This window comes from Artibeus jamaicensis, unplaced genomic scaffold (genome assembly GCF_021234435.1).
Source record: "Artibeus jamaicensis isolate MK-2021 breed Jamaican fruit bat unplaced genomic scaffold, CSHL_Jam_final scaffold_3222, whole genome shotgun sequence".
Lineage (NCBI taxonomy): Eukaryota > Metazoa > Chordata > Mammalia > Chiroptera > Phyllostomidae > Artibeus > Artibeus jamaicensis.
Window position 1 is genome coordinate 1,122,651 of NW_026522038.1, and position 144,179 is coordinate 1,266,829.

Genomic DNA, 144,179 nt, shown 5'->3' on the forward strand with positions numbered 1-144,179 from the left:
TCTTCTATATACTACACATAAATTACTTGTTATGTTTATGACTTGTCTTCACCACACAAAATGCAAGGTCCACACAGGCAGGGATTTCTGTTTTGCAGTGATGGATCCTACAAACCAGCAGGTCCTCATCCGCGTTTTGTTCACTGTGGTTTCCTACAGCATTGAAGAGGTGCTGTAGGAACTCGTTTATATCAGTTACAAACCTATTTGCCTATGGTGAAACTGGTTTTATTATATTGGGTTGGCCAAAAAGATCATTTGGTTTTGTCCATAAGACGGTTCTAGTAGTACTTAGCTGTCTTTAACTTCATTCAAAGCAATTTGCTAGATTGTGACAGATGTCATATCAGCATGCATTAAAAAAAAAAACCATCACAATTGGTGATTTATTGTGTAGTCATTTTAACATTAAAGATGGACTAAGCAATATTTTAGCATATTATGCTTTATTATTTCAAGAAATGTAAAAACACAAGTAAAATGCAAAAAACTATTTGTGCCATTTTTGGAGAAGGTGCTGTGACTTGACAAAAGTGGTGTGCAAAATTTTGTGCTGAGATTTCTTGCTGGACGATGTTCCACAATCAGGCAGACCAGTAGAAGTTGATAGCAATCAAATCAAGACATTAACAAAGAAAAATCAATGTTCTACCCAGGGAGAAGAGGCTGACATATTCAAATATCCAAATCAATAGTTATTGGTGAAAATGAACACTGTTTTTTATGAAAAAAATGAAACAGACTTTTTGGCCAACCCAATATATCATTTCACTTGAAGCTGCAGAACCTATTGGTGATGTTAAGTGAGGGCTAGTGTATATATAGACAGTCAATAAGTAACTGTCGAATGGATGCATTGAAAAATAGCATTATGCCATGGCTGGCATGGTTCAGTGGATTGAGCGTGAACCAAAGGATCGCAGTTTGATTCCCTGTCAGGACACATGCCTGGGTTGCAGGCCAGTTCCCAGCAGGGGACGCATGAGAGGCAACCATATATTGATGTTTCTCTCCCTCTCTCCTTCCCTTCCCCTCTAAAGATAAATAAATAAAATCTTTAAAAAGTAAAAAAATAAAAATAGCATTAATGAGAAGGCATGTCTAAACAAAGACTTGGCTAATTACAATTAGTGTAGACTAATACAATCAAAATCCCCCTAGTATTTCTGTTATTCAACCCCTTGCAATGAGGCAGTTAAAAAGGGGCAAGAGCGTGTATAGGCTATAGAGAGCCCGATGCAGGCCACAGCCCTATTGTGCATTATGAATAGAAAAGAGGAAGAATAGACAGCTTTCCTCCCAAGGAGCCCAGAACACCTTCACGTCGTGGCATCCGGGCTGTGACCGACAGAGGCAGTGTTGCACCCGATACAAAGATGCCCACCACACATGGCTTCTCTTCCAACTCTCAGGAGACTGACAGGCCTCAGGCCGCAACTCACTTATGTATCCTTTGTAATTCAGCTTGCTCGTAACTATTAAAATAACAGTTGGCCTCCATTTTCTACATTTCTATAGGTTTTACTTTCGTAATTAAAAAGTCAATATATCAATAAAATTAAGCCCCATAAATTCCCCCCTTACATTCTTTCAAGTCCCTCAGAGGTTCACACACTCCCAGACATTTGGAGTAGACCTCGCTATTTCACTTGGGCTGATCACGCCCTGTGTGTGTGCCTGTCTCCTGTTCCATAAAATGCTCTGAGCTGTGTCTACATCAAAAACCTACATAGGGGGAGCAGCATGCACAAGGAAGTGGAAAGACCAATGGACTTAGAGCCCTACAGTCATGAGTTCTAATTTTGGTGCTTAAACTGACTAGCTATGTGACCTTGGGCAAGTTATAGAGTTTCTCAGTCTCAAGGTGAAGAGGGCAATATCTATTGTACCTTATACGGTATGTGCACATAAGACATCTAAAACAGTGCCTAACATACAGTTACTCAATAAATGGTACTATTGTCATAATGGTGCTTTATAAACCACAAAACATCTCCTGTAAATATCATGTGTTGATGATGATAATGGAACAAAAAAGAAAAAAAAAAGATTTGGCAAGAGAAGAGCAGCACAATACCAGGAGCACGAAAGCACACAGTGTGTGAGGAGAGGAATGAGCAGCGTGGCGTGGCTAGAGGGTCTCCTGAGGAAGTCAGAGCTTTTTATTCTTTTTCCCCCTCATGAATATGGAAAGTCATTGAAGGCATTTTGAGAAAAAGACAACAAAGCAAGACCTGTGCTTTAGGAAAACAACTGTTTGGAAATGTGGAAGATGGGATGGCGGGAGAAAAGCCAGAGGCAGGACTTAGGAGGCAAGAGTAGGAAATGGAGCCAGAACGACTGGGGATGGGGGGGGCTGGGTCAGAAAGGCACACAGAGGCTGTTATAACAGCGCCTTCAAAATAAGAGGGGGAAGCAGCAAAGAATGGGCGTGAAGGAATGGAGATGACAAACATTTAGATGGCCTTCGTGAGTAAAGGTCATAGAAGACATGTTCAAACGATTTCAAGGGTCTGAGTGGGGGACTAGGAGAATGTTAATGCCATGGTCCCTGAACAAAAGAATTAACAAGAACGAAGGAATTAACACAAGGTCAGTTTTGGATGAGAAAGGTCGAAGGCATTCAAAGAGATGTCCAGTACGCAGACCCCAGGAGAAAGACATGGGCTTCTTAGGTAGATTTGGGGGTCATCACCGTAGAGAATTGAAACTAAGGAAACTGGGTGATACACAGAGTTTAGGACCTCCAAAACAATAAATTATAGGGAAGAGCCTTAGAATGTAAACATATTTACACAGGACAAGTAAGTGAACAGAGTTGGCTAAATGAAGTCTCCAATGGTGAAAGACTCGAAAAGAGATAATAAGGTATGAAGATAAAAACAAGAATATACATCTAAAGAAATCTTATTATTGTACTAACTTTGTTATTTTACATTAACAGATAAAAATAAATGCTGATAAAATCTTTGGGCTCCTTCAGGCATAGAAATCGGAACCAGTCAAAACTCAATGCTTTTACATTTCTGCTGTAAAATTAGATCTTTTTCATAGCAATAAATATCTGAGCTGTGTCTACATCAAAAGGACCTACACAGGGGAGCAGCATGCACAAGGAAGAGACTAATTCAAAAATTCCAGTGTTTATTTACATGGTACATCTTAGAAAGTTTGGAAAAAAAAAGTCCCAACAGACAGTCACCCATTCCCGCAGATCGGCCTATCTCTAGCACTTGAGGAAGACGGAATCTGGAAGTCCTCAGAAACCAGTCTTGATGGCAGAACTTCAAATGCTCCCGTCACTTGCCAAGGAAGTGCCACACTTGATCTGCATTTAAAATGGGGGAAGAGAGGTGTTAGGGAAGGCGTGACAAGGGAGGGAGCGAGGAAGAATAAGACGCATTTAATTTAGACATTCAGGAAGTGTTTACGCAGACAAAAACAATCAAGAAGCTTAGTGTGACACATTTCTCTGTTTAAAACTACTTCCATTTAAAGTCAAATTCTCTCATTAGGAAAAAGCCTTATATAAAACTACATTAAAAATTCTAGGGCCTTCCCGCTTTCTTTCCTACTTCTTTCTGGGCCATTTTAGTCTCTATTGAATACTGCAGAAGTTGGAGCCCTGGCCATAGCACGAAAAGTCTAGAAAAACCCATCAAATATCTCACAGAATAGTATTACTAAGAAACAATGGGTGAGTCTCCGGTGTAAGGAATGGGAATGATTTCATGCTTCTCCATGAAATCATGTCTATGAATTTGCTCCTTTCTATACATCCTAGAACTGGACTCACAGTAAATAGTTCTCATTTTTCCTCCAAATTAGCAAGTTCAATATTCTTCTAATGTTTTTTATTAATGCAAAAGAGCAAAGGTCTTGCCAAATATTGAAAGACAAATGATACATGCATGTGCTTGTATTCTGAAATTTTTACCACAGAACATTTTTACTTGTTTTTCAAAGTAGCTTCAAATAATGGTAATAGATAATATGGTGTTTTTAATCCTACTACAACTTGGATTTTTAAGATCTTCAGTTAAAATGAATGATTAAAATAATAAAAGATAATAAAGACAATCTCACAAATTAGATATTTAGAGTCTTTTTTATCAGAACTAGCTAGAATCTCCCTCCTTCACCAAAAAGTCACTACATAATCAAACCATTTTCTAGCCTAAAAGTAATAAAGGTACTCTTTCTCATTTTCTGAGATTAGGAAATAAGCTATTTCATGTGAAAATTTTAATGACTTTTAAAAAGCATTTCGCTTAGTTTATATGACTTTTAAAAATGTTTACTTATTGATTTGAGAAAGAGAGAGAGACACTGACTCGTTGTTCCAGCCACCCACGCGTTCTCTGGTTGGTGCCTGCCTGTGCCCCAACCTCGGCCTGGCAGGATGACGCTCCAACCAACTGAGCAATCCGGTCAGGGTGTCAGTTCATGTGACTTTTAAAATAATCTCTATTTCTTTCTTTTTTTGGTGTTCACTAACTGTAAATGTATTCACTTATACAACTAGCTCCTCAAAGATCAAAACATACCATACCTTCTCCATTACTTTCTTTATTTCCTGAAGATGGTACCTGAAAGATAAGAACAGAGTCTCTGTGACAATGAATCTTTTGATGTATAGAAACTGTGTCCAAAAGTTTTCTTTGTAAATCTGTAAATCAAGTTCACACATAATGATTCTCTACCCTGAAAAAAGGAGATATTCCTTTTGCTTACTATCATTGCTTATTCTTTCAGATAAACAAACCATAGACTCTAAAGTTAAATTAAGAAAAAGCATGCTTGAAAACATCTTCTCTCATGGGAACTACTGAGAATGAGGAGAGAGGTCTTCTTTCCACTGCTGCTTTGGCTGAAGGCCTGAGAACAGAAACCAAGCACTCACACCTATAAGTACGTACATGCATGTGCGTGTACACACAGAGACACACATACAAGTGACATGATGTGTTTAGCTGCTTTCTAGAAATTTTAAGATAACTTTTATTTCAATGACTAGGCCAAAATTCTTAGAGCATATGTAATATAATCTGTGGTAGACAAGTTTGAGAGGTTTTCTTGAGATACAGAATTTTTTCTCAGAATACGTTTTTATAAGATTTAAAAAAAAAAACATTTTATTGGAAGATCCATTTTCCAGAGGTAGAAATGCATAAAGCCCAAGAGCACTTAGAATAAACTTCTATGTACTCATGACCACACTTGAGAAATGGAACATGACATGTTCTTCCTCAGTAGGAACCTCATCTTCCCGAGGGATAACCACTACCTGGTTCTACAACACTCTGTTTGGGTTTCAAAGTTAATAATCAACTTCTAATGCTCTGAATTGGCTCAGTCTCAACAGGGAAGATCTGATCTGCCTTTAACATTTGAGGTCTGGGGCAAATATAGGAATAAAAGTCCATCTAGGATACACCTGAATATTTAAAAGTTATAAATCAAGCTAATAAAGTGATGACTAAAACATAAAGCATGTTTCATCCTACTGTCTTATAAATATACTTTGGTAATTATTTAAAGCTCTTATTTAGCATTCTGGGTGCCTCAGAGACTGCACCTGAGGATGACAGACCAAGAAGAGGCATATGCCCCTGCCCATTACCCCCTCCCACTCCAGGATCCATTCTGCACTGGGTGGAACCACACGTGCAAAGGTAAAAATTCCAGTTCACACATCTATGCAACTTCTGACTGCAAATGGCCACCCCCAAGGCCCTGTGGAAGTAACAGCAGGTACACAGCCACATAGTGAGTGAGTGTGAATCTGGGCAGATGCCCATGCAAGCCCTGGAAATGGGCCTACAGCTGTTGAGGCAAAGAATTCCAGGGCGTTGAGTAGCAAGAAGGTGCTCTGGAATAAAGGGCTTGGCCTCCTGGCGAAGACACAGCTTTGGCCCCTGGGTCTTGCCATGTGGGAAGGGCCATCACTGGATGAAAGCCAAAGATCCTCTGAAAAGTAGGTCTCAGGGTAGAACTGGATGAGGACAACTCAGCAGGAAAATAGCATTTAAATTTCAGCAATATTAAAATAGTCCCTATAATAGTTAATGTGTCACCTAGGAGTTATGTTTTTGGCTGAGATTAGCAATTAAATTGGTGAACTCTGGGCAAAGCAGACTGCCTTACACTGGATGGGTGGGCCTCATCCAATCAATGGATGGTCTGAACAGAACAAAAACACAAGCCTCCCCAAGCCAGAGAGATGCCTTTGGACTTCATCTGCACCATTGGCTCTTCTGGTTTTCCAGCCTGCTAACCCAGTGTGCACATTTTGGAGTAGCCAAGCCTCTACACTCTCTCTCCCCACACCCCCACACACCCACACCCATCCACCCCTTCCTGTGTGTCTGGAGAAGCCTAACTAACATATCTGCCCATTTTTCCTTCAACTCTTTAACAAATGCCAATAGAGATGTCTGGTCAAAACAAAGGCATAGGTAAACATGCTTTACCTCCTCATGCAACCACAGAAAGAATTACAACTTGTTTTCAAAATAAGTAACACTCAGAACCGTATGGAAGCCCAACAAGCAAGAATTTAAAGAAGCCACATTCATCCAGAGGGTAGGAAAGGTGGAGATGAGACAAGCAGAGAGGCATGGAGATGCAGTGTGGAACAGAGAGGCGGCAGCGGAATAAAAATTGGGAGGGACACCTTGGGAGCAAGTGTTCCTAGCCTCAGGCCAGACCACGCAGCCCAGGGTTCCAGTGCTAGGAAGATAAATCCCCATAACTTGTCTGTAAAAAACAGTGGGGGTTGGGGCAGCAGAAGAAACTCCCAGATTTTTAGTAGACTCTGCTTAAAGGGCCTGCACGGAATTCATACATGCCAGATCCATGCCCTCTGGGATTCAGCACCAGGCCCACAGCTGGAGGGCCCCAGGCTGCACAGGACCAGTGCCCGGCAAACCTCCAGAAGCTGGGCAGTGTCACTGTCTCTTCTCCAAACCCTACTCCCACAGAGAACCACAAGATGGTGAAATGGGTTGCCCTGCCCTGGTGAGTACCTAAGGCTCTGCCCCCACAATTTAAAAGTGCCTTTTAAACAACAGGCCACACCACTAAGAGAGGGAGTCAAAGCAGCTCTACCTAATATACAGATACAAACACAGAGAGGCTAGCAAATTGAGGAGACAAAGAAATATGGCCCAAGTGAAAGAAGAGAACAAAACCCCAGAAAAAGAACTAAACAAAACAGAGATAACTAACCTATCAGATGCAGAGTTCAAAATGCTGGTGATCAGGATGCTCAAAGAACTCACTGAGTATAGCAACAAAGGAAATGAAGGTTACACCAGGTGAAATAAAGAAAAATCTACAGGGAAGCAACAGCGGTGGGGATGAAGCCAAGATTCAAATCAATGATTTGGAACATAAAAAACAAATAAGCTTTCAATCAGAACAGTAAGAAGAAAAAAGAATTTTTTAAAAAATGAGGACAGTATAATGTGCCTCTGGGACATTTCCAAATGTACCAACATCCAACTCATAGGGATGCCAGATGGAGAAGAGGAAGAGCGAGAAATGGAAAACTTATTTGAAAAAATAATGAAAGAAAACTTCTCTAATTTGGTGAAGAAAATAGACATGCAAGTCCAGGAAGCACAGAGAGTCTTTTTGGGACCCAAAGAGGCCCACAAAAAGATACATCATAATTAGAATGCCAAAGGTTAAAGTAAAGAGAGAATCTTAAATCAACAAGAAAAAAGCAGAGAGTTACCTACAAAAGAGTTCCATAAGATGGACAGCTGAGTTCTTAGAAGAAATTTTGCAGACAAGAAGGGACTGGCAAGAAATAGTCAAAGTGATGAAAGCAAGGACCTACATCTGAGATCACTCTAACCAGCAAAGCTACCATTTAGAATGGAAGGGCAGATAAAGTGCTTCCTAGACAAGGTGAAGCTAAAGGGGTTCATCATCACCAAGCCAGTATTACATGAAATGTTAAAGAGACTTATTTAAGAAAAAGAACAAGATCGAAACTATGAACACTATAATGGGAACAAATTCACAACTAGCAACAATTGAATCTAAAACAAACAAACAAACAAACAAACAAAAAGCAAACAACCAGAATAGGAACAGAATCAGAGCTATGGAGATCATTTGGAGGGTTATCAGCTGGGAGGGAGAGGGGGAGGGGGAGAATGGGGGTAAGGTGCAGAGATTAGGAAGCGTAATTGGTAGGTACAAAATAGACAGGGGGAGGTTAAGAACAGTATGCAGAAAGGAGAAGCCAAAGAATTTATATGCATGACCCACAGACAAGAATTAAGTAAGAGGGGGACTGCTGGAGGAAATGGGGGTCCTGGGAAGAAAGGGTCAAAAGAGGAAAATTGGAATATAATAGCATAATCAATACATATTTTTTAAAAAGAAAATATGCTAATTAAATGTGGTTTGTTTTCTTTGCCACAGAAAAGGATGATGGAACAATGTAAAGACCTGCGCACATTCTATGCGAAAGATCCTTGACATTTTCCAAGTACTTCAAAAAACAAAAAAAGTTTTTTTCAGCTTCCTAGCACAGAGGAAACAATTATAGCTGTTTTTGTGGATGGTAGAACTCATTCTCTGCACATTTTAAGCTCCTTAAATTGTGCAGGACACAGACTACAAAGTCTGTTGGAAAGCTAGCTGTTTAGATTTCCCATTTAAAATCAGCAGCTGCTTCTCACTGGAGCTGACAAACATTTCAGAGGAAGAAAATGTACGGTACAAAACAGAATAAATGAGCAGCTTCTCATTAACCTAAAAGGTATTACAGAAAAGAACTGAACAAACTACTCTAGCTGAAACATTTATCACTAAGCTCTATTTAAGAAACAATTTCCAGGTCCTGGCTGGGCAGCTCAGATGGTCAGAGCATCACACCAATGTGCCAAGGTTGTGGTATGATCCCTGGTCAGGACACACACAAGAAATCAATCAAGACAAGTGTGCCCCGACCAATCAAGAATCAATCAATGCACAGATAAGTAGAACAACAAATGGATGTCTGTCTGGCTGTTTCTTCCCCTGCCCCCATCTTCTCTCTCTAAAATCAGTAATAAATATAAACTCTTAATTTTTTTTCATCCTGAAAGAATGTATTTCTCAGTGGGTAGAATATATTCAGAACGAACAAAGCCGTATATAAAAGAAAAACATCATTGGTAATTTAACACTCATAACAAACTATTTAAGTTTTGAGGTAACTTATTTTTTAGACATTTTCCATACTAACATATAGCAAAGAGAGCAGCAGTTCTATTTACAAATGACAACATGGGTTCATGATGCGGATCAGCTATTCAACTGCAATGACTTCTGACCTTTAAACATAACAAACATAACACCTGCTCAGAGAAAGTGGAAGAACAAAGACACGCACAGAGCAGCACTTAAAAGAGCCTTAATCCAACTCAGAGTCCCCACTGTTGAATTTTCCTAGTAAGAAGCAAACAAACAAACAAAACAGTTTAGGTTACTTCTATTTCTCAGCAGGGAAAAATATGGGCACCCTCTAATCACTGAAGATAAATTCTCCACAAAGTAGTAGTATTTTATACCCTGATTCAAAAAATGCTATCTCCTCCCTTTATCCCACTCCAAAAATAGTTCTCACAAATATTCATATCTTTAATTTCTTTCATATAAATCTAGTGTTCTCATGAGCAAAGTATCCCTCTTTCTTTTCAACCAAAGAAGACTTATTCTGGCGAGTCCCTATCAAGCACGAACTTTTTAAAAAATTAATACAAAGTATTAATACAACTGCTCTATACTTAGTGTAACTCCTTCAAATAACCCCACTAGCTTCCTACAAGCATTTTCTTAGTTATCCATAAACAAAATGTGAAAGTATTTTAAGGTCACGTAAGTTTAATCTTAGGTGAATGCATATAATTGGCCAGTAGCCAACCCAATGATTGATATTATTTTCATTTCTTCTGCCCATCTGTGAGTGCTAATGCACATGAAGCTTTCAAGGGGCAAAAAGGGAAAGGCGGAGGGAGACAGAAGTTCACTAAAATCAGATCCTGGTTTATCAAGACATTACTTTTTTGTAATGGATTTTTTATAGTGAGTTGCCATAAAGATGTTCATGCTCAATCACAAATAAAATACATCTGTATGGCGTAAATGTCATAGCACGACATCCAACAGGAAATTACACCCACAGCATGGCCGTGCCCTAAAGGGAAACAGCCAGCCCTCTCTGATGGAGATGTAGCTCTGACTGGAGTGAGTGCCCACAGAGGAAGAGTCTAGTGCCAAGCATTCCGAGGGGTCCAAGTAACCCTGGTGATAAAAGGGTGTTTCAGCCAGACTGACTTCAGAGCTCAGTTCTGAGTTGGCTTGACTTCAATGACCAGAAGCCAAGAATTGTCATCGCTTTCTGGGATATGCAAGAAACCCATTACTGTCATGTCACCAATAGCTTTCAGTAGAGATAAAGTATACGCTCCCAGGAAAACCATTTGAGAAGCATGCTGTTAAAATTCCTATCCAACAACTATGATGAACTGTAACACTGTTCTTCTGGTCATCACTTTCTGAATTTGAAACTACTTTTTAACACTGATTAGTTGATATTTTCCTACTGGAGCACAGGACCCCTGAGTGTGCACATCCCAGCTGTTTTATTGATTTGTCTTTGCTGTGGAGCTCTTGAATGCCTCCAAATGGGGACCCAGCCCACCACCCAGGCGTCTGCCGTGACTGGGAATTGAACCAGCAACCTTTTGGTTCGAAGGCTGGTGATCCATTCACTGAGCCACACCCACCATGGATTTGGTGTGAGTTTTTAAAAGTGCTGTTCTTCTTAATGATAACAATGCCTCAGACTCATATGAGAGGCTTATGTTGATGAATTCACCTGAAGCCCTTCACATGGATTTATCTTTGAGTCTCTATGTAAGTAGTAAATACCAATGTGCATTTATGAGATTGCTGGTCCTTTTTAACGATAAAAGAGATGGCCACACTATGTACTGATATCAACGGCCAGTAACTGTTCACTCTATACCCTGGCCTCCTGAATGCAATGTTCTTCAAAATTCAGCTCAGGAGCCCTGATATCAAATATAAAATGAGCATCCAAAAATCAGATTATACTGCACATCTTATTACTGAAAAAAAATGCTGCCAGAATGACACATCTGTAATTCGAGTCATCATTTTCCCCTTGCTCACTGTGCATTTGTGCACCAGTGTCACTGCGATGTTTTTAATGGAGATCTGGCCATGATGAGGCAAGAACACAGCCAGACCAGGGCTGCTGAGAGCTCTTGGGGAGGCACTCTGTCTTTGTCCAGGTGCAGGTTGGAACCTTCTCTGTGACTAACATAAGTTGAAAGGTTTATGGTGTCATGGGACCATGTCCTTGCAACTGGGATGCAGTGTTTGTGACTTACTCTCCTTGGCCTGGCCCCAGATTCTAAGATTTTTAAATCTCTGACGCTGCCAGACTGTGTAGGGACCTTCCAGAGGCAGGTCTGGAAATTCCTTTAGCAACAAATGTGGTTCTCTTTCTCAGACCTACACACACTGAGTTTTTGTGACGACCCTCACAAAATTATATATATTGTATTTATAAAAGACTACAGTCATTAAATACTAGGGAACTTTACAAAGTTCCTAATTCAAACTTCCCCAACTTCATACGCTGCTCAGAGGTTTTCTAATTCCTTGGAGGGCAGCACCCAAGGAAAATGCTTAAACAGTAGCATGTGGGGGAATTCTGGGGAAAAGATTCCCAGATGGGAAAAGTGGTTAAGAATTAAAATAAGTTATATTGCGGAAACTAATATATTCTCTTTCTCCCTCCCCTTCTTCCTGTTTAGTTTCTGAAACTGGGACTCATTCTCATAGAATAATTTAGAGGAGGTTGACTTTTTCCCTACCCGACAATGGAATGGGCCGTCTCATGAACAAGTGACAACCCCATCACTGAAGATTTGGAAAAGAGGCTGGAACTGATGGGCTTCTCTGTGGACCTAGAGTTTGACTGCAGAATGAACCTTTCTTTTTTCTTCCAATAAAGGATTAACACTGACGTGAAATTAACTGCACATAAGTTTTGATACACACACATACACATACTTGTGAAACCATTATCAAGATATATCAAGATAATAAACATAGTCAAGCATTTCCTAAGGCCCTGTAAAAATGGCTGTAAACCCCCTCTTCCCGGCTCTCCCACAGACCCTCCAACCAGCGCTCTGTTTTGTGTCAGTGTTCATAAGCATTTGCAGAGCCCAAAATCTTATACAGCACATGGTGTAATATAATATGTACATCTTTCTTCTTCTATAATTTAAAAAAAAATTCGGCCATGTGTACCATGTACCAAACTCATTTCTTTCTTTCTTGCTTTCTCATATGACAGGTATACATTTAACTTTTCACGAATGTGCCAAGTTATTTTCCCAAGTGGTTGTGCCATTTTGCACTCCAGCCAGCAGGATACAGGAGTACCGGTTCCTCCACATCCTTGCCAACAACTGGTATGGCCAATCTTTACATTTTGAGCTATTTGTAAAAGTGTGTATAGTACGTCATTGTGGTTCTCAATCTGCATTTCCCAAATGTCTAGTAAATTGAGCTTTATTTCATGTGTTTCCAGTATATCTCCTTTGGCAAAGTGACCAAGTATTTTTCATTTGGGGGAGGGTGAGATGATTTATTCAATTGTGAGAGTTTTTAAAATATATTGTGGATACACATCAGGTATATGACTTTCAAATATTTTCTTGTAGTATGTGGCTTCTTTCTAGTTTCTTAAAGTATACAGAAGCTTTAAATTTTAATGATGTCCAATTTATCACTTAAAAAAAATAGACTGTGCTTTTAACAACATGTCTTAGAAATCCCGTTTAACTAACCTGAGGTCAAAATAGGCTTATAGTTTTATGTTTGGTCTAAGATACTCTTTAGATAATTATCACATGTAGTGCAAGGTGTGAAATAAAGCATTTTTCCCCACATGGAATAGCCAGTTCTTCAAGCACTATTTCTTAAACTGATTATAATTTCAAACAGCAGTTGGTCATATATGCGTAGGTCTATTTATGGATTGTTTCATTGATCTCTTTGTTTAGTTTTATAGCATTACTATACTCTCTTGATTAGTGTAACTTTATAAACTATGTTGAAATCAGGAACAGTTACTATTCCAACTTTGTTTTTTACCAAGTTGTTTAATATATTGTAGGACCTCAGCATATACATGTATGAGTTTAATTTCCACAAAAAAAGTGCATTAAAATTTGATTGACGCTGCAATAAATCGAACATCAACTTGAGGAGGACTGACATAACAAAACCGAGTCTTCCGACCCATGAACATAATGTATCTTCCAATGTATTTAGTTCTCCGATTTCTGTTGGCAATGTTTTATTGTTCTCAGGTTCTTAGCTTATTTTTTCCCAGATTTATCCCTAAGTGTTTCATACTTATAATGTCATTATAAAAATGCATTTATTTTTAGTTTCCAACTGTTTGCCATTAGTATACAACAATACATTTGTTGTATACTGATCTTGCATCCTGCAAGCTTGCTGACATCACTTACTCTAGTAACTTTTCGGTAGATTTCTTTCTTTTTTTATAAAGTATATTTTTACTGATTAATGCTTTTACAGTTTTTCCAATTTGTCCCCTTATACCCCCCTCTGCCCTGCACTCCCCCAACCCTCCAGCATTCCCCACACCCTAGTTCCTGCCCATGGGTTGTACATATAAGTTCTTTGAGTCCTCTGTTTCCTATACCATTTTGACCTCACCCCATCTATTTAATGCCAACCAATTATGCTCCTTCTTCCCTGTGCCTTTCCCCCTCATTCCTCCCTTCCCCCTCCCCTCTGAAAACCCTCCATGTGATGTCCATTTCTCTGATTCTGTTCCTGTTCTAGTTGTTTGCTTAGTTTTTGTTTTCATTGTTTGTCTTTTCTTTTAGGTTCATTTGTTGATAGTTGTGAATTTGTTACCATTTTACTGTTCAGAGTTTTTGATGTTCTTCAATTTCTTAGTAAGTCCCTTTAACATTTCATGCAATAAGGGCTTGGTAATGAAGAACTCTTTTAACTTTACCTTATCTGGGAAGCATTTTATCTGCCCTTCCATTCTAAATTATAGCTTTGCTGGACAGAGTAATCTTGGATGGAAGTCCTTGCCTTTCATGACTTTGACTACTTCTTTCCAGCCCCTTCTTGCCTCTAAGGTTTCTTTTGAGAAATCAGCTGATAGCCTTATGGGAACTCCTTTGTAGGCAACTTTCCTTTACTGTTGCTGCTTTTAAATTTTCTCTTTATCTTTAATATCGGGTAACTTAATGATGATGTGTTTTGGTGTGTTCCTCTTTGGGTCCAACTTCTTTGGGACTGTGGGCTTAATGGACTTCCTGGAAGTCTATTTCCTTTGCCAGATTGGGAAAGTTTTCCTTCATTTTTTGTTCAAATAAGTTTTCAATTTCTTGCTGTTGTTCTTCTCCTTCTGGCACCCCTATAATTCGGATATTGGAACATTTAAAGTTGTCCCAGATGTTCCTAAGCTTCTCTTCGGTTTTTTGAATTCTTGTTTCTTCTTGTTTATTTTGTCCTTTTGTACCACGTCATTTGTTTGTGTCCTGGCTTCTTTCCTGTCACTGTTGGTTCCCTGAATATTTTGCTTTATTTCACTTTGGGTATCTTTCATTTTCTGACCACGCTCAATCAGTTCTATGAGCATTCTGATTACCAGGAGTTTAAATTCTCCATCAGATAGGTTGGCTATCTCATCACTTAGCTTTCTTTCTGGAGTTTTGCTCAGTTCTTTCATCTGGGCTGTATTTCTTTGTCTCGGTGCACCTGTTAAGTTGTAAGGGGGGGAATCTTAGGTATTCACCAGGGCAGGGCCATCCTCCTGGCTGTGCTGCAGCCCTGTCTGGTTGATTAATTCCATGGTTGTCAGAGTTCCATGCAGTTTGATTTTCTGGCACTTCTGTTTGTTTATTGATTTTAGATTGGTTGTTATCTCCTCTGAGTTGTGGGAGGAAGTGCAGGGTTTCTAGCTACTCCTCCATCTTGGCTGGAATTCCCATTTATCGGTAGATTTCATTAGATATTCTACACAGACATGCATGATGCCCTTTTTTTACCATCTGAATGCCTTTTCCTTCATTTTAGTGCTTTATTGCACTGGCTAGAACTTTCAGTAAAAATGCTGAGTAAAAATAGTGGGAGCCAACTAGGATTAGAGCTGTGCTCATGGAAAGGTTTTGAAGTGCAAGTTTAATGTGTGTATGCCTATTTCTTCTTCAGTGAGCTTTGGTAGTTTATGTCTTTCATGGAATGTGTCCATTTTACCCAGGTTGTCAGATTTATTGGTATAAAGTTTTCCACAATATTTCTCAATTCTCCTACTTTATTTTCATTCCTGACACTGAAGATCTGTCCTCCTTCTTTTCTTTCCTGTTCTTTCTGAATAAAGGTCTATCAATTTTACTGGTCCTTTCAAAGAACCAGGTTTTGGTTTCATTAATTTTCTGTATTGATTTTCTTGGCATACACATTTTTAGAACTATGAGATACTTCAAACACACAGAAAATGCTGAGACTACTATTGTTCATACCTACTCCCTAGATTTTTAAATGTTAACATTGTTATTTCAGAAACTTCATAACTAAAGTCTCTTATTCTAGCTACTCATCAAGACTAAGATCTTATTTCCCTTTCCTGTCCAAGGTTACTTCCTCTGACCACTACGCTGACAGCAGTGTTTATTGTTATTTGTTTCTGATTGGTGAACACCATAGCTCTTTGTATTCATTAGAAATACATGGTACTACTGGTGTGGGAGTTTTAAAACTTAGAAACATAGAGAGTCATGGAGTTAATTCACGTATTTCACCTATGTCATCGCATTTTACTGTACAATATGCTACAGTTTACTTATCCGGGTTTTTTTAATCGATACACATTTATTTGGTTTTCAACTTTCCCATGTCACATCATATAAACACATATATTAAAAACTCTACAGAATCTAAAGAAGTGATTTCTTAATGGGTTATAAGCATCTTCAACTTTACTGGAAATCACTTAATTGTTCTTCAAAGTAGTTATACCCATTTATACTGGCATCAAATATAACCGCACATATGAGAAGTCTCATTTTGCACTCAGTGTGTCTGACTTCTAAACGTTTGCCCACTGATAACTATAAAATTGTGCCTTAGATTGATCTCATTGATTACTAATGAGATAGAGCAAATGTTCACATGTTTACTGGCCATTTATGTATTCTTTCTGGTGAGTTGTCTGTTCATCTTGTTTTCCCATTTCTTTTCCTACTGGGTTACCTTTTTCTTGTAGAATTGAGTAAGTTTTTAATAATTTCTAAGTCTTGTTGTTTATATGCATGTATATCTTCTCCCAATCAACAGCTTATCTTTTAATTTACTCTAAAGTATCTTTAGTGGTTGACAGCTTTTTAAAAAACTCTTTATTTATCAGTCTTTTCTAGGCTGTTCCTGGCCCTTTACTATTCTGAATAAACTTTAGGATCATCCTGTCAAGTTCAGTGAAAACTCTGTTGGGATTCTGACTAAAAACAGGTTGATTTCATGAGTTAATATGGGGGAAATCACCATCTTCGTGATTAAGTATCCTTTTAAAATGTTATGTCTATTGTGTCTTCTATTTATTCTTGATTGAGATATAAATTGGTTAATTTATATCTCAAACAAAATTGTTCATTCGTGTTTAGAAAGGTATTCTCCCCCAAAATCTCATCCTATTTCCCTCTGATTGTGTCTGTAATCATGTTTTCATTTGAATTCTTGATATTTTTATTTGTGCCTTCTCTAGTTCATTTCATCATCCTTCCTTTAATAGGTTTATCTACTTCCTGTCTTAAAAGAGAAACCTAGCTTTTGCTTTAATTGATCCTTGCCATTACTTCTTTGCTTTCTATTTCATCAAATATTTGCTCTGCTATTTGTAATTTTCTTTTGTATTATGTAAAGAGATAGGAAAAATAACCACTGAGTTTAATATTTAGCTTGTGTATTTTCTTTCTTCATTTCTGTTGTGTACATTTAATTTCTCTCAAAAACTATTTTTGCTGCATTGCACAAGTTTTGACATATGGTGATTTAGTTGTCATTCAATTTAAATACTTTACAACTTGTTATCATTCTTTTTTTGATGCATGACTTAATTGAAGTTTGTTTAGTTCCTGAACACACAGATCTGGAGTTTTCTCTTTTAATTGCTCCATAACCCATCAGTAACCTCATCACATTACTTGGGTGGTCCCCACGACAACTACTCTGGCATTTTTTGCAACTCTCTTTGTGGCCTAACATGTCCTCAATTTCTGGATGTGTCCAAGTGTACCAGAACAAAATTATGTATTTGTTTTCTAATTATATCCATCTAATCTATTAGATTAGCTTATAAATTTTCTTCCAATTTATCGACACACTTTAGAGTAACATTTACATATAGTAAAGAATCCTGAAAGTAGGATGTTAAACCCCACTAGTCAAATCAATTGTTATTTAAATATTAACTGATGCTAGATCTGAAAGGCAAATTACACACTGTGTGTGCACATGCACACTCATGTGTGCATATACAATGCACAGACACATACTCTTTGTTTCCTATAAACGCTCAGAACTTTACTGAAATAAAGATCCAATTACTAGTCGCATAGTCCTGAAAAATTGAGAGAGAGTCCCATATTTTTGGCTATCAACTTAGGTAAAGGTTAAGACAATAACACAATATCCACAAAACGTAATCGGGTGGTCCTCTGGTCAAACCATCAGAGATGAAGTCCTGCTGACAGTGGCCACGTGCTGCAGTGCAGACGCCCAGAGGAAGCCCGGCCGTGCGGTCCTCCGCCTCGTAGGGATCCCTGGTGCGCTGAGGTCTATGGAGCCAGCTCTGTGTATGACACAGCCATGCCCTCCATAACTGTATATGAATTCAAGCATCTATACTCATAAAATCCAAAACCCCTTTTAATCATTTCAATTCTCTTTATCTTCTTCAGATCTACAATCCTTCTTATGTTCTCTGCCCTAAGTATAACGAATTATTTCTGCAGATATTTTCTAATTTGTTTCTGAAATGCTTCCAAATAATAATTAGCAGGATGTTGGCATTTATTTTCTTTTTCTTTGTTACAGTTACAATATTTTTCCTAATTGATCTGTAGACATTGTTGAGTGCCTACTTTAATTATTTTTTGGTCTCAATGCTACACTTAATTTTGTTTTGATCGAGATATGTTCAGCAATACATGCTTCCTGCAACAGGAAGCTGTTAATCACTCAGAAGTTTAGTCCATTTCTTTTGTTTAAATGTATCTTTAAAGTATCTGTTCTCCAAAGCAGTTACTTTATCTGAAAAACTCTCACCTAATCAATTCATCATGAGTATCCTGCCAATATATACCTAAAGAGTGAAAACTCCTATTACGATCTGGCCTTGTTTTAACCATACTTCAGACTCATTCAACGGTGCAGCCATCTCAAGATGATACTGCTTGTTGATTCACTTGTTAGAATGAATTCACTCCTTCTGAGCCTATGAATAAACCCTGGGGTTAGAGCTGGTTTCTATACAAGCTCAGGACTGACGTGGTCTGAATATGATCAAGCTTGACGGATGACTTCAACATCTGAAGTTTATTCTGTGTGACCAAAGGACAAACTGACAGTACTTTGGCACTAGTGCATTGCTCAGTATATAGCAAAATGGAGGGATCTGGGAATACATACTTAAATAATTCAGGTTCAAACATCTCAGTGTGGTTTAAAGAGATAAAATGCCAAGTCAAAAAAATGCTTTGATTATTAAGAATTTCATTATGACAAGCTGATAACAATCTTCAGGAGAAAATGCTACCTAATCTGGCCACCTGAATCAGAAGGCTGCTAACGTGCAATTAATTGTCTGACTTACAAACTTTTAATGGTGAAATGCCACCTATGTTAAGCTCCATCAGAATTGGTGAAGAAGGACTGCTTTTGCTACATTTTGTTTTTCCACTGTAGTATTCACAGTGAAATATCAGTACAGCACTTTTTTCATTATTACGGAAAGCACAACAAAGTTACCACACCATGTAATTAAATCTGGATGTTAATATTTCTGAATTCTAATCTTATCCCCTCCCTCAAATCTATCTACCTAGATCATATCCATGTGCTCCAAATTCTTTTTCCAAATAGGACTGTTTCCCTAGTAATATGATAGGAAACAATTAAATAACAGAATGTAACATAGAAACCTTAATCTTGAAGCTAATTTTAAGACAAGTGTCTATTATGCCTATTATTGACACGTCCAAAACTAAAATAAATGAAACAGTCTTAATCTGAATTGGTGAGACTACTTGGGCAAGATAAATTTTTTTGTTTTTCTGTATTTCCTTAAAGAACTAATAGTAGGTATTAATGAGAACTAAATTCAGAATGTAATCTGCATAGATACAAAACTGAAAACTTGAAGAAAATAAACGATATGGTGGCCTACCTTACAAAAATGCCTTCTCTGCATCCCTGACCTCTCTGTAGCCCATTCTCAGCAACACAGCTGGACAGTCTTGTTGAACTCTAAGTCAGATTCTATCACTCATTTTGCTCAAAACCCTCCAATGGTTCCCAATCTCATTCAGAATGAGAAACAAAATTCTTGAAGAGAGTCCTTTACAGACTATATTACAGGGTCTTTCATAACACTGTACTTTGCCTCCATTTCCAACCCCCAGAGCCAAACAATTCTGACTGCATCTCCTCCTTTGTCCCCAGATGCTCTCGACGCTAGCAGGCTCTGTGGTTCCTCGAAAGTTTCTAGAAAATCTCAGGCATCCTCTTGCCTCATGGCCTTTGGGACTGTGGCCTGGAATGCTCTTCCTTCCGATAGACACTTGGCTCACTCTCCCACCTTCTAAGAATCGTGACTCATGGCAGTCTTCTCCCCAGTGCGGCTGCCCCGACTACGTCTTTTTTTTTTTTTTTAAATAACTACAACGCGCTTCCCACTCCTGGCGATTTATCCCCTCCTCCCTGCTCGATTTTCATCACAGCATTTATCACCTTCCGAGACACTGTGTATTTTACTGTGTATTTAATTATTATCCATCTTCCTAACTAGCTATACCAGGGCAGAGGATTTTATATCCTTTCTTTAACACTACGTCCCCAGTACCTAGAGTCTGTCCACACATAGTAAGCACTAATTACATGGCTGATAAATTAGTGGGAAAAAATTCAAAGCAGCTATAGCGAAGGAATATGTTTGTTGTTCCTAAAATAAACATCTGAGTTTGTCAGTTCCTCAGTAACCTGATAATTAGCTTATTTTTTTAAAAAACTTAATTTACAAATGGTACTTCTTGCCTAAGCTCATTCCTGAAAACACTCTATACAGCAATATTACTTGATTATCTGAATATGAATTTTCTTATTTAGTGGTATCAAATAAAGCCCTATTTTACTAATAAATTCATTTGTTTCTAGGCAGCAAGTCAGTAGGACATGTAAAAACCCCAGAACATCTCCTCAGCCAGGAGACGGACCTTGAAGACAGGCGAACGGAGTCTTGTCTGCGTCACTCCCTTCAGCCAAACGCACCGGCACCAGCAGCCGACTGCACAGCAGCCGCCCAGCGGTGGGGACACGTGAGAACACAACAGCATAGAGGAGAACACACGCATAAACAACGCATCGGTCATGTCAGAAAAAACAGCATCATGTGAAACTAATGAAGTGATTAACGTCCTTAGAAAATTAAATTTAAGTATTCAACTAAAAGCTTTTTGATTTAAATTCCCTGGATTAAAAAACTAGATTTTTGTGTTATTTTTTAACTGCTTCCCAAAAGACTTGATACATGTTGCTGCTAGATTTTTCAGAAATTCTGCTAGATTTCCTTGTTGGCATTTATAAGGTTCAAGGACAGCTCCCCCTTACCGACTGAACTAATGCTCTTGCTTCCTCCGGAGTGCACTGGAAAGGACTATCGCGCACCTGCACGTTCGTGCTGCAAGTGAACAGACGATGTTATTATTACACAGGATAAAAAAAGAGCAATTACCAAAAACAAAGTCAACTCCAAATGCTCCACATTGACAATGCATGATTTTCTAGCTAGTGAAAATGACCTGAATGAATATAAAGTAGGAAGACTGAGACTTTTGTTATTTTCTTTCAGGCAAGTTATGAATATATAAGCACTCCATAGTATTTGCACTCTCCAGAATTAAAAAAAAAAGTAAGCAAATCTAAATAATATCCTGGTGTATACAAAAGACTAAACTAAAAGTATACTTCACCTGCACTGAAGAAAAGGAAAAGATCAATTTGACCCGCAGAATGACAACTCTAAGGAAAATTTTTTCTCTAAGATGATAAACATTGTAATTGGCTACTGAAAGACCTTGTGGAATCTCTGTCTCAGAAAGGTATGGAAGATTAAGCTAAGAGTGGTGAAAGAAAACCCTGTGAATATGAAAACTCAGTTTCCACACAAGAAAGTTCAGTAAGGCAGCAGACAGTAGCTCCTTCCATGACCAACGAAGGCTCTGAAGTCTAAAGCTCTCCACCAGTGGGGAACAGCTGCTAGCTACACAAGCTTGCCGCCCACTACCTGTCTCCTACTTCCTAGGGAGGAAAGGTATCGTTCCTCTAAATGTAAATTTCATCAAAGAAAACAGCAGATTAAAACAGGTACAGAAAGAGGTGGTAAGAAGAGGGCTAAAGCACAATTAACTCAAAATAGGAGAGAACAGCCCTGGCTGGTATGACCCAGTGCACTAAGTGCTGGCCTGCTAACCACAGAGTTGCTGGTTTGATGCCCAGTCAGGGTACATGCCCAGGTTTCTAGTCAGGTCCCCATTAGGGAGCACGTGAGAGGCTACCACACACTGATGTTTCTCTCCCTCTCTTTCTCCCTGCTTTCCCCTCTGCCTAAAAATAAAATAAATAAAATCTTAAAAAAAATAAAATAGAAGGGAAAAGTGATAGATTCCTAAAAAAATAAATAATAAATGAAACACACACAAACATAGACACGCTTGCCCGTAAGTGGGTCTATGGGGCATACATTAGCATATTAAGTTTTTCAATGGTTTGTGAAATATGTTGGGATATGTATGATAAGAAGACCTGTTTATTACCTTTGTAACTACATCTGTCTATGATTAGACATAGGGTATTTAACAATTACAGTAACTGGTCAATTTGCTTTCTACCCAGACTCAAAAGGTAGAATTGATTTCCATTCTTGACATGAATAAAATTGATGAAAGTTGGCATTATCATCTTTAAGACTGAAGTATTTTTTATTCTCTTCTGTATATCCTATGTTGAACTAAAAATTGAAAACAGTAAAGCCTTTAAATCAGATATTTCCCTAAAGAAAGTCAAAACAAAATTGAAAAAGAACAAGTCAAAAAAGAAAGCACAGTGTAGAGCAAATACACTACATACAATGTTTTTAACATCAAAACTAAAACGTATCCAGATGCTGGGACTGCAGTGCTGAACCACAGAGCCCCCATGGAACTAACAGTGTTTGGGGTTCATTTTAGCTCCATACTTGACCATGCGTACAGGAGAAGAAGCAGAACAATCACCTAAAGGACAGATGACTAAACTCACAGTGTCTGCTTCAAATGAGGTTAAATATGACTAAGGAGAAGGTGCTGCTTTCCTTCACATAATAAGATACTAAATAATCTGTTGTAAATTTATAAACATTACATGGTCCATACACAATATTGTTCACCAAAATAAGCAGACATGACACAGAACAATACCCAAAATGCTGTGCACAACTGTAACTGCATTTTAAAATAATAAAGCATATTAATAAAAACATGATAGTACAAAAGTAACTGGTTAAATAAAGAGAAATAGAAGCAGAAAATTACTTGCAAATAATAAACAGACACATAAAAGATGAAATTGATGGCCAGCAATATAGAACTTTAATAAAGAGAAATTATTTTTTTCAAGATAACTTCAAATCAGAAAAAGGCTCAGGCTCATGAGAATTCCAAAGACAGTGTCCAGGACATAGACTGCCCAGACTTTTTATTCCATGTCAAAGTAGTCATGAAAAAAGGAGAAGGAGAGAGAGAGAGACAGATAAAAAGAGAGAGAGAAAAGTGATAATAATTTTAGACTATAACTCCCAGAGCTCGTAGAAGTGACACGGAAGAAAATCTACAGAAAGGTAAAAGAACTGGAACTATCTGTATACAATCAAATCCATCTTCTTCCAAAGTTTAAGACCTAAATAATTTGGAGAGCTATAGATATGTGTGTATAAATAAATATATATGTGTATTAATATATTTTATATACATAAATACTTTATATATAATATATAAGTCCTCTGAGAAATGATACCATGTCAATTACTAGTTTCATGGTGCCCAGCACTTAGTAATGTCTTACAAATAGGTGCTCTCTATATTTTTTAAATGAAAAAAAAATTGCAATTTTCTTTTTAAAAAATCAGACCTAAATATTGTTATATTGCAGTTATGTGACAATTAATAATAAGATATTATGTAGAAAAGACAAATCCTTACCAGTTTATAGCCCCTCCATCACACTTCTTCATAAGCAATGCTTTCCAACATTCATGAGCAGATTTTATAACTTCAAGAGCAAAAGCCTAGTTCCAAACAAACAGACAAACATATATAGCAATCATCATACCAACATGGTATACAGTAACACTATACTCACTATAAGAACATGAATGAAGGAGTCCAGCAATCCTGAGTCTAAATCCTGGCTTCCTTATTTAGCAGCTGCGTACTTCAGGCAATTTACTCGATCTCACTAAACCCTAATCTCTTCCTCTACAGCACCAAGGCAGTGGGGACACTCAGAGCTGGGGGCTGGCAGACAAGGGCCTGTTGGCCGGATCCAGCCTGCCACCTGTTCTTGTAAATGAATTTTATTGAACACAATTTCATATTTATTTTTTCATATTTATACTTAATAATCTTATTGAAAGTCCTCAAAATCTTAAAAGATTCTTCTAATATGCCTTTTAAACACTACTGGGTCCAGCAATAAATTCCTGTATATCAAAATACTTATTGTAAATTTCAGTTTTCTTTAATATGGCTTACTTACAAACCATCATTTACTTATCAGCACCCACTTAAATGTTGGTTTATAATGCATAATTCGTATATTAGTAATAACTTTTAAAAACTACCCCATGTTTCACACTTTAACTCTTTGGCCGATTTTTTCTACTTATGTCATTTTACAGGCCGTTTATGGTATTCTAATAGAAAACCCTATGCCAGAGAGGTAATTCAAGTGCTTTCGTAAATCAGCAGTTTAATTCAGCCATGGCAGATGAGCACAATGGAGATAAGCTTCTACCAGTTTACACTAAGGGTAAGTAACTGTCTCCTCTCCAGAAGAGTAAATAGAGGGCTTCCCTTCACAGAGAATTTGACAAATTAGAATCATTATGAAAATCCTTCATTTTCTGAAATTAAAGAGATATTCACAGATAAACAGATGGATACAGGAATGCCGGCCAAGATGGAGGTGTAGATAGACATACTGTGCCACCTCGAACAACCAAAAGGAGGATAAGAAAAAAATTTAAAAACAAAAAGCAACCAGAACTGACAGAAAATTGAACTGTATGGAAGTCTGACAACCAAGAAGTTAAAGAAGAAACATTCATCCAGACCCGTAGGAGTGGCAGAGGTGGGCAGCTGGGCAGAGAGGACTCATGGCAAACTGGTGGCTGAAGGACCCAGTGGTCTCATACCTGCATGCAGCTAAACCGGGCAGAACAACAGGGGAACGAGAGACCACCCAACCCAGGGTCCCAGCTCGGGGGAAAAAAGCTTCAAACCCCTGACTGAAAACACCTGTGGATATTGAGGTAGCAGTGGGAGAAACTCCCAGCTTCATAGGAGGGTTCACTGGAGAGACCCAGAGGGTCCTTGAACGTACATAAACCCACCCACCTGGGGAATCAGCACCAGAAGGGCCCAATTTGTTTGTGGGTAGCGGGGGAAGTGAGAAAACCAACAGAAAGCAGAGCAAGCGGCATTGTTCCCTCTCAGACCCCTCCCCCATCTACAGTGTCACAACACAGCAGCGTTGTGGCTTGCCCTACCCTGGTGAACACCTAAAGCTCTGCCCCTTACTATTAACAGGCACACTGAGACAAAAAAAAATGGCCCAAATGAAATAACAAATCAAAGCTCCAGAAAAAATACAACTAAGTGATGAAGAGGTAGCCAACCTATCAGATGCACAGTTCAAAACACTGGTAATCAGGATGCTCATAGAATTGGTTGAATATGATTGCAAATTAGATTTAAAGAAAAATGAAGGCTATGCTAAGTGAAATAAAAGAAAATGTACAGGGAACCAACAGTGACAGGAAGGAAACTGGGACGCAAATCAACGATGTGGACCAGAAGAAAGAAAGAAACATTCAACCAGAATGGAATGAAAAAAATGAGGAGAGGCTTAGGAACCCTCAGGACATCTTTAAACGTTCCAACATCTGAATCATAGGGGTGCCAGAAGAAGAGGAAGAGCAAGTTCAAAATTTATTGGAACAAATAATGCACAACTCCCCCCATCCGGCAAAGGAAATAGACTTCCAGGAAGTCCAGGAAACCCAGAGAACCCCAAAGAAGTTGGACCCAAGGAGGAACACACCAAGGGACATCATAATTACATTACTCAAGATTAAAAAGAAGGAGAGAATTTTAAAAGCAGCAAGAGAAAAGGAGACAGTTACCTACAAAGAAGTACCCATAAGACTGTCAGCTAATTTCTCAAAGGAAACCTGGCAGGAAAAAAAGGGCTGGAAAGAAGTAGTTGAAGTCATGAAAGGCAAGGACCTCCATCCAAGATTACTCTATCCAGCAAAGCTATCATTTAGAATCAAAGAGCTGATAAAGTGCTTCCCAGATAAGGTCAAGTTAAAGGAGTTCTTCATCACCGAGCCCTTATTATATGAAATGTTAAAGGTTTTCATCTAAGAAAAAGGTGACCAAAATACAAACAGTAAAATGACAACAAACTCACAGTTATTAACAACCACACCTAAAACAAAAACAAACCAAGCAAACAACTACAGCAGGAACAGAATCACAGAAATGGTGATCACATGGAGGGTTATCAGCAGGGGAGGGGGAGGAAGGGGGAAAAGGTACAGAGAATAAGTAACATTTTCTACCAACTATATTAGTAGTTAGAAAACAGACAGGGGGAGGTTAAGAACAGTATAGGAAATGTAGAAGCCAAAGAACTTATATGTATGATCCATGGACATGAATTAAAGGGGGGGGATGTGTGAGGGAGAGGGTGTGCAGAGTAGAGGGGAATAAAGGGGGGAAAATGGGACAGCTTTAATAGCATAATTAATAAAATAATTAAAAACATAAAAAATAAATGAATGTAGATATTGATCAGCCTGAAAAAAATTTTTAATAAAAATGATGAAATAATGTCTGTAAGTATTAAGGTCAGAAAAATGTTTGTTTTCATGCTATATAAAAATAGTCATATCAGAAACCCCCAAAGTGAGAAAGTACTGCACAGGTATCACGAGATACATTCTAAAATAAAGGTTACCATCTTCACCTTGTTTTTGAATTCTCCATTAAAAGCAAACTGGTTTTCTGGTTTTCCCTCTGGCACCTTATAAAATCTAAGCCAATTAAGTGTAGCTTCCAAATAACCTGGTTTGTACTTCTTAACATCATCAATATCTGTAAGTGAAAACACAAGACAACCTTTTATTTAAAATCAAAGTTCATTCCTGTTTGTGGCAGGGTACTGGCCTGAGGGAGTCAGAGAACATGGGGTCTAGTCTGTCTCTGCTAACTAGTAGCATAACCCAAACACACAACCCATCTCTCCTGGACTTCAGTTTGCAATGTAAACATTGCTGCTTTATTCTACAAACGCTTCTTGAGCACATTCAAACACTGTGTTAGGCAGCAGATGAAGACAACAAAGTTCCTTTCCTCAAGGAGCCCAATGGTCTAACTGAAGGACACAGATGACAAAATTCAATGAAGTCAGAAGATTGAGATGTGCTTCAAGCTGACGTCACTCTGTGGGCAAAGGAGGGCTTAAAGGAGGGTGAGTTACACCATCAGGTCAGGGTTTTAGAAATGTTAAGTTAAGGGAACACTGAAGATAGACAGGAGAGGGTGGCACCCAGGAGAAAACAGGCTAAAGGTGGGTGAGAAAGGTTTTAAGAACATATATACTAAATATATAGCAGGTTGCTCGTGCATTGTGTCAGACACTGTTCTAAGCACTGAAAGAGTAAATGGAAATGAGTCCCTGCTCTCAGGGACTACACAGTAATGAGACACAGATGACGAAGAAAGAAACAAATGCCTAACACGAATATGTGAACTGCAAAAAGTCCAGTGAAGGAAACTAGCAGAGTTAAGAAAGAATGCGGACATGGCGATTTTAAACAGGGGCGTAAGTGGATGGTGCATAGAGTTTTTCATTTCAGAATCTGTAATGATTTATAGCATTTATTTTTAAGTTCTCTTAGCATGTAAACAGCTTATAACCATTACATTTTGAGGACATTCATTTTTAAATAATTGGATATTACTATATTAATAATAGAACCCCTCCCCATAAAAGGTTCCCAAGGAATGTATCCATTCCAATAAATATCAATTCAAAGAGTATGAGAAATAACTAGATAAAACTAGAAGTCTTTACTCTCCACCAGACTGTGGCTTATGCTTAATTTAGCATAGTCCTTTATGCATAATATATTATAGCGAATGACAAACAACTTGAGAACACTGAAAAATTAGAAAGTCATAACTAAAATCGGGAGCAGACAAATGCACAGGGGTAATTTGAAGAGCACATCACAGGGCTTTTCTGGCCTGCTCATCTAAGCCTTGTGGGAGTCCCTCTCTCATTGGGCATGTCAGGGAAAGGTAAGCATTTTGCAGGCATGGGTTAAGCAAACAGAAATTATCTTTTTGATTTTTATGCTTGCCTTTTGCCTGTTACAGAAAGGGTCAGCAGGAGTTACACATGCTGTCAAGAGGCCGGATGTTCCACAGAAGTGGAATGGCAAGGCAGACGCCTTAGGAAGGGCAGAGACCCTGGCAAACAGAAGACAGTGCGCTGTCGAGCTGTCGAAAGGCTCTGAAACAAAGTTTTACAGTGTCAATGGACCTGTTTTTATTTACAAATGAAACTTTTTATTTTTTAATTTTACTTGTTTATAGAGAGGGGGAGGGAAGGAGAGAAACCCTGATGTGAGAGAGAAACAGCGACTGGTTGCCTTTCATAAACTCCCTGACCAGGGACCAAACCTGCAGCTGAGGCAGGTTCCCTGACCAGGAATTGAACCTACTACCTTCCGGTTTGCAGGATGACACTCAACCGATAGAGCCACACCAGCCAGGGCACAAATGAAATACTTTTAATTGAGATCAACTTCCTGGATGATTAACAAAGGCTTCTTTAAAATATTCTGAGTGATGTCCACAGGAGTCTGTATGCTGAGTCCAGGAGACAACTCAAAAATAAAACCCACACTTTGCTCCCTCCAGGTAAGTTTCAGCTTTAGCAAGCATCAGTTGTGTTTACTCCCCAAACATTTATGCCAACAACGTCTTAGCTTTCTTATGATTTAATAAAGTATTAGATGAGGCAGTGATTTTATCAGTACAAAATAGAGATTTTGATTCTACAGATTAATTTGAATGCTTTGAAAGAATTCGACAAAACAGGTCACTAAAAATAACTGCCATCACGTTAGGCCTGGGTAAGAAAATAGTTAAAGATGAAAAAAAGACATAGAAATCTACAATTATGCATACAGATGGCTTTGCAAGTAAGGTGGGAAGATCTTAAATATGAGAGGTCAGAAACAACCTCTGGTAAAATGTATTTTAGTACATTTCTGCATGAAGTATGGGAGCAACTCATTCAAATATCTGAGAGTCATCTTGGGAGAAAGGTGTGAGTGCCAGTATTTGAGGTCTGAGCGTGCTGAAACGTGGGAGAAAAACAGTAAGAAAGCCCTGTGTCTAGAGCCCAGTGAAGAAAAAGCAGGTTAGGGAACGAGATTAAAGAGGCAGCCATGAGCCAGTCACACAGGACTCTACGGGCCACACCAAGGACTTTGCTTTTTACTTTGAAATTGGAAACCAGAGGGTTCTGGGCTGAGGAGCACACATTTTTTTGGAACATCTGTCTGCTGGGCAGGGGAAGACTGTGCAGGAAGAAGTGGAAGCAGGAAATCCAGTAGGAGTCTACTGAGAGTATCCATGTGCTTGTTTGGAACAGGTGGCAGACGGTCGATTTTGGGTTATCTGTAAGAAGCACAGATGAGAGGACCTACCAATAGGAAAAAAGTTAAAACAAAAAATGGTAGAGATAAAATTCACATAGAACAAAGTATCAAAGAGATGAAAAGGACTAGTTTGTAAAATTACGTAAAAAACAGTTTCCTAAATATGTGTCACCCTAAATTTTTTTAAAAAGGTTTAATAAAAGATATCATAACTTCTGACAAATAATGTGTACCTATGAGGTACTTTATTACAGGGCTTTTCAAATTTTGAAATTTAATTACAAACATTATATGGAATTCCCTTAAGAGAATATTTATATTAAAATTGAAGATATGGTTTATGAAAATAATCACAGTTTTAAATAAATCCATTCAAAGTTTTAGACATTTCTTTTTTAAATGCTAGCTTAAAAAAAACTAAACAGAAAATAACAATGAAATAAAATAACAAATTTTAAAGTTTAATTTGGTTTTACAAAGTCCAGAGCTCTCTATCTTAATTTAGTTTTTATTAACTGTTTTTGACTTAGGAATTTATAAAAGCAAAGAAACTGATCTAAACTATCTTAAGTCTAAACCTACAATTCAAGAGGATCATAGTACTTTCTCTTTTTTAAAAGCATCTTTATGACTTATCTTTTTTCTTCCAAAAAAAAAGGGATATTGAACTCCTTGTATGTAATGAAGTTTCTTTTCAGTATATAAACCAGTTCACTCATTTCTAAAACCCAACAGGATGTCACAAATTTTACTAAGAAAAAATTTAAAAAGTGATTTTTGAATTAAAAGTTTATATTCTTTTTTTCATCAAAAATATACTCTCTCATGAGAGGAGGGAGTTTCTAGTCCTATGTGTTTGCCGAAACTTCAATTTCACCCAAATTTCAGGATTAAAAGGACTTTAGGACAATACTCTCTTTAAGCCAGATAAGCAAATTGTAATTATGTAAATAAGGTGAAAATCGAGTTGATAAGTTTCATTTTACACATACAGCCTATGAATAATGAGAGAAATATCTAAAGCATGAGACCTTTTAAATCTAGAGCTATATCAAAACGCTGATGAACTTTAAAAATGAGTATGTACTAAAGACAAAGAAAACACTAAGAAATTAGAAGCATGAGAAAATTATGACAACATATTTGGTTAGCACAATACAGTAAACCTAAAGATCAACAATGAAAATTTTAAATAACTCTCTTAATCACCAACAAAAGAACCACACAGAGTTCCTTCCTCTAAGTACAGATATAACTTAAAATTTTTTAAACAGATAAAAAAAGAAAAACACACTCTCGCTTAATAAATAACTTTGTGGTCCAAAAGAAAATAAAAACTCTAAGAATATTCTGGAAATGATGACAATAAGAACACGCAGAAAGCTTATAAAGAAATAAGTTAATTTGATCTTACCATAGATGGTAGGTAGAAAATAGATGGGGGAGGGCAAGAATAGTATGGGAAATGTAGAATCTAAAGAACTTGAGACACGTGGACATAAACTAAAGGGGAGGAATGGTGGGGGAGGGGTGTGCAGGGTGGAGGAGAATGAAGGGGGGAAATAGAACAACTGTAATGGCATAATCAATAAAATATATTAGAAAAAAGAAATAAGTTAAACTAGGAAAAACATCCTGTTTGGGATCAGACAACTACAGGGTCACCTTGTCCAATTCTTAAAATACAAAATGAAGAAAATGAAGGTTATTGTGAAAATTAAGTAAGGTAGTACATGAGAATCACCTAATAATAAGTAACAGATAATTCTTAACGAATACTAAGTATCAGCCCCCCAATTCCTGAGATGCAGCCAAAGTCAGACCCGGAGGCAAGCTTCATCTCTCAAAAATAAATCAACAAACGAATTAATGATTCAGCAGACATGAAGATATTTTCATTAATATTGACAGTTATTTTTAATGTATATGACTACTGAAAAATCAGAGTAGATAAACACGGATATAAATAATGCAAACAAGCAATGAAGATAACATATAAAAGGAATCTGGCCACACACACACATACCTATGTACACTTATTCACACTTTTTTCTATATAGTTTTTCTCATGGTAAAGACAAAACCTCAAATGAATTTGCAATTAGTTTCTTATTTCATGACAAATGTATTTACCTTAATTTCTAATATTATTACAATTTAGTTCTAACAAAGTTTTTTTTTTTTTCACTTGCTAAGGTGTTTAAAGTTAAACTTATTTATCTTGGGGAGATTTTAAATTTTATTTTGATTTAATCAAGTTAAATTATAAAACATTTGGAATAGAAAGTAAATATATAAATAAAGTTACTTTTATTGCTGAAATAAAACTTTCCCTCAGTTAAAACATATTTACCAAACTGCCAGAAATTACAAACAATGCTCAATTTTTCAAACCATTTTGCTTTACGGAAAACAGAAACCTCAGACAAAGATGAGGCACTGAATTCATGTCTCGACAAACTCCCTCTCATTGAACCACAGGAAGATAGGTAAGTTAGGAAAAAAAGGCAAAGCCAAAAATACCCCAAAAGATAAATAAGCACCCTGCAGCAGACCCAATATAGAACAGTAATACCTGTCAGGTAAAAAGCCAAATGATGACATGATTTATTGTACACACTGGAATATCTCTGAGACTCCTAATCAAGAGAAAAAGCAGACAGCAGAAATCAAATCCTGAGATGACCCATGCTAACAAGAATTTTAAAGTAGTTATGAATATGTTCAAGGACTTTTAGGAAAATACAGTACATTGCACTAACATGGAAATCTCAGTCAAGGAATAGAAACTAAAATATTGTCAAAAAGAACCAAATGAGCCCTGGCTGGTGTGGCTTAGTGGACTGAGTGCTGGCCTATGAACCAAGGGGTCACCAGTTCGATTCCCAGTCAGGGCACATGCCTGGGTTGCAGGCCAGGTCCCCAGCAGGGGGTGTGTGAAAGGCAACCACACGTCGATGTTTCTCTCCACCTCTTTCTCCCTCCCTTCACCTCTCTAAAATACATAAATAAAATCTTTAAAAAAGATTTTTTTAAGATACTCCCAAATGTGGGAGTGTCTGAAATAAAAAAAATCAGATAGGATCATTTAGAACTTGGATATGGCAGAAAAAAATCAGGGAAGTAGGAGACAGATCAACAGAAATGATCCAGTCTCGAGAGCAGGAGGGAAGACTGCAAAGACATAGAGTCCAGTGACCTGTGAGACAATAAGTAACCTAAAATATTTGTGTTATGAGTCTCAGAATAAAGGCAAGAGGAGAAGGTAGAAAAATGTAGAAATAATGACAATTTATGTTGTAAAAATATGAATTTACAGATCCACAAAAGTTCAGTATATCCCAAGTAGAATCAATATAAAGGACACTTTAGCAAATCACACAAAAAAACTGCTGAAATCCAAAGATAAATAGAAATCTTTAAAAACAGTCTAAGGAAAATAACATATTATATATTGGGTAACAATACATTGGCCTTTGACTTGTCATCAGAAACAATGTAGGCCAAAAGTAAATTTGTCTTTATAAATTTCCCTCTAACTCATAATTCTATATCTGGTAAAACTATACTTCCAAAACAAAGGCAAGAAAAAACTATTGCAGACCAATCAAAATGGAGAAAGTTCATCTTCTGCAGAACTGCGCTACAAAAAATGCTCGAGTCTTCAAATTGAAGAGAAATCATATCTATCTATGAAGAGAAACGATACCTAATGAAGAGAGATGAAAACTATGGCTCTCTGGGACGTAATAAAAGGTATGATACAGCCACTTATATATATAGTTTGACAGTTTCTTATGATGTTAAACATATAACTACCACCTGACCCAGTAACCCATTTCCTAGGTATTGCCCCCCCAAGGGAAATGAACACATGTTCAGACAAAGACCTGTATCTGAATATTCATAGCAGCTCTATTCACATTAGCCCCAGATTGAAAACCCAAATTTCCATCAAGGACTGGATTAATAATCTGTGGCATGTCTATACAGTGGAACTCTACTCAGCAATAAAATGAAAAATACTACACAGAACACACACAACAATATGCAAGAACCTCTCTAAAGCATTATGAAAGAGAAAGAAGTTATATACCAAAGAGTGTGTGTCTTTGTGTTGCACGGCTGACTAATGAAACAACACTGTGACTGTTAAGAATGCTAAAATTGAAAGTACGCATGTTTTCTCCCTTTAAAATAAGTGAAAATGCACCCATTTTGAAGATACTTTCACACTTTGCTCACAACACTCATTTTTTGCTTATCAATAATACATATATGCATACATTCATTCATGTATTCATCAATTTAAAAAATATATTCAGTGCCTATAACATGCCAGGAACTGTACAAAGCTTTTGTAATGGAAACATTCATATTAAGTACCTAGAAAGAAATCTAACATAAAATGTAGTAAGATCTTCATCACTAAATCAATGATCACTTTACTAAAAAAATACAAGAAAGTATGAATAGATGTAGACATATATACACATCATATTCACTGATACGAACATTTAATATTTTAGAGACCACAAATCTTTGACAACTGGATTAAAAAATCTGCAAAGAATACAGGCATAAAAAAATAAAACAACTTTGGGAAAGAAGAACAGGAGGGGACATCAGTCTCATATGTCTCACTGTGAGGTCACAGCAATGAGACGGCACCACATGGGCAAGAGAGCAGGATCCTGACAGCAAACAGAACCAGACACAACCGCTCGCATGAGAGAGGGCGCAGCACGCGATAAAGGAGACATTTCAAAACAGCGGGAGAACAGTTTCCCGTCAAGTGGTAATGGAAAAATTGTATGTATGAAGAAAACAAAATAAATCCCACATGGATTAAAGACCCAATTATTAAACAAATAAAATATGAAAAAAAAGGAAATAAAGAAAAACATCTTTCTGACTGGGGGGGTTAAAAATCCTTAAATAAGAATCAAAATGCTACTATACAGACTAAATAATCTTTGGCTATGAAGAAAGAATGCTTTAATAGTTCTATTAAATAGCATAATGCTTAAAAAATCAAAATGCTAAAGTCATGTATAGAAATGACTGATAAAATGGAATACCTCAAAAATAAAAATACCTCGCCTGGACGGGCATGGCTCAGAGGTTTGGACGCTGTTCTGCAGAGCAGAAGTGGGCCCTTTCAATTCCCAGTCGGGGCACATGCTGGTGTGGGCTAGGTCCCCGGTTGGGGGCCAATCAATGTTTCTCTCACACACAGATGCTTCTCTCCCTCCCTTCACCTCTCTCTAAACATAAATACATAAAATCTAAAAAAAGTAAAAAAATATTTGTAAACCAAAAGGTAACAGTTTTTCAGCAAAGGAGGAGAAAATATTTGCAATGTAGGTTAACACCCTAGTAATTACCATATATCAAAAGGATGTGTTAACTCGATAGAAAAATGGGACCGATACATTAGGCAATTCACAGAAGGAAAAATACAAATAGTCAATAGATATATGAAAAAGATACTCCATCCCAGTATCTTTTGCATTTTTCTACTCAACTCCATTGAGCAGAAAAATGCAAAATTAAAACAAAATGTCATTTTTCATCATCAGACAAAAATGTTTTTAAATGCTCAGTAACTATATGTCATTGGAACTTTAAGCCCTGAAAACTAGGTATTATTTATTTATTATATGTAAATTAGGGAACTGGGGTTCCATCAGGTGTTTTCTCAAGGTATTAAAGGGAATAGAATAAACTCAATATGTTAACTTTGAATATGAGACAAGCAGATGTGTGTGCGGAGACATCATCAAATTTGATCAGGTGATTACATCTCATAACTGAATGTATATCAGAACTGTTCTCAATTATTCTAAACCCAACATTAAATATCCAACCAACAAAGAAAGGTAGATTCATGGAATGGTTCTCAAGTTGGAGTTTGGTGGAACTATGTACATTCTCATCTCTACTTCCCACCCGCATCCCCAAACTGAGAACCGCCTGTACTTCTATGAAAAAGTCCTGAAAAAAATTAAAATTTCATTTTTACCTGAATGATTTCCAGCAACCCATAACATGAAGTGAGGAAAACATAGAATGAGCTTTTTGTTTTTGATGTTTAGATAAAAACCAGTAACATAAATGTAGTGTTGTATCTCTTTGCCGTTATTATTTACAAGAAAAAAGACAAGACACTAGGAAGTGGCTTCATGGTTGAAATTTTGTCCAAAGAGTGTAAATGCATAATTATATAAAAAGTCACTGATCCTATGGATCTGACCAAAGGAAGTGACGCAGATGCACAGCGTCCTGTTCCGACACACAGACGCTGCTCTCTCGGAACTGATCGGGATGCACTGGGCTCGACAGGAAATAGCGGGAGGCGAACACATGTGTTTTTAATGACATCTTATAAACATTCACAAGAAACAACAGTTCCTTTCCAGAACACACAGTATTTTCTCCATCACAACGAGAGGTTCCAACTCAGAGATCTGTTTTAATAGTTTGTGCTTACTCAGGATCTTTAAAAGATTTTCGTGTTTCCCATCCCGCAGGGCCCATCTGTGTTTAAGCACACAGGCAATGAACAGCATCCACCATTCCATCTGCCCTTCCTTCTCCATTCTCCCTTCCCAAAATTCTACTCTGATCAACACCTGTACTAAAAACACGTATTAACATCATGAAAAATAATGGTAATTGACATCCTTTAAAAAATAAGGTAATTCTACATTAGGGCCTATTTGTATTGTATCAGAAAAACCTCTCAGATAAGAGTAATTTTTTTCTAGATATACACATTCATGTTCACTACCATTTCATGAGAAATCCAACATGACCAGTAAAATGAAACCCATCCAGATGTGTTGTGAACAGAAACTCAAATATTCTTCTAATCTAATTTTCACATGAAACACACAACAAAGCGGCTGAAGCGGCTCCAGGGCAGAGAGAGCCCCACTCAGGTTCCTGCCACATCCCTGATCGGCTCTGCTGAAGAACTGAAAATGTGCCGAGGTCCCCAAGAAGTCTAGTTCACGGTCCTTTAATTTAAACTTCTGCCTTCATCTTTAACTCTGAAAATAATTTAGGTCCCTGTTTCCGAAGACAGGCTAAAAATAATGGATTAAAAATATATCCTAGAACCAAAATTCACAGATGGGAAAAACCCTTGGGAACACTTGCTGATTAGAGAATCAACTTTAGAGAAGAAACTAAAGCTTTCAGAGGTCATATGGCTTTTCCGAGGTCAGATAACTAATAAACACATGAGAGAGTTTTAGAATCTAGGTCCCCCCTGCTGTTTACCACATCATAGAAACAGGACTGAAACCTAAAAAACATTGAAAGATATCAAGGTTTAGAACAGAGGCAAAAGACTCCCAGAAATTCAATTCTGTTCTTAATTATAGTACATTTTTCTCAATTTGTCCCTGTGCCTCAACTGCCTCCTCCCACACTCCACCCCTACACACCCACACCTACTAAGGTACAACTATTAATGAAATAAAAAAAATAGAGATCAAAAGAGTCTTCTTTTTACTTAGACCTAACACCAAAATCATCCCACTGATGCCTAAATTATTTAAGAGCAAATGCCCAGCATTCCCAGAAAGCAACACGACCCCAGGCCACAAATCTATCCGACCCCCCCAACTGGATTCCAGTGGTTCTCTGCATGACTGTACACAAGTTATTAACCAACCCTCCCCTGTCTCCCACCAGTTCCTCAATCTTAAAGACAAGGGAAATAAACAATTCATAAGTTTTAAATTGTGCACCGTTCTGAGTAGCGTGATGAAATCTTGCTTGAGCTTGTGCACACATTAAACAGCTACTCCAAAAGAAGCATTCAGCAGAGTTCCTTGGCTGGCGGTAATTCTTTCACAATCGTTAGAACTCTTAGAATGACCACAATGACACGTTGGCCCCTTTTGGTGCCAAAGAGTGCAGGCACGGGGAAGCAAACTCAGCTCCATTCTTTCTGGTTCCAAAGTTAACACGTATGAGTATGTTTCCTTAGGATTACTACGCTATTCCTTATTTTTTCTTTACATGACAGTATTCAATTGTGTTTTAGGAAGTAAGGGAATCATCAAATGCCTGTTGATTTCCTTATCTTTTAAAAATAATAATTGCAGGGACACAAAAACTGTTAATTTAACAAATGAAAATTTAAGCCAAAGAGATTGTTTCCACATGTATATTCCTGCCTTAAAAAACAATGTATCAATAGGCTCCCTTATACATGGTTTCACCTTCTGGGATTTCAGTGACCCACAATCTACCATGTTCCAAAAATGTTAAATGGAAAATCTCAGAAATGAACAATTCATCAGCTTTAAATTGCACACCATTCTGAGTTGTGTGATAAAATCTCATGCCACCCCCCGTTACTCCACCTGGATGGGAACCATACGTGGGTCCGGCTCATCCACGCTGTTCGTGTCCCCACCTGGTAGTCACCTAGTTGCCGACTTGGTGATCAGGTCGACTGCTGTGGCACTGCAGTGCTTGTGCCCTTACTTCACTTAATAATGGCTCCAAAGCACATGGGTAGTGATGCTGGCAATTCAGATATGCCAAGAGAAGCAGTAAAGTGCTTTCTTTGAGGGAAAAGATAAAAACTCTCAACTTAATAAGAAAACAAATGTTTGCTGCTGTTGAAACACTTACAGTAATAATGAACCTTCCATCTATGAAATTATGAAGAAGGAAAATAAAAGTTGTGCCACTTTTGCTACTATACATTAAACTGCAAGAGTTACAACCACAGTGTCTGATAAGCACTTGGTAGAGATAGAAAAGGCACTAAATGTGTGGGTGGAAAACATGAACGGAAAACGTGTTCGAACTGATGGCAATGTGTTAAACCAGAAAGTACTGAGCCTCTATTAAGACTTCAGCAAGCATCCTCTGAGATGAGTGTCCACGTTCACAGAACTTTTATTACAGTATATTGTTATAACCGTTCTACTCTTATTGTTGTGAATCTTACTGAGTTTAATTTATAAATTAAAGTTTATCATAAGTATATCTGTGCAGAAAAACAGGACACATACAGTTCAATACTGCCTGTGGCATCAGGCATCCACTTAGGGGTCTTGGAGTAGCCCCCTAGATAGGGTGAGCTACTGAATAGAACACCCATGTAAACTCTGATAATCTTAGAACAAATGTGACCCTGGCCTTTGAAAAAGTCTCAACAACCTCATCTACAATATTTTCCTTATTATTAATGCAATTTATTCATTCTAGAATGTATCTGTATCAATATAACTGTTTCTGATTTCAGGTTTTGTTTTTTAAGTGTTCATTTTTTGAACTGTAAAACCACTGCAAAAGCAACAGTTATTAAAGAACAACAGACAATGGTTTTCATTTATTTAGCAACAAAACAACAGGAATCTTCATTGCTCTTTAATCTGAAGAAGCTTCTAGGCCAAAATTACCTTCTCCTGACACTGCCTCCCCAGACATGAGGTCCACCGGCATCATCGGCAGTTTTGAAGAGACTCAAACACCTATTTGCTGACTATCTGAAGCCCTACACCAGAGAAGGCAGTTAGTTTAACCAAGAGAGAAATTACACAACATTTCGATCTTCTCCAAAAGCTCTGAACTTGGTCATTTCATAACTATGTGCTACTATTCCTAATGGCCTAAGCATTCTCTAGTAACAATTCAGGTGTCCTGGGAGTCTCATTAACTGGCTTGGGCCATTATGGCACCATTAAGAACATTAGAGAGCCTAGAACCTAATCACAGTGCACTAAATAGTCTTAGTGCTCTTTGAGTGTTAATAAGCCAGGCAATGCAAAGGATTTTCTACCAGGGAGTACAGGGAATTTGTTTTCAGATGTTATTTACACTTCTTTTGGATTTTCATATTGGCTACTCCCGTTTCAGAAGGTAAAACCTGAAGATTTAAGTAATAATGTAGAAATTACAGAAACACAGCCAGGAACCAGTTTCTTCCTAACTAAAACACATTCTCTAATGCAATTGCTAATATTAGGTCAGTTGTGTCAGTTAAAAACTGTAACTATTATAACAAGATATTACAGTTTCCCAAAGTTTACACATACGTTCATTAGGATCAAAGAAGTTATTTCATAACAAATAAAACAACCCTAAAACTTCTTAGTAGAATCATACCTTAAATGTGTCTGGATTAATACAGCAAATACACATGACATTCTAATATGTACTGATCGACTCAGAAAGTCAACCTCCCATGCATTTCCTGTAAAAATTTGTGGAAAATGTACCAGCTAACAATAAAAATGAAGAACAACAAAAAAAAAGACATAAAGAATCTAAGAAACAGTAGAACTAATCAGCTGGGGGGAGGGGCAGTGGAAAGAAACCCATAATGGAGCTGTGCAGAGGGCTCAAGAGAACAGCCTGTTGAACACAGATCCTTCTATAAACGGTACGATAACTACGTGAGTAACATTCACGTTAAGTACTATAAATGCTATTCATTAGTTTCTGAGTTTCAGGCTGAGTCAAAACATGAAAAACAGTTACAGGTAAAGAACAGAACTTAAAACATTACGCAGTTTGACACTGTAGAACTAATGGTGTAGCCGAGTGAAGCTGAGTGACTGGGAGCAGAGAGAGAGAGAGAAGCACAAGAAAATGGCCTTGTTCTATCCCTGGCAGCCACCTGCTATTGTTTAAAATTAAGGAAGCAACAAATACGTCTCAGAGTGTAACACTTAGAATTAGTAAGGTAACAGAAGAAGAAATATGGTAACAAAATTGAGAAATGTATAAAAAGTTGATTTCCTAATCTTTCAAAATAGCAACTTGAGTCCTGAATTAAGAAAGAGGTACAAGCACTTGGCTTATGGAAGAAAAGTGACCACTCCAGAGAACTAAAAACGCACAGAGAAGTTCTGGGAAGTCTAGGGTGAGAAGTGGGAAGGAGAGCTTTAGTGTTTATTTGCTACACATTTTTATACTTCTGAGTTTCTATATCCAGGTACTATGATTATGCTTATGATTTTTAAAAAATGCCATCCCAAATCCTATGTTTGTGATTTTTAGAACGTGAATGTGGGCAGGACACAGAAGACAATTTTTTTAAGCTGCTTAACTTACTGTTAAATATAGTTGATTAACTTTCAAAAAGATGTAGTAGAGAATAGCACCAAACTTTTACCATCCATTAGCTAATATGTATTTAATCACATGGATTCAAATACACACTTTTCTTTTAGAATGAAATCATAAATTGTTACAAGAGGCATAATCACAAAACTGGTTCTGAGGCCTTGTCACCAAGATTCCATTTCAAACCTGTAACATCACATAAAATAAGCCATGTGCTTAAAATACTTGACCTCCTCTTGAATTATAAGATAGGTACCTCTAGAAGATTATTATGACATGAAAAAGCTATCAAATATTTTAATCTAATCACAACTTTTTTTCTTAAATAAGCTTTTAAAAATTCCTTCCCAACTTAGGAAGCTTTCGACTCCTCTAATTACTGAGCATCACTCAGTTCTCATCCTCTCCAGTCCCCTCTTTAACAGTTGCTAATGAAAACACACGCAACACAGTAGGCTAAGCATAAAAAATAAAAGAGTAAGGTTGGAAATAATGTCTGTCCATCGATACTTCCTTAAGCAGCAGGTCAGCAGAAACACTGTTGTCTGAAACAGTTACAACAACAGCTGTATGACATTTGAGATAAGATCAATTCAAATCAAAATGTGTTTAAATTTGAAATAAAAGCTGCTACATAGGATCACCTAGTATTCCACGACTTATGATTGAAAAAATAAAACTTATACTGCAGCTTCCTCAGCCTTTCACTTTGTGCCTACATCTGTATCTTCCCCGGGTCACTAAAATCAGAGGACAGAAGAAAATCCGATAAAGATATGTGGAACGTATGATACTAATTTGACGGTAAAAAATGAGAAGTAAAAGAAAACATTTACAGCTCAAAACTACACAATTTATTTTATAATATTTATATTAAGAGTGCGTACGGTACTATGCGGTGCAAATGACATGCACATATTCTTAACGGAAATAATTTCCTCCTGGTCCCATATCTTACACATTCTGGAAAGACATACTAAACATAAGGTCAGCATACCATTCTAGAACAAAATATGCCAATAACATTTGTCTTTTAATTTTAGGATTTTAAAAACTTAGGAAGAATTGCATTTTTCATGATGACGTTTGTTGCCTTTTAATAGAATGAAAAATAAGTCTTTTCCTTTCAAAAACACTGTTTTACCATTCCAGTTTTCACCTCCACCTAAGTAAGCTTCAGTATTTCTGCCATGTCAGGGTTTCAGTATTTCTGCAAGCTTCTCACACAAGCACACACAAAAAGGATTTGGAAGATAACGAAATGCAAAGTCATCTCCATCTGGGTACGAACAGAAGCAAAGTGAAAGAGAGGTAAAATTTTCCATTCTAAGCCTTCAGACACTTAGGGACTAAAGTACTTAGCTTTGTAATCTGGTTTCAGTATCACTAGTTACAAATACTACATGTGACTACAATCAAGTATGAATTGCTCTGTATAGTACTGTAAATGGACAATGGGCTTTATAAGCAAACACAAATGAGTTCAATCTATGGTTCTACTATTTACTAGATGTACAACTTGGACAAGTTATTTAAACCCCTTGAGCCCAAAGGGTAAAGAGGTCAAATATATGGTGACAGAAGACGACCTGACTTTGGATGGTGAACACACAATGCAATGAGAGATGATGTAGCACAGAATTGTACAACTAAAACCTATATAATCTTATTAACGAATATCACCCCAACAGATTCAATTTAAAAAAAGACTAATAATATGTACTAGAACAGGCACCAGTACTTTTTACATATGCTAGGGGAGTTTAAAATGTGAAATCACATCTCCAACTGTACTAAGCTAATGACTAGTTCATTCCACCTAAATACTAGTTTATTCTGGCTCTCAGAGCTCCAGGCAAAGGGGGCACCCTTTAGCAGACTCTCAGGACTTCAGTGTGCCACTTCACAAATGATTCATTTTAGGGGAATGCTGCACCATTGTATCATCAGTGCTCATCTGAGGAGTAGTTAATGTATCATAGTTTTTAACTAGATATTTATTTATTCTTTTTATATATTATGTATAAGAAATATGATACTAAACCTAGGTAAAATAATGATACAAACAGGATATATATGGTTTACACAGTGAAGTCTCCTATTTTAAATTGGAGCTTCATGTTTTAGTTTTGACCCTGAGGTTGTATGAAATCACCCTATCAGCCCCCTCCCTTTCTCATGTACCTGCAAGAATAACATAAAATCCCTCTCTGCTATGCCATGTGCAAATGAACATAAATTAAGAAAGAGTAACACATGAGTGTTAATGAGTTTCAGTTGATTCAGTGACTCAGTAATGATATAGGTTCTAGTTGTGGTAACAGCTGAAGTCTAGAAGAAACCATGATCTTGGATAAGGATGAAATTGAAAGGAAGAAGGCTAGAAAAATAAGGGTAAATGAAGTGGTCAAAGAATACCGATAATGGCCACACAGTCAACGCTTGCATGTACACGACAGCCAGATGCTTGAAGTACATCGTCTCTTCCTGTTAAAAACCTCATGAAGGTGCCCATCAGTAAATGAATGGATCAAAAAATTGTGGTACATATACACAATGGAATTCTATGCAGCAGAGAGAAAGAAGGAGCTACTACCCTTTGCAACAACATGGATGGAACTAGAAAGCATTATGCTGAGTGAAATAGACCAGGGGTTGAAAGACAAATACCATATGATCTCACCTTTAACAGGAAGCTAAACAATGAAACAAACAAGCAAGCAAAATAAAAACAAAGACACTGAAATAGAGAACAAGGGGACAGTGACCAGAGGGGAGAGGGAAGGGAAGTTAAGGGGAAAAAGGGGGAGGGATTTGGAGGAACAAATAGGAAGGACACAGGGACGAGAACTAAGGGGGGTGGAAATGGGAGGGAGGTGGGGAGCATGGGGCGGGGGGGGCTGGGATGGGAGAAATAGACAAAAAAACTGTACTTGAAAAATAACTAAATAAAAATTTTTTAAAAACCCTCATAAATAGGTATAATTATCTCCATTTGCAGATGAGCAAATTGAAAAATGACCTGTCCGAGTCACTCAGGTAGACAGCAGCACAGCTGGAGCTGAAATGGAAGTCCCTCTGACTCCAAAGAAAGTCAGTTCTGCGTCACACCAAGAAATTTCTGGAACTGACATTTCAAAATTTTGTCAGAGGGCAGTCATCTTTCTCTTCATTTGTACAGGAGAGAACAAAAACTAGGTGTAGAAACAAACAGCTTATGTCCTTGATGAGCACTCCTTCCTTAGTTTTTTCCCTGTTATTCAAACAACGGGGAGTTTTAAGAAAGAAAAGAAGGGAGGGAAGGAGAGAGGGAAGGGAACCCACAGAATGTACTTTCAGTTTGAAGTATCGTTTGTCTGTCCACACCCTTTTTCCCCTATTGTTCCTCCTAGTAACAGGACACAACTCAGACAGCCACAGTGGAATGCCCTTTAAATTCCACCGAGAAAGAATAAATAAAAAACAAAACGTACAAAGTTAACTCCAAATATATACACTGTGTTTTTACACAACCCCTTTTTAAATTCTAAGAACACCAATGACACACTGACATTTCTGTCTCTGGGCAGGTGCAGACTTACCATTAAACTTTGAGGCTTCAGGGTCATTCACATTGATAGCAATTAATTTCCAATCTGTTTCCCCCTGATCAATAAGAGCCAAAATTCCAAGGATCTTCACACGAATAACATCTCCACGAGAAAGAACCTTCAGAGAGAAATGAAATTCGGCATTTGCGAAGTTTTGGAGAAGATTACTCATATCTCATAAAAATCCATGAGATGAAGAGCATTATATACTGAAATTTAATAAAGGTTTAATAATTTAAAATATGAAAAACAATCATAAAGACTTTTATAAAATGTCTTTTAAAATTAAGTATCGTGATCCCTTTTTAGAAATTTATAGGTCTTGAGATTCAACATACTCGGTCTAGAAACTCACACCACACGGAAAATAAACCCACAAATATCACTACATCACATGACCCTGGCTTCTGCTGCTTGGGTTTAAAAAGAGACCTGAGAATCTTTTTAGATAGTTTCATACTACAATTTTTGCAGAACGTATTTTTTAGTTACAGTAAAAAGTCAACTTTTAATATATTAGAATACAGCCTTAAGAAGCTAATAAATGACAATGAAAGAATTATTAGTGTGTTAAAGACACAGACAAATCAGTTTCTGGGACTGAAAATCAGTCTTCATAAAATGTTTTTTAAAGTTTTAAAGAAAAACAAGAACTAACATGATGTTCAAACAGATGTTTCATGAGCTAAAATAAGTTCAGAGGTTCCTTCAAGCTGTCTGTGCCAAGTTTACATGCATGCATTCTTTCTACACCCTTTTATTATTTTTTAAAGATTTAGTCAGCTATAGAATTTCACTGGAAGCCGGAATTTGAACACATGCTTCAGGATAAATTCCTTCACGATTCAAAATGCAGCTTTAGCCATAACCAGCGTGGATATGTTGGTTGAGTGTCGTCCCACAAAGCAAAATATTGATGGTTCAATTCCCAGTCAGGGCACACGCCTGTGCTGCAGGCCAGGGCCCTGGTCAGGAAGCATAAGGGAGGCAGCCAATTGATGTTTCTCTCACACACTGATGTGATCTTTCTCTCCCTCTCTTTCTCCTTCCCTTCCCTCTCTCTGAAAGTAAATAAATACAATTTTTTTTAAAAGCAGCTTTACATTTGGAAAGCAAGGTATGCAGAAAAAGTCACCATTGTGTCTTAAAACTGTTGGAAAGAAAAATACCAAACCTTCAACCATAAAGTCAAAATAAATCCTTTTAGAACACTTGCAAAATAAATCTACAATTTTAATATAAATCTGTATGGAGCTTTAATTAGTTTACAACAGATTAGTAAAACTGCATAAACTAAACTGAAGTCTCATTTTTAGGGGAATATACACAAATATATGAACCAGACTCTTACATATTTAGACTTGATTATTACCCAGCACCATATCAGACACTATGTATATAAAAAGAAAGCATCCCTGTTCTCAAAGGTTTACAATCCCACTGGGAGACCTACACACCTCATCTCAGAAGATCCCTTACAAAACAGAAATGTTCCAAGTTATCATATCCCATAATCACCAATGAAAGGCTGGCTACTTTGTGTAGTGTAGGGATAAACTAGGTCACTGGTGCTCAACTCTAGGCAATTTTGCCCTCTAGGGGACATCTGGCAATGTTTGGAGTTATTTTTTGGTTGTCATTCTAGAGCCCAGTGGGAGACCAGGGATGCTACACAGGGCTGTCCCTACAACAGAATTAGTTATCCATCCAGAATGTCAACGGTGCCCAAGCTCAGGAGCCTGAGGGGGATTCTGGTGGCGAGGGCGTCTATCATAATTACTAGGAATCATACGTATGAAGTTTTAAAAAGCACATTCAAACTTGTTTTATTATTATTCATAACAATTAATTTACTTTGAAATATCAGACATCGTAAAAGCAAGAGAAGCTTTCAGACTGTTATGGTTACCAGAGCAAGCAGGAAGTATGTCTGGAGATGATCAAGTTTCATGAGAATAATACATGTTCTTTGATCTCATAAGCATCAGAAAGGGATTAGACAAACCATGGCCTTGTTTTATTGCCTTAACAGACTGGAAAGGAGACTCTCAGCAAAATCAAAAACTCAGTAGAAGATGCTTAGGAACAAAGAGTAAAATTCTTATGAACCCCCCACAATTCAATTCATTCTAAATCAATTCAACAAATTTATAGCAAAAGTATAATGTAGACACCAAATGAATGACACATAATCCCCCAAGAACTTAACAATGTTAAAAATGTCTGTTATCTGTGGTTTTAAATCTACTGTCAGCTTCCAGGACTCTGTTCCTTTCCCTCCGCCCATTTACTATGTGGTGTTAAAGACACTTTCTACCATCACGTTCCTTACAAATGACTTAGGGGCTCTGCATGCCCAAGGACCAAAGGAGCGCAGCTCCAGCAAAAACCTTTTCTTTATATAGCAATTAAGTGCTCACTTAATGTTATTTCACTAAGCTACTGAAGGTTATTTCAGATCTCCAACTAAAGGAATACACTGATCTGGCTATAACATGAAACCTCTTTTCCCACTTCTATTATAAAACTTTCAGTAAACCCTTCAAGAAACCTAATGTACAGAGCAGGTTCTATTACTAAATATTTGGGAATCACATAGCTCATCATATTTGAAAAATGAGCTAAGATTCTGAAAGAAGAACACAGATATGCCACAAAGGTTTTAGGAAGAATCAAAAAAAGGGTCATTGTTGACTTTTTCTAGCTATCAGGAAAAGATTTCAAAAGATAGGATTTTTAAGTCACAGACAAATGTGTGAGGCAGAATTCTTCTTCCGCCACCCCCAAAGGTGACCTTAGACGAATCACTTCACTCAGTATTTTAGGGCTTAGCTTCTCAATAGTGAAATAGAAATCATAGCATCTTTTCCCTGAAATATAGAGCAAAGGAAATGACACACATATGAACAAGAACATGCGAGGTCTTCCACAGACGTGTTAGCATTTTTCCTCTCTGGGTTCTGCATGAACTTAGCTCACACTTGTCAACTACTAAGTAGCCTACATACAACAAAAGTTCTAGGCTGATTAGCATTTGAAGAATGAGGTAAAATTTCAACTGGGCCGATCAATACAAAAAAAAAAAAACACAGAAAGCAAAACTCTTTAAGGCCTGGTGTCCTGTGTATAAGGTTTCTACTGCAGTATAACAAACTACATATTACAAACCTAGTCTTAAAATAGTGCACATTTATTATCTCATAGTTCCCATGGGCCAGAAGTCCAGGCACAACATGGCTAGATTCTCTGCTCACAGCCTGACAAGGCCAAAATCAAGGGGTTGTCAGCCAGGCTGGGCTTTGATTTGAAGATTCAAAGGAAGAATCCCCTTAAATTCAGGTCTTTGCAGGTGTTGGACTGAGGTCCCCATTAACTTGCTAGATGTCAAGAAGGGACCAGGGACCGCTCTCTACACCCAGAAGCCAATGCACTCCTTTTCATGCCACCCCTCCTTCCTCCGCCTTCAAACACAATGGTGTATAGCTGTTCCTCACACTGGTAACCTGTGACTTGCTCTTCTACCACAGCTCTTCACTGTTAGGGCTCAGGTAACTACACTGGGCCTGCATAGGACACCCAGGGTAACCCTGCTACTTAACTGTGCTATATCGGGGGATTCATGTATTCACAGATTCCAGAGAGAAGAGCAGCCGTCTTGGAGGGGCCATTTCAGAGCTCTGCCTACCATATCCAGTTATCCCTACAGAACCTAAAATGTAAAAGCTATGTCCAGGGAAACCTTTATGAATTCTATAACAGAAAATAAACTGAAAAATGCCCAACAAAATAAAAATGTTTGTATGTTTATTCAAGGAGGAAGAAAACACAGATAAAAAACAGTATGACTTAATCGGGATGGCAGGATTGTGAGGGAACACTGATGCTTGACTTTGTTTTCATTAATAAAATTAAAATTTTCTTAAAAAATAAATATTGTTGAAGAAAAAACCTAAAAACAGAAAGAATTTGGGTCAAACATAAAAATAAAACCAGGTACAAATAAAAAATCTGGAAAAAAAATTTAGTGGTTATTTGGTTTACATAGTAGCCAGACCTACAAAATAGTAAGTTCTAAAATAAACAACCAATATTTTACTTACTGAAAAGTATAATACCTAAAAATTCATTTTTTTCCTAAGTTGTTTATTATTTCATCATTCTAGAGTGTCCTCCCTTCTCTTGGTAGGTCTTAGTCGACAGGATTTTCTCCTATACCTGACCTTATATGATCAACACTAAACCAGAAATATATTAATTTGACCATTTGTAATCAATATTACATTTCCACAAAAATAACAATAACAAGAAAACATGGTTTTTAGTAATACTGTACCAAACAGCTACTATTTACCAAGTTTCTATGTAAAATATAAAAGTATATTTTCAAGATTAATTATATATGCCTTATTAAAAATCATTTATATTTGAAATCTTTAATTTTATTCTGCATATTTAGTGACTTTGACAGGGCTATTTAAATACCTCTATATTAATTTTTCTTAGAATGATTCCTTTGTTCTGTCAATAACAAAGTGTTACTAAGCCAAATCAACTTATGGGGTACATACATTTTCACATGAGTTTCTTCCAGTAACCAATCTCATTAATTACATATTCACTGACAAATTTTCACATAAAAATTAAAATTTTTAAATGAAAATAAAATACTTATACTTAATCTTTTCACTCATATTTAACATCTGCATAAGAATTTAAATTAATCTGCACTCAATATGAACTGAATGGCCCCAGGGAATATGTCCTCAGAATCAGAGTTTTCTAAAACAGAAACCTTTTCATCAATGTAATGTTATTTAATTTAGTGACTTTTACTCGTCATGAAATAGTACATGTGATAATGACTAAAGTATGTAACACAGGGTCTGAAACACAGGATGTACTCACTAAAATATATATATTGTTCCTTCCTTCTCATCTATTCACTTTAGACACACTTACTACCCCCCTGGGGAGAAAATGTCTGAAAGATAAATTCTAACACTACAGTTTACATCTGAAAGAATGCTAATGATGTGATACATTTCTGCTGGAGAGATACAGGAAATACAGCCTCGCACACACAGAAACTCAGTCCCTGTTTGTCCCTATCTGTACGTAACTCCAGAAATATACGACGGATGGGACTCTCCCCTGTGTGAAAGGAGTGGGAGGGAGTGGGAAATGGGATGGGCAGAAGAGCAGAAGGACAGAAAAAAAAGCAGAACGGAGAAGCAAAAGAAGGAAATCGAAGAGGAGGGAGAAGAGGAGGAATAAGAAAGGAAAGTGAGGAAGAAAAGAAAGGAAAAGAAGACAGTAAATAGTTATGGTAAATAAAGTGACAAAGAATCCAAGTAAACTGTTTCCTAAACAATTCAGCAGCCTAAAATTGCTTTCATCTTCACTAGAAGAATATGACTCAAGTAATAATCCGATGTGTTATTTCTTCAATGAAGCACATGCTAGGTACCGGGCACTCAGCTACACAGTGCAGTGGGCAATCCTACCCTCACAGAGCTAACTTACACCTCACAGAGGGGACAATGGAACAGACAGCAGACCACAGTCAGTAACAAGAAAGCACATAGCAAAGAGCAAGTATTTTAGTTGGGGGTGGGGCATAAAGAAAGACTCCAAGAGGAAGTAGTATTTTAGTTGAAGTCTGAAGGACGAGCAGGGGGAGGTGAAGAGAAAGAAAAAAAGGGGGAAGTAACAAAATGAAGGAGGAAGGTTCCATTCTTCTACATAGAGGGACTTGCTTGTGCAAAGGTCTGGACGCCAGCAGATGCATTATAGGAAGTGAGAGATTAGTGCAGCTGGAGGGAGGTGTGCAAACAAGGAGTGCTAAGAGAGGAAGCCAGAAAAAGAGGCAGGGGCCGGGCACTTTTTAAATGAGTGAAGCAGGAAGACGGTCTGGAATAAATGATGGCACGGAAAGTGAGACTCAGCAAGGAAACTGATCAGTAGCAGGAATAATTCAAGTGAGGTAAAAATAAGGGGCCAGATGAAGCTGGCTGCACAGAGGAAAAAACAAATAGATTTAAAGGCTATTGAGAATATACAATCAATATTTCATGACTAATGGGATGAAGAAAAGCACAGAATGACCAGGGGTTTCTGATCTCTCAGTTTCTGGGACTGAAAATACTGAGAGGAGTGACTGGTATTGGAGAGGAAAAGAATGAACTCAGTTTTGGACACAAGAGTTTGAGATGTGTGGAGAAACCCAACCACCGAAGTAGGCAGATGAGTATATGGGTCTGAGCTGGAGATATTAATTCAAGAGCAAAACTAGGACTGCTTGGGATTGGATTACCCAGAGAGTTACTGAATGAGGGGAAGGAGCTAGACAAGGGACAGTCCTCAAGCAAACCAACCCTTAAGGAACAGGTGGACAAAAAGGAGCTTGCGCGTTGTTAACCGTTAACTATCTTATGCCCACCGATGTCAAAGAAGTGTGTCTCTCCATTTTACTTTTTATCCACCCTCAGAGATATCCTTGCTTTGCTTTCTCCTGCCTCCCTGATCTACCACCAAAGGACTTCATGTAACCCCACTTCTGTCTCCTCCTTTGATTCTAATGTATAAAGTAGGTACAAAACTGCCATTCTCTGGAGCACTTTCTTAATCCGTTGAGATTTTGCTTCCTAGCAACTGTCGTCAGTTTGACTCATACTTGTAAAAATTCTTAACAGGTTTGGACGTTTGTTATGTTGACAGACAAAACTTATGAAACAGCCTTGTTGGATTTGGCCAAAAAAAAAAAAAAGTTCCCAAGGACCTTCGTGAGACAGTTCTATCGAAATAATGGCAGGATGATAACTATTTTGAAATAGGGTAAAGATTAAGTGGGAAACTGTTTACAAGTCTTCATGTGAAGGAGGAGGAGAGAGGAGACATACAGAGGAAAGAAAAGTTATAAATATAGGACAGAATAAAGATAAGCATGAAAGGACAGGATTATAGCACAGGTAGAAGCACTGGTCTCAGACAAAAAAAAAGACAACTCTCACAGTAACAGAAGGAAAGGGAGAGGCGATGTTTGCAAGCACAGGTAACTGGGCAGTGTAAGGGGGAAAGGTGAGGGAGTACTCATCTGTCGGTTTCTCTGAGCTCAACAAAATTAAAGACAAGACTTTCTCTGGGGAGTGAGAAAAAAGGGCAAAGAGTTGAATGTCTATAGAAAATAACATGTATTATCAATTAATGCAGAAGAAAAAAGACTGACCAACCCCAGAATTCTGTGGGTTGCAGCAACCTATGAAAACTGTGGGTTTTGCTTTCCCTAAGTAGGACTTGACAACCTGGAAGCAGGCACAAAAGACCCCCATTTGCATTTCCTGTCTGGATAATGGTTAAGACACGGAAGAGAGAACTCAGTAAATTTTTTCTGTAAAACCTCAGGCAGAAAACACTTCAGTCTTTGCAGGCTGTATGGTCTCTGCTACAACTCCTCAGACAATTCGTAAATGAATGGGTGTAGCTGGGTTATTTATAAAAACAGGTGGGGAGCCAGATTTGACCTGCCATTGGGCTATAGTTTACCAACCCCTACTTTAAGAGAAGGAAGTAAAGATACGAAAAGGGACTGATACCGGAGGGATCTACAGGTTAGAACTTTGAAGAGTTGACGAACTGGTACGTTCCAAAGAGAACTGAAATTGTATGGCATGAATAAACTAGAACACGTGAGAGTAACGCAGTCTATAAAACAAACCTTTGAGCCTATTTCACAAACATCAATAGGATCGTCATCTCCACAGCAGTCTGTGCTCTTATCTTTTTGATGGGGATCTTCCCAAGTCTAAAAAGGGGGAGGGGAGCAAAATATGGGTTAATACTCACTATAATGTACTTTAATCTTTGTACACAAAGTTTTATAGATAACCGTAATCCAAACAAAAATTCTCAGATATTATACAGGCTCAAGGCCAACACACCAATACATCCGTAAGCATAATAATAATTAAAGGATATTTATAGTATTTCCTCCCCTCTGTCTCTCATTTGTTTGTATAACCACATCTGAGAGTGGGCGGTATTTCCAAACACACTCTTCTTCCAAGTTTAGTCAGAGTCTAAATTCATGTTTACGTTTGGCCTTTCGGTTTGGATGCTCCCACAGTCTACGCCCTGTTTCCAATGGTCGCCCCAATTGCTGCTTCCTTCACTCGCTGCTTCCTTCAACAGGGAACAGCACTGGGACTGGCTTTCTGTGTTTGAAAACAAACCTCCTATTTTTTAAGTGACGTTTACCAAAAGGAACCTAGTTTTCCCTTCATAAACTAGAGAACAAGACGGTGATTACCAAAGAAAATAAAAATCGATTTTTGTCTCATTTCATTCCATTTAAAAAAGCCTCTACCTTTTCCACCAAATCTCAAGACTTTGACAGAATCACGAAGACGCCAAGTCTTTACTGAAAAGATTATATCTTGTTGGCTACAAATTCAAGTACATACGGGCACTCTGATAAATGAATAGGTAGTATAACAGAAATTTGCTATCCAGTTGAAATATGTTCCAGGTGCTACCCTGCTCCCAAAGCTTCGTAATTACCTAAATCTAAATGGAACTGTAGAAATTCCCTAAAATTATCTTTACCAGATTTATGTTGTAAGATGTGCAGAGACGGTGTCACCTCAAGACTGTTATCTAGGATTTCAGATTACCTAAACTTGGTTCCTCTAATTTTATATAAATAATAAAAGTGCACTCTTATTTCAAGCTGAACCCTACATAAAATCCAACACAAGGTGTGGCCGAAGTAGGTTAATAGTTGTGAGTACACAAAGCACGGTTTAATCTTACATTAGTATTGATTAATTATTGTATTGTTTTCCATATGAACAACTGTAAACATTTTTGCCCCACCCTGTATTTTTCTTCTAGTCCTATTTATAGGATATTTGGCAAAAAATGGACCCACCATACTGGAAAAAAAAAACAACCAAACAAAAATCAGTAAACCAAATCTAACATTGCACTACTCCAAATACTAATATGACTAATAAAATATAAGAAGAATAAAACTAATTGTTAACCTTACATACTGGTTATAGTTGAGAAACACTTTCTAAGTGATGCATACACACGCACACTCTCACACACTCATATACACACATACACCCCATGAGAAATGCACCATTATTAAGCCCATTTTACAGGTAAATAAATGGAAACACACTCTGAATGGCGGCAAGGGGATCAGAACTCGTGCTATTAATCATTAGGTCACGAGGCCCAAATGTTGGTAACAGTTGAATACCAGTATTTTCAGATACAACCTCACTCTATTTCATGGTCTCTTCTTTTAAATACCTTTTTTCCCTCTTGGAACCTAAGTATATTTCCTTTGGAGTTGTCTTCTTCCCTACTGTTCCCCTGTTGCTTCTTGTTCTCTGCTACCTGTCACCAGGCATCCATTCTTGCAATAAATATTCATGAAGTGCCTACCTGGGCCAGGACTTTGGAACAGAAATAAATAGGACATAGGCAATACCTTGAAGAACGCCATGTTAATAAATGGTATAGTATTTGCCACAAATGCTGTAAAATCAATCTTAATGCGCTGGAGAAACCTAGGTGGGATTGAGGATAATTGGAATCAGAAAACCTAGAAGTAGAATCCAAAAATATCAGAGAAGTTCCTCCTTCCTGAAGCAGGTAGGTGTATATATTATTCCAACTTCTGTAAACAATTTGGGGATATCTAATAAAGTAAAATAGGTGTGTAACTCACAATTTAGCAACTTGACTCACAGGTACAGACCAAGGAGTATATATCTATATATATTACATACATGGAAAAAGTTTGGAATAGAAATGCATAAAAAAAAAGAAAAGCAACCCATCAACAGGAATATAAATATGTTAAAAATCATCCAAAGGATGGCTATAAAGCTATAAAAGTAAATCAGCTCACAGAGTATTGATCAAGACTAAAACAAACCTTACTCATTCTCGTGCAGGTGTCTGAGAACATTACCTTACAATCTACAAATAGGAGCCCATGTTCGTGATCACCGTGCTCTGGTCCTTTGGGCTCTTTTAAAACATCATTGACCTATACAGAAGCGTACATACACATGGGTGCTTCTTGAAAACTACTTCCTGATTAACCAGAATTCCTGTCACCAAGCTGAAGGAAGTTAAGTTGTCTGCAGATACTCCCTGTACTTCACCGGCTTCAATCTGAAGCAAAAGCCTCTACCAGTGGCCTCACTACTAGCAGCTAATATCAGAAGCAGCATCACCATTGAGATAGTATGACTGAGAACTCACATGGGGCTAAACACTTTGATCATCTCGTTCAATATTCACAATAACCTTGGCGGATGGGTGGTACAATGACACAGGCGCACAAGCAGATCTAGAGAGCGTTAGTCACTGGCCCCCACAGGTTATTCATACAGCTACTATACTAAGTGGTACTAAATGATACTTAGGGTCAAGGAACCAAATTCATAACAAAATTCAAAATAATAGACACAACAATTACATTAAGGCTGAGAAAAATCTTGAATGTAGTGATTCTAGTCCTTTAACATTATCCAGGTGTTCCTCAATCTAAATATTCATTCGGAAGGACTGAGGGAAGGAAAAGATGATTTTTGCCCAGGCCACACTCAAACTCTGCAGAAGGCATGACTGCTAGTGTGGGAGAAGTTATGAACATTAAATAGTCTAGACAGCTGAAGGGCTGAAATAATGACGGCACAGTGATGAATCACAAGCTTCCTGGAGAGACTGCTCCTTCGACAGTATTCTGCTGCTGAAATGTTCTTGCCAGCACGGTTGGCTTGGTAACTGCTCTGAACAAATTCATAATGTTAGACAAACCCTAAGAGAACGGCAAAATTCAAACACATCTATAAAATAAATGAAACTCACATAGTGCATTAATTAATTAATTTACTCATTCCACAAATATTTAATGACTACCTACTCTGTGCCAGGCACTAAACCAAGCAGCTGGAACACATCACTGAACAAAACAGACAGAATCCCTGTCCTTGTGAAGTCTGCGTTCTGAGTGGAAGAATAAACAATAAATATAATAAATTACATAGCCTGTTAGAAGTTGGTAGGTGTTATGAAAAGGGGCAAAAATAAAGTCTGGCAGGTGGACTGAGAATACAGGAGGCAGGGTTTAAATTGTAAAGGATGTTCAGCGCAGACATAATGAAGAAGGTGACTCCTGAGCAACTGCATGGAAAAGGCCACAAGAGAGAGTCCTGGGGAAAGAGCGTTTCACGCCGGAGGACACAGTGAATGCAGAGGCCCACGGCCAGAGCGTGCCTGGAGGATCGGAGGAACCGTGAGACAGCCACTGTTGGCAGCGAGGGCGCAGCAGTGGGAGGGTGAGAGGGAGCTGGAGATGAGATGGAAAACGTAAATGGGACCGGAGGCCTGCTTCCACATTAACAGGCTCAGTCTGTCTTAATATGGACAATGAGGCAAATATCCTTTCACATAAACAACTAGCCTAATTTCTACTTTTTATAAACACTAACCAGTTTAGGTTGGTTGGGGTTTTTTTGCTAAATAACTTTGATACAATTTGTACTGTATTCATTTGCTGAAGATACACACTCACACACATACTACAATATCAGTTTGGGTTTAAAATAGCAAGATATCTGGTTAAAAATGGCAGAGGGTTTTTGTTTTGTTTGTTTGGTTATTTCTTCCATTATATTCTACATGAGTGGTATCATACAGGTTTTGTCCTTTTCAGCCTGAGGTATTTCATTTGGCGTACCTTCAAGATTTTGTTCCAAATGGCATTATTTCATCCTTTTATGACTAAGTAGTATCCAACTGTGTGTGTGTGTGTGTGTATATATATATATATATATATATATACACACACACACACACATACACACATCATTTCTTAATATCCATTCATATCTTAATGAACACTTAGGCTGCTTCCATATCTTGGCTACCGTAAATAATGTTGCAAAGAACAGAGGGGTGCATGTGTCTTTCCAAATTAGTGTTTTCATATTCTTGGCACATTACCCAGAAGAGGAATGACTGGATCACAGGGTAGTTTTAGTCTTAATTTTCTGAGGAACCTCCAACAGTGTTTTCCACAGAGGCTGCACCAGTTTACACTCCCACCACAGCGTATGAGGGCTCTCTTTCCCCAGGCCCTTTCCAGCATTTGTTACTTGACATTCTGATAAGAGCCAATCTAGTCGGTGTGTAGTAAAGGGAGGGTGAAATGGGTTAAGGGGGTCAAATGTATGTTCACAAATGAGAACTAGACTTTTGGCAGTGAGCACACTCTAGTGCAGATAAATACTGCACTGTAGTGTGCAGTATTAGTGTGCACTAATAGTATAGTGTGCAGTATACAATGTTGTATACCTGACACTGTTATCTTACTAACCAATGTTACCTCAATAAAAAATAAAATTAAGTCACCAGTGTAAAAAGGGAATACGGGTCGATTTCCTCTTCCTCACTTCCACTCTAGCCATGCTGGCCTCCTTTCTGCTTCTCAAACAAGCGAGGCCCACTTCCGCCCTGGGGCCTTTGTACTCAGTTTCTTACCAAATGCCCCCCCCCAGGTGTCCAACTATTTGTTCCCTCACTTCCTTTAGGTCTTCATTCAAGTAACACCTTCTCACCGAGGCCTCTCCCTACCTAAACTGCAACAATCCCAGAACATCCCAGTCCCATTTCCTACTTTAGTTTTCTCCAACACTCCACCATGGATGTAGTATATTTTTTAAAACTATTTTTTGTCTGTCTCGGTCCAGGATAAAAGTCTTAAGAGAATTTTTGTCCCTTTTATCACTAGTTTACCTCCATCACTTAGAACATTGCCTGGCAAACATCAGACACTTAACACATATGTACTGAATGAATGAACAGCTCCATGAAGGTGTGGCGGGGAAAGGACAAGGGGAATGAGAAACACTGAAGAAGCCATAATGGTGGAGTGGAAGTGAGGAAGGGCAGATGTTGCAAAATGAGGCTGGAAGAGCAGAGGCCAGATTACGCAGGGTTGGGGTCCACGTTATGAATGTTTTACTTTACCCTTTTAGCAACAGGAAACCATTAAAGTGTTCTCATACAAGAGTAACAATAGCAAATTTATGGTTTTAGAATGTTATGTTAGACACTGTGTGGAGTGTGAAATTTTGGTAGGCAACAGCAAATACAAGGTACAGTAAGAACTACTGTAGTTCGATTCTGTTGTAATTAAGTAGGAACCACTGTACCTATCAGACTAATGTAACAGCAAGTAAAGCATCTTGAAACTTCAAACACATCCAAAGAAGTAAAAAATGATCAGTTCTTTAAATAGACAAACTACAAAACTTAGAATTAAGAGATGAGTGAGTAGCACCTATTATGGTCTTCTGTAACCACTGGTTTAACTGTTAATCACCTCCATGAGACTACAAGTCCCTTTAGAAAAAAGATCATATAATAATAAAAGTATCAGCAGCAATAATAATGTGATTACCACCCATTAGGCACTATTCTAAGCTAAAGCTGAAGTAACTCACTGAACCTCAGTACAACCATATGCAGTACGTACTTTATCATCTCTGTTTTACAGATGAAGAAAGTGAGGCAAAGAAAGGCAAAGTAAGTAACTTGCCCAAGGTTGCTTTGCTAGAAAGTGAGTGGCAATTTGACTCCAAAACCTATATTCTTAGTCACTTAATATGCAGACGGTTTCCCTTAAACAATTTTATTTTACTCTTTCACCATGTCAAACAGAATGTCTACTTAGGCACCTGGGGTGCAGAAACCCTGCCTTCAGAGTTTTAACAGACGCTCTCATTCTTAGCAAGTCACTTTAAAAGTGCTTATTTAACAAAGAACGTATCCATGTGGGTGGTCTAACTGCATCAAAGGCAGCCTGACTCTTCAGAAAACAATTTTCTTCTCCTGTGAATGTTTATTCTACGTGGGCAGCTGTGTTGCTGAGTTGGATAAAGCAAGGCCCCTTTCCGCAGATATTTCCCCCAAAGTACCCTGGAACTTCAAGCTGAAGAAGAGCTGACTTTGGGTGGTGGGCACACAATACAGCGTGCAGATCACGTACCACAGAAATGCACACTTAGAATGGAACCTGTCTCACCCTACTCACCAGTGCCACCCCAACAATTTAATTAATTAATTAATTAACTAACACAACAGTAAAATATCCAGATAGACAAACCGTCTAATGCCCTTTATAACTATAAAGGAAGATGCTTCTCTATGTCCCCAAAATGCAGCCATTTGATTCTGAATATTCTGAATTTTACTTAGTAAATAATCTGGAAATAGTTACCACTTCCCAGAGGTGAGAAATAAAAGAAGAAAACAAGAATAAAGGAAAAGTAAATAGTGCCATTTTCTAATAGGAATGCCTCTTCACCATTCTTTAGTCCTTGCTTTCATTGTTTCCCACTGAAAATGAGAAGTTCATAATAGTGAATAACTGTCATCTAACTCAATTTATGATGAGTCCTGAAAATAGTTAATAATTAAAAAATTAATGTTAGAGTTTAAGAAACAAAATTCATGCTACTATATATGAATATATAAAAGCATTACTTGTCACATTCAGAGAAATGACCGTAGAGAAAGCAGAAAAGCCACTTCTCACTGAACGTTCATCACCAAGGCAGGAAAAAGAAATGTGTTCAAAGTGCCCAGTGTGAGTGTTCTATATGCCTCACTCCAAGAACTAGAGTACAGATATAAATACAGTTTCAAAAAAATTTATTGATACAATAAAATTCCACATTAGAAAAATTTAAATGTACAAATCTCTCAAACTGAAGTCTTCAGTACCAATTTAAATTCAAGTAGTTCACAGGATTTACAAGGCAATTTTTTGCAGGAGACAGAAAAGTTTTACCATTACAACAAAAATGTTACCTGAGGGAGGGCACCATAATTCCATATGTAACCCTTGTAAGGAAAGACATTCGTCACGTAGCGTAGCTTGCCACCCTTTACGTCTTGTTTAATGGGATTCAATGGCTCCTGTGTGGCAATCTAAGCCAGTCATGGAGACAAGGGAGTAGGAGGAAGAGAAAAGATTAATCCTGTCTTTAAATAGTATTTTTAAGATCTGCTATTATCAGACTAAAAAGTTATATTCCAACTTACTGATCAAAGAAACTTTAAAATAAATTAAGCCAGTTCCTATTCCTCATTCAGAGTATTGTGCAAGAATGACCATCTGGGCCCTGACCAGTGTAGCTCACTGGACTGAGCGCGGGCCTGCAAACCAAAGGATCACAGTTCGATTCCCAGTCAGGGCACATGCCTGGGTTGCAGGCCAGTTCCCAGCAGGGGATGCACTAGAGGCAACCATACATTGATGTTTCTCTCCCCCTCTCCTGCCCCTCTAAAGATAAATAAATAAAACCTTTACAAAAAAAAGAAGAAGAACCATCTGGGAAGAAAATATCGGATTATATGTTTAGGCACTTCATCACTTATGCACTCATTATTTCTAACACAAATAAAATAACTGAAATGGCAAGAGAATAAAGATGATTCAACTTGTTTTGTTACTAATGTCGGGCTTTTTACCATCAATCTTACAAAAAAAATAATGTAAAGATTTTCATCAAGTGATTTCATATCCAAGTTACCTTTTTACCAAACATCCAAATTGCCATGCAAAAGGGAAAAATACTATCGTATAAAATAAACAAAAATAGCAGATGTCATGTTTGAATAAACAATGCTTAAATTAGGCTAAGGTGGAGAGTAGCAGAATGATGAAACAATACAGTTGAAGCAAGGCCAACTTTTTTCTATGAAAATATTAACCCCCCCTCAAAAAATGTTACCAGGACATGGTAAAATTAATGACAATTCTCCAAATAGAAGTTCTGAAAAATGTAATGTATATAACAGTTTTTAATTCAAATACTTGAAATTTTACTTGCCACGAATTCCATAGTTGTAGAAGAAGGCTTAGATAACTAAACAAATAAGTGCCATAAATTAAATTTCACTCAGAACTATGGGGGATTTCACCTAATTAAAGATGGAACAATAAAATTCTGAAAGGCAAAAGAGAAGTTCTTTACAGGTTCATGTTTCATGTAAAAGATTGTTCAAAAAAGCTAACCAGGGGAGCAACAGATGCTCTTAGTGCTCACAAATCAAGAGATGGCCAAGAAGCTGCTTTCAATCCTGGTAGAACAAAATCTAAAGAAGAATCGAGTCCTTAGAAACTGAAATTGTCATAAGCCCCAAGTAAGTAAGTTTCAGTGGTGTCTATAAACAAAATATGAGGAGGGACCCCCCAAAATCCCAATATTTATTTATTAAAAAATTGTGTGTTTATTTTTACATGTTTAAATTTCAGTCCCCTTCAAAGAATTCTCCATTTGATGCAATACACCTACCGAGATGTTTTTGCAATACACCTACCGAGATGTTTTTCCCACTGCTCAAAACAGTGTTTGAACTCCTCGATTCTCATGCCTTTTAGTGCTTCTGCCATTTTTTGTTTCACCTCTTCCACATCAGCAAAATGTCTGCCTTTTTTTGGTCAGGGGAAACCAAAATAAGTCTCTCCAGCAAGATCAGGTGAATCGGGAGGGTGGAGCATGGAGGCTGTGACCTTTTGGTCAAAAACTGCTGAATACCCATCATAGTGTAGACAGGTGAGCTAGTAAATCCCTGTCATGAAACGGTCAAACACACTGAAAGTGTCTTCAAAAAGAATGACCTGAAGCTGAACACAGCCTCTCACAACAACACCAGCTGGTACACTGATACTGACAGGTTCCTACAACACTCACCTCATGCGGAAAGCCTGTACTACAAGGGGCCCACCCGCCAGAAGATAATTCTGTTTTTTTTGTTGTCCCCACCTTGTACATCTCAGAATCTACTTAAGTAAACTTTGAAAATATCTGTCACTTTCAAAGACAGAGGAGTCAAGAAAAATTAAATATGTGTAAAACAAACTAGAGAGGCAAAAATGGAAAACATTCTCCCTGAAGTATAATTTCAGCTTTGAATAATATTTTGCTTCTGGAAATTAAATTCAAAATAAGTTACAAGAACGTTTTCAATTTCTTTCATTATAAACAAGTTTGTCAACCATCTCAAATTCAAAATATTATGGCATACAACTTGAAACAAAGTTTCTACATCATGATTATCATTTCCATTTGATATTAATTAAATATAGCCATACCTCCATTTTAGCATTTGTCCACCGAGGTACTTCAACAACCATATTAAACAAATTCTGCAGTTAAAAAAAAAAGAGAGAAAATTAATTTTTTTACCTATTCTTTATTTTTTCACTTGTCTCCTGAAGAATGCTTTAGTTTCTTTCCACACACACAAAAAAAGTTAAGAATCTGCATGAAATATCTGCCTATGCCTAAAAATTTCTCCTAAACAATTAGAGAAGCTATCTATAAAAGCAGAGCAGAAGAATCTAAGCCATGATGTCACGCAACCACTACTGCACAATGAAAGTTGCTACATTTTTGGAAATACCTTGGGGTATAGTGACAGAAATAGAGTCAGAAAACTTGTTCCAATTTTGTATTTTCAAAACTAAAATAGGAGAGATGAGGTCCACCATGTAAGCTGCATATCTCATTTTCCAATCTGTAAAGTACGTGTAATAATCACTGACCTACTCACCACACAAGGTTGTTACAAAGACCAATCATATAATTTAAATAAAAGTATACAGTAAGTTATAAAGTAAAGTATTCTGAAAATTACAAAACAATACTGAAATTTAAGTTATGTTTGAGATGTAAAATTAAGGATAATGGTATAGGTAGTCAGTTATAAAGCTAACAAAGAATTAGACGCATCTTTCTATCTTACTGTCTCTGGTTCCCTAAAGTTACAAAAGGACCATTGCTTCTTTTTATCATTTCTGAACTTTGCGAAGTGCATAAAACAAAGTAGATTCTGGGTCAATGATGAGTAAAAATAATTTCCTATAGTGTATATTTTCCTACAAAAGTGTTAAGGTTAAAGCTGACTAGCATGCCATTTTGATATCAGTAACTAGCAACTTATAATGGCAAAGTAACAGTTTAAAACAGTGCTACCCAAGTGTGGTCATAGAGCAGGACGAATCTGCGAGGTGTTGGTTCATTTAGAAACAGTTATAGCAATTTTACGGAGTAATTTCTATTTCTGCCAAACCTAATAACATCAATTTGGAACGTAAATTACACTTTTCTAATAATTCACTTTGACTGTATTTTTTAAAGTTATTAGTTCACAAGAGATTAGAATTAACCTCCCTCCCCCCAAAACCTGGTCCTTCGAGATCATTTGAGAAGCTGTAATTAAATAACCTATTCCCAATCCTGCCACACATGAAAATGACCCGGAGAGCTCTGACCAATTACAAAGAAGGAAAGGATTCCTAGAACCCCGCCTCTCACATATTTTAATTCAATTGGTTTTCTGACGGGAGGGGAGAGGGAGAGCCAGGGCACTGTTTGTTTTTAAAAGCTCTCCAGGAAATTTTCATATACGACCCAGTTTAAAACACGGGTACATAATAATCTGGGGCTTTCTTAGTGAACCATCACTGCAGATTAATTCAAAGAATATCATTTACACAATTAAACATAGGTATTAATTGAGCCACAAAAGTACTGATAGTTTTTCTAGATACGACTAATGTTGACCTATGACTCACATTTAGCTCCTAATAAAGAACAAAGCCAAAACGAGTTCTCGACTGCTCCTGAGGAGCGTGTCTCTTACCTCTCCTAGCAACCTTACACAGTCCCGCCGTGATGTGTCCTTTCCTACGCTCTTCCATGAGGTCCCCCAGCACCTGTTTAAATATGTCTGAAGTAGCAGTTTAAAAAAATGGCAGAGGTTCACAGGATGTATTCATCCCTGAAAGCATGGCTCTAAGAGAACAAATGCATGCAGATGCATAGTCAGAAATGACAGGGAAGACCAAGCTGGTGACAATTATTTGACTCAGTGACTCCTACCAAAACCACTCACAGAGACTTGAATTAGGTCAAAAGAACAAGAGATGAGGTTTCAATTTTTAGCCTGCAAGTCACACTCACCCTCACCATTTTGATCCTGATCACTAGGAGCATATTACCAAGCCTTCATTTCTTGCTTCAGCTAAAATGTGTATGACCTGTAATTTTGTAAGGCCCGTGTTACTCTGGTTATCCTAACATTAGTATTAATTATAAAGCAATAATGCCCTGCTGAATTTTGTCAATCACAAAGATATAAGGTGGCGGACACATTTCAATTCAGAAAGCTGGGTATGGGCCAGGGACATTTTCTTTCTCCTTCAGTTCTTCACTACCTCTCCATTTTCCCTTCTATTTTTATCGTATTAGTCAGAAAGGAAAACTAATAAGATATGAAAAAGCAGTCAGTAAATTTGGGGGAAAATGAGAGGAAGTCACCCCTTTTTCCTTCTACTAACTTAAAATATCAAATAAACCATTTCTGACACTAAAAACAAAGGCAACAAAAGCAAAAAGAAACCATGAGACTACATCAAACTAAAAAACTTCTGCAAAGAAAAACAAAATGAAAACAGTCTATGGAATGCGAGAAGATATTTGCAAATCATAAATCTGATAAGGGTTTAATATCCAAAAGACACAAAAAGTTGATAAAACAGGGGGAAAAAAGCAAAGAATCCTGATTAACAAATGGACAGAATAGAGAGTTTCTGAAGCAGACCACACAGAGACCTAACAGGGCACATGAAAAGGTGCTCACCATCACTAATCATCAAGGACACGCAAATCAAAATCGCAGTGATGTGGAGAAAGGGGAACGAACCCCCTTGCGCACTGTTGATGGGAACGTAAACTGGTACAGCTACTATGGAAATCAGTATTGAGGTTCCTCAATAAAGTAAAAACAGAATTATGATCAAGCAATTCCACTTCTGGGTATGTATTCAAAGAAAATAAAAACACTACTTGGAAAGATATATGCACCTAAATGTTCACTGCAGCATTAATCACCATAGCCAAGATATGGAAACAACCTAAATGTCCACCAGTAAATGAATGGATAAAGAAGACGTGATACAATACACGATGGATATTACTAATGAGAAGAAAGAAGGAAATCCTGCCCTTTGCAGCAACACTGATGGACCTTTAGTGCACCATGCTCACTGAAATAAGTCCGACAGAGAAAGGCAAGTACTGCATGGTAATTGCATGGTATCACTTATATGTGGAAACTTTTTAAAAGAACCAAACTCATACAGAGAGAATAGTGGTTACCTGGGGCAGAGGTAGGTGAAAGGGAAGAGAACCTTAACAAATCAAAAACTCAAGTCACACCGTCTCTCACATATAAACTATGTTCTAAAAAGTAAATTCTAAGTTAGCTGTATGAACTCAGAATAACACATTTTTCCCACAGAAACAACTGTTTCCAGGTTAACACACAAAGTCTCTAGGAAGCTGTAAAGTCCTAAGCCCCCGAGTGACTACTCACCCAACATCGAGGGCAGTGGTGCTCACACTTCTGTGTGTGCAGGTGCCTGGGGACTTCGGTGTAGACGTGCAGACTAACCAGCTCCCACCAAGCAGAGATTTTAATTTAGTAGATATGAAATGGCACCCAGAATCTAAGATTTTCACAAGTTCTCCATTTTCCAGTTTAGGAAAATATTATATAAAATGGACAGCAGGCAAAGATGGAAGGAGTTAAACAGCTCCCACAGCTGTGCTTGGAAGTGGATGGAAAGGCTGAGGTTTTAAGTTTCAACTGGAGAAGAGAATGAATGGAAATAAGGTTGGGACGGGAAAAGAAGGCAGAGAAGCTGCCTGGAACTAGCACGATAAAAAGGCAGCGACCGACAGCAAGAGGTGGGATGACAATGTCAATCAAATATTCTGGTCCTAAGTCAAGAACATTAAAGGCTTGACAGTCATATGTTTAAAAGATCTATTTAGAACATATGTATTTTAGCATGTAGTTGGTATATATTTTTTAATCTCCAAGACTTGATTCTAAAGACTAAATTCTAAAACAGCCTTCAAAACATCTTTTCCCATGCAATAAGAAGATGATAAACGGACCAATTTTCCTAAGTACCTTTACTTTAGACTATCTAGCATGATAAATAACTTGCTACTAAAATTTGGGTCCATTTCCTGATTCACTCTGGTTTTTCACTTAAATTGCATAGGCCAAAAAGTTCATTTAGTTTTTTCCGTACAATGGCTCTAGTAGTGCTTAATTGTCTTTAACTTAATTCAAAACAATTTTGTTAGGTTGTATTGTGACAGCTGTCATATCAATGTACATTAAAAAAAACCATCAAAATTGGTAAATTTTTGTGCAGCCATTTTAACATTGAAGATGGAAAAATCAACATTTTTGGCATTTTATGCTTCATTTTTTTAAAAAAAAAGGTAAAAATGCAACTGAATTCCAAAAAAAAAAAAACAAAACATTTGTTTAGTGTTTGAAGAAGGTGCTGGGACTGATAAACATGTCAAAAGAGGTTTGTGAATTTTCTTGTTCCTATTGACACCTTGGGGTGTCAGTTCTTTGCTGTGGGGCTGTCTTACGCACTGGAAGATGTTCGGCAGCAGCCCTGGCCCCTACCCACTGGACACCAATCGCGGGAGATAGCTGACATACTCAAAATATCCAATAAAGTTATGGGCGAAAATGAAAAATGTGACTTTTATTTTACTTTTTGGCCAACCCAATAAAATGCAATGGCACTTATAACAGTCAAACTAGTAACAAAAAGCAGAACAGTGGCTACCAGCATCTGGGAAGAGGTGGGGATGGACGCTGGCTGCTTCCCAAGTGAGTTTCAGTTTGGGTAGATGCAGTTCTGGAGATGGACGGTGGTCATGGCTGCACAACATGTGAAAGTACTTAAAGCCACTGAACTGGACACTTAAAAAGGTGGGCGGTGAATAAAACGGTCAACTTTGTTACGTCTATTTTACCACAAGAAAAAAATGGTGAAATGGTAACATCGTCACTAGCGCCTTAAAGCGATACTTGGAGGAACATCAGACTGCACAGAAAAGTCTCGCAGGGGAAAATTAGCAGCACTTCACAAACGCAAGCCATCATCAAGGTCTTTAGTAGACAATATAAGTGATTTGCAAAAACAAAAACCTTTAGATATACCTCAGATTCATCATTTCGTGCTCTCTTTGTGGGAATGCCATCTTCCTATAAAAGAAAAGATGGTATTTATGATTGTAATATTTCATGAAAATACAGCCGCACTGTAAAGCCATGAAAACAACCTGCTGCAGAGGCTGTCAGACACCTGACGCAACAGCGGACGCAGCAAAGGCCCCGTCTGTTTCCTCCCGGTGCTTGTAGCCCCAAGTGCATGGGCATCAAAGTGTTGCATAAAATAAATGCCCAAGAGAGCGAAGTCTCTTGCCAGTATATTTTCCCAGTTTTTATAAAATAAGCAAAGGCTCTGTTCGGTCTTTAAGGAAAGACTGGCAGGTTCCAGGGATTGCGCTTAAAACAGTCATTTCATTATTGAAATGAAACCCCAGGGAGCACGACTAACAAGCCGTGAAGGTACTGACGAGGCTGCACCTCCTGCCTGTGGATCCCACTAAGGTGCGATTACTGTGTCTCCCTCACGCACTTTTAAATTAAAACAGAGTATGTGCTGGGTTGGGAAGGAAAACCAAGCCGTTCAGAAGTGCTCACACATTATGTATAACTTTTACACACCAAAATGACTAATGAAGAAAACAAGACAAACAGAAAAATAATTACTATATTACAAGTTCGCTGTGAAATGTTATTGCCGCTCCTAAAATACCACAGCCCAAAGTACAAGATGCAATAGTTCTAACTAATCAGCCAAGTGGCAACTGCGTTACCACTGAGAGCAGGGAAAGTCCATTGACACACCATGTGTGCACCAACCTCTGCATGCCCACTGGCACGTCCGTCCTACTACCTTCTGCCCTACCCTGCCCTCGATTTCCCCTAAGCCTAAATTTCATATTCCCCCAAACTCATCCTCCTTAGGCAGACTATTATGCCTGCTAATTTCTAGCTTGTTCTTTGTTCCACACCTCCACCCCTACCTATGTGTTTCCCAATAATATTATTATTTGTATTATTTTTGTTACTAGGTACACAGATGTCATGGGACACCCCCATGGGAAGCAGCACCCCACCAATCACCCCCTCCTTCATTATCCTGTTCTGGCTGTACAACGCTTAACATCAACTGATTGACTTGTTTGTTTTCTGGTTCTCTATTTCCTCCAGCCAAGTGGTAACTGCATCTGCCCTATTCACCACTGCAATCCTAGTGCCAAGAATACTGTATATAGTAGGTACGCAAAGATTACTGAATTATTAAGTTAATGAATAAATGAGTAAGTGAAGGTATGCATTTTTGTCCAAAAGCAAGGAGAGGTGTTGATAAACATGAGATATTTAGGTCGGAGAGTTCACCGCCCTAAACAAAACACAACATATGGACACAAGGACATGTGGGTGGACACACAGACATGTATATACTCATACACTACAGAGACCCACCCAGTACTGAAATTACTTCTGCCCTCTCTTTGGTTCCTTTCTCCAGATTACATGACCCTTTATTCGGAAGCTGAACACTTCTTAGAAGTAATGAGCTGGAAGGATCACACAAGGGCAGTTAGGAGTACAAGGTATGGAGTTAAAGGTCCTAAGTTCAAGTCCCACCTTAGCATCAGACTAGATTTATGACCGTGGGCAAGGCACTTAACCTCATTAACAATATAAGGGTAATAGTAGCCCTCGCCTTACTGAGACAATGCAAGGCAAGCACTGAGCACAGTGCTTTGCTAAGCACTATGAGCAAGCAATAAATCTCTGCCATTATTCTCCTTACTGCCATGACAGACAGTCCAGTCCTTTGAAGGGCTAAAGCGCAGAACAAATTGCACTTCAGCATTCCACAGCCTTAGCATGATACCTTATATTCAGCCTCCAAGCTAACGCCAAGGTCAGGCTACTCTCGCATCTGCAGCAGGTCCCCACTTCTTCTTCAGCCTCTGCCCTGCGCTGATGTAGAAAACCCAGCCCCACAGGATCTCGACCTGGAATGTGGTCCTGTTTATTTACTTAAGAGCTGTGCCCCTTAGTAAATTTGGTAATGAAATAAACCAATTATCTACTTGAATTTTAAGGAAAGAATTTCCAACTTAGTGAGGATAACTAACACCCACTGCCAGTCATGCCACCTCGCCAGCTGGACAGACGCTCCCAGGATTCGGAGCTCCTCTGGCGTCCACGTTCAGCGGCAGGTCTCCCAGTCCTACTTGACTTACAAGCTTCCCTCGCTCTTATCTGCAAAGCAATTTTAGGTTCTCAGACAACTATTCAAAGACTACCACTTCTCCAACTTTACTTTCCAGCATCTACGTCCTTGCAGATGATAGTTAACTCATAAGGATTAAATAAAATATCATATGTTCACATGGTGGCTAGCAAACAGGAAAAAAAAGCCACAAATGTTAACTATCTTATTATTATTATTAAAAATAAGCCTATTGTTAACCTGTTAAATTCTTAACCATAAATCTTTGTTTCCCACCGGTTCTCAGCTTTATGGTACACTAACACCCATTCTCAAAGTCTTCCAGAAAGAATCCTATTCTCACACAAATTCTAATTCATGAGGGAGGTTTACAATCCTATTACAATAACCCATTATCCTTCTTGACTAGTGACCATATTCTTTCCTTTTAAAATGCTTCCAGAAAGCATTTTATGGTGATACTAGAAGTTCGCATTTTCTTCCCCCAAACAAGTTAAAACAATACCTGTGTAGAGTCCACCTTCAGAGGAATATCATGAAAGGGAGAAATATAGTGACCAGCTTCATTCTCTGGAAAGGAAAAGAAAACAAACAATTAAAGCAATGAACTATCCCATTCTTTAGAGCAAAAATACCTTTACCTACTTGAACTTCAGAAAGGTTTTAAAAGTATTTTCAAAATTAACTTTAACTCCCAATTTTAAAGTTTAATCCATTGTTTAAAATAAGTTCCAGTATAATCACGCAAAAAAAGTACATACTAAATAAAGCATATTTAGATTGCTAAAATCATTACTTATCCCTATGGCTCAAACATCCAAAGCAGAAAATGTCTGAAATAAATCAAACCCTCAAATATGAAATATCTCATTTTGAAAAGAGTCTTTACTAAGTGAATTGGATTAAAATTGATGTCAATGTCCTTATGAGAAACTGAACAACAAAACTCCAAATTTCTGCCTATAATGCATATGAACAAAGGTCTAAAGGTCCTGCCCAAATAGAAAACAAACAATTCATATCCACTCAAAGTGATAATGACGCTAAAGTTAAATTTAAGGGGAAAAAAAGCTTTAATACCAGAAATCATCTTCATTACATATTGAAATGTGTATTTTAAATACTTTTAGAAGTATATATTATTTAAATAAAACACAATAACACAATAGGCATTTTTATTGAAATGTATTTGTTTCAAAAAGCTGGACTTAATATAGCCATAGAAATTTTTCACTTTATAATTTCCAACTACTTCTGCGGCATAATTTTTAAATTCGGACTTTAGAAATCTTTTAACAAAATAGAACAAGGACTGGCTGACTTCCCAACATCAATGAGTACACCCAGCAACCAACTCTTGGTTTCCAAGTGCTACTCTCCAGTAAAGAAGAACTAGGGCTTCCCAAAGAGGGGGCTAATTCTGAGGCTGGGCAAAGAGCACACGAGAGAAGCCTGAAGCATCCTGTGCTACCAGACATCAACCAAGTGCTCAAAAGGTCAGAGGCAACCAGAAATAAACGGAAGCCCACCTGAAAGAGCTCCCAAAGGCCAAAGTTGAACAATCTGAGCAACAAAATAAAATAATGGAGCATTGCATTAGAAACCAATGCAGAAAGGAAATATACATAAATCCACACTAATGCAAATAAATTTATCTAAATAAATCAGAAGAGACAAATCTTTACAGAAAAAGTCCAAACAATAGATGCAGATGCCCCCCTCTCTGGAAAGTGAAGCTAGCCCTGCCCCTCCCCGCTGGCCCCAGTGTGACTGAACTCAATGACTGACTTCCAAAGAATGGAGCACAGGTGGCAAACACAAGGCCTATGGGCCGAATCCATTCCTCCACCTTGTTTTATCCAACCCAGCACCTTGTTTGCACCTGGCAGCAGTGCCGAGCTCTCGCTTAACTGTTAAGAGGCAGTTACATTTATACAGTCCAAAAATTACATTTAGCCCTTTGAAGGTAACTGCAAGGCTAATGCGGCCCCCGGTGCAAATGAGTTTGACACCCCTGGAATAGAATATGGAAAAGGAAAAAAACGTTACAGTGGAGAAACCTGACAAACAGTGGCCTTAACCAAGTGACCAAGGTTAACACCACCAGTGATCAGTCATGTTGACAGCATGTGCCTCCTGATATGCTGGGGTGAGAAGTGTACTTCGCTTCTGTTGTGATCTTCCCCAAAATCCCTAACCTTAGTGTCATCATAAGAAATTCATCAGGCCCTGGCTGGTGTAGCTCAGTGGATTGAGCGCAGGCCTGCTAACCAAACAATCTCGGTTCAATTCCCAGTCAGGGCACATACCAGGGTTGCAGACAGGTTCCCTGCAGGCCAGTTCCCAGCAGGGGATGCGTGAAAGGCAACCATACATTGATGTTTCTCTCCCTCTCTCCTTCCCTTCCCCTCTAAAGATAAATAAATAAAATCTTAAAAAAAAAAAAAGAAATCAGACAAATGCAAACTGAGGGAAATTCTACAACATACCTAACTAGCACTGTTTTATAAATCACAAGGTCATTAAAAAAAAAAGAAAACACTGACAAATGATCAGACTGGAGGAGACCAAGGAAATATAATGAGTAAACACAGTGTGGAATCCTGAATTGGATCCTGGAACAGAAAAATGCCATCAGTACAAAAACTAGTGACATCAAATAAGCCTAGACATCAGTTAATAGTGTGCACCAATGTTCTTAGTTTTAACAAGTGCACAGTGGCAATGAACGATGCTACATTAGGGGGAAATTGTAAGGGATATGTTCGAGTTCTGTACTATCTTTGCAACTTTGCCAAACCTAAAATTATTCAGAAATAATAGTTGTTCAAAAAAAAACAAACAAGCTCTGGCTTCAGCCCACTAAAATCAGAAGCATATAATAACTTAATGGCTCTTGCTGCACCAAGATTTTATTTCCTCCTCTCTGCTGCATCATTTGCCTTAGCATGTACCACTAGACCAGGTTCCTAAAAGCAGGAGGTTTTGTTGCTTTAGTCAGCTCTCTGCTGGATCCCCACCATCCAGAGAAGTAGGCAGCAATTAGTAGGTGTTTGATAAAAACAGGGTGGGCAAAAGGAAGTTTACAGTTGTTTGTATGGAAAAACTCAAGAACAGATAATAACACAAAAATAAACTCTGTGTGTCACGCACTCACAACTTCACTATTACTATTTTATTTTCCCCTCCAAACTGTTAGTCTGATGCTTCTTCTTACACCCCAGCACCAAGGTAACCTCCGAAGGAGGGACCTAAGCACAAAGCAGAGGACTGATGAGAGGAGCACAGGTGTCAAACTCTATGAAACTCTGGCTGTGATCTATAAAGCTCTTCATCAGTTAAAAAGGATGCATCTAAGAAAAAAAAACTATTTTTCAAACATCGTCAGATTTCAAATTCTTTTTGCCTGATTTTAAAGTCACCTATGAGCAACACGAGAACACAAGAAACATCTATTTGTGGCATGATCATTTACATATCTATAAATAAGTAAGATACTTAAATCACTTTTACATACTTTCCATTAAAGTAAAATGGTGAGAACTGAAAATGGTAGAGCCGCTTTGGAAAAGTTTGGCAATTCCTGATAAACATATGACCCAGAAGTTCTTTTATTAAGAACTTAACCAAGAGAAATGAAAACTGTTTTCACCCCAAAATCTCTGGGTCTTTATAGCAGCTTTATTCAAAATCATCAAAAACTGAAAACAACCCAAATGCCCAACTGGCAAATAAACAAACAAACTCAGTTATAGCCAGTACAATGGTGTTCTACTCACTAATAGATGTCCTCAGTAAAAAGGAATAAAATACTGATACGCACAACAGAATGGATGAATCTGAAATGCATTACACCAAGCGTCAGACTCAATTACATGTAGATGACATCCTGGAAAATGCAACACTATAGGGATAAAGAGCAGATCAGTGGTTGTGACGTGTTAAGGCCACAGGGTGGAACTGACTCTTTAAAGCACAGGTGGCAAACACAAGGCCCGTGGGCCAAATCCGTCCCTCACCTTGTTTTATCGGACCAGGCACCTTGTTCCATCGGACCAGGCACCTTGTTTCTACCCAGCTCTCGCTTAACTGTTAAGGAGTAGTTACATTTAGACAGTCCTAAATGTACATTCAGCCCTTGGAAGGCAACTGCCCAGCTGATGCGGGACCAGGTGAAAAGTCTGGTGCCCCTGCTTTAGGGGGACCACAAGGAAACTGTTTGGAGTGATGGATTTTTCTGTATGTTGACTGTGATGGTGTTTAGATGAACATACTTCTATCAAAACTAGAGCTGTTCACAGATATTAATAAATTTTACTGTCTGTAATTTAAAAAATAAATATGGAGCAAAAAAATAAAATAAAAGGGGGACCAAGAAAATACATGTATGAAGGTATAATGGCAGAAGCTCTGGTTTCAAACGATGATCATTGATCTGTAATTCTTTTCTCTGCTTTAAGTCTCGAAGATAAGGTAGAATTCTGAATAAAAAATACAATCCTTAAGCACTGCATGTGTGCTGCAATAATTTTTAAAACATGCAATAGCTGAAAATTTAGTCAGGGGCACTGACTGACCTCTTTTCCCTTACATTAAGACTGTCAAATTAAGAAATGACAATAGTCAATACAACAATAGCTGTCAGGTATGAGTGCATCAAAATTATACTTATTTTGAGGGAGTCAGATGGGCAAAATAATATATTTTTTGGTGCACTGCAGGATTTTAACAATGAGTTTACCGGTGCCCTGAGATGAAATAGGCCGAAAATACTTGCTTTAGCAGATTACTCCAGTTGTTCCATTTGGGATCTACACCGTGATGGAAATTAACAAGAATCTCGGCTCTAAGGATTCAGGAAGCTGCACAAACCAGGTAGATTCACTACGAAAATCAAGGCAGTCTAGGAAACCTGACAGAACAGCTGAGCCGCCCTTGTACTAGAGAGTAAATGAACCTCTAGTACATGAATCTGGTGTTACATTTCCCTAAAGCTCAATGTCCCTGTTGACCAGAAACAAGCCCCAACAAACTTTTAGGGCACAAGCTGAGTGCACCTTACACAAGGCTGAGGAAAACAGGCCTAGACTAAGCTGTGATTATAGAAGTTAAAGGCCTGTGAGAACTGCCCTTTAAATTGGGATCTAAATAGTATTCCATTTAAACACTAAGGTAATGACAATAGATGTTTAAATGGTTTTCTAACTGCCATTTTGGAAGGTAAAAAGAGTATAAATGAGTGAATGGTCTCACTCAGATAACCATATATTTGGGGTCGCCAAATAGTATAAATAAAAATGCAATAATAAAAAACAGTTCTAGATAATTAAATTAAAATACGGCCTTAGATCTCAGCAGCAATGAATACAGACACCAAGAGCCTGAGTTTTAGTTTCTGAGCTTATTTAGAGTCAATCGATTTCTTGGAAACTTAATTTTCCTATGTTCTTCAATTAAGTAATGTACAATTGAGTCCAGTGAAAGGAAATGTCCTAGGTGCTGGGATAGAAAAGTGCTGAAGCAGAGCTGTACTCATAGCTAAGACAGGGCGTGGACTCCATCAAAGGGAGCACATCATCCAGCAAACTTAAAGAAAAAGGAGTCCTTCCCCTGGCTGATGTGGCTCAGTTGGTTGGAGCACCATCCTATAAACCAAAAGGTCACCAGTTCAATTCCCAGTCAGGGCACATGCCAAGGTTATGTTCATTGTTGAACCCTAGTTGCAGGTTCATTCCCAGTCTGGGCATGTATGAGAATGGCCCCCAGTTAGGCACTTAGGAGAGGCAACCAATGGGTGTTTCTCACATCGATGTTTCTCTTCCTCTATCCCTCCCTCCCTCCCTCCCTCCCCTCACTCTAAAATCAATAAGCATGTCCTCAGATGAAGATTAAAAAAAAAAGAAAAGAATCCTCTTGGCACAATTAGAGAGCTAATCACTGACCTAATGCACAAAAGAAGAATGAGAGTCTTCCAGTAAACGTTTTCTGGGGCCAGTGCTATTAGTATGCTATTACTCTCCATTTAAAGTATTAAGATTCTCTAAAATGTGGATTTAAAGATATGCACTATCCATCCTGATCCTCTATCAAATGAAAGGGTCATCCATATTACACACGTGAGCCAGAGGCAGAAATGGACTGAGCAGCGATGCTCGGCACTCTGTGAAGGGAACAGCTGCAGCTCACTTTAGACACAGGCTGTTTTAGAGGCTCGGAGTAAATCAGCGACAAATCTTAGGTTAGAGCTTCATTACCTAAAGCTCTGACGAGTCGTTTCTTTAGAGCTGAAACCAAGTTGTGGCCGATTTACTTTTCCACATATCTATTTTGTAGTTGTTTAGACAAAAGAATGCATGAACGTGGTTAAAGAAAGGCAGAGACCCACCTCTCCCCAGTATCTCTCCACCAGAGCACCCCGCTTCACCGCTTCCGTTTATCTGGGCCTGGTGGTCATCTTCATCTCTCTCTCTAACGTACTTAGAAATTATCTTCCGATTCCAATTCTGGGAGGTAAGTTCACTTGACCCCAACTACTCCTCCTAAATTCTCTATTGGCTCATCCGGATACTTTATCGCTCTTTGTTCTCTGTTCCACCCAACAGATGCAATATTTGACTCTACTAATCAGTTTTTTACCCCTTTCCTCATTCTTCTCATTCCTAACTTTTGACTCCTGCACTTTTATACTTCCATTTCGAGGCCAATAAAAATGGTCTATAACCTAACAGGGAATTGTCTACGCTCTTCCTGTTAGTACAAAGTTAATTCTTGAACAACATGGCTTTGAACTGAGCGGGTCCACTTATATACAGGGTTTTTTTCAATAAATACTGTAAATGTATTTTCCTTATGATTTTCTTAGTGGCCTTTTCTTTTCTCTAGCTTACTTAATTATAAGGATACAATATGTAATACATACAACATACATATGTGTTAGTCTATGGTTTATGTTATTTGTAAGGCTATCAGTAGAGTTTTAGGGGAGTTGATAGTTATACATGGATTTTTGATTATGCAGAGGGTTGGCCCCCCTGACCCCAATGTTGTTCAAGGGTCACCTGTATTTCCAAAATTTTTCTAAGGATAAGAAAATCCTGAAGTGTCTGTTAAACAGATCTCTGGACCCTGATTTCATTCATACTAGTGAATCAGAAACTTAGGAAGAAGAGTCTGGATGTTTCTATTTTCTAGCACACTCAAATAATTCTTCCACTCGGGAAAGTTTGAGAAGCACTGTCCATGCGCTGATTTTCAGCTGAGTAGAATGTTACAATTAAATGCCCTTTCTTGTTCAGCTTCTGTTTTGACTTGTGCTTCTAATTATCTTTCTCCCATTGTGAGTCATAATCATATCTATAAATTGTTTTAATGCCTCACGGCCACCATTAAAACTATGGAATTCTCCCTTTGGAAAGCTGCCCTCCTGCTGCAGTCTGGGCTGAAAGCCTGCTTGGCATGCTAAGACTTTTCTTCTTTGGTCTCCAGCTATGATCTACTGTTTCTGGACCCCATGCATTCATCATCTTTGATTCGCTTACTTGTTTTACAGAAGCGTGTCCCTAACTTGTATTCTGTAAGAAAGGTTGCAAGTGAGGTAAACGTCCAAAGTCTTCATTCGATCTTCACCCCCAGTCAATGGTTGTCCGGGTAGAGAATTCTAGGGGGAACATTATTTTCTCTCGGAACCTTGAAGACATTACTCCAGTCATCAAGCATCCAGTGCTGCTGCCAAGTCAGATACCAGCTCCTGTTCTCCCTCCCTCCCTCCCTGCCCCTGCCCAGGACTTTCAGGGCCCTCTTCTAGTCTCAGGTTTCTGAGATTCCCAATTATGTGTCTGGGACTTAGAACACTTGAGTTCCTAAATTCTTAGATCTCTTTCATTGTTCCTTTGATAACTTCCTCTGCATTTTTTGGTTCCTTCCTTCTGGAACTCTTATCAGTCAAATGTTGGACTTCCTAGATTGAGTGTCTGTGCCTCTTCTGTCTACCTCTTTTTTCCCCCGACACTGCGCTCAAACTTTCTGGTAGGCTTCTTTACTTTGTATTCTCACTTTTCTGTATTAATTTTCTGAGGCTCCCATAACAAATTACTACCAACTTTGTGGCTTCAAACAACAGAATATATTCAACCCACTAAAACTTCTATGAAGTTCCCTGTCTTAACAACCGTACTTTAATTTCTTCAACTTCAAATTCTCTCCTTTCTATTTTCTTTTTTCCCATTTGATTTATAAGGTCTCCATAAATTGTTCATGCAGTAAATATTCACAGAACACAAATACTACACCAAACACTGTCTCGGGTACGAAGTATACAAACCCCTTGCTCTTAAGGAACTTATGTTCACGAGGAAAGGATACACAGAAGCAATGAAGTGAATATGTTTTTACTACATAAGGTACAATAAGCACCATAAAGGAAAACTAATCAGGGCAAGAAAAGAGTGAATAATGGATGGGGATACTATTTCATATCGAAAGAAAGGCCTTGAAAGAGCTCTCTGGTGGGAAACACTTGGCGCAGAGCTGGATGAAGTGGGAAGGGGGTCAAGCGGACACCTAGGGAGGTCCATGGCAGGCACACAGCAAGCACAGAGGTGCTGAGGCAGGAATATGTGCAGCACGTTTGAGAACCAGCAAGGAGGCCAGGAAGACTGGAAGACACGATCAAAAGGAAGAGCAGCGAGGGATGCATGCAGACAGGAAGCCCAATATTAGGTCACACAGGACCTTATACACTACGGTAAATATTTAAATTTTATTTTGAGTGAAATGGAAAGGCACTGGGGTTTTGAGCTGGGTCTGGACATGACCTGACTTCCATGTTAAAAGGATCAAGGTGACTTCTGTGTAGAAAGCAGACTACAGGGGGGAGGGAGGAAGCAGGAGGCCACCAGCCAAGTGCAGGGTGATAACGATATGGATAAAGTGGCAGAGAGGAAGTGGAGGGATTGATTGTCTGCTGGACACGTTTAAAAGCAGAGCTAAAGGAAGAGACAAATAGACTGGATGTGGGGTCAAAGTAAGAGGCAACAAGAAGGTCTCCTAGGTTTTCGACTGTAGAAGTGAGAACCGGTCGGGGGGTCAGGATTTCTGAATTGTGCATACTAGATGTACAATTGAGATGCTTTGTAAACCTTTACGTGGGAATACCAAGTGGAAAGCTGGAAGGGTAAATTTTGTGTTCAAGAAGAGATTGGGGCTTAATGTCTGGGAAGCTGAGATGGCATTTAAAGCTGAGACTGGATGGAGCCACCGGGAGTAATGGCAAAAGTCAGTGACTGTGGCCAAACACAGCCAACGGCCTGTTTTATATTTGCAGGTAAAGTTTTGTCGAACCACAGCCATGCCCCTGCTTTTACTACCTCTGGTTGCTTTGCGCTACAATAGCTGGGTTCCCTGGCTGTGACCCAGACTGCAGGGCCGCTCACAGTCTATCCATTGTCTGACTCTTCAGGGAAGAGGTCTGCCAACCCCTGCCCCAGGGAGCAGAGACAGGAGGGTGCTAAGGACTGAGCCCTGGAGCATGTCGAAGGCTAAAGTGTGACAGTACAGAAGGGTGCAGCAGGAGACACTGCTGAAGGAAGCCATCAAAATACAGGACTAAGAAAGTGTTGCTGTCCCAGACGCAAAAATAAGGATAAGAAATTGATCAATTGCCTGTGAAAAGTACTACTGAGGTCACATGAGGTCTTAAAAGTCATCATTAAATTTGTCACACGGAGGTAGCATGTGGCCTTGATAAGAGCAGTCTGGAAGAGCAGCAGTGATGAAAGCCTGACTGAAGGTGATCCTTGACTCTCTGGTTTATATCTAAGAGTAAGAGACTAAAAACCCGGTTGGAAGAACTGGTGTGTACACATGTGGGAGAGGCCTTTTGCAGGGCCAGCATCTGGTGGGCGTGGACAGGTAGGAACGGGCTTTTCCTGGGGGATCTCCTAGGTGCCAGAGTGCAGAGGGCTCTGCTGGGCGGCGACGTCATCAGGTCCAGGTGTCTGATACCCCCCCACCCTCCACAAACACTTTCCTCACTTTCTGTGGGAGGAACTAGCCTTTTCCCTCGGCCCCAGGCCGACACGGTAAACCTCTGTCTGCTATTCCACATCACTCTCGTCTCCTCTCCTGTAACACCGACATATCCACAGTCTGATGTTCTGCAGATCAGTGCCGCTCCTTCCCCCCGCACTGCAGCCCCTCAGCGCAGAGGCCTCGGCCGGCCTTCCGCCACGCCGCTTCATCAATAACCAAACCTCCATCTGTTTTCCATCTGATGGTTCCTTCTTATTTGTTGTTTTAGGGGTGTGTTTTTTATTACTTACTATCGCTTTGATAGGGTACTTATTAGAAGGGAGATAAGATAAACAACCACAGCATCCTGGCATCCGGTCTAGGTAGCACTCTTGTCAAAAACCAGGCTGCATCCCTAATTAATTCTCTTTTTTTAAACATTTTTTTGTTTTTCAAGTACAATTTTCTCTATAACATAATGAATTCTACCAAACCAATCAACATGCAACTCTGCTATTGTAGTGCAAAGCAACCAAAGATAGTAAAAACATGTGCATGGGTGTGTTCCAATGAAACTTTATTTAGAAACATAAAAGTGTCAAAACTCTCTTTAACTGGGCTGAAATAAAATCTCATTCCATCATTTTTAAGTTACCTATATATTAGATATTTTCTTTCATAAAAGCAAGTTAATGAAAAGTTTATTCGTATTAGCGAGTGGGAAAATCAAACAAAATAAGAAAACTGTGTCTGATTTTCTTTATACATACAACAACTTTACATACGCCAAGTACCAACATACTGTAGCATATTATAACCACTTACAGAGATTTTTACTGGAAACTTTAGTAATGACAAAAAACAAAGAAATATAATTTTTTATATTCACACAATAACAATTTTGTTCTATTGTGTCAATTCAACTTCTATAATATGGGCCAACTTTAAAAAAAATAAGGTTACAGGAACTCATCTATTTAACACTGAAACACATGTTTTGTAGATTATTCACAGGAAAATTTATTAGGTCCAAATGTATAGTACATTCAATGGCAGATTGCACCTACTACTCAAATGATGTACCTAAAAACGAAAACCTATAGTAACTTCAACATAAGCATACGCTTACTGTAAAGGATAAAACAAATTCACTCTTAAAGAACTACATGACTCATGTCCACACTAATAAATCACCCATGGCACTGTTTTAGTGAGTGAACCGCTGCCTTTTCCGTGGTAACAAAAATCCGAATTATGAAAAGCACAGCATCTCCCCAACCTTTGAGAAAAGCTCAAAATAGTAAGTTTTCAAGGTATTAATGAAAAATACCAGCAAAAATATACAGGCTATCCAAAGGGAATATTGACATGCAATCTTGGTCTCATGTAAACATGTACAAGTGCGTTATGATTTCGCAATTAATTCAAGACTGCCAGGCAGTACAAACCAAAAACTCTGAGACCTGTGAATTAATAAATTGGAATAGATTCCAAATACTCAATTTTATTTACATTCCACTGTTCTCACCTTTGACAGACTGTAACAATAAAAACTTTGGTCTTAGGTCTTAAAGTCAAATGGGAAAAGAAAGAACACATATCAAGTGCCTACCATATGTGACACTGGTAATCATTATACACAGTCTCACTTAGCTGCCACATCAATTCTGTATACTTATGAGTGCCATCCCCATTCTTCAGATAACCAAAACAGTCAAGACACGCCAGAACCCTAAGTGTTTTAACTTTTAGTCTAGAACTCTGTCTCCACAACACACTTGCTTCGGGAAGTTTCAAAAATCATCTCATTCAGCACTTTTCAAACTAAACTCCATGAAACTCACAGAGTCACTAAGATGTTAACAAATGTTCTGAGAAACGAGGGCCCTAAGGTTCAAAAGTTTGGGACAATTTACATCAGAACTTCCCAGAACTTTATTAAGACACTTTATGACTCTCCAAGAAGGCAATAAAATGGGAAGCGTTCCGCTAATTTATTACACCATGAAGACCTTTTTTAAAGAAAACCTAGTAACATCCCGTGGGATGCTTGTGCTCAACTAAGCACAGTTTGGAAAATGATCGTCTCCAGTCCAATCTCTTCTTTCCATGGTTTAATAAAATGGAGCACAGGAAGGTTGAATGACTCACCCAGGCCACACAGAAAGTTACTAACAGGGCCAGGGCTGGCACCAAGGAGGCCTGACGACTCCAGCAGGATGCTCTCCCTCCTGTGTCATCTTGTCTTCTTACTTCAAAACTGTTTCTATTAAGTCCAACACCAATTAAAAGAGGGGGGGGTAGTATTACATCCATCATTCTGATCCTTCTGAATGGCAGCAAAGAAACCATTCACAGACGTTAAGCACAAAAACGGTCTAATTCCCACTGCACTAATATTCAGCTACATTTGGAAATGTGGAAAAATGATTCCAGTTTAGTAATGCTGAACAACACTTTTCAGCCAACGACTGCTGTGCTCATGTTTTTCTTTGACGTTAGATGGAACTGCACTCTAGCGCTGCACGCAGGCACTGCCAGAATGAAAAATATCCCACATGTGACCATCTTTATAAAGAGCAATTTGTTTATTGCCTTCCCCCTTGCCCCGTACCCTAATGGGGCTTCCTTTCACTTTGTCCTACCCCTTCCAGAGAGTAGCAGACAGTCCTGGGCCAAGGATGCCATCTGGCGTTTAGTTCAGAAATTGTATAACCCAACCTACCTTCCAATTACTCTCTCACCACCTGGCCCCCCTCCAGAATCACACTCCCCTTTCTTCTGATTCTTGCCCATTTACTTCAGTAAAACTTTTTTTTCTTCTTTTCTGCTGTCCCAACTGAGTGAAAAGTAATATTTGTGTCATTCTAGTTACAGAAAAATTATGAGTCTGAATTATACTTTTAGCTAAAGGAGAAGCCGCAGGGAGGGGCCAACGTACAATACAGCCTGAGAAATGCCCCGTGGAGCCCTGCCTCAATAGGGATCTATTATTCATCCACTAGCTTCTAAGATCGTCACTGCTGAGAAGGACCTTGAAGATCAAACTTCTTCATTTTACAGCTAAAGAAATTGGCCCTGTGAGATGAGAAATGAAGCAACCACATGCCCAGCAAGCAGCACAAAGTGAGAGTTCATGGCAGAGCCGGATTAAGGCCTGGGACTCCCCATTCCAAAACCAGTGATTGACTCCTGTGCCATATGCTCCAGACTCCTCAGGACAGTTTTTCCTCAACATTCAAACAAAATATTATACCCTCCTTGACTAATTATACTGATGTTATGAATCTTAAGAACAGGGCTTATAATTAAATCTCCTCAATGCCACCCCTAACAGTGCTGAGCATACTTCCTAAATATTTATGAACTATTTTTGTCTATTATTGATTATTGTATTTATTCCAAAGCTAGAATACCTTCATGGGTATCATGCATTGCAGATGCTTTTATCTGTTTACAAACCTAACTGCCATTTTATAACATTGTTTCTATGAAAAACGGTTCCCAGTAATCATCACATTGTAACTTTTGGAACAAAACCCACTCAGAAATTTGGGACTTCTTGTTGGGGGTCCTGTCCACCAGACCAGTCTTGACCAAACAAGGATGAAAAAGAGTATGTATGCAGCATGGAGGGAAAAAGCAACCAATTTTGAAGACAATGGGAATTCTAGCACCAGTTGCATTACAATCACAAGACTTTAGGCAAGCTTAATTTTGTCTGCCATAAAATACTCCTCAATCCTGAACTCAGGTAGGATAGGTGCAAACATTTAAAAAATTACAGATGTCAATAATGATTACAGGTATTATATTCTAGACCCTGTGACTAATCACTGTACCTACAGTGTGCCAAGTAATTCTTACAGCTCTAGTTTATGGATGAGAAAAAAAAAACAAGGTTTCGCAAATTTAAGAAACTTATCCGAGGTCAAAGATAAGAGCTGAGGAATTCAGGATTAGAGTTTAGGTCTGAAACTTTAGAGCTGGTAATCCTAACAGATGGAGGATGGAGCAAGACCGACCTCACAGAAATAAAGAAACTACTCCCCACCCCAATAGCAGGGGCTCTGAAGTCAGGGAAGCATGAAGGCAACTCAACCAACCTCGCTAATCTCAGGTTATAGGTAACTCCACAGTGAAGTACCGAGGGGAAGAGGAGGAGAGGAGGAGAGGAGGAGAGGAGGAGAGGGGTACAGGGGGAGAGGGGGAGAGGGGGAGAGAAGGAGAGAACGGAGACCTGGGTCCTACCCGTTATTAGTCGGCCAGTTAAGTGCCGTGAGAGTCCTTCACCCTGTGGGCTTGGGCCTGCTCAATACGGGGAGGGGAGAGGGGCTAGCCTGGAGCCAAAGAGGCTCTTGATCGTGGACTTCATTCAAGGTATAAACTTCTGCGTGTAAATTCATCATTCTGGGAGAATATCATCAGAGTCCCCTCCGGAAAAGAGCCGCGAGACTAAACACCACCGAAGTTCTGCCTGCCTCTCCAATTGAGGAGGAGCTTCGTTACGCGCAGCGAGAGGGCGGGCTCCGCGCCTTTCGTTTCAATACACAGTTGCGTGAACCCGAGAAGGCGGCCGGGTCTCGGCTCAAGAATGAAGGGCAGCCCGAGGGCCTCGGGAAGGGCGGTTGGCCTAACACCCCGCGTCTCTGCACCCCGCCTTTGGGAACGCGGGCCGCCGCTCACCTCCCAGGCGGCCCCAGTGGCTCGGCGCGGGCCCTCCCTTGCAGGCAGGTGGTCTGGACCGTGAGGCCACCGCAGAGGGGCCAAAAGGGGGAGGGAGGCCGCGCGGGGAGCACTGGTTAGACCTTCCTCCGCGGCGCGGCGCAAGCCACTTACGGAAGAAGAGGCGGTAGCCGGGCGAGGGGGGCTGGCCGCGCTCCTCCGTGCGGTACGTGGCCATTGCGCTGCGCAGCGCGAGCCCTGCACTCTGTAGCCTCTTCAAGCGGGCGGCGACGAGGGCGCCCGCGCGACAGCCCCAGCCGGAGCGCAGCAGAGAGAGCAGCATCCGCACGGCGTCTCGGGCGGTGCGGCTCCTCTAGGGGTGGTAGCCAGGCCGCGCAGAGCTTCCCCGGTCCCGCGCCGGCGCCCCCTACCGCCCGGAGTCATCATTCCCTGCCGGGGGCTGGGATCTAGGTCCCCGCTAGGGCCACGCTGGCCCTGGAGACTCGGAACTGAGAAATCGATGCGCTCATCTAGTTGCCCAAGTAATGCATACTGCACGCCCAAGAGAGCTGGGCTTCAAAGATGAACAAGACAGTGTCCACCGCCCTGAAGAGCTAACTGCTATTTGTTAATGCGTACATGCATTCCTTCACTCAACCAGTCAATATGTACTATCATTATTTTTATTATAATGATACAATATCGAGTGACTACACTGTGCCACACACTGTTCTAGATGCTGCCCAGTGTGGGCCACAAACATACAATGCACACAAAAAACATAATAAGACAACGATTAGGCCTCTTTTGAAGACTCAATTTTAACACTGATTTATAGAGCAAAAACGATGAATTCGCATCCCCTCCGTGAAGTTCTTTCTCATTTAACCCTAGTAAAGGTGATTTATCCTTCCTTTTCTAACATTTTCACTTCTCTATTGGCACTTGGTACTGTACCTATGTTTTTGAGCCTATCGTGTTCCCTATTTCACCCTGGATTCTTAACATGCCAAGCCTTTAGGGCTCAAGATTTAGTCCCCTTTCAGGATCTGACTCCATGCCTTGCATCTAATAATGGTACCATTGTTGAGTTAAATTGCTCCTGGAACGCCTTCTCACCAATTCTTCCTCAGTAGCGTATGAAATTCCAGTCACCAACTTTTCTGAAATACTTGTGGAACAATTGTGCATAGGCATGACCTCCACTTCCTCGTGTTCTCTCGGCCCAGTCCAAATGGCTTCCTTCACCTTCTCAAACTCATCACATGACCTTCTCGTTGTTAGACATGAGGGTCAATTTTTCATAAATTGGAGTGAGAGAATCTTGAAAGCAGTTAAGATTTTTTTTAAATTAGAAATTAAAACTCCAAAGAAAATTAAATAGTTACTACTCTACAAAAGTAAAAACAAGAAGAGTAGCAATTCTACAGAAAGTCCAAAAAAGCACACTTGTGATCTTTGCAAAACCTAAGTGAAATTGTTTTAATTAAAAGAAGACATTTTGTCCACGGCCAGGTGCTTGGTTGGAACATTGTTCTGTACACCAAAAGATTGCTGGTGCAGTTCCCAGTCAGGGCACATACATAGATTGTGGGTTCTATCCCCAGTCTGGGTGAATATGGGAGTCAACTGATTGATGCCTGTCTCTCTCTCTCTCAAAATCAATAAATACATCAAAATGCATTTTACCCTGGCCAGGTGACTCAGCTGGGTTTGTTGTCCCCTACACTTGGGTCCATCCTCAGACAGAACACATACCTAAGTTGCAGGACTGATTCCCCAGGTAGGGGTACATATGGAAGATAACCAATCTACATTTCTCATATTGATGTTTCTCTCCCTTTCTTTCTGAAATCAGTTAACATATGCTTGGATTAAAAAGGAGAGAAAGCATTTTTAAAATAATTACTTAAAATACTGTAATAAAAATAAAATATTAATAAGTACAGTGAATACATACATTCATAAAAATATGATTCTTACTTAAATCCTGGCTCTTACAAGATAAAACAAACAGCCCTGGCTGGTGTAGCTCAGTAGATTGAGCGCGGGCCTATGAACCAGACAATCGCGGTTCGAATCCCAGTCAGGGCACATACCGGGGTTGCAGGCAGGTTCCCTGCGGGCCAGTTCCCAGCAGGGGACGCACAAAAGGCAACCATACATTGATGGGAGATATAATCTCCCTCTCTCCTTCCCTTCCCCTCTAAAGATAAATAAATTAAATTAAAAAAAAAGATAAGACAAACATATAGATTATATTAAGTAATTTATAGTAATTAAATCAAAGTTACACATCTGATCCTAGTCTCAACTAGTTAACTTCTCTCTGTTCCATGGCTACAAACTAGACCCTCTGGTTATTAATGTTAACAGACAACTTTTAAAAACCGGTTTAAAGCTTTACTCACAATGATATAAAAGCAAAAAAAATATTACTAAGATGACTCTATAGCCATCATATAACTTTACATAGAGAGAATAGTACTTTTATCTAGGCAATGGTCAGAATTTTGACGAACAAATTCTGAAAGTAGGTGATACGGGGCTCTCTCATATGAGGGAGTCAAGCTATTTCTATCTTGTTGCTCTGATGTGTTTGATCTCCACTGCTAAAGTAATCTTCATAATTCCAGTTAACTGCTACAACTCCAACCATCACATCCTCATTTGACCTAGCAGGAAAGAAGGAAAAAAGAAGAACAGGAGGTGGGTGTGGACAGTGCTCCTTGCCTTAAGAACACATCCTAGGAATTGCATATACCACTTTTACTTCCATCCCAATAAGCAGAACTTAGTCTACCGGCCACAACTTTCAGCCTTTTTGCTGGGTGGTCAGAGGCCTAGATAAAAATTAGGAGCCATACTACTACAGAAGAAAGAGGACGTGAATATTGGAGAACAGTCAGCAGTTTGCCGCAAGTGTCTATTTCTTTCCTTATAGAACAACTTCCTTGGGAAGGTCTGTGAGAAACTCTACATTTCTGCTTCAACTGTGAACAGGATCCACCTTCGTCGGTACTGGGCACCCGGGTTCTTTCAGCATCTCCACTTATTTCGTGACAGTTAAAATTAGGAGACTGGTCCTACCCAAGTTCCAGAAAACATCTATAGGAAATATTGTCACTACCCACTTTGACTCTGCTTAGACTATAGACTTAAAATGTTTTTGTCAATGGGGGCAGCTTTTTAATGTATCTTGTACATTAATGTAACTTGACTAGGCTAAACTATAAGGTGTACTGAAGCAAACTTTTCCATAACAAAAGGGAGAAATTTCTTTTGTGCATAAATCACAATAGCTGTATAATTTTATTGTTTTCTTATGAAACAAAAAAAGCTTAATCGTTCTATTAACCTTTGAAGTTCAGATGTTTCAACAAGACAAAATCCTAATGAGATGAAGTTCTGGGTTAATGCTAATGATCTTACATCTCAGAGTCATAGGATAAAATAAAATATTCCAGGTATCGGATTTTTAGACATGTTATTGCTTCATGACATTAAAAACAATAGCTTAAAAATAGCTTTTTTAGGAAATGGTAAAGAGAAGAATTTCCCCCAGAGTATTCTTCAGATTAACACCGTTCTCTATTTCCTAACACTTGCACAGTTATCTGTGGGGAGAATCTAACGGGTAGTTCTGAGGGCCCTTTTGCTGAGAGCCTTCTTAATTCTGGCAAAATGTCTTACTGGTAACTGCCAGCAGGAGATGTGCATCCTGATGTGAAGAAACCAATAATAATATTAAACATTTTTAGAACATGAAATGTTTACTTTAAAAATATTGACACTTGTTACTTTATACATTACATCTTGAAAATGTTACCAAGGTTATTAGGCATTCAGCAAAGGAAACAATGAATGTCATTAAGTTTTCATTTATTGTTAATCACTTATATTCCCATCTTTCATTCCCTCCAGTTTACTGAAGTATTTGGGAATCAGAATTGAGAGTGTGCATTATCAATGATAAGAAGTAATAGTAGTAATGCTAGGACATTAGTCCTAGCAGTAAAAACAGAAAGGAATGTTGGATTTGAAAAAAAATTACAAAATAGGGTGCCTGATTGAATAGCAAAATGACAATGGAAGATATAAGGAAATAAAAACGGGAGAGAAACTTTGGAGACAGGTGGTAAAGTTGCCTTGGAATATGTTGAGCTGGAACCAAGGCAGGGAGCTCCCAATGAAGACAACAGTACATCGGCTGGATTCTCTGAGAAGCGGGGTCTGAGGTCAAGTTTTGTATGTGCTGTTTGTTAGGTTGTTCCCTTGGGACCTGTGTGTGGAAGGAAAGGTGAAAAGCAAAACTGGGTAACAACTACAACGTGAGCTGACCCTACAGAACACTCTGGAATGTGAATGGGCTGCAGAATTGCCTGGAGTGAGGCCAGAATTGCTGGGTCTTCTTTACCCCAGTGACTGGATGTGGGCTACCCTGAAGAGGACTATGAGGCTGACAAACAGCTAAGGCCATCCCTGAAGAGGCCAACAGCAAACTCCAAAAGTCCTTTTTTAAAGTGTCATTTCCAATGACCCCCACAACTATGAAACTGCAGTGGGGATTGCAGTTGTAGCTAAGACAAATTAGATAATTAGTGAATCTAATTGGTAAGCCTAGCCCAGAATCTACCATGGTTATAGTTGTCTTTTTCTGAAATGCTGGATGCCCCTAATAAATAAAAAAATTTTAGTCATTTATGTGTTAACTTTTATTAAAAACAGCATGTGTTTCTAAAATGAATTATTATTTTTACAACATGGTAAATAAGAAAATTTAAATTTTTTCCTAGCTGTCATTGCTCATGCTTGCTGGCCAGTAGTTAGCTTTGGGAGCTGGACCATGAAATATAGCAGTATTTAGTAAAAGTAATGAGAATTTTAAAATGATTTTGAACATTGCCTAATTTACCTGTTAGGGACACACAGAATGCAGTATTTCACTGGCCTTTTGAATATGTTATCAAAAAGGGAAATTTTTAAAATACTTTCACGTTACCAAACATTTAAATTATTTATTATATTTTCAAATAAGTGTTAAAAATACTTCAAAATGTTAGCTAGGTACCATGGTTATCTATTTTTTATCAGCCACATTTTTCTTCTACATAATATGAAAGTTCTGTACCATTGCTCATTTAAATATTAACTATTGTTTTATTGAGAAACAAAGTTATTGTCATGAGGAACAAAAGAAGCTTTGCTAACTTTAGATCTTGAAATATTATATTACATTATGCTGTAACACATTTATTTTTATTAATAAAAGCAATAAAACCTCTAGAAAATAAGCCATAAACTAGGAGAAATTAATTGCAAAATACATTGTAGTGTAAGCCCTGATAGCTTTTTTCTTTTCTATAATGCAAGTGCCTAACAAGCTTTAATTGACAAGCAAGGCAGCCACTTCAAAGAGGCATTTGCTTCAAAGCTGGCTGCCTCAGATCAGCGCCTTGCCGGCCATGCCACTGGATAAAGAGCCAGGGCACCTCCTGGCACTGAGGCTCCTTTGCCTTAGACATCACTAATTTCAATAACTCAGCATTTGGGCCACTTGTTTTGTCTCCCCATGCTTCAAATTTCCATCCTTATGCTTTAGATTGACCAACAGTGAGCTCAAGAAGTCCTAGGACCACATCCTCAATCCTAATGAAAGCAGAACTCCAGGCCCATACTCCCGTGCTCTCTCTCTCTCTCTCTCTCTCCCCTTTTCCTCTCTCTCCACAACCTCTCTGTGTGGCCCCTGATGTGCTGTATAATTTCTAGGTCTTGTAAGTGAGAAACCTCTATCATTTCAAGGTTACCTGATGGTATTGGTAAAGGGTCTGCAGTCATAATAAGAACTACAAGGATTGGTCTGGTCACAAAATTGGTTACCATGAGATAACCAGTGAGATAACTTCACGGGATTTGTCTCTATTTTGCTGACACCAGCAAAATAGAGACAAATCTCATGAAGGACTGTCATCAAAATACACAAGATACCTCTTAAAAAATAAAACTCATGCAACCCAATTTAAAAAACTGGTAAATGAAACAACAAAATAGAAAGATTGCAAAGAGACAGCATGTTTGTTGTCCCCCAGTATCAATATTCCCCTTTCGGGTATAGCAAATGAATTTTGGACATGGGGAGGTCCTGTCTAGAGGGTACAAAGTTTCAGTTACAGTGACCAGAATTAACAATCCATATTGCATTCTTGAAAATTGCTGAGAGTTGTTCTTAAAAGTCCTCATCATACACACACACACACACACACACACACACACACACACAGAACAGTCATTATGTCAGGTGATGGAGGTGTTAACAAACCTCATGGCATAATTTTGCAATATGCAGATACATGCATCAAAGCATCACATTGTATACCTGAAGCTTATACAACGTTGTACGTCAACTCTACATCAATAAAGCTGGGGGCAGGGCAGATGTTAGCTTACCCCGTACCTCTTCTTCCTCTCCTGCATTCTGCTTCCCACAGCTGGGAAGCCGCCTTGTCCATGAAGATGAGGGCTGCCCTCCGGTGAATGGAGCTCTGAGCTGAAAGAGGCTTAGACCCCACAGGACTCTGTGGAGCAGAGTTGTTATTCACATCCAGAATACTTACCTTTGGACTTTTTCATAGGAGAGAAAGAGACATCTATTTTATATAAGCCATAAAAAGTATTTTTTGTTTTTCTTTCTGCTTCTCTCACTTGAACTTGATTCTGTTTTTTTTTCTTCTTGCATAAGAAAATATCTTAGGAGAAATTCTAATTGAAGATTCCCTTTTTACTGCCTATGTACTTTCATTTGAAAATGCCATAAAATATTGCATGAATTGTTACTTACAAAGTTTTTAATGTAAGAAAGTACTTGTGCTAGTAAGGAAAAATACGTACTAAGTTCAACTCTAAAAGTCAGTTAAGAAGGTATTGAAAGAGAAATTTTAGTTGAAATATTAAGCCAAAAGGCAGAAAAATCTTTGCAAAACACATATCTAATAAAGAATTGCTTTCCAAAGAACCTCAACAATAAGAAAGCAACCCAATTAAAAAACGGAGAAAAAGATCTTAACAGACACCTGACAAAACAAAATACACAGATGGCAAACAACCATATGAAAGGATGTTCCACATCATATGTCATTAGGGAATGACAAGTTGAAACAATGAGCTACCATTGCACCTCTCAGAACAGCCCAAGTCCAAAGCACTGACAACACCAAATGCTTCCAGGGTATGAAGCAGCAGGAACTCTCATTAATTGCTGATGGGTATGAGAAATGCTACAGCCAGTTTGGAAGTAAGTTTTGCATTCTTTTGCAAAACTAAACATACTCTTAACCTTATGATCCAGCAATTTACAAAAAGGTCAGGAACACTTATGTCCACACAAAAACCCGCACATGGGTGTTTATTCATAGCAGCTTTATTCATAAGCGTCAAAACTAGGAAGCAACCAAGATGGCCTTCAATAGATTATTGGCTAAATTAACTGTGGTTTACCCAGACAATGGAATATGACTCAGTGCTAAAAAAGAAATGAGCTATCAAGCTATGAAAAGACATGCAGAGACTTTAAATGCATATTACTAACTAAAAGAAAACAACCAGACAAAGCTATCTAATGTATGATTCCAACTAAATGAATTCTGGAGAAAATGTAACTATGGAGACAGCAAAAATTTCCGTGATGATCAGGGATTGAAGGTGCGGAGGGGTAACTGGGCAGAACACAGATTTTCAGGGCAGTGAAAGCACTGTGATGATAAGCACATGTCATACATTTATCAAGACCCATACAATGTACAACACCGAGAGTGAGCCGTAATGCAAACTGAGAAATTTAAGTAGCAACGTTGTAGCAATGAAAGTTTGATAGTCACAAACGTACCACTCTGGTGAGGATATTGCAGTGGGGGAGGCTCCATATGGGTGTGGGGGGGTGGAGCATGTGACGGAAGCCTCTGTACCTTCTGCTGAGTTTGTCTGTGAACCTAAAACTGCTCTGAAAAGTAAAGCCAATAAAACAAAAGTGATTCCAAAAGACTTCACACCTCAAAAACTTCTGAAACAATATCTAGTATGGTCATTTAAATTTAGGAAGCATTTCATTTATCTTCTCTTGTGCTAACTGTTTTTTCCTTTATCATCTAATGAGAACCATGTTTTTTTAACTTTCTCATAGTGCCTATAAGAGTGTCATTAGTGCCTTTAGATGCTGTATTCGTAACTCACATTCGCTCTGAACTGGCATTGCTGTTGCTTTAGCATATGTGCACTGCGCTACCTTTGCAGCCTAGTCTACAAAATCACGCATCATGTTATGTTCAGTGGAAACAGGTTCCACACTGGCCATGCCATGCTTAGTTTCACTCTTTCGTACATGCTAGCATAATATTCTTCATTATTATTATTGAGAAAATTTTGTATCATTTTATTTTTAAGCAAATATTCTCTCTAATTTTTATTTTATAAAATTTTACTCACCTACTTCATCACGCCAAGTCCACTAAACTTGAAGAAAAAGCTTAAACTCTCAGTGGTCCTTTTTACCCAGTTACTGAATGAATAATTTGAAATATATACATAAAAAAAATTCCTGCCCTGACCGGGTTGCTCATGGGGTTGGCCATTATCCTGCAAAGCAAAAGTTCACCAGTTCAATTCTCAGGCAGGAAACATGCCTAGGTTGCGAGTTCAGTCCTCAGTCAGGGTAAGAGGGAGACCAATCAGTGTTTCTCTCTCTCTCTTTCTCCCTCCCTTCCCCTCTCCCTAAAAATAAATGATAAATAAAATGTTTTTAAAGATTTCCCACGTATGCAGCTATTAAATAGCAACTAATTTTGGCTCTCACTTTAAAGTATTCTTAATACAACATAGGGTAACTTTCTAAAGGAGGCAATCATAGTTCACCTGGAGTCATTTTTCACCTTACACTTCATAGATCTCATATGTGTCTGCCAGATACATACCTGTATGATAATTCAGCAGGATGTTTTGTAAAAATTCTTGAAGAGATTTGTCAACTCAAATACAAGAACATAATTCTGGGTGTTTTGAGTGAAAAGGTATGTTATCCATTAGGCCCAAGTGAAAAAGGCGTTTCCAGTGCGGCTGCCTCCTGCCGCCCTGTGCAGGGTCTCCGCAGCCTGGGTCTGGGCGGCACAGCCTTTGGGATGGATGCCTGTCAGCAGACTGTGGCTTTTGTTTTACTTTTTAAAATGGCATTGCTTCCAAGTTCTTTCCCTAATTTTTCACTACCAGAAGAGTCCATGAGAACAAATCTATTTTAAAGCAGATTCTCAGCAGCTACTTAGAAGAAGGCAGGGCGGGGCGTCGACCCCGCAGGGACTCCAGCCATCAGAAAAGGGAGGGCTTGGGGGGGAGGCAGAGGGCAGGGGCGGGGGCAGGACTACGGGGTGAGCACGGATTCAAAGGTCCCTGTGTTTCAGTAAGTCTGTTGCTAAAGCTCAGAGGCCTTAAGTATGAAATCCCAGGTGCAAAACACCTTGTTCTGCCATAAAGGGACAAAAAACAGAGGCCAGGAAAACTCTTGCAAGGGTCCGCGGGTGTCTGGGAGTTGTGGGGGTGGCCACCCAGAAAACTTGGTCACCAGATTTTATGGCGTCCTCATTGTTTTGTCTCGTGGAACGAGTTGAGGTAAAAGATTTAGGAAGAGTTGTGCCAACCTCTGAAGCTGACTGACTGGAAAACCTGAAAGAGATATTTGGGGGAAAAGAAACACTTTGTGAAAAGAATAGATTAAAAATGGCTTTTAAAGAAGTCTTATTGTATGTGGTAAAATGTAACTTTTCTCCTAAGACTTCCTTTGAAGCTCACAGTGACTTCTGTATTACTTATTGGAATTTTTGGAGTTAAACTTGCATTTTCAGAAGATGCCGTTTGCTGACACTGCCTCCCTCCAGCAGCGTGGATACGGGAGAGTTACACATATGTTTAAACACTGTTACGCACATGCATTTAATTTTAAGGATAATTAAACATGAAAATGAAAAGAAATTTAAAGATTCCGGGAGTATAAACTTCAGGTCACATGTTCTCAAAGGGACAGTACTGCGCCAAAGGAGGCATTCTCGAAATTGTCGAGGTGTTACAGGCGTCACGGCGATGGAGGAGCATCACGGCCAGGTAGTGGGTAGAGGTCAGGGATGTTGCACATCTCACACCACGCGCGACGCGGCAGTGTTGTCTCATGCACTGCATTGATCTCCAATGTCACACTAGACATGCGGGAATGTCTGAAGAACCTGTGTTTTAAAAGTGATCTCGGCCTAAATGCTAGCACCATTTTGCCTATGACACAAAGTATTTGGGCATTATTTTAATATGCTCATGGCAGTTGGATCTCTAACAGTGTCAGTCAGCACCGAGAGCTCTGAGGTCATGCTTACTCTGAACAAGAAGGCAAACGGGGGACTGTTGCATATATCTCAAGTTGTGGTGCCTGAGCATCTGCATATTGAAATACAGTTTTAGTTATTTAATTATCAGTCACTTTTGTTTTATGGCTGTCTATGATAGTTAGACATTATATTGATTTTGTTTTAAATTACCAGTATAGTAGATTTTGTGATCAGTTCCATTTTGGAAGAGAAAAGATGCTGTTACAGAAAATTTCCTACTAAAAGGGAAGTTTAGTTTATTCATTCACCCACTGCTAAATATTTGGATGGTCTCTGTCTTTCGGCTGCTGTAAACAATACTGCTGTGAACATTGCTATGGAAGTTTCTGTGTGAATATGTTTTCATTTCTCCTGAGTTTTATGGCAATTAACTCCTGGAAACCATGAAACTGTCTTCCACAGCAACTGGACCATTTTGCACTCCCACCAGCAAGGTGCCAGGGTTCCCGGATCTCCACACCCTTGCTAACACTCGTTTTTTAAAAACATTAGTCATCCTTGTGGGTGTGTAGCAGTATCTTGTGGATTTTATTTATATTTCCTTAATGACCAATACATTTGAACATCTTTTTCTCTGACTTTTGGTCATTGGTTCATTGACCATTGTGTAATTGGGTTGTTGGCCCTTTTGTTGTTGAGTTGGGTAAACAAGTTTTGGTATATACAAACTATGGAATATTATTTAGCCATAAAAAGAAATGAAGTTTGTATACACTCTACAATTTGGGTGGACATGAAAAGCATTAGGCTAATAACAGACGCCAGCCACAGAAGGTCACACGTCGTATGATTTTTTTATATGGCCTACCCAGTAGACAAACCCAGAGAGACAGAAGGATTAGTGATTGTCATGGGGAGGGGCGGGAAGAATGGGAGTGACCACTTAAGGGTAGGGGTGTTCTCTTGGGTGATAGAATGCTTCCACACTAGAGAGGCGGTGGTTCCGCGTTATTATGATTGCACAGATGACGTTGAATTGCACACCCCGAAATGGTTACTTGTATGTCATGGGAATGTCACTTCGACTTTTTTAAAAGGGAAAAGTTAGATCTAATGGCGTTGAAAATAACTGCTTAGGGGTTCCAGACCATTTTTATTCCATTAACCCCATTAGCAGTCATCTGAGACCTGTGAACTGCTGTCAAAATAGTATTTGTAAATGCATAAAATAAAATACAGAATTAAAGAGTAAACCAATGACATTCAACTATATGTGCAAAAAACATTGGGTTGGCCAAAAACTCCATTACATTTTTTACCAAAATATTTATTTGTTTAGAGATTTTTACTATGTCAGCTATCTCCTGCTATTAGCTTCTAGTGGGTAGAGGTGGGGGTGCCTCTCCACATCTTCCAGTGACAGCCCCACAGCACAGAATTATTTCGCCAAAATGTCAATAGTACCAAGAAACTTCACAAACCACTCTTGACATGTTTTACCCATCGCAGCACCTTCTCCATATACTGCACAAACCTTTTTGTGTTTGCGTTTCAGCTACATTTTCACATTTCTAGAAATAATAAAGCATAATACACGGAAAATGCTGTGTATCTTCTTCCATCTTCAATATTAAAATGTCTGGCTACACAAAAATTCACCAATTTTGATCATTTGTAATGTACATGCATATGTCAGCTGTCACAATATAATCTAACAAAATTGTTTCTAATGATGTTAAGGACAATTAAGCACTACTAGAGCCATCGTACGGAAAAAACATAATGGACTTTTTGGCCAACTCAATATTTTTAAAAAAGACATTATGACCTAAAACACACTTGCTTCTTCCCTGAGGCATTAAGGGACTAGTTCTAGCAGCAGATCTAACAACAGCCTTAATTCTGAAGTAGCGATGAGTATAAAAACTGTTTAGAGGCAACTGTGACATTGGGAAAATGATATGACAATTATATAGCATTTATACTGGAGGCAAAAATCACAGAAACTATGAACACTACTGTGGAGTTTGTCGCTTACATTAAAAAATGCTAAATTTTAGTTAGAAGTAAATAAAAATAAAGATGTAATCTTTTTAAAAATCCGAGTTCAGTCACCCCCTAAAATTCTATCTCAGAACCCCTGGTGGCAAACACCTAGTGAAGGGAGAGGCATATCATCTTTCTCCTTTGTCCTTGGAGTCTTCTTTAAGACTGTCCTGATTGAAGAGCAGATAAGAGATCAGTCGACAAGAGATCAGTCAGTCCTCGATTTATTTTTTGAAACCTCTTTCTTCCCTGTTTTAAGAGAGGTTGATCCAAGTTTCAAAGAAACAGATAATCCAAAAAGCAAACTCACCCAGCACACAGAAACGAAACTGCTTGAAAGATGAGAAGTCAGTTTTATTCCTCCTTCGTCTGGGAAAAAAAAGTTGTCATTAGATGTAGCAGCTCTTTTCCGAAGGACTATGTATGTGAAAACAAACCTCCGTCCTGAGGTCCCTATACCTCTTAAACATGGGAGACAATCAAGCTGTGTTTAACCAAGCTCCAATGATGTGCATTATTCATTTGGTATTAAGCGTTTCATCTTTCTGTTACTAAATTGGATGTAATAAAATTTATCCATCATACAAGAATCACATGTGAGTTAACTACACATTGTTAAATGGCATGAAAAAAATAGAAGTTTTGCTTGATTAAGTATTATTACTGCTTGCAGGCTGAAATAATCATGAGAAATTTCAACTCCAAATGACACATTCTAAACCCCTTGTAATATTATAAATATAGTGATCATGGTAATACTCTAATCCAATTCAAGGGTGAGCTATAAATTGGTAATAATAGGTCCTGAACAAAAGTTAATGAGACAACCCATTTTTTTCTGCCCACTTTCTAGATTCCTCCCTTTAGGCCTTGAGCAATGGAAATTAATTTTGTCTTTAAGTGCTCTAACCACAGAATTCCCTTTTTTCCCTCTTTTATACCATGCTAATTTTATGGAATGATGATTTTCAAATTGGATTAAAAAAAACCTTGGGTTCCAAAGACAGTCCCTTGAAATAAATTTCGAGTATTCCATTGAAATAAATAAGGAACAGGATTAATTTACTTCAATCCTCATGTCCCTAACACAAGAGAATTTCAGAGCACCAAAAAAGAATGCAGGATGGTTTTATAATTTCTGTTGTTAATATTTCTGTTAAAAACTCAATAGCCGAGGCGTTTCCTTGTTTGGAAATCCTGTATTTAGAAAGAGAACTGGTTCTTTTCCTCCCTCCTTAGTTCATTTCACCGATATTTACTAGAGATCTACTACGTACGCAGGAACTGTGTATCAGTAACTGGGTATAGAATGATAAAAAAAAATTAGAAAATTATTTGCTCTCATGGTGTTTAGCGTCTGGTGAAGAACTCAGGTGTTAAATAAGCACTTAGATTTATTGATAGGATTAAGAACTGAGATAAATGCTGTGATGAAAAATATAGGAAACTATGACAGAAAATAACAGGGAGACTTGGTTTAGACTGAAGACTGGAAAGAACTCAGTATGGCTATAGCATTTTAGCTGATTCCTAAAGGAGAGGTAAAAGGCAGCCAATGGAAAATGGCATAAGAAGAGAATGTGCAAATGTCCTGAGGCAATAGTTGCCTAAAACATATTTTCTGAAAAATATTTGCCACAATGTATGGCCAGTTAGAATTGTCCTCTAATGGGGCAGAAAAGCTAGACCTTTATAACCTTCCTTCCATCCATCACATTGGTCACTGATGTAGGCCACTAGGGCAATGGTGTGGCCTTGGGAAAGGTAGCTCTGCAGTTGACTGCCATCCCTGAAGGGCCTGAGGGTTGAAGGCTCTGAGCTCTCCGCATTCCCTGTAGGGCAGGCAGCAAGCCCCTCCTTGAAGGGGATGGGTGTGGTGTAGCTCTGCACCCATCACACCATTCAATTGTCATAAAAACTTTAACAAACTCAGGAAAAGAACAATAACCCATTGATAAAATGAGTAGAAGACAAAAATAGGCAATTGACAGAATTACATGTTATCAATAAAGATATAAAATATGCTCAAGCATTAGCAATAAGGAAAATCCAAACTAGAATGAGATGTCTTTTGTTTCATTGTGCAAAAATCAGACAATCCATAACACCCGTAGTATGTGAAAGTGCAGTTACACGGCTGCTCATCCTGGGACTCTTGGACAGTGGTCCCTCACAATGTGTCACGGCTTCCTCGGGACAGGAGCAGCCCTGTAAGGTGGCGTACCTGAGTTTGTGGTAACAAAGGTGACCGTGCACACTGGGTGGAGGCAGGTGGGGGGCAAAATTAAACTATTAAATGGAGTGATTCAAGGAAATGTCTTCACAATCCACGGGAAAAGCAAACAAATTTCTACAGAGGTTTATCATAAATACATCTCAATTTCTAGTCCTCTATTCTCAGGCTCAGCTGTTTCTGGGAGAGAAATTACAATTTCTGTTTGTCCAAAAAAGAATATACCTGTGTTTACATATTTGCTAATGTAGAGAAAAATCTGAAGGGACATCTCTGAAGCTTACTTTTGTGTTTTTTAATTGTTATAACAGTAAGCATGTATTATTTTAGTATTTAAAAAAGGCCTTAGATGATTTCTCAAGCAAAAGTGATGCCCTCCAGTATGGTTAAGCACTTTCCGAGCCCTCCAATCACTTATCATTTTAGTGCTTCATCTAAACCCCATAGGGACAGTCTCTTTTTATATGAGCCGAAGAAGCTCATTAAGATTCACACCCTGGGTGGTGTGGCTTAGTGGATTGAGTGCTGGCCTTGGAACAAAAGGCCTTCAAACGAAAGGGTGGCTAGTTTGATTCTGTCGGGGCACATGCCTGGGTTGTGGGCCAGGTCCCCAGTAGGGGGCGCGTGAGAGGCAACCACACACTAATGTTTCTCTCCCTCTCTTTCTCTCTCCCTCCCCCTCTCTCTAAAAATAAATTTTTAAAGTCTTTAAAAAAAAGAACCACCACAACTCTGATCCCTTCCCCCTCCCCCCACAAAAAAAAGCAAAGGAGGAAGACAGGACATGAAGCAGTCCACACTGAGTGGGTCACAGTGAGTAACAGGACAGTAGCAGGCGGAGCCCTATGAGACATTTTGAGAATTTTAGAATTTATCCTGTACACAATGGGAACCCACCATGGGTTTTTAAGCAGGGTGTGCTATGATTCAAATTCTGTTTCATAACGATCACCTTGGTTTGTGTGTGGCCCCTAAACTAGAGGGGTGCAAGCAGAGTATGAAGGGGTCTGAATAGGAGGCCACTGGGGCAATCCCAACAAGATACAGTGGCATCAGGAATGGCAGCAAAAATGGTGGGGAAATAGCAATGGTAGAGAAGCTGGGATAGAAAAAGGGTTTCAGGGTGGAGGAAAGAAAATATCCAGCACACGGGAAGATAGGACAGTCTAAGATGAAAAACAAAGACAGCTGGATTTGGGGGAGAAAAGCAATTAAGCAGAACTGGGAAGCTGAGGAGGAATGAGTTGAAGATAAAATGGAAGGAAATTAGAAAGGTGGGTGAGGCTGTAATTTGGAGGCTATAAAACCACAGTGGTCTATATCTTTGGGCACCAATTAAGGAAAAACTGAAATGTTTGTACCCTTTCAAAAAAACTAAATATTATATCCATTTTAAAATTTTTATTAGGAAAATCACTATCTGCCAATCTGTTGAAGCATGTTTCAGTTATTTCCCTGTTATTAAAGAGTTTACTTCAAATAAAATAAAATAAACTTTATAAATAAAGTTTATTATAAATAAATTTCTATTATAAGTATCAAAATTACATGACCCATGTGCTCATTGGCTCCTCATGTGATACAGCACATATGAACAAACTTTAGTCAAGGATAACATTTGTGATGCTAGCTCATTGTATCTTTTTTGCCCTACCTTCTAACCTACTAAATATAAAATATAATTTTTCAGAGACACTACTGTATCCTTTAAAATAACTTCTCTAACACAAATGAAATAAATAGTAACACTGGTAACACAAAGAAGTATATTTTAATTAACATGCTTTGAATCAAGACCTTTGTGGTGGTAGCCATAATTGGAGTTGTACATTTTATGTAATAAATGACTCTCCTGAGCCCCATCCGGGTCTCAGATTAGAAGCTCCACTGGAGAAGTCCACAGCTTAGAGTCTGTGCTGTCTAAGGACCTGGAACAAGGAGCAGCAGTTGTGCAACCCACCCATGCTATGGAAACCAGCCTCACTTATCAGAGTGATTCCTGGGTCCTGTGTTCATCAGGTGTCATATAAGTTCAGTCCGGGTTCGTAACTGCCCACAGGCTGATGCCAACAGCAGATTCTCCGTGTCTGCAGGATGAGTCAGTAGTCCAATCAGCAAGGCCTCCTGGGCTGTCTGAGTCATCTAGGACTGACTTTGGCCTCATCTGAAGAGGGGCAAAGGGGAGAGGAAGAGGGTAACGGAAAAGAGACTGAGGTCAGGAAATGAAGCAAATTATGAACCACCAGATTATAAACCTGAAACTGCCTTTCAGATTTGAGAAGAAATGGAGACATATGCAACAGTCTTTAGTGATCTTTTTAGGTCAGTAAACAATCAAAATGTATAGTTCTAGTACATATACTTATAAAAGCTCTGACCGAATTCTGGTATATATGCTAATAAAATATATCTATCCTGTTATAACATATATATAAGTTATGTGGAGTATTATTTATTATATATAATTGAAATTTTTTATCTTTTTCTTTTGTATGTTCTCTCTTTTAAAACATTTTTCCCTTAAGCTGTCCTGTAAGTGAAAATAATATCAAAATTACCTAACTGGTCTGCTCAGGCTCTTGCAGGCTGGCTTTGAGGTCACTGTGCCATGTACTGTATCACGGATACATGAGATTTCCTTAGAGAAGCCCAACTGCTATCACACATCTTTAGGAAAGAAAATGCTAGTAATTGATTAGCCTCATTTGCTGAAATTACTTTCCTTCTTATTTTTCTTGCTTCAGTGACTCAGAAATGTTCTATTTTTGTAAGTAAAACTTCAGAAATACCTAAAAAAACTTCATATTCATAATCTCAGAGATCACAAGAAGAAAAAATATATATATAAGTCAAAATTATATCAAATAATTCAGCCTTAAGGAGATGAATACAGAGGTGAATGAATCAAAGTGCTTTTCTTATAACTTCTGGAAATCTACAGTTGGTCCTTAGCTGTAAATATAATATTTTGCTAAATTTCTGTTAGCTTTCCTTTTATGTGATCTCCAGTAAAATTCAAATTTCCCCATCCCAGAAGTGAAGATTGGGTCTTGTCTCAGACATTGGCCAAGAGAAATAGTGATAAAGTATTTAATCCTATTTTTTAACAAACATTCAAATGAACATTTTCCTGTCATATGTAGCTGTCATGCAGTTATTTAGATTTCCCTGCCTTCGCTCAAAATACTTTTAGTAATATTCTTTTTGGAAATGCCCTCCAGATCAAGTCACAGGCCACTTAAGAAATATTAGTCTCATCATATCATAACGATACCTCATTTAAGACCCCCAAGTTTTATTACTCAGTGAAATCATAGGTCCTTTCCCTGCTCCAAATGACTTTTAGTTGTTTTGTTTTAAAGTAAGAATACCCACAGATGGTCGCCCTTTTAAACTATCTTCCAGTCTGCCATCTCATTTATTCCTCATGACTTCCTTTGGTATTATTAATTACACACAGGGGAGGAAATTGAAGGCTGAACAAGTCTCCACATCATTCACTTCTTGCTTTGATGTTTATGTGATGCCCAGTATGGGACAGCACTGGCAGGTCAGGTAAGTATGTTTAAAGTTACGTGGCCAGTAATTGGCAAACCTGCTAGAATGCAGATCCATTCTTTATGCTCTGTTATACTATCTATGGCAGTTTATATGTTCTAAAGTATAAAAACCATCACTTTATTTCTCATTCCACATGCTCTAGAATTTTGCCACTCCTCAATCAAGAAGTAAGGCCTAATATTCCTCTCCTTGAACTGTAACTGATGTAATGCAATGAGAGAAGTGAAGCTACGTGATTTCCGAGGCTAGCTTCAACTTCACAAGCTAGATTACTTGCTCTTCATACTTTCCATTTGAACTAAGCAATCCATGGGTCCCAAGGCTGCCATGCTGTGAGGAAACCCAAACTAACCTATAATAGAAAGCCCACTTGGTAAGACTATGAAAGCAAGATATCTAGCCAGCCTGCTTCTGCTTCAGGACTCTCTCTGTTCCAGCCCCAACCATAGCCTGACTGCAACGGCATGAGGAACTGAGTGAGGCAGACCATCCAGATGAGCCTTCTCGTAGTTCCTAATCCACAATAAGAGTCAACCAGAACACTATTGCAAAGAAAAATCCAAAATGTGCCATACTTGTCTGTATGATAGATTGAATTAATGACCTCAAATCTTCATTCCTTTTGCTTCTATGTCTTTTCCCATGTATCTCTGAAGGTTCCCAAGGCAGAGTACATTTGCCTACTCCCCTGACTGTTGGTCCAGCGACATGATTTCTTTCAGCCCAAAGGATATAAGCAAATGTAACTCAATTAGAAGCATAAGATAGCATTCCATGTCTGGGTTGATTCTCTGTGTCCCTGCCCTCTCCATGGCATGTGCTCCAAGGAGGACAAGTGACACGGGGTCACTTGGGACTAGTGACTGTCCCAAGTGAGCCCAACCTGCAGGTACATAAAAAATAATAAATTATTACCGCTTTAAGCGATTGAGTTTTAGGGTGATTTGTTTTGCAGTGATGAGTAATGGATACAATGACCTTCTTTGAAAAACATATATCCTCTCCAAGTAAGAACATATGCCTAAGTTCTAAAATCAGTCTTCTTATAGCCATAGTTCACTAGTCCTGTGTTTTGGAAGGTGTAGCTGGAGTCAGCTGAAGTGTGACTCCTACTGTTGCTATTCGCAGCTGCTTGACCAGGGCAAGATTTGAGCCTATTTAAACTTTGTTCCTTCTTCTGCAATAAATAGATAAATAAATAAATAAATAAATAAAGCTTATCACCAAGGATTGTTAGCTCTATGCTTTTTGTTACAAGTGACAGGATTACAATTCAAACTAATCTAAGCAAAAATAGAAATTATCTGGCAAGATACCTCATGCAATTGAAGGGAATATTGAACAACCGAGCCACAAGATACAGCCAGTCATCAAGAACAATCAAAATTCATATCTTTAAATAACCCCAGGATTCTTTCTCCTATTCTTTTCTTATTTAAACCTATTTTCATTGGTATTTTGTTTTTATTCTTCCCTACCAGCTTCCTCAGTATAGTAGAACCACGGCTACTATCTGCTCCAGAGTTTGAGGTTTTGTGCTTCCTACTATTTTATTCTCTCTGATCCTCAATTAAAAATTCTCAGTGAAGAGGCCTACTTTGAACCAACCAACTCTGGCTAGGGGACCTGGTCTGTAAATGGCAGCTCCTGAATATACTGCACAACAGAGAGGAGGGTAGCAGATTTCATTAGAAAGGACATTATACCCAGAACAGGTAGAAGTAATGATATAACTGTTCCTCAGCCAGTATACATACAAACCATTTAGCAAAGTACCTAGTATATGGTAAAAGTACAACATATAGTAACATCTTTTCACTGATTAAAAAATGTCAGTAATCATCAGTGAGTACATTGTCTAATATCCGATGCTTAATGTATAACCCATGATTGTAAACAGCCTAACACTACTTTCTACTGACATCCACTTTCAGCTCAAGTATTACACAGTGCAGTGATGGACCTTTCTTGGTAATGCATTTTGACAAGTTAGTGAAACCTGGGGTTTTTCTTCCTTTTCTGAGATGCCTTTGCTGAAAATCTTCTTGAATAGGCCTTGTGATGGTTAATTTTGTGTGTCAACCTGGCCAGGCTAAAAGTTGCCCCAATAGTTGGTAGAACATTATTTTTGGGTACGTCTGTGAGGCTGCTCCTGGAAGAGAGCAGCATGTGAATCAGCAGACTGAGTAAAAAACATGCCCTCACCAACATGGTTGGGCCTCATCTAATCCAGGGAGGGTCTGAATAAGGCAGAAAGGTAGTGGGAGGACAAATTTGCTTTCTCTGTTTGAGCTGGGACATCGCCTTCTCCTGCCCTAGGACACTGGTGCTCTTAGTTCTCAGGCACTCAGACTGGGACAGGAACTTGCACCATCCTCCTGGTTCTCTGCTGGTTCTCAGGCCTCTGAGTTTGGACTAGAGCCACACCCCTAACTTTCCTGAGGTCACCTGGCAGACGGCAGACCATGGGACTTCTCGGTCTCCGTGACTGAATGAGCCAATCCATCATAACAAACCTCTCTCTATATGTGATATATACTATTAGTTCTGTTTATCAGGTTTAAAGTTTCTTTCATTACAGAAATTAAATTAGTAAATGGTGTCTTCTGCCTATTGTCCTTCAGTAGATCACACTAATCTATCTATGCATATACCTCAGAGTGTAAATTACGTATATTTCAACAGAATGGATTGTGTACTAGAAGATGCATCTTGCTACATATATACACTGAAAAGAAAAGAAAAGAAAAGAAGAAAAAAAAAGAAAAACTTGTCTTTTCTTTTACTTAAAAATTGTGGGGAAAATTTCCAAGTGATAAGCTCCTGTACCACCAACTATCAAGAGTGACAGGTAACAATCACCTTTACACTTTCAGACTTCACTCCCACACCCACTCCCTTCTTAGGAAAACAGAGGTTATAAATAACAAGCAATTTTTAAATATCATATTCCTCTGAGGAAATATTCACCACCCTGGTTAGTTCTCTCCAAGAGATGGGTGAAGACAAGATAATGTAGCATTCAGGCCTTCAGTGCTTCAAACCTGACTTTCCTGCCCTCTTCCACTGTGAGTACGGTGGGACTTTTCTCTGAGAGCCTGTTCTGGGATAGTCTAAAACTCAGATTTTATAATTATTATGTCTTCAGCTGTTTATTTAGAACCCTGAAAGAGACTTCTGCCATTCTTTCTCAATATAAGAATTACCTCAGCCTGGAAATGTAAGTTCCTCCAGTCAGAGAAACGTTATGGAAGTTCTTCAGGAAACGTAGCAGACATTAACTGGTGTAATCACCTGGCTCGTGGTGATTTCCCCAGTAGTCATTCTCTGATGCTCCTCTGTTTGGGCAGCTAAAGTCATCTTTCCCCATTCCCACTCCAGCACAGGGTCCAGTGGAAGCAGTATGATTTTGTCTCCATTGCCAAGGGAAGCTAAACATGAGCTCATAACTCAAGCTAGACTAATCAGAGCCCTTCTTTGGGATTATTAAAACTGAAGCAGTAGGTGATAAATGTGAGTCCAGAGCCTCTACACTCTACATTCTACACTACATCTCACCCCTCAGCAACATGAAGAAACCTGTCTGCAACTCCGAGAAGCAGAAGCAAAAGGCACAGGGAGAGTCTTAATGGCATTCAAATCCTTGCTTCCAGTTAGTAAAATTCGGAGCTGCTCTAATCCATGCCTTTCCAAAAGGTGATTGTTGAATCTTGCCTTAGTTCTGGGAGCTTCCCCAGAACCCTTTCAACACACTCTGTTTAATGGCTTAAGCCTTTGGTACATTTCTGACACTTACAAGCAAGAGTCCTAATGTCCTAGAGAGAAAGTAGCTGTCTTTGATTCAAACAAGCAGTGTGAGGGTTAATGGTGTTCAGACCCCTAAACTTGATCCCCTGTCACAATTCTCTTATGCTTAGGGAAGTCAGAGATCACTCCACATATCATGTAAACTAACACAAACCCGAAGACCCCCTGTTTATGATCAGCTTCTCATTTCAGAAGAGAAGAATTATTTATCTACTGAGTTCCCCACCCCCAATAGTATTGAAATCATTCTGTATTTCAGCCCCTTCACTGTGTTCAGTTCCTTTAATTTTTTGGAAAAGTTTTCATGATAATATGCACTCTTCCAAAAGTTACTAATCATTGTGATATAAATGTTGGTATACCCTGTATTCATATGTTAAAATCTTCATGCCTGATGGGATCATATTAGGAGGTGGAGCCATTGGGTAGTGCTTAAGTCATTAAGTTGGGAAGCCCTTGTGAATGAAATGAGTGCCTCTATAAAAGAAGCCCAGAGATCACCTTCACCATGTGAGGACACAGCGCCAGGCACAAGGATGAAGCAGGAAGAGGGCCTTTGCCAGAATGCAACCATACCACCACCTTGATCTTGGACTTTCCTACCTCCAGAATAGTGAGAATAAGTTTGTTATTTGTAAGCTACCCAGTCCATGGCATTTTGTTACAGGAGCCCAAATGGACCAAGACACCAGTCATCTCTCAAAACAAAACTAATGGGTAAGCATTTTTGTTACTCAGAGACCTGATTCATCTTTCAACTTTTCCTTCTCAGCCAGCAGTGCTTGTGGGAGGAAAATATATGTTTATATCGCTTTCTAGCGCCCCAAACCCATCTGAGGAGCCTGCTGACCCAGTAGAAAAGAAATTATTTATCCCTAGTGCCAATTCTGCTTGCTCGGGTTTTGACTCATTTTATAGTAAGGGGTGGAGGATGAGAGAGGTAGAGAATGATGGGTATAGAATTACATCTGTATCAAATTTAGTTCCCAAAATAGGAATGGGTGCCTTTCAACAACGCTGAGATTTTCTCTTGTAGTCTGGAAGCTGTGAACACCATCTTCATCACTGACTTCTACAGAACTAACCTCACTGCTCAGGAGAATTCTAGGGAGAGAAAGAGGGAGGTATCAATATGTATACAACCATGAGTTTCTTCATTCTTGTTACTCAGGCTAAGTGTTTTTGGGGAGTGATCTAATAGTGTTGCTCCACAGGAGCTAGATGTTTCCCCTTGTGCTACATAAGACCTTGTCTTATGGTTCACTGCAGGAGTCCATCCACTTGCCACACGTTTGTTGTGCTACTTACTCCTTTCTGTTGCTGCATGATCAAAAACTTGACGTTCATCATATAATGCTGAATGTCAACTGTAGCTGGAAAAAACTCAGAACAGGACTTTCATCATCTCTTCACTTTACTGAAAACCAACCCCCTTGACTGCTGTGAGGCATTCTACCAGCAGCGAAGAGTGCACCAGGGCCTTGGTGATCCAAACAATGTCTGACACAAAATAGACTCTTCATAATAATTTAGCAATAGGAGACTTTAATGTGTTGAGGCCCATATAATTCTTAATGCCAGAAAGAGGCACTGAGGCTTGTTTCCCTGTCCTTTGAGTTCAGCCATTTTTGAGTCACAGGCCCATTTCAAAATCTGTTTCAAGTTATAAGCCCCTGCCCCACAAAGTGAACAAGACACATGAAAGTTTGCTTAGAGTTTTAGGAGGTTTGAGGATCTCTGTATCTGGGGTCTTTATAGTTACAATTTCTCTTCAAGTAGAATATTAAATCACATAGAAAAATATTCTCAATTTTTGTAGAATGGCTTGAGGGGTTCATTTGCATTTGGACAGCCTCATCAGTTCTCCCCAGCCCCTTGTCACAGGGACTTAAGTGAACTGAGCCCTCCTCATACAGCCATTTAAAAAAGAGTCCTGTATAGGAGGCGGTAGGCAAGAAAGAAAACATAGGAAGGATATCAATCCCTGCTCCCCAAGGGCTTCCGCTGCTGATCCCAGTTTAGAAGATTCTCACCACACCTGTACTCTCAGGCTGGCTATGACTGCCAAGGTCTGTGCTGTCAATGACCTTCTTATAACAAAACCTTCCCATTGGAATCTGAACATTTATATGGACTGTGCCCTTTATTTTTTTAAGGGTAGCATGAGATGGAGGGACCAGAATATTTTGTAGAGAAAAAATCTTTAGTAAACCTGCTGACATCCACTTTACCTTTTCTCTTTTCAATTAAAGTTCAATAGCCATAACAGGTACTTAAAAAAAAATCTCCTCTAGGATTACACCTTGGTATATCCCTGTTCTCTGAGAACCATGAAGGAAACAAAATGATATAGAGGTCTGACCACATAAAAGTGATGAATTGGTGCTCACAAAATTAAAAAACTAGGCATAGAGTAGAGAACATATTTACACGACACATTTTTGACAAAAGATTTGAATTTGAAGTAAAGAACATTTGCACTGTATTAATAGTAAGATAAATAACTACAATCAATATGGACAGATACTTTACAAAAGAAAATATACAAATACATAATGAGCACATGAAACGATGAGTCATATCATTACTCATCAGGAGAAAGCGAGTCATAACCACAACGGGGTACTACTTCATGCCCAGAGAAATGGCTAAAATTAGAAAGCCTGACAGTTTTAAGTTTTGGAGAGGATGCAATTAAAAATTTCACGCATTACTGGAGGCAATGTAAAATGCTGCAACAGTTTGGTAAAGAGTTTGACAATTTTTATATAGTCCATGAAAGGTACAAATTGTATCAATAACAGAGAGAACTAATTAGCCCCCATAGTCACATATTATATCAAGTCAAAGTGCATCTAACAACAATGAGCACAATACTACCAAGCAGAAGAAGTGTTCAACAGAATTTAAGTTAGTAAAATGTCTTAAAGAGAAATGTGTGGTCCTGTTCTTGCATCTCTTCAGAGGTGAAACTGTGATTTGATCCTACAAATGATAATAAAATACTTGTAAGGAATAAAAAAAGTTGTAATAATGCTAACAGACCAGGTCAACACATTATAATGACAAGACATAGATGACATTACCAACAAAGGAGACTTTCAAAGTACGTCATGTAGGCATAAGAGGAAATAGCCTGATAACCATTTTTTGATTTTTAATTTGTTTGCAAGAAACAATCAAATTGTACATCCAATTCTCTGTTCAATACCATTAATCAATAACCCAGATCTTATGACCATGATTAGTTTGAAAAAGCCTGTTAACCTTTTTTGTCAGGAAAGATTGATACCCTTGGACATTGTTTAAAATTTAGGAAGATACAGAATTAAATCTAGAAAAAACATTGCACAATAACAAAAATATTGACAATATTAATACAACACATAATGTTAATATTTTAGAACATAGGTAAAGGATTATGTAATAGTATAGTATAGTCCTTATATTTGTATATATTTTACCTGCCACTAAGATGTTCAGTCATGACTTCTGCCAAGATGGAGGCATAGGTGGAAGAACTGTACCTTCACACAAAACCAAGTTTAAAAACAACGAAGTTTTAGCAACAAAAACACAGCCAAACTACAGAAAATTGAAGTACGTGGAAGTCTGACAACAATGAACCCTTCAGCCAAACCGGTAAGAGGGGCACAGCTAGCAGCAGAGCGGGGTCGGGCAGGAAAGATCCACTGGACTGACCCGGGCACACGACCCAGGTGCGCAGGCAGCTGTGGGCAGATCCCAGGTGTGGAGAAGCCGGCAGACCCACTGAGGGTGGACTGTGGTCACACATTTGCACACAGATAAACCGGTGAAGGAGGAAGCAGTGAGACAGACCGTGTAGGCCCCAGTGGCGGAAAGTGGCAGAGAGAACCACCATTGTCCCTCTCTGACCCTGTCCCCACATACAGCATCACAAACCAGTGACCTGGGTGGCCCCGCCCTGGTGAACAACTAAGGCTCCGCTTCTCATATGTAACAGGCACGAACAGATCAAAATATGGCTCAAGAACAACTCAGAGCCCAGAGCCAATAAATCTAAGCGAGGAAGAAATAGCCAAACTTTCAGATGCACAGTTCAAAACACTGGTGATCAGGATGCTCATAGAACTGGTGGATTTTAGTCACAAATTAGAGGAACATATGGAAGCTAAACTAATTGAAATGAAGGGAAATACACAGGAAACCAATAGTAATGGAAAGGAAACTGGGACTCAAATCAAAGGAGTGGACCAGAAGGAGGAAAAAAATGACCAAACAGAAAAGGATGAAGAAACAATAATTCAAAAAAATGAGGAGAGGCTTGGGAACCTTCAGGACATCTTTAAATGTTCCAACATCCAAATTATAGGTGTACCAGAAGGAGAAGAGAAACAGCCATGAGTGGAAACCTTATTTGAACAAATAATAAAGGAGAATTTCCCCAATCTGGCAAAGAAAATAGACTTCCAGGAAATCCAGGAAGCTCAGAGAGTCCCAAAGAATTTGGACACAAGAAGGAGCACACCAAGGCACATCATCATTACATTAGCCAAGATTCAAATGAAGGAGAGAATCCTAGAAGCAGCGAGAGATAAGGGGACAGTCACCTACAAAGGAGTTCCCATCAGCCTGTCAGCTGATTTCTCAAAAGAGACCTTACAGGCAAGAAGGGGCTGGAAAGAAGTATTTCAAGTCATGAAATCCAAAGATCTACATCCAAGATTGCTCTATCCAGCAAAGCTTTCATTTAGAATGGAAGGGCAGATAAAGTGCTTCTCAGATAAGATCAAATTTAAGGAGTTCATCATCACCAAGCCCTTATTATATGAAATGTTAAAGGGACTTATCTACGGAAAAGAAGATAAAAAAGATGAACAGTGAAAGGACACAAACTCAGTTATTAAGAACCACACCTAAAACAAAAGCAAACTAAGAGGACAGCTAAATCAGGAGCAGAACCATAGAAATGAAGATCACATGGAGGGTTAGCAACAGGGGAGTGGGAGAGGGAGAAGGGGGAAGAAGGTACAGAAAATAAGTAGCATAGATGGTAGGTAGAAAATTGATAGGAGGGAGGGCAAGAATAGTATGGGAAATATAGAATCTGAAGAATTTGAGACACGTGGTCATAAACTAAAGAGGGGGAATGGTGGGGGAGGGGGTGTGCAGGATGGAGGGGAATGAAGGGGGGAAATAGGACAACTGTAATGGCATAATCAATAAAATATATTTTAAAATTTTAAAAATAAAAATAAAAAGATATTCAGTCATGCTCAATGTGGAATTGCTTTTGATCTTTTTAAAGCACAGTTGGTTAATCAAATTTACCATCTTAGTAAGTAAAGTATATGAATGTCATAAGCTAAAAATTAAGCAAAGTATAAATACTTGTGGTTGTTTCCATACAGAAAAGAACCCTGGACATCAAGACTTATGATCAACCACAAACATACACAGAATGGGGCAAGAGTAGGTTCACAGTTGTTCATTTGTAAAATGATACAATAATTAATAAATAATAATATAAGAATAAACTCTCTTTTGAGTACTGACGACTGTAAACCTATTTTTGCCCCACCCTGTATAGAGCCAGGCAATATATAAAGCTTAAGGTTAAACACCTACTTTCCAGCACAGAGCTTGACATAGAGTAGAAATTTGGTAAATACTTGTTAAATGAATAATACAAGGTAAGTTGTGGAGAGGCAAGTGAATTATAATGGAATTTTAGGTGTAAAAATCGTGACAAAACTTAGAAAGGTGTACTTTCTAATACAACATAGAATCTATCAGGATAGCAAAGGGAAACTAAGCTAGTGATGCGGACACTGGCCCTCAGTGTCTGAGTCATTATGGATGAAATGAGACATTCACATGGACTACCAAGTCCGGTGGAGGAAAAGGGACAGCATGGCTTCTCTCTCAAGGGGAGCAAAAGCCTAGGCCTTTACTGTTACAGGCCTTTATTGGGTTTCTCTGCACATTACATGATGGTCCTCATTTACTAAGCACAGGTTGCACTGGGTGGTTACCTTTTACAGAAGACAAAGGAGGCAATACCCCTAATCACATCACAGGAGAAGGATATTTGCAAATGAAAAGGCAAAAGTGGTTGAACTGGTTACACTAGTCCTTGGAAGGTTTAGCATGGGTTTTAGGAAGTTACTTTGCAGTAACTGTTTGCCACTGGGGGCTGGGCCCACGCCATGAAGAATGATCTCCTACAAGCTAGAATATTAATAAAAAATAAAACAATGAAACTAGCTTATATTTGAAAAATAACAAATTAATTGTAACAAAATCAAAGAGACAGTAAATTTCCCTGGGAAGACAGATATAAGATTCCCAGTACTAAGTAGTACTCGGTGAACAAAATTATACTATATTATGTTTATCACTTCATTCAAAAAGCCAGTCACCATGATGGTGTTAAAATAGATATTTCAATGTAAAAATCGAATTTACAATTTTTACATAGTTCTAAATGTTTTCCTTAGTTGAGAGACTAAGGACAATTTGAAGGTGGTAGGGTTTTTTTGGTCAGCTTTTGTTTTTGTTTTTAGCATAATGGCATCATATCAATGCTGTTTTAGTAACTAACTCATGAGGGGAACTTTGGAGAGAAAATATGTGGCAAATATGTCCAAATATACTGTACATAAAACACAGTTTCCAGCCCTGCCTGGTGTGGCTCACTGGATTGAGCCTAGTGACAGGTGGGGTCACCGGTTCAATTCCCAGTCAAGGCACATGCCTGGGTTGCAGGCCAGGTCTCTGGTGGAGGGCACATGAAAGCAGCCACACATTTGATGTTTCTCTCTCTCTCTTTCTATCTCTCTTCCCCTTTCTCTAAAAATAAGTAAATAAAATCCTTTTAAAAAAAACCACAGTTTTCAGAGATACAGTTTAATATCTCAAGGAATATAAAACCTCATAGAGAGAAGAAATACAGTCTTACTATACTTTATAGCATCTATTAAAGAACACAGGACCTTGAAAAATCTTGTGTGTTAATGAAAATTTAAGAGATAAAATAAGTTGTTATTTTCCCCAATATTCAGCTTACCAAGGAAGCTGTCTTAGAGCTGGCAAGTTTTTCTAAAAGGGACGTGCATGATCATCGTGATGGGATAACTGTAAGTATGGTGACCACTTTATTTCCGGGAGGTTATGCAGGTCAATGGAAGGAAAATCTGCTGTTGTGTCATTCGATAAGACTGCAGAATGACTCAACGTTACTAAAGTTGTTGAAATGGAAATTGCCAATATTCTTGTGTTTCCTAGCCACTTCTTTTCAGACCTGTTCAAATGCATTTCTTTCCTTCTGGTTATTTTCTACAGAAGTCCTCAACGAGTAGCTTTTAGAAAGTTGTATACCGAGATAAACAATATTTTATTAGGTCAGAAGGGTCATAAGTGACAAATACGGAGAATTCTAAGGGGCCCATTTCCCCATTTACTTCTAGCCTTGTCCATTTTTCACATTGCCTACCACCCACCTTTGTTCCCCTCCCCTTCTCAGACCCCTGGTACTATTATATTTCTCTGCATTATTTAACTAGCTTATGGTGGTAGAGACTTGGAACTAGATAACACAATAACCACTTTCCAGTTCTCTAATGACCAAGTCTCAAATGTATTTGGGAGCTACAATGTACCCAACTAGAAAAATTGTTTCCCAGCCTCTCTGGAAGCTAGGCGTGTTCATGTGATGAAGGTCTAGACAAGGAGGTGAAAACAGAAGTGTTGGAGAAGACCTCCTGAAAGGCTTCTTAAAATGACTGAAGTGAACGCCTTTTGCTCTCCTTCCTGCTGCCTACAGAGTAGAAGTAATGGCCAGTGTTCCAGTAGCCATTTGGCAGCCGGTACCTGTGTAGTGAAGGAGAATGATGGAACTCTGACACTGAAACCTTACTGACCACTACAAAACCATCATACTGGTCCTGGACTGCTAACTTTCCTGGCTTCTTTTTCTTAGAAGAAAAGTCAGCTACGGAGTTGGTCCACAACCCAGGCCTGCGCCTGACTGGAAATCAAACAGGCAACCCTTCATTTCTCAGTCTGGCACTCAATCCACTGAGCCACACCAGCCAGGGCCTAACTATGGAGTTTTAAATGCTATGATTGGAGGTTTTTTTTTAATGGTTTAAAGTGACACTTTTAGTGGCAAAAGGATGACAGGCTCAAACAGGGTTCCTGAGGACAGTTTAGAGAAGGGACTCTTTATAAGGGTACAGCCAGGGTTAGGGCAAATGAGCACGTTTGACAACTGTAAAGAAACCCCTTTGGTGCTCAAGCCTGAAGAATTAAGGAAGAGGGCCATTATTGGCCCCAGGCTGTGTTAAAGCTGGGTCTCCAGACAGAACCTGTGGTCTTCAAAGCAGAATCACAGTTTGGAGGAGTGTTGCACTAAAACTACAACTCAATGCAGGAGGGCAGACTGGTCAAATTTATCTCTAACAGTAAACGTTTAATAATTCATAGAAGACTTCTTTACTCCTAATTTAACCAAGGAAACCGTCATCAGCCATGGCAGAGGAAATGCAGGGTAGCTGTCTCAGCGATTCTTTCAGAAGCCCTTGAAAAAAATTAATTGTTGGCATAAAAATAATAATCCAATAATGATATTATTTGAAGTAATAATCCAAATTTGCAAAGTAAGTTTTGTTCCTTTCTCTCATACTCACCATGCTACCTAATGGCTGTTCTAGATGGCAAGGTGAGAGGAAAAATGAATGGCAGAAACATTGTTATTTAGCCTGTATAGTTTTTGCCATTTGGTTTATCAAAACGTTGATGTTTCCTCTCACTGGGTATTTTGAGGGTTTTAAGAAACCTTCCTTTAGGGTGAATGTCCCCAGAAGGCCTGTTGGGAGAGTCCCTTTTACAGATGCCCAAAGGGTCCACACTCAGGGCATGTGGCATTTGCATGTCCCGTGCCCTACTCAACTGTCCCATCAGAGCCCTGTCTTTTTTCCTCAGCTCTCACAAGTCCCACTGGCCAGGCTCCCTTTCAGGAATTCGTCGAAACTGGATAGAATGTTAGTCCCCAGGGCCCTTGGCTGTAGGTTAGGGGGAGCATCCCTGTTCTGCTCACTGGATAGAGGGGAGGAGAACCTTTATAGCACTTTTGAAATAAATGAAGGCAACCGCCTAAAGGAGAACTGGAGTTACGGTACTTATTCTGATCCTGGTATAGCAGGGGAGGCAGCACCACAGCTTGTATTGACTCAAAGGCTGTCAGGGGAGTGGAGAAGCTTTAGAATATTAAGAAAGAAAGGCCCTCAGGTGTGTTCTGATTGGCGATTGTTGACATGGAGAAGCTGGAGGGGAGTTCATTAGAAGCAGGATATCTTATGTGTTATGTTTGAGGAGCATACCTGGCTTTTTCTGACTGGTCGTCAGTTGAAAGTGGAGGCCAAAAAATAGGGAAGTTGGCCATTGTTGGCCAAGTGCTAACTGCTCTAACCAAGTGCAACAGAAACTGTGGTTTGGCTTCCCTGGATGGTTACTACAGAGGATGTGGATCAGAGTTCTTTTGACATATATGGCCTGGTCATAGTTTATTTGTATATTTGGGCTCTCATAATTCTTTCTCTAAAGAAGTCTTACTTACCCATCTCCATGAATTTTCAAGCTACCCCTCAAAATACCTGTCAGGTAGACTAAGAATGAATCACCAAATTAGGCCAGCTTTTCTGAGTCACTCCTTGGTTCTGAAGAAAGAGTCTGGTATCTATTTTCATAATTTATGGATAATAAAGCATTTTGTTTTCAAGGTTGGAGCCTCACAAAACTGAGACAGTAGGCAATGTCCTACTGTCACATCCTATTACAGAGGTCGCAGTAGAGAGGACTCAGTTGAGAAGCTTGGCAGCAAACAAGAAACTCGATAGCAGCTAGAATGAACAATCAGGCGGAAAGGAGCCCTTTCCTTTCTCTTCTTTCCCTTTTCTACTTTTTCTCCTTTTTTCTCCTAAGGCATAAACCCTCACAAGACAGTCTGGGCTTCTTAGCAAGGCCAGATCCTTGGGCCTCCAGCACTTGGTCCAGCCTTCCCTTCCTCCTCCCATTCCCTACCACTGCCAAACACAACTTTGTATTGTCATGAGCAGAAGCTACGTAGTATTATGCTGAAAGTCAGCATAATAAAGAAGACATGAAAAGGATATGGTGTGTCCATCCTCAGAGAGTGTCTTAAGAATCTAGAGAGTCTACTAAGAATATGGGTTGGCTTAGTTCATTGCAGCACTAATTGCTGTAACAACTTCCATTTCTTTTGTTTCTGTTCAATAAAATGGCAACTTTTTGTTCAATCTAACCTCTTATGAGAATGAAGTATGAGAAAAAGTGAATAATTTTAGTGAGTTGTTTTAAGTACAATATGTAAACATAGCATTTCACTTGGAATGCCATGAGAATAGTATCAGGAATTATCACTCTTAGTGTTCTAGGCCTTGACTTTGGAATGAAAGATCCCCATTTTTCAATTAGTGGAAGTTTCCATACAGTTGTGATTAATTTTTGACACTGTAGGGACTTACCAAAACATATAAGTATTAATATGGTGCTGAGTAGCAACTTGAGCAATATATTACAATTTTTTCTACTTTTCAACAATCACAACCTCAGCGGAATACCCATAGGTATTAGTTTAACAAAGGTTTCTTATTTTTACTATCAGTTTAAAAATGTACTATTGTCTTACTAGTTTGTTCATTAATTCTGAAAAGCCTACCTTAGGATGAAAATAACCCATGAATACAGTCAATCAAAAATATTTATTAAACACCAAATGTGCACAAGCACCATTCTAGGCAGTATAATACTGAAGTGTATCAAGTGTCTTCAATGAGCTCTTAATTTCTTGGCATTTCAAGAAGTGATAAGAGCTGAGAAGAAGTAACATGGAAATGCCATCAGAGTGAGTGAAGAGGCTGCTTTACCTATGGTAGTCACCGTTTTGCAATTACATTTGAATTTAGACTTGAATGATGAGCAGGTTGCAGACCTGTGGAGGTCAGGGAGAAGAGCATTCTAAGCATAAGAGAAAGCAAGTGCCAAGGCCTTGAGAAGGAAAGAGTTTAAGAGGCAGAGGCCAATCTGTCTGGAGGGTAGGAGACAATGGGGAGAAGGAGGCGGGGAGTAAGCTGGCAGTCATCCCATTAGGTGGGGCCTGTGGGCTGGGCAAGGACAGTGGATTTGTTTCTGATTGTAAAGGGAAGGCACTGGGGGATTTAACACTAAGGTATGGCATGATCTGAATCACAGTTAGAAAACTCACTTTGGCTTTGGAGGATGGACTATTAAAGAGGCAAGAGTTCTTGGAAGTACATAACATGTCACTATTTAAAGATAGGCTGTTGCCATAGTCAGGGCAAAAAATAAGGATTGAACAGTATTAAAGGCAGGATACATTTCTGAGATAGAGCTTATTATAGAAGCTGCTAATGAATTAGATGGAGATGTATAACATAGACAGGAGTCAAGGATGGCTCTGTTTTATTGAATTTATTGGGGTGACATTGATTCACAGAATCATACAGCTCTAGTATACAACTCACCAAAACATCACCTGCACACTGCACTGTGCTCTCATCATCCAAAGTAGTCTCCTTCCATCCCCAATGATCCCCCCTTTGCCTACTTCCATTTCTCCCAGCCCCCCTTTCCCTTGACCTTTTTTCGTCCAGTTCCCCCAACCTCCCTCCCCTCTGATAGGTGTCAGTCTGTTCTGTGTATCTATGCTTTGGTTTTATTTTATTTGTTAAATTATTACTTTTTCATCGGCTTCCACATATAAGTGAGATCACATGGTATTTGTCTTTCTCTGGCTGCCTTACTTCACTGACCATAATGCTCTCCAGGTCCATCCCTGCTGTCACATGGGAACTCGGGCTGTTTCCAGATCTTGGCTATTGTGGACAATGCTGCAGTGAACATAGGGGTACATACATTCTTTTGAATTAGTGTTTTGGGTTTCTTCAAGTATACTCCCAGAAGTGGGATTTCTGAGTCAACAGGCAGGGACCTTCTGAGTATTTATCTTTCTTTCTTGTAAACCAAGCCATAAATTTAAAAAGACGTTTTTAATCTTTTATCAAATATTTCCAGATATTTTGTAGCAGAATGATAACAAGCTATCTAAACTGCAAATTGCCAGAGACAGATATTCATTATTTCTCTTTTGATTAGAATTTAGTTGATGTGTCATAACATAAAAAGAAAAGAATTTAGTTGATGTATATATATTTGCATTCCTCTATAATCAATCACTATTTGTTATTGGTACTTTTTCCCAAGTATACACCCTATAGGGAGCTTGTAGCAATTTTTTTCTAGTAACTAGGTAATAATTTCTATTCCCTAATAGGTAAATTTATATTTTAATACCTTTTGAGTACTGACATGCTCCTTAGTTTTATTCATTATCTTACTGATCTATTTGCCATATCTAATCCTTGTTTCATTTTAAAAATTCCCTTACCTTCTGTTATATTAATAAAGTTTTATAGTCTTTTATATTTTTCCTCTCTTGGCTCCAAATATATAGATTCAATTATGTGCTTACAGTAATTGCCCTTACACTTTTAACTAGTAAACTCAAACAAATATTATTTCAATAAATTTTAAAGTTATTCAGTATTTCTCTTCTCCTTCAGAAAAGGAGGACTTTTGCTTTAGTTACCCACTCAACACTCCTCTTAACTTCTCTGTTATTGTCCTACCATTTTGCCATTGAACGTTTGAACAAGTTATCATTTTTATAATGAATTTTTCATAAGATTTATAAAATACTTTGCTTATTTCTATTCTGACAACTTTTGTTTTATGCCTCTTCGTTCTTCCAGTTTATGTCTTCTTCTTGAAGAACATCTTGTACTAATCGTCATGCACCTGAAAATATCTTTATCTTACCCTCACCTGGAACACGGTTGAGTCAGGTGCCTTTATTCTTGATTTCTTTCTCTCCAATAAACTTCAAAGCGGTTTTTTCTCTCAAGAGAAATGTAAATTCTGATTGAGTTTCAATGGTCAGAATCTTTTCAATCTTATTCACCTAATTCTTCTGAGTAATTTCCCACATTCCCATTACTAAGCAATTCATGATCAGTCTCATTTCATCTATACCCCTCCCTATTCAGTTCCTCCCTCCATATTATTTTAAAGCAAATGCCTAACATTTTTATCCATAAATATGTTAGTATGTATCTGTAAAAGTTAAGGATTATTTTTTAACACGACAACAATACTATTAGTAGAGCAAAACAAAACAAAATTAACAGCAATTCCTTAATATAATAAAATATATTGATAGTTACTGTTCAAGTTTTTACTTACTACATATACATCATAATTTTTAACAGTTTTTTAAATCATGGTGTCAATACAGTTGTCATATTGTGTGAGTCAATATATTCTAAGTCTCTTTACATGTTCAGGTTTTTCCTATCAGCTTTGTTTTCTTCTAATTTTTTTGTTAAATAAGTCAAGTCCTTATTTCCCTGGTTGCTGGTGTAATTGAACACATTTCTACATCTTTGATATTTTCTATAAATTGAACCAGATATATGTTAAAACTTTTGTGTATGAGGCAAATTGTTTTCTTCCACCAGGAAGACATTATTCTCATTTGTCTCTCTTTTCATGACATTAGTAGTCACTGATGCTCAATGCCTAAACCAGGTATGCCTTTTCATGAGCAGATTTTAACATTCTAAGGATATCTGTGTACAAACCAGTCATTTTATCAAATTTCACTGAAACATTTATAATTTCCTATTCTATTAGATTCATGGCTCCGTTGAAGCCTGAACCTGTTATTCAATATACCTTCATGATTTTGGCCACCACGCCAGTGCTCTTGTGACATAATGGTGGATGAATTGGTACCAGGCTGGGTTTGGCTACACCTAAAACTCAGATCTCTGCAAAAGCCACCAGAAGTGCACTGTGAAGACTTAGGTCAAAGCAAATGGTGAGAAAACTTTTGGCTGTAGTGTAAAAATAGTAAATGTGAAAAAATGAATATTGTATCTCCATTAAAGTTATATTTTCAAGATGAAAATATGTGGGCATATATTATGGAAGACTAAAAATATAATCTCACTCCATCAAAAAACAGTTTTAAGCCCTGGCTTCTATGGCTCAGTGGGTTGAGTACTGACTGGCCTGATGACCAAAGGGTCACTGGTTCAATTCCCTGTCAGGGCACAGGCCTGGGTTGTGGGCCAGGTCCTTAGTAGGGGATGTACAAGAGGCAACCAAACATTGGTGTTTCTCTCCCTCTTTCTCCCTCCTTTCTTCTCTCTGTAGAAATAAATAAATAAAATCTTTAAACAAATAAAAAATGGTTTAATACTAAATTGACAACACTAATAAATTAAAATGTAATTTTCAAAAATAAAACTCTCTAAGATGACTATTTCATTTTCTACATTGGAGGAAATAGAAGAGACCAAGGTAACGATATTGCTTCATCATTACACACACACACACGCACACACACACATATATATATATATGAATGAAATGGCGACTGACATTTTAAATGGTTTGAAAGAAGAACCTTAAAAGATTTGAAAGAAGAGAGCATGAAGAACCAGAGAAGCAGTGTTCTTATCAAATTAAAAATATAAAGTACCAAAAAGAACAAAAGCTGAGGGAATGGCTGAAAGTAGGAAGATTCTGAGAAAAAAATAAAGAGATGATATAAGTTACAAGCCTGAAGGAAGAAAGCGAAAGTGAAAAATAGCTCAAGCTCTGTGGGAAATAGAATTGCAATATGTAACAAATAATAAAAGTATTATCGTACTTTGATTCAGTTATTCTATACTTGAGAAGTTAGCCTAAGAAAGAAGTCTAAAATTAAAAAATATATCATACCCAAATCGTTTTAACATGTGCCTTAAAACTAAAAACCTTGGAAACAATGACACCAATGAATGTATCCGGAGAATGATTCAATGACTAACAGCATACAGTGTAAAAGCAGTCATTCAAAATGTTGTTTGCAATATATTTGATGGCATGAGAAACTGAATATGCTTTATCTTTATTATTTTACATATGCATATATTTACATAAAGTATGTATCTGTTATAGGTCAAGAATGTATTAGGATAATAGATATGTAGTGATACACCATGGCAAAAATAATGCTAAAATTAAGAAAAGCTGACAGGGAAGGATTACATTTGACCATTCCCAGTAAAACATGTACAAAAGATAAAATTGAGGGTCTAACTGTAAAATCCTTTGATAAAACCACAGAAAACTATAAGGACAAAAATTCTGTCAAATAATGGGATTTTAAGAAGCATATAATATTGTTCTTAAGCAGTCTTAGCAGAAGCTTATCTGAAAATGATTGTGTGAATGGCATTTGTCTAATGAGGCAAAGCCCAATAAGATTGATGGGAGACAAAATATTTTTAAGAGAATTGTCTGGTAGAAGCACTACTGATTTGGATAGAAAGGGGTATGGGTAGCAAAAAATGAAAAGAGACCTTACATTTTTCTTAAATTTATAGAACAACACAATACCTTGTACACATGGAAAAATAAAGGCATCCTATAGGAGTTGAAGCAGGAGAATTCCCTAAACTACCTCTCCTGTTTCTGGGGTTAACACTTAACTTGGGTCGATGTCTTTTTAAAAAAACACTTCCTTATACTTATCTGGACTTTCCAAATTTTCCATAATTATGAGTTAAGTTGATGATCCCTCCAAAAAAGTATAAAGCCAAATGAACATAAAGCTAAGAAGTCCAAACAAGATCATCGGTCAGTAGCTATTAGACGTGTGGATAGATCCATAGCCAGTTCTCCAGGCCATTGTTTTACTCCCTTTCATTGAGAAGCTTCTTGAACATAGGGTCCATGTTTTATTTCGCAATTGTTTTGCCGCAATTACCTCGTTAAGGACCTGAAATCTGACATGTCAGTTCACTCTTCTGAAAATAACCTTTAGTGATCACCAGAAACGGCTTTCTAATGAACATTCTCTGCAATCGTGGTACAACGACTTTCTTTTTCTTACAATAATTTTTAAAAATAGGAACACCTTTTACAGCAGGCGGGTAAATATGATTATATTTTAGAAAATTTATTTCACTATTTATTGAGAAGATAGGTTAAAAGGAATGCAGTCACAGAAGAACACCTATTTGCATTTCCTTTTCTGTAAATTGTTTGTTCATGACCTTTGTGATACAGGTAGACCGGGCCAGACCCGAGAGAGCGGAGGGGCCAGTAAGAGGAGGTTGCCCGAGGCAGTGGTAGGCTAGCTAGAGCGGCTCACCCGGTGGCAGATTTCCCTACCCAAGGACAAAAACTCGGAAGGAGGCGTTCTCTGCAAGGAGTCAGTGTACTCCTGCCAGAATGATTGACAGAGGAAAAAGCCCTCCTACTCCCTTCCAGTGCAGGGCAGAAGAAGGCGGGTGCTGTGCTGCGGCCCTTCTGGAGCACCAGGGAGTTTGCGCTCGGAGATTTAAATGGAGGGAGGGCAGAGACTGCCCCTTCTATTCCTCTGGTGTCAACAGCGTGAAGGTTGGGGCTGGAGTGCTTGCGGACTGGAAGGACCTGGCAACTGCACGGCCGGGCCACAGGCTCCAGACCCCTGGTGCGGGAAGCAGAAGTGGCTGGTGTTGTGGGCTGGCGGGCAGCCTGCAGAAAAGAGCTAAGCAGCTTGGGTGATCGTGCAGTGGCCACCTGTGGTTTCACAAAGGACGGTATTTTAATGAACTGCGGAAATGATCCCTGAAAGTATAGTCTTAAAGGACGGTATTTTAAATGGGAGGAGGAACTCCAGGTGCAGCGTTGGACTGATCTGGCTGAGGATGGAGGGGTTTTTCTCTGGGTGTTCTAAAGGGGATCAGCTCTGCGACAGAAGCCTGTCAGTCACTCTTCCAAATTGTGTAGCTTTTGAATAAACAGCCTCTTCCTTTTTCAACCAGTCCTCTGCCTCCAGATTTGCCTGGAGGGTGGCAGCAGGCAGCAGAACCCCCATTTCTGTTCAGTAATATTTGCTCATATTTTATTATGGATATGTTGGTGCCTTTCTCATCCACTTGCTTAAACTCCCTCCATTAAGATATTATTAAAGATCTTAATTTATTTTTGCATTTGTAATGAATTTTCTCCCAGTTTATTATTTGTCTTATTTTATTTTTACTTCTTTGGATCTTTTTTCATTATGAATGTAATATACCTATATTCTTTGCAACAAGTTCAAATAATACAGACATGCATCAAGTACAAAAAGGAAAGGATAGAATAACACAGTATAAAACTCATCTTGCATTAAACTATGAGTCTCCCTTTTTCATGCCTCCTCAGTTTTTATTAAGTACTGTCGTGTTAGATGGTGTGCATGTATCTGTGTGTCTTTAATGGAGATTTTTTTCATCTCTTTAGGACAGTGTGATGTTTGGCTTTAAAGGAGAAGAGAAAGGGAGGCTTTTGCCTCCATTGAATCCTCACCGTCCCTTCTACCCAATATTTGGAGAAGAAATCTTATTGATTATAAGTCACATTTTCCTAGAACTTTCATGGCAGGTACAGCAAAGTTTTCAGTGACTGAAGAAATAGTATGAACTGACCCTTTGTTTCAACCATGATAAGTCATCTTCAAAAATGTATAGCAAAATCATTTTAAAGTATTAGGGAAAGCTATATTCACGTAAGTTTATTAATACAGCTCACCTACAAACACAAAACCACAGTGCACAGTTTCTCCAAGTATTGATGGGCCTGGTCCCCCTGAGAGCCGCAGGCCTGTGCAATGTATTGTTGCCTGCAGTCAAGGGAACACTCTAAAGTTTGGCAGGCACGTAAAGCCAGAGAGATACAGGGGAAGTTTGGGCTGCTAGTGTTTGCTGTTCTTTGCTTTCTTTGTGAAAGGAAAAAACAAAAACAAAATTTGTCCAAAGAACCTTGAACAACAACTATTTACCTAGGTTTAAAACTTCCCTAAATTTGATAATTTGATGGATTTTGTTTGTATTACTAAAGTTTGCGTTGTGCCTGTTTAATTGAGCAGGTCACACATCAGGTCCTTGGTCACAGACAATGAGAGCCATTGCAGAGCCAATTTATGATTGTAGTTACAGAACTCTTTTTCTTTTCTTCTTTTTTCTTCACTTTTTCCACAGTTCTGCCTCTTTAGGCAATAAAGTTTCCTAACCTTTTCTCTTAGTCTTTAACTATCAGAACAGTAAATATAATGTGTTTTTAGAAATGGTAGACTTTGCCATTTACTTATTCATTTATTCTATAAACATTCACAGAGTAATTTTTACATATGAGCTCTATCTTAGTCAACAGAGATACAGAGATGAATCGATTACAACCCTTGCCTTTGAGTCCTTTCCAGAGGACAAGTCAGAGCTACAAAATATTATTACAGCGATGTCAAACATATTATAATATATGTAAAGGAAAGAACCATAATTTGTAAAAAGTGGCTAAGGAAGCACACACATAGAATCATGCATACACATAGGGAGATGATGGAAAGCTTCCTGGGGAGGTAATTTACAGTTGGCTGTAAATTTAGGAGCTGAATAAGGGTTATTTCTGTAGACCAGGCATGGACAAGTATTCTAGGAGAAGCAGACAGCGGGAGGGAAGGAATCAGGCACAACAAAATTGTTCCCTTTTTTATTCCTTTCTTTTCCCTCTCAATAAACTGTTTCCTGACACTCTCTTTTGTTGTTGTAATTTAAAAAATGACCCACTAAACAATAGGAAGTAAGTTTTAAGGCACACACAACTACTCAGAATGTAGAGGAAGGGTGCCCTGTAACTCTAAGTATAAACGAGTAATTTAGGAAAGGTCTCTGGGTTAACAGACTAGTTTTTCTAGAATATTTTGGTTTTCTGAAAGACTACTCTAGTTTATAGAAAGATGAAAAAAGCACACGCAAACATTTAGGTAGGAGGATGTTTAATGTTATATTATCTATAATAAAACTATAGAAATACCTAAATTTCTAACTTGAGACAACTAGTTATACAAATTATACACATTAATATGTGATACATTCCCTTTCATATTCTTAATAGTCAAAAAGTCTATGAAGTATGGTCTTATACTTGTATAGAAACGTTTATATAGAGATGGAGAAATCACAAAAAGGATACACTTTTTATGAGAAAAACAGTGTTCTTTCTAGGTTTTGGAATTGCATGTAATTTTTTCTTTTATTACCCTTTTCTATATTTTCAATACTAGCCATAATGAACATGTCTTATTTCCTAATCATAAAAAATTATAATTCATTTCAGCAGCAATACAGTTTAATGGATTTATAATATTTCACCTCTAGTTTGGTTTATTTGAATACTTCTTGGAGTCAAAATTTCAAACATTTTTTCTCCCTTTTAAGTGAACAACTTTTAAAAACAGCACAGGTTTTGTATTAAAATATTTTGCTGTGGGTGAACTCTAAGAGCTTTCTGTGATGGGTAATTGAGATTGGGTTAATGTTGGTTTCAGGACTGTTTCTTTGCAGCACACTTTTTGCTACCACAGTTTAGCCTCTAGATACAGATTAGCATTCATTGATCAAAGCGACCTTTGCTGTGTCTATCATGTCTCATAGAAATAGGCTAGTAAAATGTGTCATGTTTGTAGTAGTCCCTGTTCTGATCTTAAAGTAAAATTCTAGCTTTTTAAAAGGAGTTTTCTTCTTATATGACTTTTTTATCTGTTGGAAATTATAGTAATAACCATATTTACTTGTCATTGACTATGTATCAGTGTCTCATGGATAGTGAAGGAGGAACCCTAATCATGAGAAGTTAATGAAGTTAATTAGGCCAAAACAGCTATAACACAATTTCTTTAAAAAGATAAGTGTTTTTTCAAAAATATTGTTTGTATGTAGCAGGATGATTAGAAACTTACACCTCACTTTGAATTCCTTCTCCATCACTTACTATTGATACTGTTGGGAAATGACTCCCTAACCTCAGTATCCCTCTCTATAAAACAGAAGAGTTGCTGAAACTATTTCTTGAAGGGCCATTGTCCACGAGAAGTATTTAGAGTGCCTTGCACATAGAAGCGCTCAATAAATGTTAACTAGTAATACATTTCCATAAAATCTGTGCCGTCTAATACAAAAAGAAGCATAAAAACTGTTTATGTTTTGATTCTCTTTTATCCAATTGTCTATTTATGGGACAATTAGTCTCATTTGGGGGGATGCAATATACTAAATGAAAAGGTGTGATAGTAACTTTCTGTGACAAGCATTAAAAGCTCTTACAATTTTTCTCCAGCAGGTGTTCCTTAATCTGGGCTACGAGAGTCGGTATCTTCAAATCTTCCTAACAACTTAGTCAATGTGTGACGGTTCTGAATCCAATCCATAGGGTTCTGAGGGTGTGTTCCTAGGATTCTACAGTGATGGGATCTTTTCCGCCAATTAAAAAATAATAACAATTTAGCCTGTCTTAGAGACCCATTTTACTCTTGTTTCTTTTACACAAGGGGTACACAGGAATTTTTATTTGGAAATAAATCCTTGCCCTCACCTCCACCCTACACCAAAATAGATGATAGATGATAGATATAGATAGATAGATAGACCGACAAAAATATATCATATGGTCTCAGGACTTACAGTTTTGGCGCCAGTTTGAAGCCATTGTTTTCTCGAAGTCCTTTAGTCACAGCGGGGACATCCTTCTTTTGTTTGCAATGCCTACAAAATGACTGACAAAAACGGGAACTTTGAAAGTTGTTCTTTACTGATAGAAGTTTTTCAAAAAGTGGGAGGCTGAGCCACCAACTTTTAGGAATGATAATCTTCTATTTCTAGTCTCTCTGTCTTGAGCTTTCATAAATGAGCCAATGACCACCAATGCTTTTGTTCAGGACTCAAATCTGAGGATATTTCAGATAATACTTATTTTTCTTTCTTTTGAATTAATATTCAAATCTGTTTCTTTGCTTGTTCTTTTTGTGAACAAATATGTGGAGAATATGTCCTCAAGTCACAAGTTGAAGAGAAAGAAATGTTACCAGTCTAACTATTTTTTCTCCATTCTGTTTACACTTAAAACAGTGTTTTCCTCTACATTATTAATGGAAGGAAAAGAGAGCTTGGAGACTGTGCTCTGGGGAATATATCATCCCAAAGAAAGGAATTTATAAAATTGAAAATTATATTTTAATATGAAATGAGATTTAGGAACTCAGCAACTGTGTTTAAGATAAGCTTTTCACTAACTAAAAGAAAGGTATTGATTTGGATTTAGTATAAACAATATACTTTTGGAAAAGTATTAACTATTATGAGGGTTATATATTCACTGGTAGAACTATATGTACCTAATATTGTCTGTTTACGAATCTTTCATGTCGCTTTAAATATATACCTTAAAGGCAATTTAATAATCAAATTCTAAAACTATTAGAATTCTTGTAGTTTCTTATAGTTTCCTTCTTGTAGTTTCCACATTAACTGATAACTAGAAGTGAGGAGGTTTATAACAAAAACAGGTCCCACACCAAATTCTATCACATACATACATTTTCTTAAATAACATTTATTAGAAATCAGGCAAAAGCAATGACAAATTATATAAAATTGGGTATATCTAGTCTACTTCCACTTTGGGTGCTTCAAACACATGTTGTATTAAAGGTTTACTGGAGGCAAAAGCACAGGCTCTAGTGGCAAGATTCAGTTAACTTATTATCTAAATAAAACAAACAGAATACTAAGAACCAATGACTGGATGTGTTGCCATTGAGTGATCAAGTCTGAAGCATCATCACTGAGGATACTAACTCCAGCATTTACTAGACTCTTGCTTGCTTAAGAATCTGGACAACATATCCTGTGGAATGCCCTGCCTCTCAGATTTTGTCTTAAATCCTCTTTCTGCTGTCATTTACTTTGTGCCTTCCTCCTTGCAAAGTCCATCATCTATAATTCAAATCAAAAGTCTTCATTAGAAGTCATTGTTGGTGGTTGGTTTTTCCTTTTGTATCCCATCTTACACCAAATCTATCACATGCACACACGCACACACTCAAATTTCATGAAGCAACATTAATTAGCAAGCAGGGACAAATACAACCAAATATTTGGTCATTCTTCCTAACGGGACACCAAGACTTGTTCTGAGTTAAAGCAGTGACAGCCTGAGCCTGTCGTAACAGTGGTAAACAAGACAGAAGACACCCCTGCTTTCTTGGCAATATAGAAGTCTGATGAACAAGTAGATAAATAAACACAATAATTTCATATAGTAATGAAGTTATAAATAAAGAGTTGGTGAATGAGATAGAGAGTCTTCAAGGTCATCCAAGAAGGTGTCTATGAAGAATGACATTTAACTGAAAGCTAAAAGATAAGAAAAAATTAGCAAATAAATTTCTGCTTTTGGCATAAATGAGTTTGATGTGTTTAGAGAAAGAGAGGTTTGGCTGAAGCATTAGTGATCTGGGAAAATGTTTCTTGCAATGCGGTAGACTAGATATTGTAATTCTCTCTGTCTCCAAACACATGGAAATGATGAGTGCAATGTCACATATTGATTTTGCAATGCATAGCTGAAGTTAACAAATAAAGTAAGTAAAGTACCTATTTGCCAAAAACAAAGAGGGCACAGCAAAGTGGTGAGGCCAAACTAAATATTACTAGTGTTGGTAATTTAGGTATGAATTTTAATAACCCTACAGGATGGGAAATGCCATGGGCCCAATGGAGGTAAAATGTTGAAACTGAGAGTCCTACTAGGGCATTAGAAAAATTTCCTCACCAACACAAACTTTCCACTGAAACATAGTTTTCATGAGAGAAGAAACTTTTGTTGTTTACTTCACTGCTATGAGCAGAAACTTAATGAATGTATATTTAATGAGTGACATTATGACTTTATCAGGTCTCCAAGTGACAAGGAAAATGTCTCCCTTCTGAATGTGTGATTGCTGCTCTACTCTCATGTGCATTTCTGGATTTAGACTTGAAATGGAAATACCTGGGAAGTTGGCATACCTGCAAGATAAGTTATTACCACAAAAATTTCTCCTAAATGCTGACATGCCTGGGGAGTCTAGAAGTAGCAAAATAACACATTATTGATCAAGATTTATTTTTTAGCAGTAATAGATGTAGTCATAAATAAAATCATTAAGATAGCATACATAAATGCCTGAAGAAGTTTCTATAATCAAGAACACACTTTATTGTATTTATAAACTCAAGATGGGTAAAAGACAAATATAAGTTGTGACACCATAAAAGTCCTAGAGAAGAACATAGGCAGAAAAATCTCAGATATTTCATGTAGCAACATTTTCACTGATATTTCCCCTAGGGCAAGGGACACAAAGGAAAGAAGAAACAAATGGAACTACATCAAATTAAAAAGCTTATGCACAGCTAAAGAAAATATCAACAAAATTGAAAGGGACCCAACCATATGAGAAAACATATTTGCCAGTGATACCTTGGACAAGGGTTTGATCTCCAAAATATACAAAGAATTCACATGACTCCACTCTAGAAAGGCAAACAACCCAATTAAAAAATGGGCAAAAGACCTGAACAGACACTTCTCCAAGGAGGACATACAGAGGGCCCAAGACATATGAAAAGATGCTCAGTATCACTAGCCACCAGAGAGATGCAAATTAAAACCACAGTGAGATACCACTTCACACAGGTCAGAATGGCCATCATAAACAAATCAACAAACAAGTGCTGGTGACGTTATGGAGAAAAGGGAACCCTAGTGCACTGTTGGTGGGATTGAAGACTGGAACAACCACTGGAAAACGGTATGGAATTTCCTCAGAAAACTAAAAATGAAATTTCCTTTTAACCCAGCAATTCCACTACTAGAATTATACCCCAAAAACCCTGAAACACCAATTCAAAAGAACCTATGCACCTCGATGTTCATAGCAGCAAAATTTACAATAGTCAAGTGCTGGAAGCAACCTAAATGCCCATCAATAAATGAGTGGATCAAAAAACTATGGTACCTTTACTCCATGGAATTCTAGGCAGCAGAAATAAAGAAGGAGCTCCTACCCTTCATGACAGCATAGATGGCTCTGGAGAGCATTATGCTAAGTGAAATAAGCCAGGCAGTATAAGACAAATACCATGTGATCTCACCTATAAGTGGCACCTAATCAACAAACAAACAAGTGAGAAAAATAAAACCAGAGACATGGAAATAAAGAACAAACTGACAGTGACCAGAGAGGAGAGGGTAAGTGGGTAACATAGGAGAGGAGGGAAAGGGGTAAGCCAAGAAACACAAATAGAGAACTCATGGGCACGGACAATGGGTGGAGGATTGACTGTGGGAATCTGGGTGATGGGGCAGGGGAGAGCAATGGGGAAAGAGGTAGAACAACTGTAACTGAACAACAATTAAAAAATAAAATGAGTGTAACTCATATACCACAAAAAACAGACTTTATTGAATTTATTGGGGTGACACTGGTTAACAAAATTATACTGGTTTCAGGTGCACTTTTCTGCAACACATCATGTATACGCTGTACTGTGTGTTCATTGCCCTGAATCAAGTCTCCACCCATCATGATTTCTTCCCATTTTACCCTCCTCCACCTTCCCTATCTTCTCCCACTGGCAATCACCACAGTGTTGTGTTTGTGAGTTTCTTCTTTTTTCTTTATTGTTCTATCCTTCCACTGCCTTCAGCCCTGCCCAGCACTCTACCACTGGAGAGCTGTTAGCCTACTCTGTCTACGAGTCTGTCTTTATTTTGCTTATTAGTTCATTTTGTTCATTAGATTTCATATAAGTGAGATCATATGGTGCTTGTCTTTCTCTGACTGGCTTATTTCACCTAGTAAAAGAACACATTTCAACCAAGATTTTCTATAAAAAAAGCAACTAAAATACGCTCAGAGTCTAAAATAAATCATAAAATGAAATAAGCCTTGAGAACAAACTAAAAAATTTCAAATAGTAAAAAAAGTTAAAACAGGACAAAAATAACTAAGCTTAAAATTATTAAAACTATTTAAAAGGGATTTAAAATTTGATAAAAGAACAAGACCCTACTTTTAAAAGACAGCAGATTTGATGAGTCAAAATTATTTCTTAGAAATAAAAAATGATTGGCAGCCGCCATCACTCTCTAATGCCAGCACCTCCCCCAGCTCTCCCAGCTCCCGCAGAAGAAGAAGGTGGGTAAGTAAAGAGGGCCCTATACCATGGCTCATACAAAGCAGACTGCCGACAAATCAACCAGTGGTAAAGCACAGAGGAAGCAACTGGCTACCAAAGCCCTCAGCCCTCTCCTGGAGGGGGCTGTCATCGTTCCAGGCCTGGTACTGTGGCACTCCATGAAATTGGACATTATCAGAAGTTCTCTGAACTTCTGATTCGCAAACTTCCCTTCCAGCATCTGGGGTGAGAAATTGCTCAGGACTTCAAAACAGATCTGCTCTCCGAGAGGGCAGCTGTGGGTGCTTCCAGGAACAAGTGAAGCCTGTCTGGTTGGCCTTTTGGAAGACACCAACCTGTGTGCTCTCCACGCCAAACGTGTCACAGTTATGCCAAACGACATCCAACTAGCACGCCGCATACGTGGAGAATGTGCTTAAGAATCCACTATGGTGGGAAATACTTCCTTCTTTAAAAAAATTCTCTTCTTCCTGTTATTGGTGTTCTGAACTTTAGATCTTTTTTTCCATGGGGTCAAAAGATACCTAAGTATATGATTGCAAGTGGAACATAAGGGATAGAAATCAGGTATTGGCAGTTTTTCCATTTTCATTTGTGTGTGAATTTTAAAAATACAAATGCAGGGACATAAAGCATTAATACAAGTCAGGGTATTTCGGTGAACAAGTTTCAAACAGTTCAACTTTGTAACAATATAAATAAACCTATTACATTTTTCTGGACAATACCAGCATTTGGATTTTTGAAAAACTAGTAAATTTCTTATTGATGGCAACTAAAGGATATTTGTAACATTTTTATCATACTACATTCCATCCACTCACTGTGCTTTTCTAACTGAGTTGTCCCACATGCAGGTATGTTTTTAACGTTGTCTGTCTTCTGTCTGTTTCTGTAAGTTTGCTATTAAAATACATTAAACTATATGAAAAATAAAAAATACTCACTCAAAACTCAGTTTAAACTCAGATGAGTTTAATAGCAAATTAATATGTTTGAAGAGAGAATTTGTAAGCTGGAAGCAAACATTGAACAAATTAGCCAGAATGAAGCACAAATAGAAGATAAGAAATAGACAGAGAAGGACCCAAGATGATGGTGGAGTAGGAAGAAGTTACACTCGCTTCCTCTCAGGGCCATATCAAAATTAAACTAAATTGTAGAACAGTCAACCTGGCTAACCATTTAAAGACTAGCTGAAAAGAAATCTTGTAGAAAAGGATATAGAGAAGTCATTTGTCAAGACTGGTACGAAGGCGGGAGATGCAAAAAGGGCTGGCCCTGACCCACATGCAGTGGTTGAGAATCTTAAGGGCTATCTCAGTTGCAAAGGTCTCCCCTGAGGAGGGGTCTGTACTCCACACTGAGCTCCCAGCCCAAATACCAGTGCTACAAAGAGAAACCCACATAACATCTGGCTGTGAAAATCAGTAGAAATTCCATTCATCAGGATAAGGATGGAGACTGCTGGAAGCACAGGTGCTCTCTTTAATAGAGTCGCACGGAGAGAGATTGGGTTGTATAGCTTTGGGGACATGGCTGGATGGACAGCAAAGAAATTGAAAGAAAGAAAATAAAGAAGATACAAATAAGGGGAAATATATAACATGTTTATGGATAGGAAGAATGAACATTAAAATTTCTATACTACCCCAAACAGTCAATAGATTCAACACAGTTCCTATCAAGATACTAATGGCATATTTCACAGAACCAGGACAAATATTCCAAAAATTTAAATGGAACCATAAAAGGCCTCAAATAACCACTACAAGCTTTAGAAAGAAGGACAAAGTTAGAGGAATCATGCTACCTGATATCACACTATACTGCAAAGCCACACTAATCAAAACAGCATGGTACTGGCATAGAAACAGACATATAAATCAGTGGAACAGAAGCCCAGAGAGAAACCCATGTCTCTATGGTCAATTAATATTTGACAAAGGAGGCAAGAACATGTGATGGGGTAAAAACAGTTTATTCAATAAATAGTGTGGGGAAAATTGGGCAGATGGATGCAAAAAATAAAACTATACCACCTTATATCATAAGCAAGAATAAAGTCAAAATGCATTTAAAAATTAAGACCTCAAATCACAGAACTTCTAGAAGAAAACATGGGTGGTAAAATTGCTGACATTTTTGTTAGCAATATTTTTGACATATCTCCACCAGTAAGGAAAAAAATAAACAAATAGACACAACAAACTAAAAAAGTTTTTGCAATGCAAAGAAAACCATCAACAGACAAAAAGACAACTTACTGATGGGAGAAGATATTATCCAAATGATATACATGCTAAGGGGTCAATACCCAAAATTTATAAAGAACTCATTCAACTCAACACAAAAAAGTAAAAAATCCAATTTAAAAATGTCCAGAGTACCCAAATAGACACTTCTCCAAAGAGGACATAAAGATGGCCAATAGACACATGAAAGCGTTCTCAACATCACTAATCATTAAAACCACAATGAGATATCTTCACCTCAACCCAATGAGACTGGCCCTTGCCAATAAATTAAAACAAGTGTTGGGAAAGATTTGGAGAAAAGGAAACTCTATCATGCAATGTTGGTGAAAATGCACATTGCTATAGTCATTGCAGAAAACACTACAAAGATTTATTTAAAAATAAAAATGGAACTGCCTTATGATCCAGCAATTCCACTTCTGGGTATATATTTGAAGAAAACCCAAACCCTAATTTTAAAGAATATATGCACCACTGCATTCATTGCAGCATTATTCACAATAGCCAAGGTATGGAAGCAACCCAGGTTCCCATCAATAAACAGGCAGACAAAGAAGATGGGTACCTATATAAAATGTAATGTTACTTGGCCATAAGTAATAATGAAATCTCATAATTTGTGACAGCATGGATGGACATAGAGAGTATGATGCTAAGTAAAATAAGTCAGAGAAAAAAATACATATGATTTCATTTATATGTGGAATCTAAAGAGCAAAATAAATGAACAAATAAAGTAGAAACAGACTTAGAGATACAGAGAACAGACTGATGGTTGCCAATGTGAAAAAGAGTTGAGGAGTTGGGTGAAAAAGGTGAGAGAGCCTGGCTGGTGTAGCTTAATCAGTGGATTAAGCGCAGGCCTGCAAACCAAAGTGCTGCCTGTTCGAGTCCCAGTCAGGGCACATGCCTGGGTTGTGGGCCCGGTCCCCAGTAGAGGACGCACAAGAGGCAACCACACACTGATGTTTGACTCCCCCTCTTTTTCCCTCTTGTCCCCTCTCTAAAAATAAATAAAATCTTTTAAAAAAGGAAAAAAGTGAAGGAATTAAGAAGTACAAATTGGTAGTGACAAAATAGTCATGGGCATATAAAATACAGCATATTAAATATAGTCAATGTTGTCATAGTAACTCTGTATGGTGCCAAGTGGTGGCTGAAATATTGGGGTACCACTTTTTAAAGTAATTATTATTTAACCCACTATGCTGGACACCTGAAACTAATACAAAAAGACACTGAATGTAAATTGCAAATTAAGAAATAGAATTAAAACATTTAAAGGGATAGAAATTAAATGCAACACAAATGGGCATATTAAACATTTAAATTTAACATTTATCTTCTAGGAGTTAGATAATGAGAAAATAAAGGGTAGATGATGAGTAGTATTTGAGGAGATTGTGTTGGAGATTTTTCAAAATGAATTTTAAAAAATGGATCCTCAAATCCAGGGAGCCCAAGTTCTAAACACAATCAGTAAAAATGAATTTCAACTAAGGTGCATCAGGTTGAAAGAAATCTTGGAGGAGAGTGACATAAGATGAAATTGGAAATGTAGGCAGGGGCCAGATCACATAGGGTTTGTGTTTACGCAGAGGATTAATAGTATGTAATGGGCATTTTCCAAATGCACATTCTGGCAGCTCTGTAAAGAACAAACTGTAAGGGCCCGGAATAGGAGCAAGAACAGTAACTAGCAGACTAGTATAACAATCAAGGCCAGGGGTGATAGTGGCTAAATACATTTGGAGAAATGTGGCCTAACCTGAGGTATTTTGGGAGGACAAGTGAAGATCATAACAGAAATTAATTCTTGTGTGACAGTTTTGACCAAAAGGAAACAGGAGAGATGAGGGAGGTGGGTAAGTGATCCGTCCTTCCTTCCTTCTTTGCGTGGACTGGTCAAGGCAGGCTTCCTGCATGCACCCTGACCAAATCCATCCCTTGTGCTGAGCGTGCGCCTCAGTCCGCCCACCTGCTTCGCCATCCCAGCTCACTGTGAGTAGTAGTGACTTTTAGAACACTTAACCTCTATGTGTAAACTGTTCAGTTCACTTCTCAGGTAATGGTCAGCCTGGGGGGGCATATAGCAATACAGAGTCTTCTTAAAACAGAGGTTTTCTAAAAATTAAATGGAACAATCTACAAGTAATGAGTAAATCAGTTATAGAAGTAAATTTATCCCAAGAAATACACAATAAATGGATGTTTTATTAATTGAGAAAGACTAAAATTTCAATCAAGATATAAACTTTGACAGAATACACTAGAAAATGTAAAATAATACAATCAAAGTCACCAATTTACAGAGAGAGTGACATTTCAGGAAGCCATCAGACCTTCTGTGAAGGTGGGCCAGAGAGACATAGAAAGAACCAGTTTAACATGAATATTTCAGATCACCATGGGCTGTACCTGAGTATGTCTGCAGGAAACTGTGTGCAGGTGACCCTTGAATGGCACAAGTTCGAACCACATGGATCTGCTTATACGTGGATTTTTTTTCAATAAATGTGTACAGTACTATAAATGTATTTTTCTTTCTTAATTTTCTTAATAAGATTTTCTTCTTTCTAGCTTACTTTTTGTAACAAAAAGTATATAATGCACATAACCTACAAAATATGTGTTAATGGACGGTTTATGCCACTAGCAAGGCTTCTGGTCAATAGCAGGCTATTTAGTAGTTAAGGTTTGGGGGAGTCAAAAGTCGTTCATGGATTTTCGACTGTGTGGGAGGTCAGAGGTGGGAACACCCGTGTTGTTCGAGTCAAATGTCCTAGGCCTTAAGTAATTCACGGGAGACTACCCTGAACTCTGTTATGTTTTTCTGGGATTTGATGCTTGTCCGTGGGGAACCACTGAGGCAGTCTGCTAGAGAGAGCAATTCAGTGATGAGGTAAGAGACTGAATAAGACAAAGTGTTAGCAAATTGCATGTGTCCAGTATATACTTTTCAGGGAAATATAAAGGTTTTGAATTGCCACACAAGGGTTAATTTTTGGATTGATGATTAAGGATGAAAAGCAAAGTCTTGTTATAGTCTAGATCCAATTCGTTTTGACAGAAATTTGTATTTATACAAAAAACGTGACCAACATTACCAAGGTCACAACACTCTCCAAATGTCACTTAAGTCAGAAGAAATACAAAGTATTTCACCACGTAATTGCTACCTGAGTTCATTTTTGCAGCCCCCAACTAGATCGAAATTCTGAGAAACTGTGGTCTGTTCCTTGCCTGCCCCCAGGCCAGGAATACCACGTCTGGCAGACAGCAGACCCTCGGCCACTATTCACTGGCCAACTTAGTGACTTTACTTTTCATCTTTATTACCTTCAGAATAAATGATTTAAATGGCATAAATAATTTCTTGAAATTACAATCAAAATTAGTATCAGTAAAAGTGGTAAGATAAAGTAATACATATATACATTTTGGTTAATTCAACTGGTCAAGAGTCTTTAATTACATATGGCTTTCTTGTGACTTATTCTAAATCACTGAACATGCTGTTCCATCCATCATTCTAGCACACAGAGCCATAATTGTATACTAAGAGTTTCTCTCATAGTCAGAGGAGTCAAGATTCCTCCAAGTGTAGAAGAACTTTCTTTCCTTGACAATAGGTGAAAGCAGCTATCCCATGGTCTGCCTTTCACTGGATTAAACATTGTACTGCTGCAGAGCCTGCTTATTGAATTTCCCTGCACAAATTCCTCTTTGGGAATGCATATAATCTTAGCAAAGAACCTCTGAACTGTTTCTACTTCTTGCCTTTTATGGTTTCACTGAATTTTACTTATTACTGCCTTCTAAAATTTCCTTCTATCTTTTAACCTACTTCTATTCTAAAAACTTTTTATTTCCTTACAGTTCTGGATTTCCAGCCTTATAATTCTACCCCAAATTGGTCCGCACACTTTGTTTATACAATATTTACACCAATGGAAGGGCAGAATGTAGTGTATTTAAAAGCAAATAGCGTGTTTATCTTTAGTTTGTTTCTGGTTGTCTGGGTTACTCCTAATCCACACACACATTTTCTCAAGGAAAGTTCGAGAGAAATGTGCCCGTGAAGAAGGCTCACAAAATGAACTATTTATTTGCCTACCAGAATCTATCTAAACCGTGCCCCAGCTCGTGGCAGTGAATTGGATGAGAGGTCATTTCTGGATTAACAACTGACATGTTTCAGTAAGGGGGGGAGAGGCTTCATTTCATTTCTGGGTTTGCCACTAGCCAGCTGTATGACATATCACAATCTCTTAAGCTTTTTCAACCTGTTTCCTAAAATGTGAAATATGTTAAGTTAAGGCTGAAAATATAGTTCAATATTCACCAGCTCTTACAGTCAGGAATGATTTTCTTCTGCAGTCATCCATTCAGAAACTATACGAAAAGCAGAGACTACCTTTTCCTGTGCAAAAAGTGTGCTTTGATGGGAGGACACAGGTTCAAGAGCCTGACACACCTGGGCTGGAATCCCACTTCTGCCCCTACCACGTGATCTGGAATGAAGTTAAAGACCTCCTTTCCAACTCAGTCCTGCATCTGTGTGACAGGAATGGTAAGATTTGCCTCACAGGATGGTTCTCAGGGTTGCATGAACTACACGGTACACAAACCGTGTAGGTGCTCTATAAATGGAAGTTATTCTTAATGCTGCTCTACTTACTGATTTAAAGAGGAAACTGTATTTTGACTGGAAGAATTTAGTACTATAAATAGTAACTGGTAGATTGTTTGAAAATGTCCAAAGTGAAATGTTTAAAGTAAGAAGGCAAAATTCCTCTTGTTCTCCCTCCAGTGCCACTGTCCATGTATATATATGTCCAGGGTGAAATTACAGGTGCATAAATATAATTGCTGTCATAAAAACCATATGTTAAATATTCTCTTTCAAATCACTCCATCAATCAGTCAATCAATCAATCCCTGGCCAGTGTGGCTTAGTGGATTGAGGGCTGGACTGAGAACCAAAGGGTTGCTAATTTGATTCCCAGTCAGGGCACATGCCTGGGGGGAGGGGGGGCCGGTCCCCAATAGGGGGCACTCGAGAGTCAACCACAACTTGATGTTTCTCTCTTTCTCCCTCTCTTCCCCTCTCCCAAATTAATAAATAAAATCTTTAAAAAAACATGTATTATATATTCTGTTAGGTAAAATATTTGAATAGCAAGTGGGAAGAAACATAAATATTTCTTGGTTTAATAAGAAAATGGTAGCTTCAGGGGAAACTTTAGCTGTGAGCAAAGTGGAAAGATGTTATATCACTCTAGTTTTTTTATAAGAATAATTTAGGTATGATTTTATTATTAATCACAATATTTTAAAAGAAATTATTAAAACTTCACTACTAACATTATTATGCAAATTTTCACGTGGGTTGAGTGAGGTAAAATCATATACACATTGCTTAAACTGTACAAAGTTTTTGAAATGAGTATGAAAATAACTGTCCCAGATGCCTAAGCCCTTTACAGCTACACTTACTTCTAGCAGCCTAACAAAGTTTTGCAAGCACAGAGGATGGCTGGAAAAGGATATAGATTTCCTGCTGTTGTTTGTTACACCAAGTGCAAACTGACCTAGTTAGAGTTGCTATGGTTACTATAATTTCGAATTTAATAATATTCCCTGAAGGAGTAGCAAAATAGCTCTACAAAAATGGTGAGGCCCACCTGAATCTCAGCCTTGAAAGGTGAAAAACCTGAGCCAGAGAGGCTGCGCGATTTATCACACTCCAAGAGAGAACTCGGAGATTCATAGAGAAATCTCAGAATTCACGAGGCTAAGGTCTCTCAGGAGTTCAGTGTCTCATGTGCTTTTAAAGTCACTCACTTCATAAAAAATGCTTCATAGCTTAAGGGATTTCCATGAATGAACTGTTGCTGCATCTACTAAAGATACACTCTCTCTCCTAGTCATCTACATCTACTGCCTTTCACCTCCAAGCTGGAAAAGCACAAAGCATCTACCTGGAGTCAATATCCTGAGTTCTCAAAGCAAACAGGTTTCAGCACAATTGAAAACTCAGTGAAACAAAAGAGACTATGCCTTCGAGAGAGAACAATAAAGGAGCATTTCTTTTAATTTCGCTGTCCAAGATCATTCCGTGCCCATGTTATGAGTCTGCAGCACGAGAGTCCTACACAGAAAACATGGTACCGTATACATTTAAATATTCAACAATAATATTAAAATTTTATTTTTCAATAAGTGTTTCTGATTTATTCATAATTATGATAATAGTAACAGGAAGCTGGGTGCATACAACAAAATAAAAGGTACCTATAGTTCTGTCTCACACTTAGAAGCTGATTAACACCAATTAGGCCAAATTTTAGTATATAAAGATGGGAATAATTGGAGAGAGGAGGCAAAAACAAAAATCTTCTAGATTCTCCCTGGAAAATGAGAATAGTTCATCTCCAGTATCAGCTGTGACCCAGTTGCCGTTCTGCTGAAATAACTGTTAAATGAATTCTGGAAGATCATGAGCTATCAGAAATTGCATTCAATGTTCTGACTCAGATGCTGGCATCCTTGAATTGATGGTTTTCAAAGATTCCAATGGCACTTTTTATTTTTTGCTTACATAGCTAGTTTTGATCATAGCCAGGCTATTCCAAGCACTTACAAAGGTTCTTCCCCTTCCCAAGATAAATTTCCCCACAACAACCTTGAAAATCTTGTAATGGATGATTCATTACAGCGCAGGCAAAGGCCCCAATATAATCATGTCAGTGTTAAAATTACTTCAGTCAAGAGGATAAAAACATTAGAAGGTTTACCTCCGTCCAAGCCTCAGCTGCCATCCATTGTTTGCTGACAGGATTATTATGCTGCTGCTTGGTCAGTGCATTAACCAAAATTGTTGCTTTCAGGAAGCATAGCAGTGGATATAAAAACACAGGTACGAGATAGCAGGGCCACTGCGAACAATTTACAGTTGAATCGGGAGCCCTCAAAGCTGGCATTATGGTCATCTCACAAATGCATTAATGATCTCATCTTTGAGGAAGTGATATTTCTGATGTTCTTTTTTTGTTTCTGGATCTATATTCTCCTTTTCCTGGAAAAGGAGGTCATTTGTCTGTCTAATCAGAAAAAGGGAGAGAAAAAATACTGCAACTCACAGCTAAGCCTCTTCCTATCCATTGGCAGGCTGCACAAGACCCTAAGCCTCTGTGCCCGACCCCCTCAACCACATACATCTATTGATCTTTCATTGCTAGTCACCAGGACTTCAAAAGCAAACAGCGTTGAGCACTCATAATCTAATGTGTCTCTTTGCTATAACAAAGGTGTGCTGCTCTGTGATTTCAGAGGAGGAAGTGAGTGATTGTTCTCAGGGGACAAGAGAGAAATACAATAGAGGAGGGGACATTTGAGCTGGGTCTTGAAGGATCATTAGGATGTCATAGGATGGGGAGGGCTATTCCAAGTGAAAGAAACAGATTGAGAAAAAAATCAGTCCTAAAAAAGAACAGACTATAGAGTATGTAATGTATGTGTGAGTCACTTTGCATTCTCTGAAGACAGCCATGGCAATTTCTCCCGTTCTGTTAGCTCTTCTTATAATAGAACTTTGGGGCTGTTATAAGAAGACCTCTCATTGAGAAGATGGGAGTCTGTGTTCCCTTGCCTAGAGTCTGAGTGTTTTGAGGTTATGGTGGAAGTGACACTGTTGGACAGGGTGTAAAAGCTGATAGGGATTCTTCCTGGTTCTACTGGGACAGTCTACTTGGGAACTCTGAGCTCAGGTAAGCAGTCTGACCTCCCCCAGGCTTCCATGTTCTGAAGGAAGCCCAAGCTAGTGCAGGTGGAGAGATCATAAAGGCCCTAAAACTATCAAGAGAGTAAGATGCCTAGTCAACTCACAACAATTCTTCCAGCTGTGTGCTATTTCAGCTCCAGCCAACATCTGCCTACAAATGTTGTGCCTGAGATAACCTGAGTCAGAGGTGCTTAGCTGAGCCTTTCCCGAATTCCTGGCCCACAGAATCTGCGAGAGTTAATGCAGTGATAAATATTCCTTTAAACGGCTAAGTTTTGGGGGTGATTTGTTACTCAGCAATTAACTAGAATTTTAAGTAGTCTATTAATAAAATGAAAAAAGGCAGTCTAATTGAGGCCTAAAGAATATTTGGATTCCCTTCTGTATGGGGTGGGAAATAATACATCAAGGTTTTTAATCTGAAGAATGACATACTCTGATTTATGGTTTAGAAAGGAAATTGAAGAGACATTAGGTAAGATAAATTGGAGTAGAGAGTCGCCAAAGACAAGAAGAATGCTTACAGGAATTCTCCAAGTTTAATTGTGCATAAAAATCACTTGAGATGCCAGATAAAATTTTAAACCCCTCGGATCTATCCCAAGAATACAGGATAGGTAATGGGGAATTGTTCCAAGATGTCTTTGGTAGAGAGAAGAAAAGTACATTCGCGGTGCCCTTGCTGTATGCCAGGCACTTGGCACCGGCAGAGTGGCTGAGACCACAGGCTTTGCCACGAGAGGGCTTGCTTTTGAGTCCTCACTCCCTCATTTCCTGGCTGTGTGGTATGGGGGAAATCGCTCAGCTTCTCTGAACCTGTTTTCCTACCTGTAAAATACAGTATAATACTGCCTTCCTCATTACTTTAAGTAGGTTTAATCCTTACATACAGTAATTTCTCAACAATAACACATTATTGCAAATATTTCCCACATTTCAACATTTTACCTCCTTTAATGAAATCCCTCCCATTCTGGTATCTACCTCTACAACTTTATTAAAATGCCTTTTGAAAAGTTTATAAATGACCAACATTGTGCCGAATTCAAGTAATTATTTTCTAATTTCATTTTGTTTGGTGCCTCAGCAGACTGACTACACCGTCACATAAAACTTGCTTCCAGACAGACTTCTGTAGCGCCCTGTGCTCCTGCTTTGCCTGCTCTGACGGCTGCTCTTGCCTACCCTCTCGGCTGGATTTGCTTCAGCGCCGCCTCTAAACTTAGAGTTCTTCAGGGTTTGACTTCAGCCCTTCTCTTCTGGGTATATTATCTTTCTAAATGGTCTCATTAATCCATGGCTTTAGATATTATGTATATTCTGACGACTCCCAATATTTTAGCAAAATCTAAATAGTGACTCCAAATTGATCAGTCCAAAGGCTGCTTGACCTCTTTGAATAGCCTATAAGCATCTTAACTCGAGTGTGTCCAAAATGGAATTCTTGACAACCCCACCAGACTTATTGTTCCTCTTATCCTTTCTTCCTCTCTTAGCATGCAAGACAAATACCCTTCCATTTATTCAGTCTTAAAACTTGGAATTTATCCTTTCTTTCTCTTTTACTCATTCTCTATCAAACCACACAAAAATTTTATTTCAACTTTTTTTTCATTTTTAATAAGAGCATGCTCATTTATTAGTCTCAACTTATAAAATTTTTTACTGCAAGCTAAAAATCCTGCAACAAATGTTTCTTGACTTGCATTCATGTTAAAGCAATCCTTAAATATTTATTTATTCTTTTGGAAAAACAGCAACTTTGTCTTTTAGAGAACAGTCAGTCTACTATGTAAGAAACGATGTAAGAACCTGCTCTGTTTTTAAACTATATTTTATTAATTATGCTATTATAGCTGTCCCAATTTTTTTCTCTCCTTTATTCCTTTCCACCGTGCACCCCACCCACCCTCCAGCATTCCCTCCTTCTTAGTTCATGTCCATGGTCATATGTATAAGTTTTTTGGCTTCTCCATTTCCCATACTATTCTTAACCTCCCCCTGTCCATTTTTTTTAAAGATTTTATTTATTTATCTTTAGAGGGGAAGGGAAGGAGACAGGGAGAGAAATATCAATGTATGATTGCCCCTTGTGAGTCCCCTGATGGGAACTGGCCTGCAACCCAGGCATGTGCCCTGACTGGGAATCGAACCGTGATTGCTTGGTTCCCAGGCCCACGCTCAATCCACTGAGCTACACCAGCCAGGGCTACCCCTGTCCATTTTATTCCTACTAATTATGCTTCTTATTCCCTGTATATTTTACCCCCATTCTTCCCTCTCCCCTTCTTCACTGATAACCCTCCATATGAATTCCATTTCTGTGATTCTGTTCCTGTTCTAGTTTTTTGCTTAGTTTGTTTTTGTTTTTGTATTATTTTAGGTTTAGTTGTTGATAGTTGTGAGTTTGTTGTCATTTTACAGTTCATATTTTTTATCTTCTTCTGCTTCTTAGATAAGTCCCTGTAACATTTCATATAATAAGGGCTTGGTAATGATGCACTTTTTTAACTTGACCTTATCTGGGAAGCACTGTATTTGCCCTTCCATTCTGAATGATAGCTTTGGTGGACAGAGTAATCTTGGACATAGGTCGTTTACCATTCACAACCTCGATTACTTCTTTCCAGCCCCTTCTTACCTGCAAGGTTTCTTTTGAGAAATCAACTGATAATCTTACAGAAATTCCTTTGTAGATAACTGTTTCATTTTCTCTTGCTACTTTTAAGATTCTCTCCTTATCTTTCATTTTGGGTAATATAATTTTGATGTGCCTTGGTGTGTGCTTCCTTGGTTCCATTTCTTTGGGACTCTCTGGGCTTCCTGGACTTCCTAGAAATCTATTTCTTTTGCCAGATTATGGAAGTTATCTTTCATGATGTTTTCAAATATGTTTTCAATTTCTTGCTCTTCCTCTTCTCCTTCTGGCACTCCTATGATTCAGATGATGGAACATTTAAAGTCGTCTCAGAGATTCCTAAGCCTCTTGTCATTTTTTTGAATTCTAGTTTCTTCATTCTGTTCTGGTTGAATGTTTATTTCTTCTTTCTGCTCCAAACTGTTGATATGAATCCCAGTCTCCTTCCTTTCACTGTTGATTCTCTTTACTTCACTTTTCATAGTCTTCCCTTTTTGTTCTATTTTGCAACCATACTCAACCATTTCTGTGAGCATCCTGATTAGCAGTGTTCTGAACTCTGCCTCTGATAGGTTGGCTATCTATTCATCATCTAGTCATATTTTTTTGTGCTTTGTTCTGTTCTTTCATTTGGGCTATATTTCTTGGTCTTGGCATATACTGTTAGGTCATAAGGGGTGGAGCCTTAGGTATTTACCAAGGTGGGGCAACCCACACTGCTGCATTGTGGTGCTTCTGACCAGGGAAGGGGTCAGAGAGGGAAAAATGCTACTTGCTCAACTCTTGCCCCAATTTTTCTCACTTCTCTCACTTCCCACAAGTGGATTGTGCCCTTCCAGGTACTGATTCCTGGATGGGTGAGTTTGTGTATATTTTAGGACCCTGCGAGTCTCTCCAGTGGACTCTCCTTTGATACTGGGAGTTTCTCCCACCTTTGCAACCCCCACAGGTTTTTACAGCCAGAGGTTTCTAGTCTTTATTTCCCATGCTGAAACCTTGGTTTTTCCGGTCTCAGTACCTAGTTGTCCCTCCCAGCTTATCCATATGAGAATGTGGGACCACAAGGTCTGCCAGCGTCTGCCTCACTTGCACTGTCCACAGCATTGCTGCCTGTCTATTCTGCCTGGCTGTCCATCTCCACTCCTTCTTCTAGTCTGGATTAATGTTTCTTTAACTCCTTGGTTGTTAGAGTTCCATGCAGTTTTATTTTCTGGCAGTTTTGGTTGTTTTTTGTGTTTAAATTGGTTGTTATCCTTCTTTTGGTTGTGCAAAGAAGTGAAGTGCTTCTACCTCT

General features: G+C 38.5%; 1 protein-coding gene across 3 annotated transcripts; it reads right to left on the minus strand.

Annotated features, from left to right (window-relative positions):
* Positions 1 to 3,127: 3,127 nt before the first annotated feature.
* On the minus strand, positions 3,128 to 83,425 carry PPA2 (inorganic pyrophosphatase 2). Of its 3 annotated transcripts, XM_037154454.2 has the most exons (12): positions 83,198 to 83,424; positions 68,856 to 68,920; positions 66,193 to 66,237; positions 61,244 to 61,297; positions 58,954 to 59,073; positions 51,770 to 51,856; positions 44,047 to 44,173; positions 26,659 to 26,786; positions 23,607 to 23,692; positions 20,980 to 21,049; positions 4,553 to 4,589; positions 3,128 to 3,328 (listed from the first exon to the last, which is right to left on the minus strand). In XM_037154454.2, the coding sequence occupies exons 1-12, from the start codon at positions 83,364 to 83,366 to the stop codon at positions 3,300 to 3,302; spliced, it is 1,017 nt and encodes a 338-aa protein (XP_037010349.2). In that variant the 5' UTR covers positions 83,367 to 83,424; the 3' UTR covers positions 3,128 to 3,299. The 3 variants fall into 3 exon arrangements, with proteins under 3 accessions (XP_037010349.2, XP_053513022.1, XP_053513021.1); XM_053657047.1 differs by lacking the exon at positions 51,770 to 51,856 and having other exon boundaries at positions 83,198 to 83,425; XM_053657046.1 differs by lacking the exon at positions 66,193 to 66,237.
* Positions 83,426 to 144,179: the final 60,754 nt, after the last annotated feature.

Coding starts and splice junctions, on each gene's coding strand:
- PPA2 (XM_037154454.2), bottom strand. CDS start 83,366: ATGCTGCTCTCTCTGCTGCGCTCCGGCTGGGGCTGTCGCGCGGGCGCC. Junction 51,857..58,953: donor ATTATGGTGCCCTCCCTCAG/GTAACATTTTTG, acceptor CCCCCTTTTTAG/ACTTGGGAAGATCCCCATCA. Junction 21,050..23,606: donor GATGGAGGGGCTATAAACTG/GTAAGGATTTGT, acceptor GTTCACTTGCAG/CACGAACGTGCAGGTGCGCG.